Genomic DNA, 144179 nt, shown 5'->3' with positions numbered 1-144179 from the left:
ATTTTAAGGCTTCAAAAGCCTTTCATAGTTCCTTAGTTCAGCCATTTTGACATGCTCACTAATTTCACCTTAAATCCTGTTTTTCTGAGGAACAATACCGTTTCCAAGCAGACTTGAAAAAGCTCGAAACCGCAAACAAAAACCACACACACCGAACTCAAAGGATCAGTCATCTTTGCTTCTCAAATAGAGAAATCTACCTTTGCTGTTGGAAAGAGTGAGCTTACTTTTCAAGGGCCAGCTTTCTTTTTTTACTTCTGTGTAGTCATGTAGGATTTTACAATGTTTTATTATATGAGTTAGGAGTTTAATGTTAGGAAATTTCAGTTGGTATGTTCCTTGTACGCCCTATTTCTTCCCCTCATAATGGTCTCTCTCAGATTATTTACTCCTAAATTTTCCCACCACTTAGCTGTCCCTCAAAGTGTCAATCTCCCTGTTCCTCCTCTCTTACCCTTAAATGGTTCTGTCAATCCAAGCTGTGCTACCCACTTCCCCTGTCTGTCATTGTAGCCACCCCCATTTGGTTCTGGAAGGTTCCCTGTCAATCACCCATGCTCTCATAGTTGGTTGGTCCCTGATGGTTCTTCTCTCCCCTGTCTTTACCCATTGGTTGTAACCCACGATGTAATTCTACTGTAATCTGTCTCCAGTGGTTGTCCCATGTTGCCACCCCTTCACACCCACACCCTTTATAAGTTGTAGCGGGACCCCACTTTCTCTGGCACTTGTCCCTGACTGGTTCTTGGAATAAAATCTTTTTGGGCTACACACAAGTGTCCTCTCCTTTATCCCTTCATATTGGATCTTTGTAGCACCTCAGTGCAAGTGCTGCCCACGCCGCTGCACACGCTGCCACCTGGTAATCTCGGTAGAGGCCCAGGGGCAGCCCCCTGGGGAATTGCTAGCTGGCACTTCAATATCCAATGGCCACACGGAAGGTGTTACACTTCTATACTCGTAACACTTAGCGTGTGCATATCTAAACCAAACAATTGTAATCCTCTAATTAGAACAATGTCAGCTTCCAAACTTGAAGTTGTGTTTTATTTTTCTTGTTTCTTATTCTGTTGAGAGCCTTGCTAACTGCTTTGGCTGTTCTTGGTGTTATTCTTGGTGTTCCAACAAAATATTCCAGCAGAGGCTGGGAACATTTATCTCTTGACTTTAATCTCCTTATGACACTCTGGAAAGCGGCTTTTTCTGTCCAAATCATACAGCATATCCAAGCAATGCTTTTCCTTTCATCAGAATATAATGTTTCACCCTTTTTGGACTTAACGACTCTTATTATCTGTCTGAAATGTGTAGTGAGGTACGCAGTGGAAATAGTATATCTGTTTTTTAAGCTCTATAAATCAAGGTTACAGGCAGATGTTTTGATTTTTATGTTTTTATTCTCCTTTGTTAATGTTGTCATGATGGAATGCAAAACCAGTGCTATTTTGAATAGTAACAGTAGTAAAAACCTTTTTCTCCTCTCCCTGACCCTTCAGGTGAAATATGGTTATTCGCACACAAATGTGTTTTATAATTGTCAAACTATTATATCCTCTCTACATGTCCAAAATCTAGATTTTAAACACACATCACTGCTTAGTTGCTTAGCTAAAAGTCAAATAAAAACTCTGCATGTTTTATGACCTTCTAGCAAGGAAAAAAAAATCATTTTTGCAGTCATGTGTTTACATCTGAGAAAATAAATAAAATGGAAATCACAAGAGACTGGAAAACTAGCAAAAATTGAAATCTCAATTTTTTTTTCTCTGAGACTAAAACAATGAGATGAGGAATGGCAATAATCATAAGAGAAGGAAAAATATTAAATTTGAAGCTGTTTGCTGCTACATTCCCTCCTGAATTTCTCTATTTTAGTATATTGTTAATTTATATATCCAGTCACATTGTTGTCTGATTTGGTGTACGATGTTAAAGAACTTCTGCTGTACATGAATATTTTGTGTTAAAGCTAGAAATTTTCCAACCATGCACCTTATTAGAAATTCAGATTATTTCTGCATAATTTACTATGCGTATAATTCTGCATTTTTCAATGACATTGTCAGGCTGCAGGTTTACCATTGTAAATATTTTGGTGATTAAAGCTACAATTTTCTGAACCTTTTTTATGCTCTGAACGCTTAGATGTCCAGATTCTTGTCTTAAACATACTACATTTGTTTTCACATTTTATTTAAGTTTTAAATGTTTTAAAATGGCATTTTTTGGAGTAATTAATTCTATGTCTAATTCATAGTTTCAAGTTAATGGGCGTATGTATCATTATAATGATGCCCAATAAGAACTTTCTTTTCTCTTGCTACCGCATAAAAGCATCCCCCAAAAAAGGTTTTTCTTTATTACTTGCTATGCAAAAATAATAAATTTTATTTCTGTAGCATGCTACAGTGGGGATCAGCAGAGAGTAGATGACATGAAAACACAGGAAAAAGTTCATGTGTATGTGTAGTGGCTTGGTTTAAAGTATTGTTTTGCCAGAAATGGGACAGAGGCGCAATATTTAACAGCCTTTATCTCAATTATAAAGCAGAATGTCAAAAAATTCACCTGTCTTATGTATGTTTGCTTTCAACTGACTATACATTTATTGAACCAACTTATTGTGTTCTGAATTAAAGCTTGTAGCTTCAGTGATGGTGTCAATCTCCTTTAGCAGGCACAGATGGAGACACCAAAGAGCTGTTTTGGCAAAGTCAGCTGAGAGGTATGGTCAATAGCAGTGCTGAATTCTCCAAGATTATAAAATGCTATATTCAAAAGATGTGTTGAAGTGTGTCATAATTAAAAATGGCCTTTTTTACATTCTTGGATGCTTCAGAATGAGACAAAAAAAGATTAATTAGCAGGCCATGTATTCTTGTCTCTTTAAACAACAGAGTGCATATAATATCTTATTGTTAGACTTCTGCACCTTAAGAGAAGACAGAATTCTTTGGTTAAAGGCTAGACATGCTTCCAGCAGATCACTGACATGCATGTAGTTTGTCTGTAATAGCAGGGAGTGTTTCTTAATGTTTAGATTTAAAGTTAGATTAACTGCTTCTACAGGATGAAATTAAGACCATGCTCTCAAAGGAAGAAATCTGCTCCTTCTGGCTTGCGATAAGGAGCCTTGGAGTGGCCCATCCAACCTTAATCATGCAGTTATGATTTATGTTTACTGCTGGTAGAATGGCTGTAGGATCAACTGAGGTAGTCTGGCAAAAGAAGGGGGAAGTACACAATACTGTTGCTTTGCATTCCTCTGCTTTTACACACCTTTGCAACAAAAGGCAATGTCTATTTTTTACCCACGCTCTCATTCTGCCCTGTTTGGTCACTGCATGTTTGAGACATTCATCAGTTACAGAGGAAACTGACGTAAGATATTTAGGCTCATTACAAATTCAGCACAAGTTTCAGTAAGTAAAGAAGGTGGGCTGTTAAGTCTTCAAATGCAAACCCATCACAGCTATTATCAGAGTATGTCAGGAATAGTTAAAGAGAATGAGCTGGAAGTAGATTTATCTGAAACATTTAAAACTCTCCTGAAGCATGGAAGGTACATGAAGAAAGTATTCTCTGAGGGACTGACATGACCTTGTACTTACTCAGAGTATTTTATAACAGCACTTACTATGCTATTTAAATGCCATTATCTTTTGTGGCAGTGGCATGTCCTTTGTATTGCAGTAGCAGGATAAAATACTGGGTTTCGTAGTTGTTTAACACCATCACTGACTCACACTGGTGTTCCCTGGATAAAGTCGACGAAGAAAATTATCTTTGTTCTCCAAAAATTACTCCTTTTTTGTATTTTTATACACCAATTTAAATGTAATTTCCAGTTCTCAGCCTAAGTCTCGGATCTGTGATTGCACAGTAATTTCTGGAAGCTGAGTCTTTCTCTTTGTAAAGGTGCCTGTGCCTCAGGGGCCTTGCAGAAGCTTTGGTTGGCAGGATAGGGCTGGCTCTGGACTCGGGTCAGAGCATGACCAGCCCCCAGTACAGGACAAGAATAAGTGGACAAGCAGATTTTCTCAAGACTGATGAAGTCCAGTAGCCTGACAGGGTGTCTCCTGGTGTTTGTGACGAAGTTTGTTTGACAGATTCAACTCTTGTTGGCCCTGCCTTGACATGGCCTCAGTTCCCACAGCCGGTTGGCAAGGAGGATTAGCTGGTCTCCTGTGTGCCTGCCAGAGCAGGAGCTTGGCTGCCTCCTTTCCCTGGGGGCTGGGGAGGCAGGCATAGGAGCAGCACAGAGGCAGAGGAAGCTACTCTCCTGTGACCCTGTGTGAGGATGTAGAATGGATTTCCTGTACAGCCTGGGCCATGGCTCCAAAAACTAGAGGAGTATTTGTTGTACGGCTCTCACTGTTCATCAGCACTCCCATTCTCCTCAGAATATGCTGGTGACAAAAAAACCTCCGAGTTACATGGTCAGGTTTGAAAGATAAGCTGATGTGTGCAAAGAAGTTACTGTTGTGATTCATCTGATATAAATGCAGATATGCCTTTGAAAATTGATGAACTAAAACTGCTCTCTGTTTTTGAGAAGAGGCTTGAATTTCTTTATATTCTCAAGGTTATCTTGACAAAGTTTATACTGTTTGTTTGCTTTGAGAAGACAAAGTCCCTTTTTTTTCCCTCCAATATGGCACCTATGGACTGAGTTCTCTAATAAGCAACTCCTGCCTTCTTGTTCTAAGAGATATCTAATAGTAGAAATGTTAAATGGCTAAAATTTCATGGTAATTTCTATAATCGGGTAGATTTGAAAAGCTTCAGAGGAAAATACTTGAGCTACCAATAAAATAGGTTTAATACCAGACATCTTAATTCTTGTGAATTACAGTAGTATTTAATTTTTTATTGATAATTGGTGGGAACCAGGTTGTGGGCTACAGACAGTTAATTTGCTTTTATATACAGAAGTGTTTTCTATTCTACTTTCTGCAGATGTGAATTATAACTAAATTTTACCTATTTTTTCTGGGCAGATAGAGGAGGCAAGAGGTATAAGAGTAGTTTGTAGTAGACAGTTTACTGTTTGCTTGAAAACTTTATTTGAAGCAAATGGAGCAAGCACAACATCTTTTTAGTGTTTTATTGAATGTTTACTATTATAAACAACTTTTGTCTTTAACAATATCAGAAGATTTCCACAGCAGATGTGCATTTACACTGTTCAAGTACATCATGCCTCACAATACAATCAACAGTTGCTAGGCATTAATGGAATCCTCTCAAAGGAAAAGTCTCTTATCTCTTTGATGGGAACAGATCTTTTATCAACCATGATTGTTAATACAGTTGCAGCCTGTTAATTATTATTCTTGGGTATGCTTTAATGAAGTTGTCAGTAAAGTACTTCTGTCAACTTTCTTTTACAAAATAAAGCTTGCAATAAATATGAAATTAGATTTTAGGGGATAAAAATGGCATTTGTCTGCAGACGGATATCAATGTTTGTGAGCATAGGTACATTTGTTAGTGTAGCAGCAATCTTCTCTAACGTGATTCATGCAAGAGAATTTTTATTTTAATAATAACCATTACTTTTGCTGGTAGTTTATTTTGCTGGTAAGTACTGTCTTTCCCCCCCATCAAATTTTTTAGCTCTTGGTGTTTTTAAGATTATCACATCTTTCCTCAGAGCATTGTCAGCCACCAAACACATCTGACTCAGACAGGGGTCAGGGTGGATCCTCCAGTAGCAAAAGCTATTGATCAAATGAAATTCCTGAATTCTGGCACAGCCCTCATGCTTTTAGATGCCTTTAGCAGGCAATACTTGCACATCCATGCTTGATGAGCCTGAACTGAAAACCCAGCTGCAAAAAAGGGAATCAGACATGACAGTGGGAGAGGAGAGCAGCAATACCAATGTGGGAAATACTTTATAGAAGTACATTTTTTTAAAAGGTTAGAATTTTGAGGTTTTGTGCTTCTCTTCCCTTGAGTGCATATAAATGGGCAAAGAGATGAGTAGTGTCACATAATTCCTTCATTCTCATGTATTATATTCTTCCCATGAGTTACTGTCAATCAGTGGAAAAGTCATGCATTTGAACCACAACTGCTGTTGGTTACTTTTTTTATTTTAAGATGAAGACAGTTGTTCACCAGTTCTAGTCTATCTTTTCTACTATACCATGTGGCTCCCAGCCTAACACTTTTACATATACCTTTGTCCTGGTCCACTTTTACAACTCATTTACCTTTGTTCTGGTCCACTTTTACAACTGTGGGAGCAAAGGCTGAACAGAATAAATGTCTACTGAGTGAAAATTCTCCTGCCTTCTCTGACCCTGTACCTGCTCTTGGCAGTTTCAGCAAAAGGTTTTGTTTTTTGGTTTTTTTGCACTGCTTTCTACAGAATGGTTTCTGCATTGCTCTTAAACTAAAGTCTTCAAATTAATGTTTATGCATCAGATAATCATCATGTCTCCCATGGCTCATTTTTCATATACACAGAACATAATCTTGTATATTTTCTGGTGTAAAGGCTTTTGGGAATTTTTTCTACATGCAAGTAATCCATGTCTCTCCAGACATCTCCTTAAGATCAAGTATCTCGGGATGAAGATTTTTACCAGAACCAAATGTAGAGGACAGCAAGTGGCCAGTGAGAAAGAGGGTTGATAAACAGCAGACATTTTCTAAACAGGTTTAGATTTCCAATAGGAAAAAAAAGTATCAACTGAATGGTACCTAAAAAATAAATATGATTATGTGCAGTGTCTGCAGCCATAAAGTTATTGTACACTGTCTAATATTTGAGAACAGGATTGAGTTTCAGCTAACAATTCTTGTTTTCTCTTGTGAACAGTTTAAAAAAGAAATTTCAAGGACATGCTGAGAAAGGAGCAGCTGGTTTCAACAGACTTGAAACTGGTCTTCAGACAGACAACTTCAACTGGTTGCACTTTCTCTTAAATTTCCAAGATACTCTGCTTTTTCATGCATTCTTACTGCCCCTTCGCAATTAATGTAACATTTCCTTCTCCTCCTAGGATGTCTGCAATTATAGCTCATATTGAACACCAGAAGACACAGTCTCTTCCTGACTCTTTTTTTTCTGTAATGAATTCCTTCTGTATATGTAACTAATAATAGGAAAATAAGTCTGTTCAGCTTTAGGGGTAGAGTTAAGTTTTATGTAGCTACACAGCCTTGTTTGTTTAAATCTCTGTTTGAAGTACACCACTGCAAAACTTCAATCCAGGATTACACCCCCCCCTCATCCCACCCCCAATGCCAGTTCTTCCTTTCACACAACTGGGTTAGCATGCAGGGTAAACTCATTGTTCACTACCAAAGCAATTTGAAGGTTACAGGTTAGAAATTTGGTGAGCAGTATGCAAAAGTCTTGTGGTGAAGGTTATTCTGTTATGTAATGGCAAATCTCAGTTACAATAATATTAATGTTGTTCAGGAATGTGGTAAGATCAATCTTTGAATTATGCATGGGGAGGGTGTTCAGAAAAAAAAAAAGATCTTGCTGAGTAGCATGGAAGAATTCCCTTTGATTTCTTCAAAAGCAAGCTCGAAAATTTGCTCGATAATTTTGGGTTTACTTGTTGATCAGGTCAAAACAAACAGATCTCACTACCACTGCTTGGGTCTTGATCTTGTTAACCCTAACTGCCTTTTTAACTTGTAAATGTATTATTAGGGTAGTACTTTCAGGATGTAGAATTAAATTATACTTAATTCATACAGGACTCCTGATTCCTTTCAACCCAGTAAAATTCAAATAATTTTCTCCCACTGAGAGTAATTTCATTCCTGTATTCATTCTCCCTCACTTATAAACTTTGAGAGAAATATTAATGTCATTTTTAATGTTTTTCTGCAAAAAAGTTGTCAATCCCAGAATTTTTATTTTTTAATACATACTCTGCTGAGGCTGACACCAAATGTAGCTGCTGATTCCAATGGTGAGGAAATGAGGAGAGGCACTTGTTGGGGGCAAAACTCTGATGTTTATTGAGGTCCTGAGGATCCAACAGCACCAGAGGAGGCCAGCCAAGAAGAGCAACTCAGGGCTGCTGGCAACATGTTATATAGGGAGAGGGAACCAATCAGCCAATGGGGAAACATATAGGAGTGACTCTTGTGGGGATTGACATCTGGGGGATCCAGTGAGGGATGGACAGGGGAGGGGCCCCAGGACCTCATCCAATCACTCGGTGCCCTGGATGGAAGTTTCTAGAGGTAGGGGAAGGGACATCGAGTGATGGACAAGGCACCTGGGAAGGGGCAGGGGACTGACCTGGCATTTTCTTGGGAAACTGATACTTGGGAAAAGGCGGGAAAACTCAGGGAGAAACCAATACAGTATGGGGGTACACTGGAACAAACCAAGAGAGAATAAAAATGTAATAAAACATATAAAAATGCAAGTCCACATACATGTTTCTGGACATCATAGAAATGCTGTGAATTTTCTCCATCTTGCCATGGAGAAGCATTTTGCAGGAGGTCTTCTGCTCTGCTTTATATTAATCTACTGTGCTTTGGCATTTCTTAAAATTTCTTTTAAGATCAAAATTGACTGTTATATCATTCAAATTGATCTCTGCATTAACCCTTAAATTTCTTCATATTTGGCCATATAGCTTTGGTTTCACTGAAGCATATGGTAGATATGCTTAAAGCATGTTTATAAGAAAACAGCCTCAGCCTGTGTGCATATACAAAAGAACACAGAATTCAGAATATTCTTGGACTATTCTTTCTTGCAGCTCTATGACACCCAAACCTTGACATGTAAGCCCCACACAAACAATATTGCAGACAGCAGTACAATTCCCTTCCTACATTTGCTGTCTGTGTTTCTCTTTACACATCCCAAAATTTCTTGGGCTCCCTGAGCATAATGCTGGGCTGGGATTTCTGTCATTATGAATGGTTTAAATCTTTCTGTGACACCTTCCACTCCACAGCAGTCCTTTGATTGTGCAGCCATAGCATAATTTTTCTAAGGGCTGCTTCAAGTTTGTCAGAAAAAAAAAAAAAAAAAAAAAAAAAATCCCATTTTCACAGACTAGAACTATTTAGAACAAAGGTTGTGTATACATACAACACTGAAGAGCTACTGCTACTGCTGGTACTAGCTGAGATTGCACTGTGTAATTTAGTTGCATCGACATGTCCCAAGCACTAATTAAAGAAGACTAATGAGGGAATGGGTGTGAGGGTTGGGCTTCCACCTGACCAGCAAAGTACCATGACACCATATTTCATATTGTGACTGACCTTTCATCACAGCTATTTCCTGTTTCACCACTCTTTATGCTACACAAATTTTTAGAGGTTTTATGATTCTCTGCAGATACCTCATTAAAATATGAAATGTTAATGGACTTATTAGTGTCTCCCATGGACATCAACCTCTAATTGGTGACACCCTGTGGAGAGTTACTTTTTAGAGGGAGGACCCAAATCTGAGATACAAATGTTTTTATAAGATCTTAGATGTAAAGCAATGTAATTGTTTTTTTATTAATAGTAGATGAGGACCCAAAAGACTTAATATTTGAAGATATCTTAGGAAGAGCTGTTGATCAGAAGAGTTTTCCTCAGAAATACAGGTTATATGAAAAGCATATGAATTGTTTTGCTAAAGACCATTAAGTACCACAAACTAAAAAAGGTTTTTCACTTTAAAAAAAAAAAAACAAAAACAAAAACAAAAAAAAAACTCTATTTCAATGTTGAAAATATTTAAATTAAGAAATTAAAACAAAGTACTGTTTTGGACTGATTACATTTGCAGCACTAAAATCCTGAAACCTCTGAGGGAAGGTTTATTTTAGTCCCTGCTGTAATTCTGCTTTGAGTGTGAAGCAGCCAGGATTTCATCCAACTCTATCCTCTCCCTGCCAACAGTGCAATTTGGATACTGACCTGCATCATAAATTACTCCTTTGTACCTGAAGAAGTCCAGTACTTTAAACTAACTAGATAGATGTCATTTGTTATTCCTTTGACTCTTCCTTTGTAGTTCACCTGTCAACAAAAGGATCTTTATACAACAATATAAGATTCTGAGCTAGGATGAAAGGGGAAGCTAGGGCTGACATCAATTCCCTGGTGTCTTTTTCACTGTAACTTTTCTGTAGACTTTTATACTTATCAAAAACTGATGACTATTTTACTTTTGCCCACCTGGTAATTGTGCATAGATACTTCTTAAAAAAGTAATTTTCCTGTCAAAGAAATCCTGAAAAATTGTTCTAGCTGTCTGAACTTCAACTTCCATGTGTCCTACAGTGAACGTAAATTAGCAGAACATCCATATCACAAATAGAGAAGCAACTGACTCTTCCAGAAAACCGTCCTTCTCTGTATTTTTGTGATATAAACTTACAGTTTAATTTACGGTGTGGAAAGTTTCCTTGTGAGCTAAATTCTGATTTCAAGTTGTGGGTACCCTCTAGACTTATGCTGGTGTTAAATATTTAGTACTTGGCAATAAATTATGCTTCCCTGGCTTAGGTAATGTTTGAAGAGCACTTCTGATAGGTTTTATTTCTGCACATATGTGGGGATCCATTTAAAAGAATCAGAGGTTGTTTAAATTCCTTAACCTCTTGTTCCTGCAGCAGAAACTTGCCACAGAATTCTTGGTATCAAGTATCTCATGCAAAATATGAAGAATTTATTAACAAGCTTGAAGATGGGAAAATCATCCTGCATCGAGTGCAGAGACAAATTAAATGTTGGGGAAAAAAGAAATGAGTATTTGTAGGACTTAAATGGAAATTAAGTTTTCCTGAAAGGGGGATCAAATTATTCAACATTTTAAAAGAAATAACAGATGAAATTATTTAAAATAAACATGTAAAACATAAGTTTGTCTCATGAAATTGTCTCACCATTTGCACTGCATTTGAGCAGTGGGCAAATTGTTTACCTATTCTCACACCCTATAGCCAACTATAAGGTATTTCCTTTGGAGTAATTTTCTTTCCTGTGTTAAACCTGGAAAGGTATATTCCCTCAGTATGAATTTAAGGAACCTAGGATTAACATAACTCATGGTAGATAATCTGTCACCTGCACTAGAATGAAATTTCTGAAGTCTTGTTTTTCATTTCTGCTACTAGTGTCTAATAAGCTATTTTTTCAGACTATAATGCATATGATAATGTAGCCTTGTTTTATTTATGGGGTACATTGCCATCATGTCAAGAAAGTCACCTTTTTTTTGTTATTAATCAAATCCCAGGCTGCACATCACATTTCTATGGACTTGAGGCTCTTTTATAGATATAATTTTTTTTCTGAAATTGTAAAGAGCAATAAAAGTGTGTGGCTTTTCTCCCTGGAAGATACAGGTGATATCATGGAGCCAAAAACTGAAGCCATGAGATACTGGGTCAATGAAAAATGGATAGAAATAGAATTATCCCAAAGGTTCTCATAACAAAAAGGTAATAATTTAACTGTACACCATCATCATGAGTGTCTTCAGACCAGCTAAAAAATAACGCACAAGATGGAGAAGCTTGTTTTCAGTGAAGAATGTAGTTATTTTTTATGCTTCCAGGGATTTTCTTTCTATTCTGTACCGTGTTAATAGATGTGGAAGTTCTTGATATAATTGCTTGTGGGAAAACATCTGCCCAAAAAACATGTACTAGAGTTTTCCTGGCTGGGAAGGGAAAAGGCAAGATGTCAGTACTCTTTTAAAAGCACTCTATATATCACATAATATAACCCTGCTGTGTGCAGTGGTGCATGAGATGTCTTCTTAAGATGGGGACTTGGCAATGAGTTCTCAGCTTTCTCATAAATATATCAAAGCAAGAATCATGATTAATATTTTGAGATAATGAATACCTAAAGAATTAACTCTGCTACAAATTACAGCCCTGATTAGTGGTTGACTAAGAATGACACATGGCTGCAAGGGCTGGTAAGAAGAAGATAGCTTCTTGTTTCAGAGTGGGCATTTCATATACAAAAGAGAGGGAAGTAAAAGGACATATAGGGAAAATGAATAGTTCTGTGGTGATCCATAGCTGTGGTTTGTCAATTAGACCACAAAGCAACTTTGTGGAATAGAACAGGTGTGATTTGGTGTTGACCCTGAGCCAGCAATGTGCCCTCACGGCAAAGAAGACCAAGAGTAACACCAGCAGGTTGAGGGCAGTGATCCTTCCCCCCTCCGTGATGGTGTGCTGGATCCAGTTCTTGACTTCACAGCACAAGAGAAATAGACGTGGTGGAGTGAACCCAGCAACACACCACGAGGATTATTGAGGGCTTGGATTGTCTGATGTATGAGGAGAAGCCGAGAGAGTAGGCCTTATTTCTGGAAAAGGGAAGGTTCAGGGTGATCTGATCAGTGCACATACCTGACGGGGGTAGTAAATAAGATGAAGCCAGATTCTTCTCATCAGTACTCAGCCACAGGAAAGAGGGAGTAGATTAAAATTGAAATAAAAGAAAATTCTTTTTTTTTACAGTGATCACAGTGATCTGACTGTAGGACAAGTTGCCAAGATAGGTTAAGGAAGGTATTCAAACCCTGACTGGATATTGTACAGTGGCATTCTAGTTCATGTTTCTCTGAGCAAGGGTTAGAACTAGATCATCTCCAGAGGGCTCATTGAACCTTAAAACTCCTGTGACTGAGGCGACAAATATGTTGGCTCTGGCTATGTATCTGTAAGTCTTTTGAAGACAAAGTTAAGGAGTTTTTTTCCTTACTCTTATTAGTGTTTCTGCAGCAATACAAACTCCATTGTTACAATGAGAGTTTAAGCATTTTAAGATAAACTGTCAAAAGGTTTAGCCTCACTATTACAACAATCTTACTCCACAGGTAGTGTAAAAATCCTTCTTTTTCAGCGCATTTTTGTCTTCTGAGAGGTGAGTTAGGTTTTCTCTTCTGATCTCTACTGATGGGATCCCAGGTAGATAATCCTTAAACATCAATAAGGAAGCATATGCGGTTAATTAACCTGGAATTTGTTAGCAGGGATAATGTGAGGGAAGGAAGAAAAGGGAATAGATAAAACATGAAAATAGAAAAAGTTACACTTGTTGCCAGGAATTTATAAGAGAGAAGCTCTCTTGACTTTTGCTTTCTGACTTGTAATAGAAATATGGTGTTCATGGTTTATTACCAAGCTTTCAAAAATAGTGCTTTCTCCTGAGAGATCTCTGAACACAAAAGCAAAGTGTGAGATTTCTTAGATAAATTGATTCTTGTGAAATATCTGGGTTTGTCAGATGTACCAGCTCTCAGGATTTCTAATTGCAAAGGAGATCAAGCAAAGTGCTGCTGACAAGCCATCTGGACAACCTGCATAATGTAACAGACTTAAAAATTCATGGTGAAGAAGATACTCCTTTTCAGTGGCAAATCACTGTGGGATTTCCATGGCTTGGTTGCTGTTGGCAGCCCAATCATTCCTCCTAAGGCTTGATGTGGACTTGGAGGGTGGAAGGACAGTGACAACGCTGAGGAATCTAGATTCCATTACTGATATGAGTAGTATCGCACCATGGACAAAAAGCTTCAGTGTTCTGTTCCAGTGCCCCACCTACAAAATAGATAGTAGGAAAGCCTTCACTTGGTCTTTGAATTGAACTGATTTCCTTGTTCCTCTACTAAAAGAAAAAAAAAAAAAAAAAAAAAAGAAAAAAAACCAAAACAACAAAAAAAAACAAGGTCAATATCAATATCTCCATTTCATTTCAGCAGCAGTTGTTCGTTTTAGTAGTATTTTGTCATTATTTCACCAATGAAAAGTGGAATAAAGAATACTCTTATTTGGCCTCTTTGCCACTTGCACAGCAGCAAATGCTGATGAGAAAGATGATGAGCTCATTCTGGTACTGAAATAGGAAGAAATCAGCCCTTTATTCACAGTTATCACTTTTCTTTTGCCCTGACCACTGTTACACTCTGTACCTCTGTCCAGCACACACACAGCAGGATGCTGGTATTCAGGCTCCATTAAGTTATTGACACATCCTGTTCCTCAGGAACCTCCTGGGATCAGAGTAATTGAGCTCAATAGCTGAGCCTCTATAGAAATATCCCTGACCTTTTGCCTTGCAGTCGGTGGGGTAACCATATGTGAATGCCAATTAAGAAGCCACAGGCATTTTGACTGAGGCAATTGGGTCAAGCATAGCGTTGAGGCTATATAATCCTTTTTCCTATTAGCTTGTGAAAGTTGGAAGTGCAGAACCATTCCTTTCCTACCTTCTCTTCACCAATGGATTTTTATACATATTTGAAAGATATCACTTTATTTATTTTTTTTTTTTTTTACAAAAGCAGATCATCATAATCAGCTACTTTCATATCCATCAGTACAATATTTACTCTTCTGGAAAATTTATTACGGTAACAGAAACAAAAACATTGTGAAAATGGGGATCTTTTTCCTTCCATCTGAAAAAGAAAATGAGAAGATGAGTGCAATAAAGTTGATGGCAAGATCAGAATGCTTACAGTTCTGCTTAGTTCAGATGCTTCCTTGATGTGAGACTGCTTTCTGAATTGCAGCTGTTAGATTTTCTGATTTAAGTGGGGAAATTTCAATTGTATCAAGCAGGAAAGCACAGTGGTAGATAGTACCAGATGAGCAACTGGCTGAGAAAATGAGGAAGAAGTGTTCCCCATCTTTAAACTACAACACCTGCACAAGCAGTAGGATTTCAGCTTGTGCTGCACAGAGTAACTTCTGTACCAAGCCACTGAATTTGCACAGGAACTGCTGCTATCCACAGGGGCCAGCAGCAAAACAGCTTTAGTGTTTTCTGTTTCATTTGCTGAAGCTTAGTCAGCTTTGCCCTAGGAGTCTATGAGCCACTTATACATTTCCATCCTGCATTATTTTGTGATATACCACTTCAAGTTTTAAATAATGCATGAGTAAAATCAGGGTGTTCTGTTGTATTGCTGATATGGTGAGGGATTTCTTGGTAAAATGGAAAATGGTATGAAAAGAAATTAATGTGACAGTCTCTCTGGCCTCTGCTCTTGTGTTATGAGTGCAATGTACAGGGAGGGCTGGAAAAAGTAGATTTCTCTAGAAAACATAGTAGAAAAGTGGTATGGTAAACAATAAACTAATGAAAATGGAATAGTTCAACTAATGCATCACACAGTAACAGACAAAAAAAAATCAGCTGAAATATTCATGATGAAAAAAAGTCACAAAAAATATGCTGTGAGGAATTAAGGGAGCAGAAAGAGATGTGTGAGGGGAATTCAGAGGATGTGAATGGGCTGACACTGAACATAGAGAGGGCTTCATCAGAAGGAAGCAAGAAAGAAAATGGAAATGAAGGGTGAGCAAAGAGAGCTTTTCACAAAAAGGTGATGCAAATAATTACCAGATAATGGGAGTTGATCTTTATGGGAGAACTTCAGAGTAGCTGAGAAAACGAGCATGCCAGTTTTTGGAGACGAGGGGTAAAGGTGAAGGAGGTCAGGTAAGACTTATTTTCATTGTGGGAAAAGCTGATTATTGTTGAAATTACACATCCCACAGAGATGTGATTTCTTTATTATTGGCTGCAGGTAAGTGTTGGAGCCTGTGAAGGATTTCAGTGCTCACAGAATGTTGGGGTCAGAAAGGAGCTGGAGATTATCTTGTCCAACCTCCTGCTAAAGCAGGTTCACCTGGAGCAGGCTGCACATATTTGCATCCTGTCAGGTCTTGAATGCCTGCAGAGAAGGAGGCTCCACAGCCTCTCTGTGCAGCCTGTTCCAGTGCCCTGTCACCCACATAGTAAAGTTTTTCCTCATTTTTAGATGGAACTTCCTATGCTTCAGATTGTGGCTGTTGTCCCTTGTCTCAAACTTGTTCACAGGCTGCTGGTCTGACACAATTCTGAAGCAGTGTATTGCTGTTGCATAATCTGTCACATAGTCCTCTGAAAAGCTGCACTGTGAGGGAATTTTCAGTTTGGAGTTAATGAATAAAGAACTTACTTTGATAATGTATCATTTTGCTCATACTAAGAAGCTTCTGAAAGCATACAGTAATCCTTTGCTTGCCAGGAAAGGCTATTTCGCTAATTGAGAAATCTCATTTTAAATTTCATTTTAGAGGTAAGTTCATGCCAGACCATTACTGCAATATTATACTCGGAGCACGTATGGGAGTGATTATATTTTAATCTTGGGTCTTGATGGGGGTCTGCTTCCTACAGCCTTTCAGTTTTAATTCCAGCTTGGAAAACAGACAGGATCCCTGTAGAGTGACTTTTATGCTCTTGTTTAACTTCTTGTCCTTGAGGCTGGCAGCTTGAGTAACATTGTTTCCCTAAACTGACATCTTGCCAAAAATAAAAAAACACAAACAAAAAAAACCCCACAATCTGAGTTTTGCTCCAGGAGCAGAGAGGAAACATAATGCCCTGTAAACAGCAGAGATATGGCTGCTGGTACACTTACACATGAGAGGAGCAGCAAACCCTACATTATCTATGCTTCAGTGGATTGCTAGTTCTCCCCCCCACCCCCCTCCACCCCGTGGGTTGTCGTGGGTTGTGTAAGTTTTATCTGGTTTTGTAATTTATAAGTATTCTGACTAACTCATATTCATAGGGTCTTTGGGCTATGCTTCAGGAAATAGATCTGTGTTTTAACAATAGGCTTGGCAAATGAGGATTGAGGCAGAGTTCCCATTAACTTCAAGATTGGGCCACTTTCTCCCGTGTAGAGATGCTGGGGTACAGAGTGGCTAAATCATTTGTGCAAGATACCGTTTGTTTTTTCAAGCACACAGCCACAAATCACTTCTAAAAATCGTATGTACAAGTGGGATATTTACCACAGCACTGAGAATGACAGACCCCTAGATATAAACTTTTTTCTCAGGAGAGAAAAGTCTACAGGATGAAAGCAACATCATTATGAGATGACATTGTTAAAGACGAAGATGTGCCAGGTTTTAGGCCTGTGATGGTATTTAATACTACACTTTTGGTTTTCAGAGAAGATGTGGATACCCCTGAGAGTTTTAAAGGTCAGGTTGGATGGGGTGTCCTGAGCACTAGTCAAATGGAAGGTGTCCCTGCTTGTGGTAAAGGAACCAGATTATCTTTAATGTCCCTTGCCAGCCCAAATTATTCCGTGATCTTTAATGGAATAGATGGTGCTAGATGCAGAGAGTCTACACATTAGGATCTGCACACATGTTGTGGCGATGGGCTGGGGTGAGAGGCAGAGAAGGTCTTCACTTTGTGTATGCACTGCTCAGTACTAGCCAAAGCACCAAATTATCAAGTGTTTTGATCACAAATCCAAAACACAGTCCTGTGTCAGCTTCTATGAAAAGGGAAATAAGAACCATAAGGGAAATAAGAAATAAGGAATAAGAAATAATAATCAAAATAAATGGCAACAACAGGAAAAAAGCGCGAACAGCTCAGATGTCAATTTAGTGGGAGTCAGTTAATGGTGGGAACATGTGACATTTTTTAATTGACTGTGCTTTTTGCCAGTTTTAGGTTTTTGGAGTTTTTTTTATTTTTGGGGTTTTTTTTTATTTTGGTTTTTTTTTGTTTTTTGTTTTTTTTTTTTTTAGTAAAGGAAACACATTTGTATTGTTCTCTTTGGAGTAGATGATGTTTAGACTATATAGATTTCAGAATTATGTTGGACTAGGTGATTTTCACAGTTCCTTCCAACTAAATTATAGTATTGTATTCTCTGTCTACTTGTTCATCACCACACTTTAAGCAAGGTTCAGTTAAGTTATGTTCAGAAAATCTTCACATTTATCTTGTCACAGGATACTGGATTTTCTTTTCTCAAAACCCAGCAAGGAACATCCTAGCCTTACCTCACAGCTCTTTGTTTTAATATAATTTCCTACCAGCTGCTTGTAAATACCTGTAAATAATAAAATTATTCCGTTATATTCACCAAGACATTTGAAGAATTATGACTGAAAGTGCAAACAGTAACCTATCCTTAGAGAGAGAGACAGATTGCCAGAAACATATGGTTTTGAGTTGAAACTATCCTTTTTCCTCACCATGAGACAGTGTGCATAATCCTGAATTATGGAAAAAGAACAAGCAGTTCCTGCCACATTGGGAGCCAAGTTATGAATAGTTAATGATTGCATGTAAAGGCAGGATTGGTTTGCAGTTTTAGGTGGCTTACCTTCCTTTTTAGTAGTTTTCCTGGGGAAAGGAAGGCACTCAATTCAAGTAATGTGAATATAAGAAATAAAGAAAAGGAAGATCTGTCAAAATAGAGGAAAAAAAATTTATAAAGGCAAAAAATAGGTAGGTATCGTGGGAGTTTTTTGGTACAGAAATACCCCAAATGGTAGTGTCAGGAAAATCTCAGGAATAGAATATATCTGTTGGGAGACTTCAATTCTTTAATTCATCTGGGGACTCTGATTATTCTTGTAGGAGTCTGGTATCTGTTATTATTCCAAAATCTAACAAATAATGTATGGAAAGTCCATTAGGAGACAGAAAACCGTATTAGAATTAGGTTGAGGTCTGCTAGGAAACACAAAGTTTTTTCCTTCCTTTCCATTTGGTCCAGCTTCAGGAAATCACTAACAGAGAATGTCAGGTTGGCTGAGGCTTACTTTGTGTTTCATCTAATTCTGTCTGAGCAGCACTGTTTAATTGAACAAATATGTAAATTATACAGCCAGCTCCATCATCCAGTTTTGCCAATTCCTCCTAAAAATAACAAGCAGTTCCTTGCATTGCTGAACTGCGATTCCCTGTAATGAGCAAAAAGTAATGGATCTAGAGTAAAACCAGTACAGGTGAATACTGTCAGGATGTTGTTGAGAGCAATGGAACCACATCCCACCTAGGCCATTCAATAAGGTTGTGTGGCAGGACTCCTTGTGAAAGATACAGGAGAAATCTTCTGTTGTGAGTGCACAACAAGAACTCTTCTCTTCCTTTGCTGACTCTTTCGCCTCTTTTACAGTGGTTTGAAAAGAAGGTGCTCAAATGTGCCAGGCAGCCAGTTTGAAATAAAGAGAAAAATCACTGAGCAGTGTTCAGTCATTCAGAAGGTGGATTCAGCACTTCTTGTCTGCAAAATCTTTTGTGTGTATCTCGAACTTTGAAAATGTTGCAGTATAAATGTTCCTATGAACTCCCATATTTATTCCTTCTAAAGAATTCAGATTCAGAACTGTAATGAAATATGGTGGGCTTGCATTTTTGTCTTTATATATGCCTTCTAGCTGCCAGTCTTATCTATTCGACCTGGACCTTGAAAAGCTGCTCATGTTGTTTTTAATTTCTGTTGTCCACAGGAATATTTTGGTAATGGAAATCACCTGGCCCTTCCTATGCAAGGCCAAAGAGCACAATCATTTGGAAGCAGCTACTGTTCCTCTGGTGTACAAACAGCTGACGATAGCTTCTCCCTAGTACATCAAGGACTACTTCCTGAGCTTGTCTTTTTCTTGATTGCCTTCCTCCTGGTACAGTTTTACCAACTAACTGCAAGCAACTTTCTGTAACAGCTTATTTTAAAGGCTAAATTCTTCCCATGTCTGTCTTGTAGGAACTCCACTACAATGCTGATTAGCAAACATCTTGTCTCACATGCCTCATTGCTAGGCTACACATCAGCTTGTGGAGAGTCACAATTTTTTTTTTTTTTTTAAGCCTATCACTGTCTGAGTTTGTCTAGACCTGGCTTTTGCCATCTATGTATTCCTCTTTTTCAGTAGTATGTAGTAGTTTGGAATTTTCACTCTTGCAAAAAAAAAAAATTCTCCCTTACAATTTTATGAAGAAACTTAAAATATCAGCAAGATCAGATATTCACCAATAGCTTAAAAATCTTTATATTTTTATATATAGAGGGATTGTTGTTTTCATTAATATTATTTATATTAATATATTTGATAATTAATACTTACTAATACTAATCAAAATAAGATGAAATTGAGATAGAATACCAGCTAGAGGTCTAAATAAAAAGTGGGCTTAGAGATTCAATGCTTCATTTTCCTCTGTGTGTCCATATGTATAAAACATATGTGCATTTCTCCTTGTTTTGCACTAGTTAAAAATTTCATGAGCTGAAGCATTAAGATACCTCCGAATAATTTGCTGCTTAATGGGCTAAGACTCAGAACCAGTTAAAAATGCATTACTGCGAGAGATACCATTTTAATTGCTTTTTGGTAGTGAGCTAAACTGGGCAAGACTTTCTGTATATTGTGGAACAGGGAAAGATTTAGAAAATTATCCATTCCATTTGGAAACCCAAAAGTGCTTTCTCACTATGGCACATAGGATAGATTTGTAAGACTTTTTACTTTGCTTCTGTTCAAATGAATTGTGGTTCAGGAAATATCTTCCTCTTAGTTTGCCTACTGATTACTTCTTACCTCTAGTCTCCAAAGACTATGAGACCAAATAGTATTTCATGAGACTAGAGGTAGTCTCATAAAATACTATTTGGTTTAATTATATTGAGAAAAGGTAGAACAGAAATACTGGGGCTGAGAGAAAGAGAAAGCCAAGTGATTCACCTTTGATGGAGCTGTGAGAGGAAAGTATGGCTGGCAGAGAGCACTTAGAACTTTGTGCCTGAGGTACAGGCAAGGTAGGGAAAAGAGGGAATCTTGCTTAATGATATCCTCTAGAAATGGTTACCTAGCTCTTGTGAGTGAGAGGGTAGGGGAGAAAAAGTATTTTTGTTATCATGGAGAATCATCATCAGTGTTTGCTGGCTTGTTTTCATGATGAAGCCTGAACTCTGTGGTAATGCCCAAGGCTGTTGGACTTTGATCAGTGCAGTTGGTCAGAGCACGGTGCTGAAAACACCAAGGTCATGGGTGTGATCCCTGTACAGGTCATTTACTCAAAAGCTGGACTCAATGATCCTTGTGGGTTACTGCCACCTCCAAATGCTTTGTGATTCTTGCAGCTTTACTTTAAAGTTCTAAGGGCTGTGTTCTCTGAATTAGGGGATTTAAATTGTTCTATGAATGAAAATGAACCTTGGTGGCAAATCTGATGTTTAATATTACTTCAATAATTATATAATTTAGCACCTTTCACCATTGTTCTCTGGGTACTATGTGAAATGAATTATCCCTTACTTATTGATAGAGAAATTTATCTGTAGAGATAGGATTTCCGATTTTTATTGGAAAGTTCAGTTGTGAACTGAGACCTGAGTTCCTGATGTCTTTTAGGGCCTCTCATAAAACTCTTTTCTTCTGATACTTTAGCCAGATTCTATCTAAGAGTAGTGGAAGTTTGTAAACTTGCTTAATCTTCATGCAGGATAGATTTATCTTTTCTAACTATGTCAGATTCATTTTTTAGAAGAATTTCACATTGAAGTTCAGAAACTTTTCATGGGCATTTTAAGGATATAATTTAATATTGAAAAGTGGAGTGATCAGACAAACCAAGCTGTCCTAATAAAGTGACAGCTTTATTAAAGGCTCCACCTGAAAGCAAAATTTCTTGGTTTTTAAAGGTAAACAATTTCTGACTATGTTCTTGAGTATTTCAGTATCTACCCATACAGATTATGTTGTAGTGTATCTGTAGGTATCATGGGAAGGTAGGATAGTGGGAAGTTGAAGAAATTAAAAAAAAAAAAAAAAAACACACAATAGGCTTATTAGACAAGTGTAAGTTGTGTTGAAAATAAAGAGTTGTCTTGCAGGTGGGATTTTTACATGTTAGGTGATTATTATCTTTCATATTATTATTCATCATATAAATTTATAGAGGTTCAGGATTCCTCTTGTTCACACCTTTTTTTATGTAAAAGACAGGGTTAAGGTCAATTGGAATATTTCATGAAAGGACAAGAGAAAAAGCAAATGTAAATATAGGTAAGTCCATACAGCATATACAAGTAAAGGCATCAGAGAGAATTTGCTAAAAAAAAAATGTAGCAAGTACTCTCCTTGTTTGTGTATGCTGAACATAATTTAATGGGAATGACATGCCTCATTTCTTCCCTGTGCTCTAGTTTAGACACAACTCCTTTGTTAGACTTTTAAATAGTACTCAGTTTATTCTAATTCCTTCTGATTGATGAAAAACAAGACTGCCTTAAAAATGATGGGGGTCATTCATTTAATTGATTTTAGCTAGTTTTACTTACTGCTTGTTTTAAATCTCAGCATTTCTCAACGTGGTTAGACTCCGAGGATGAGAAACTTTCATTCTCAGAGGCTTGGATGTGTTCAGTTTTTGAGAAGTCCCTGTCCCTCTCACATATTACAGATATTAAACAGCTAAGATAAACTCCACTTGTACCTGAGCAAATCCATATGTGGAAAGGATTTACTTGATTTGTTTGTATTGATGCTCCACTGACAGTGAAGTAGGCATGCAAGCAGATTTACCTGGCCTTCTACATGTTTCACTAGGTGTAGTGGGCCACAATTTCCAGTGATGGCCATTGGTCCTGACTAGGCTAGACTAGATCAGGGTCTCTCTTATCTCTCCACGTGGGAATCCAAGCAAGATTCCACCTTAACTTCAGAAAGCAAAAACTTGTTTTTATTAATTAATACTGGGGGCTCACATTAATTAATACTGGGGGCTCACATACAAGTCCCTTACACTTGCTTTTCTCTATTTTACTGGTTTTCTGTGATTCTCAGATGAGTATGTTTGATTGTCTGTACATATATACATGCAATTTTGACTTAGAGCAAACTCAAGAGAACAACACAATGGGAAATGCTTATGCAACCCATATCAGAGAAAGTTGCTAATGTGAGTCTAAAATAGCCTCAAACTACTGCAGTTAAAATGAAGTGCCCTAGAAACTTTGTGACTGCACTTGAGTGACCAGCCTGAAGGAAGGTCACATCATGCTGGGATATTATCTGGCCTGACACACTGAAGCCCTTTTCAGACTGAAAAATAGAATTGTACTAAGCAACTGAAAATAGAATATAGTTTATGTTAATTTTATTTGTTTTGCTCTCAGTTGTGGGCTTGCTTTCTTATAACAAACTGTCCTTGATACAAAACCTGAAAACTCCTTGTCTGTGGTGAAGATATGCAGCCAGCATTGTCTTTTCCTTCTAATTTAATTTATTTATATTGAAACATATAGTGTATGTGTACATAAACTTATGTTTATTTGAGAGTTTATGTATATGTTTATATAATTTCTGTGTGTGCATTTACAAAAATAAAATTGTGTCCTGTTACAGACTGATTTTTAGGCAGAGTTTATTTCTGGTTTTAGGATATTTGCCTTCTAGATTTCACTTAATTTTATCACCTCGTAAGCAAGTGGAGTGTATGAGAATAGGACCACAGATTCAAAACTACTTAAAGAATAAGGAAAATTATTTTGTATTACCCATACACTGAGAAGTACGGTTTAATTTTGACATGGCCTAAAATAATATGGAGATTTCTAAAAATAAATCTTAGGGCACCTGATGAGTATTCCTCAGTGCTGGCTGGGATTTTGGCCTTGGAAGGCTTGCTGTGTCCAACAGCACATAGAGCCAATGCTGCAATGCTGCCCTAGCTCCATGTCCCAGGTCCAGCCAGCAGGGAAACTGTACCTACTTTCTCTTTATTTCAAATGTACCTCCAGAAGATGCACACATACACATACATGTGTATTTACATAAAAACATAGCATAGCCACACAGATGAGTGCAGACAGAGACACTCAACACTCTCACAAACAGAACTGAGAGCCTCATCCTATTCCCCTCCCTGTCTGACCAGGAAAAAAGTTAATTACTGGGAAATGTATACATATCCCCCAGGAGTGACCCTGTAGTCTGTAGGTGATCTCAGACAGGGTATCCTGATGACTCGGAGACAGATGTCACTCCCAGTCCTCGGGGCAGAAACCCTCTTGGGGTATCCTAAGGCAGCCAGGGCACGGACCCGTGTCCCTGTCTGGGTGATCAGGGCTCCCTTCCTCACAGCTCTGGGCTGTTCTACTCCTTCATGCCTGGAGAAGCCAACTTCTTATACCCATCCTAACAGGGCTGCCGGTCTGGTGTTCATTCACTGCCTAAAGGATTAGCAACGTTAACAAGTTTCTCAAGCAGTTTTCAGTTAAGATATCCAACTTTTAATAATTTCCTATTTTTTTTATTTTAATTCATTTTTTCATGACCTAAGCAAAGTACTGAGGTGTAGAGTATGGTATTGACTAATTGCATTTCTTCCTCTAACATCTGTGTGTACTGTACAGTCTGTGGTACTGTAATCATTTGCATATACTCATAAAACAACTTGGAGTCCTAAAAGTACTGTAAAACTCACCTCTATATTGCCTCTTCAGATGTTCAGAACTGACTGCTTACAAAAAAATAAGTTAACAGCTACTATTTTTTATTCAAACTCAGTAAGGAAGTTGAGGGATTTCATGGTCACAGGCTTAAAGTCAAGTGCTTGTACACTTCAAAAGCAGCATAATGGAAATAAAACAAGATTGCAGTCATTAGCACTGAAGGAAACCTTCTTTCCTCAACTCCTTGCAATAATGTTTGTTCATGCTTGCTCTGTAAAATAACAACCTCTTTTAAATTACCCCAAGAACTGCTCATTTTTGAGATTGTTTTCTGATAGGCATATAATTACAGTCAAAACAGCAAAATACTGTGATTTCAGTTTGAAATTTAATTGCCTTACCTGCATAATCATTGCAGTGTAAATTAGGCACAGCTGTAGAGCAGACAGAAGGTTTCTTTTAAGTAAAATTATTTCCTTTCTTTTGACTATATTGAACACGTGCATTTCATGGTTCCAGATTTTGAGATTTTATTTTATGGCTGGAGAATCTGTATGCATATTTTTTTAGATATGGGCAAAGATTTTTTTATTGCCATTTTTCTATGAAATGTCTAAGTAAAACAGTCATTTGCTGGAAATGTCCATTTTGCATTGCTGTTTCTGCAGCTTATTTATTGAATCCTGGAACTCAAGGTTTTGGTTTTAATCAGGTTTGCTCTTTAAAATTAAGGCAGCACATAAATAATGTTGTGCCATTAAATCAAAGTAGTTGTCATGCTTGTCAAATGTCTGTAGTCTGCACAATTAGAGGCCCTCAAAGGGAAGCAGGCGTGGGGGACAGTATGGTTTGAAAGAGAATTTACAATGAAAAAGAATCTCCTGTTAAACAACTAGCAGGATGGTAATGAGGTCAGTATAAGCAGAAAAGAGTGGGTATTTTGCTTAGGAGTTAATGCAAGAATGCTTGAGTTTTATCAAGAAGGAAATGGAGAGTTTAAAAGTCTACTGGCTTCATATGCATGGAGATTGGTCTCTCTTCAGTATGTTCCACTTTCCCCAGGGTAGCTGTCAGAAGGCAACCTAGCATTAAGATTCATACTCTTAGTCTGAAATCTAAAATTATATTCTTCAGAGTTTTTTGAGAACAGGGAGAGTGTTTTCATTTTGTTTGTTAATGATCTGGGGTTTTTTAATCTAAATCTAGAACTAACTTTCAGAAATAATTACAAACAAAAATTTTGCTGATGAAAAGCAGGCAAATAAAGTCTTTAATTGCTTGTCGTGAAAACTCTTGTCTCTACTGGAAAAAAAGAGGGTTTTCTTAATGTGGCAGCCCATTTTTCAACATATAGAAGGGGAATTAATATTTGTTCTTCTCATTTTTCTTGCCTCAGGGATGCTGGATGATAATACATTGTGGAGCTCTTTTAGGATCTTTTAAGGTGTTCAGGGACAAATACATATTTAATCATTCAGTTGTCTGACTAGATCTGGCAGAATAAAATGTGTTCAGAGAAGACGTCTTCAAATGCTTACTGAGTGTTAAACAGGATATCCTGTAGCAGAGGTGGTCATCTTATTAGTAAATAACATCTTAAGAGGATCATCTCTCTTTCATAGGATTTACTTTTATCATATGGCTCCCTTGCCTGGGGTTCTGACTCTTTGAAATGGCAGAAGAGCAAAACATTGTCTTCCATTCAGATTTTATTCTGTTGCTGGATTATTTCTTAAAAGTTTCTTTCCTTCCTGAGATTTTATGAGGCAGGCATTTCGAAGTCTTTTGTGGATCAGATAGATGGAGAGGAACACAGTAGCTGTAGGAAAAAAAAAGGTGAAGTAAATACAGAATAATAGTCGATATGTACAGAATTCAATGTTAGCTTTTAGGTTTTTCAAAGCACTGCTTTAAATTGTTGCCACACAGGTTCTCTAAGCAAAGCTCTGCATGACTGATAGAAAATGCTGAACTGCTGCTGCATGAGGAAAGGCACACTGTTTAGCTCTGACAGTCTTTAAGTCTAAGTTGTTTTGTCCTGTTTTCTCAAGAGGTCATATTTCATCTAAATATCCAGAAGATGAAGGAAAGAGTGAACAACCAGTCTGCAGTTAGAAACTTAGCTTACTAAGCATAACTATGTTTCTGAAAATTGTTTCATGCATTTTCAATTCCCATTGGACTTAGTATGCCTGTAAATAATAACACTGCTGTGTCCTAGGGTTGCAGTAAACTAGGAAGACAAAATGGTGCCTGTGGAAAGCTCTTGTTCAGTACATTTGGACCCAGATGCCCACCAGAAGTTTGCATTAATAAATATGCTTATAGTTGGAATGATTGTGCTCACTCTTCCTATCTCAGTGTTGTCCACTGTGGGGTAAGACAATTTGTGCAATCTTTAGTGATCTAGTCAAATACAGAATAGAAAGCTCATTACTGTTTCTCTCACATCAGTAATGAGGAATAAGCGGTTCAAGTCTGTGCTGTTCTTTGAGAATCCAAACCCTTTTTTTCAAAGCCCAAAGGCCTGTACTGCCTCTGAACCAATTTAGCAATAAATTGTGTCTTCAACAAAAGATTTTCAGAGACACCACTCTATCCTTTCCCATGACAATAAGTGTCACTCCTACTACTTTGGAATGAACAAAGTTGATTTAATCAATTTTAATCCTGAGACAATCTGAAAAAAAGAAATTAGATTGTCAAGTGTTATTGGATTGAAAAAGAACACATATCAGATTATCAGTCTACAGATGTCACTGTTGTCAGCTCGTTGTCTTACAGTTCTTCCAAGCAACTTATGAAGTTGAAACACACAGAGCCTGTAGGCCTCTTTGGGACTCCTCCCTGCAGAACAAAAGTTTGTTCAAACCATCCTCAACAGTCCTTTGATTAGAGGAAACGAGGCTGTCTGCAAGTTAATTTAATATCTGCTTCTGCTTTAAAGTGGCTGCCTACTCATCCAAAATGGTGGATAAAATGGTTGGCAGTATGATTAATTTGATCAAACATTAGCCTTTCATCTAAGAAATCTTGAAGAGGTTTAGTTTTGGTAACATGTTCCTCATTAACTGTTATTTCTCGTGATTGCCTTCCAAAGTTCCCTTCAGAGAAACACAATTCATTGCACAAGAGTACCCTGGGCATTAATACCTTGTAAAAGCAAACAAATGTATTTTCAGCCATAAAACAGACTCACTAAGCCCATATTGAGAAACAGCTGGTTATATTGAAGGCTAAATTTAAAAAGTTATTTGTTAATGTATTTAACACCTCAGACTGTATGCATTTGGACTGAGAAAGCAACAATTAATAGCTTCTCTCTGGGAGATCTATACGTTTTTTAGGACCTTGGTTAGCTGCAGGGTCAAGTCCAAGCAAATATGTACAGTAGCATTTGTCTACTTGATCAAACTCTGAAATACTATTGGTTCTGTAGCACAGATTTCTTGGTTACTCTCTGCTGAGCAGAGATAGCCCCTGTATGTTCACTGATAATAATTAGAACTTTTAAAGAAATTTTCTATGTTCCATGATCTCTTCAAGGTGTAGCACACAAGGTTAAAAGCAGCTCGGTCATTTGGTCAATTTGACCTGCCTGCTAATTGAACTGCCCCTTCCAAAGTGTTCTTGACTGGAATAGAATCACTGGTAATTCCAATAAAAGGTTTGTTGCTGTGCCAGCCTGTAATACTGTTATTGTTGTTTGTTTGTTTTCATCTACATATGAGAATTTTGCTGAGTTTATGGTGTGGGAGGATGCAATGCTCCAGCAGTGAATGCTGCAGTGAGAAATGGTCTTCAAGTAATGGTAAGAAAGTGGTGTGATTTGATTTACGGAAGGAAGGTGGAACTCATTGCTGCTCATCACAGAAATACCCAAAGAACCTTAGTAAAAACTGACTTAAAAAAAAAGTTCTGAGTGGGATATTTTGCCTTTTTTTTTTTTCATTTATACTTTGATATCTCTTCTTTACTTCATCATTTGCAGTTTGTGTTTTTTGTTTGTTTGTTTGTTTTTTCCCCTTATATATTGTCTTCTCTGGGAGAGATGGAGGGTGGTAGATGGGTGCAAGATATTTTTCTAAGAACCTCCCTTGTGAGATTCTTTTAAGAGGCAAGATAGATACGTATCTTAAAAAGTAATCATAAAAAAAATTGTTAAACATCACAATGTTCAAAATGTATACTTTGCTGGCAGCTACTTGATAGCTGTTTGCTTTTTTGACTGACAGCAGTGTTTTCATATGTAAAACCAATATTTTTTAAAATTTTTAATCTCATTTCCTATGTAATATAATGTCACAAAGATGTTTTGGTCATTCAGAAGTTGTTTTTTTTTTCCTAATAATTATTCAAATACATTTGGTAAGTTAAATGTCTGTTCTAAAAATCATGTAACATGCACATTGTCAAAAGATTTTTAATATTGTAGAAACAATGCCATTTTGCTCATAAGGGGAATATTATCTCTCTTCATGCTGATTTTTTTTTTTTTTTTTTGAGCATTTTGGACTGAAATAATGCATTGAAAACTCAATTATATTTTGAGTGCACTGTAATGTTCATGCAACATATTTAGGAATTGCTGCTGCCCCTGTCTAAAGGTATGTGTGTAGGTATATGTATATAAAATACATGTAAATACACACAAATTATGCATATAAATATATATATAGAGAGAAACTTCTCTTTTACAGTGTGATTCTATGAGTAAATGCTTTATTTGTAAGTACATATACAAGCACATTGTCCAACTAACATAGTTAATAAGTAGGTCTATACCACTTTAACTATCTCAGGTACTAATTTTGAAGAAGATGCTGATTTCCACAGCATCTTCTTCAAAATCACCTTTTTTTTTTTTTTTTTGGCAGTGAAATCTGTCCTATATCTTCTAGTGATTTAAATATTTATTAAAATGTGCATCAAGAACTGGTTTTGTCTGATCACTGACCACTTGGTTCCTCAAATACCATTTAAACAGGGAGAATCAGAACTTGAGTAGTTGTTTAAGAATAGCTAAGTGTGTTAAAAAAGTCAAAATCCAAGAAAACTTGTTTCTGATGAATGCTTTATGAATTACTTTTTCTAGGTAAAAGAATGAATGATGCAAATGTAAGTGGAGAGATATAAAATAGTAGCTAAAGTGACACTTCTGCTGAGATCATATTTGTACCTTGTTTATATCTTTAGCTAAAGGATTTGTATATCTAGAAGGATTACCAAGTGGTTGGTTTGTGATGTTTCAATGCACAAATAAGTATGACTTTGCATTTCTGCTTTTTAATTTTGAATAATCAATCACTTCCTGTCAAAACTGATTGTAATAGAAAAGTGGTATTTTGATTAAATGAACAATTTCATGCCTGTTGTCTTCTATCCATGCAACAACTAAAGTGATGAAAATTAGCTTCATCTCCCAAGGATATGTTCCACTGCATTTTATCTTGTAAGTGAAGAATGCATCTTGAGAGATCTAATTGAGCTTAGAGGGGTATATGAATCACGGAATCCAATCTGGAGAAGTATTTTTATTTTATTTAGGGGTTAATTTTTAATTTACTTTGTAAATTTGTTTTGTTATGTTTGTCACTGAGCTTTCTTAAAGAATATGCTGTTTCTCAATGGTCAAAATGCATATTCAGTGTTGAGAAAAAGGGCAGATATTTTGGAAATATTTTTAATTCAAGTATAAAAAATTACTTCTTGTCATCTGTCTAAAATAATACAAAATAGTGTTAGGAAGCTAAAGTTGTGAATTACCAGCAGTTTGAATCCATAGGCCTCCTCTTCCAGGCTCCAAGACTTCTAATCCTTCACCAGTCTCTTCTGGCCTTGGTTTCTTTTTTTTTTTCCCTCCTTTTTTTCTTTTCTTTCATAAGTTATTTGAAAAGATCACTTTCTTAGTTATTTTCAAGTGCTGGTGTTTTTGTAAGCCAACATTTTTTTCTACGGATGGGATTATATCTTGAAAATATGGTTCTAGTAGAAATTCTAGCAGCTGTTTTTGTTATTGTGTAATTACAGCTAAGCTTGTGGGCATGTTTATACATGGTCCTGAAAACTTAAATTAGTGATCACTGGGCTTGGTATAGGAACAGCTGACACAGACAAGCACAATCTTGTGTCAGACATATAGACATAAATTTTCTTAATTAATGTAATTTTTTAGAAGTGGACAAGCTCATTGAGGATTTTCAATAGTATGAGATCTGTACTCTTAATTCCTAATCATAACTGCATTCTTGCCTGTTTGATGACAGATTGTCAAGTGAGCAGGTGCAAAGAAGCAAAAATAGATTGTGTTCTGTTTGTAAATGAGTGGATGTGTTTCCTCCTTGTTTTGATTGATGAAAGCTTTATTCCAGGAAAGGTTATTCTGAATTTGTTATTTATACCTTCGATGATCAGCATAACCTAGAAAATGCTTTGCCAAATCAGCTTTCTCTACAAAGTACAAATAAACTTTCAGGCTTTAAAAGAAAAGGGAAAGGGAGATAAGTGTCCATCACAGATGTTCCCATCAGTGTGTTTTCAACCAGGAACAGCCCACTTCTTCACAAACACACAGGACATAAAGGAATTTGTGGGTTTCTGCTCCCTGTTTCACTTCGGCTTAAGCTCTGAATCCATCCACACCTGTGGTCTATGCAGAGATTTAGAGGTTTACTCCTCCCCATGTCAACTTTGATGAAATGAGAAACTTCCTAAAACACACACAAAAGAAAGTCCATTGTTTGTTTTATTGTGTAAAGTAAATTAAATTTAGACTCTGATTTTTATTTCTTTTTTTTTTTTTCCCTGAAGCTGAAGAGGTATTTTTTATTGTTATTCATAATTTCTATAACTGGCCTTTTTGGTTTCTTTCTGAACAATAAGAGTTCAGTCAATGACTGCAGTAAAACCACAATTTTAAAACTCAGACTGTAAAATTTAAATATATATTTGGAACTGTATTAGAATTATATTTTATGAGCTTTCTGGAAAAGAAGGATGTTTGCTTGAGGTTCTTACCTCGGCTTTATATTTTGACTGTAATAACTTTGTTCTCGGAATTTATTTTAATTCATGCATGTTCAGTGAGCCAGTTCAAAGGATGGTTGTGTCACTGAGGTGCAAGAATATGTATGAAGAGGAAAAATCTCAAAATTCCTATTACAGTTGTTGAACACCTTGTATCATGGGGCTGCCAATCTGTTGTGTAATTGTTTTCTTTTAACTGGTGTTCATAAAAAAAGACAAAAAAGGGCTGAATGGATAAATAACTATGAAAGCTATAGAAACGAGAAGTTCTATTTAGAGGCAATGTAGTTCAAGTTCAGTTTGCAAGAAGAACCATAAAATCTCAAACATTTAAGCTTGTGCTGTGTCATATAACCAGCCATGAAGGATTTTTCTGTGTTCTGCTTTTGGCTCTGTCTTGAATATCAGCTGTTCAGATGCTCACTTTCAAGTCAGGTGTGTGAGGTGGCGTTTTCCCTTTCTGGTTTGTCATCTCAAACAGCTGAAGACTCATGTTGTGAAGATGTTGTTTTTCCAGCAGGAAGGCTCTGGCAGTCTGGAATTCCTATTTATGCCCAGCTGGCTGCCTTACCAGCTGTAGTTTGATAGTTACTGCAATTAATTTACACATAAAAGAAAGGCTTCACTGTGCACTGCTGGGACAATTTACACCTAGCTGACAGAACAATCACCTTTGTATTTACAGTGCTATTCCCGCACTGCCGTGCCTGACCTTGCTGATAAATCTGAGTCAGAGAAATGTACAGGAACCTGTAATTCACAAACTGTCATCATTCTCAGACTGAAATCAGAACTGAAACCTTCATTAATTTAAAAGGGATTATTCTTCATCTTAATGTCTCAAATGCAGCTTCTGGTCCAAAAGAAAAGAATAACATGGGGAAAATTTGCCTTTAAAAACATAATTTCCAGTAGAAGAATATTACTTTGTTGTCTTCTAAGTATTAATATTGGTTTGGCTAATGATAGGTTTATAAATAATGTCTTGAGCCCGAATGCACATAAACATACCTGTAAACTACCATCTACCATTTAAAACAATCTAACTTGTTTTTCTCTTATGTATGTGTTTGGGATTTGGAAGGAAAAAATGCTGCATGTGATCACCTGGTGTCCTATAATGTAATTAGCCTAGATTCAAAGAGAAACTTTTGTGTGACTATATGGATTTGAAGATGTTTGGCTGATAAGCATCAGTCTTACAACCTGGCATTCAAATAAGTTACAGAACCATATTTGCCAGCACTTGACCACTATCCAAAAAATGTAGAGGATCCTGGAAGTGAGAGAAGCAGCAACAGCTGGCTGCCTTACTAGTCTATTTGTTAGGGCATTTGCCTAAGATATTTTTCAATTATACATGTTCTTCTAAAGTAGCTCTCCCTCTTCAACATACTTCTGTGATTTTTTGATGCAAACAATACTGAGGAAATCCCAGAGTTATTCCTCAGGGTATGCCTACTGCATGGCCCTTAATGGGTCAGGCATCTTAAGAGTGGTTTGACCCACGTAAGATCTGCACTGTTGTCTAGATTGTATTTTACTGACCTTGACTTTCTCATTTTTTTAAGTCTCTACCTTCTAGAGATGTCTCTGTGTTAGACATTTAAGCCTGCTTTTGACTTCCTACAGAATGACCTGACAGAAACTTTGGAGGCATAAATGGTTCAGGAATCGATTTGACAGTGCTGAAAAAGGAGATAAGTCTGGCCAACTAGAACCAGATTATACTAGGTTTCAGGCTCTTTAAGAAAAAGGTTCTTTGAATAGTTAATTGAATGTTACCTAGCAGAAGGTTTAACCTCCTCTGGGGTTTCTGGATAACTTGTAAGACCTTAAATGTCACAAAAACTGGTAAAAAAAATCACTAAATAGAGATGCATAATTCCATTCTGAAACAAAAGTCTAGAAAAGTTCTTCCCCGGGATTCACATATTGAGAGTCACTGCTTTGCTATGCAGAATCTTTATTAGCTGACTTGAAAACAGCAGAACTGAATTGGTGTAAATTATGAATAGAATGGAAAAGCTATCAAAAGATGCACAAAAATCCTACAAAAATCTTCAATACAAAAAATTCATGATAATTTAAAATGCATTAAGTATTTAAGGTGTTTCTGATGGGAAATGATCCCATTTTATCCCAATACATTTCTGAAATAAATTTTATTTATAAAATCATAATGCATGAGGGAGGAGACTATTTTTGTTATAAAACCAAGTTATTCTGAGAATGCCAGAAGAAACAAAATATCTGCTTTTAATTTTCAATCCACTTTTCAGTTTAACTGTGTTATTGGAATTATAAAAAAGTAAATGTTTTCACAGCAAATTTGATTGCAAGTTGAATTTCATAAATTTAATTTTTCATCAAAATAATTCAAAGTATTTCCCAGTTCTAATAATATCTTGAGTCTTAATAATACTATTTCATTCTCTTATCTTATGGATGAAAAAATTAACTGTGTATAAAAATTTTAAATTTTGAAATATGTACAACAGAAGCCCCAGATAACTGAGGTAAGAAGAAATGTTATATAAGGAAAGCTTGTGGAAGACAGGTAATCCAAGAGCAGTGATGTTTGAAATTAGAAAGATGAAACAGTGATACTATGTCACTGAAGAGAGTTTTTATTGCATTCTGATTGGTCCTACACTGCTTTGCTTCTTGCTATCTGAATAAGAGGAAAACCACAGAACTGTTTGGTTGTCCTGCTCCTAATTCAATTTCATAAAAGTGCCTTTAAAAAATTATAATGGCATTCTCTATTGAAGCTCTTAAATATGATAAAAACTTACAATCCTACTGTCATATTAATCAATGGCCATCAGTAGTATCTAGTATTTGCAAAACTTGGAACCTCTAGGAGAAATGTTAGATTTCTGAATCCTCTGTAGAAAATTATGGGGATATAATTTTCTATGAACTTCTAAAAGATGGAGTTTTTCTGTCCCATGTACAGACTGCCTGAGTCATAGGGATTTTATTAATTATTGAAGTTCTTTCTTCAGAATTTGCTTTTTCTATAATATTTTATTGTATACTGGCTGCCATGACATTTTTCCATACTGTACAGTAAAGATGCCAATTGCACTTCCTAGTCTTAAATCACCAGTTTAAATGAAGTTGTGACTATGTGCCAGCCAACAGATATTTTTCTTTTTTCTATCAAATCATCTGTCTAAGGTCCCATTCAGCAATCACTTCCTTCAACTTATTTTACATAAACTGTGGAAAAGCTATCAGATACTGATGTGGGATTTTTACTGCTGCATTTTTGATCTCAACTAGAGAGTTGAATGCATTGCATCTGTTCTGACAGAGAATTCAGAGTATTCCAAATGGAGCAAAGAGCTCACAGGCTTCAGTAATGTAGCTAGCAATTATCTATTAGATGGTGCAAACTCATATTTTGTAGTGAAGAGAGCTTTCCTATGTTATTTCTTACAAAGATTTTTTGATCTAAATAAAGCCAGTAATTGATGGCTTTCTGATCAACTTGTGCCATCAAACTCAAGGCAAGAGCTTTTGCTGAAACCTGACAAGCTGCTCCTGACTACACCTTGAATCTGAGGAGAAAGGAATACAAATTCTCCCATGCAAATAGTGAGGGAACCGTCTGACTCACAATATGTTCCCAGTGAGTTGTAATGATGGTCAGACACACAATTGTGACTATATATATATATATATATATATGTATATTGCTAGGTCCTGCACCTGGGCTGGAGCAATCCCAAACACAATGACAAGCACAGGGATTAAAGAATTGGGAGCAGCCCTACGGGGAAGGACTTACTGGTGGATGAGAGTCTGGACATGACCAATAATGAGCAGTGGCAGCCCAGAAAGCCAGTGGTGTCCTGGGCTGCATGCAAAGTAGCATGGCCAGCAGGGTAAGAGAGGGGAATCTGCCCCTCTGCTCTGGTGAGATCCCACCTGGAATTGTGTGTCCAGCTCCCCAACATAAGAAGGATGTGGACCTGCTCGAGTGAGTCCAGAGCATGTCCAGGAAGATGCTCAGAGGACTGGAGCATTCCTTTGGAGACAGGCTGAAAAAGTTGGGGCTGTTCAGCCTGAAGAAGAGAAGGCTCTAGGGAGACCTGATTGTGGCCTTAAGGGAGCTTATAAAAAAGAGGGAGAGAGACTTCTTTCCAAGGGCTGAAGTGGCAGGACAAGGGGCAATGGTTTTAGGCTCTTGTGTTGACCCTATGACTGATAGTCTCGAGGGGCAAGGTGGCTTGTGCACAAGGTTTACATGACATCAGATGCACCAAAGAGCAGAATTGTCTTGATGCATCTTCAATAGCTTTGTTTTATTTCACATAAGTACAAACTTGACTAGTTGCAGTAGAGTAATTCTGTTTAGAATGCTGCAGGTGAAGTTTTGAGGAGATGGCCTATACTCCATTGAGTCGACACTTAGAGTATACGTTATGTGGAGAGGTACTCCCCTGAGAACTAAAACAACCTCTTTAGGATTGCACCTTTTTTCCCCCTGTGTTTTATACCACTAGACATGGTAGAAAGGACAAAGTGATCACTCTCAGGTGTTAATTATGAACATCTTAATTGAATCTCCATTAATTTTTCTCTGTCCTCACCATCTAATTCTCCTAGTTAGAACCTCCTGGTGTATGTAAAATATGCACAGCAGAGGAAACTTCTGCAGACATTTGAAGATATATCAGGAGGTAATTCTGCCATAAAGGTTACATTAAGCTTTTCAATTAAAACAGACATAAATTTCTCTATTTCACACTTTAATGATCAAATGTAATCTTCAAAGGTTCTAATAGCCATTAAATTTTTCCAGAAAGTTTATAAGCTAAAACAAACTGTTTCATTAGTAGCAGAACTAATGAAACTTGCTTTCCTATTGCCACCAGTCCTTCCACACCAGCCCACACTCGTATGCAACCACTACAGCAGGACTGTAGCTTGTCTAGAGCTGTGCACCTGCCAAAGGAGTTTTTTTTTCTTCCTGTATGTTGCTTTTTCCCCTTGGAAAAGATTTGGACTGAGCTCTTTCTGATTTTCCATTACCAAAAAAAAAAAAAAAAATAATATTTTCTCCCTAGAAATAAGTTTCTAACATAGAAGCAGGGGAAATTAATACTTTAATATCCTTAAAAATTTGTCCACTTAAAAATGTGAATTAAGTAAACCCATTAAGGGTACAGTGAAAGTATTATCATTTGATTTTTACTTTTTAAGAAAGCTCATTAAATTTGATATGATCTATAAAAATTAAGATGTTTTGAAATGTAGCTTTAAGGGCATTGCTTTACTTTAAATATGGGCTAAGAGTTCCTAAGATAAAATTCTAGCTCTTTGAAACAGTATAAGTTTTCTGTTCTTCATCAAGTAGAGAGAATTGGATGCCTTAGGAGGACTTTCAATTCAGCTGATTTTAATGTTGCTGAACATTTGTTTTGAGATGGAATTAACTCTGACTTGCTCACTTCTGACTCTAAAGGTTGTCTCTGGTGAATGATTCAGATATTGATATTTAATCAAACATATATACCTACACCCATTTATGAGCTGTTATTTTCTTTAAAAAAAAATAAAAACACTCAACCTCATCTCTGTGAGCTGGATACAGAAAGATTTGTACATCAAATCTGTTGCAGTTAAGGTTGAAACTAAGTTCTGAATTTGGGAGACACATTTGGGGTACTGTTTGAGAATGGATCTGTGAGTGAGGTTTTGGGCCTGTTCATGTTGATGGGACTTTACCACAGATATTTTTGTAGGAAGAAGTTCTTGAGGACCAGATAGTGCTCCTGTAAGGTCTTTGTGTTAGGTTTGCATGATTCTTGGCAACAATTCCTAGTTCAGGTTGGTGGGGCAGCACTGATGATTAGTCTGTTTTAGTAAAAACACCATAAAACCATTTTTTCTGTTACATTGAGAAGCTAGATGTGTCTTTGACCTTAAGGAGTTATTTTTAATTCACAGTTGAGTTCTATTTCTTTGACTTGGAAACATGGGATTTTAAATTAATCGGGCAATAAAACTACAGTGGTATTCCAATTTTTATAGGAATTATTCTTAATTTGCAGAAATAACATTATTTGCAGGTAAAAAAGATGCTAAGGCTCTGCCTTCCTGCAAATGAGTGTGGTCTCACAGAACACCAGTTTTAGGGTTCCTTTTGGGGTTTTTCTGTGGTTGTTAGGCTTTTTCCTGTCCTCTATTTTGTCATGTCCCACCTTTACCCAATGTGTTCAATCATAACTGGACAGAAGCTTATTCCAATTGCTTATAAAAATCTGTTTGCAGGAGGGGTTCTGGTCTGAAGGAAGGGATAGGAGAGGGAACTACTGCACCTGGTGCCTTGCAGCACACCTGGTGTGAAACCACAAGGGTGTGGATGTTGTTGCAGCCCCAAAATTTCTCAAAGTTTATTTTTGCCCAAATCAGTGACTCTTCTAATTCAAATAACAGTTTGTGCTGTGGTACTTACTGAAAATCAACAGTGACTGCATGTGACGTAAACTGATAAGAAAATCAAGGTTTCAAAAGCCAGAAAGATGAAAGAATTAGTTTTTGTGAAGCCTCTGCACTGTGAAATACAAGTGCTGGAACAACTGGCTTAAGCTTCTTCCAATTAGCTTCCAACAATTTGTAGCTACACAGTGCTGTATATGCAGTTGCTATTTTCTCTGTGAATTTTTGTTTCTCAAAACAATACAGCCATTAACAGTGATAATGTGGGGAAGGGGAGAAAAACTCTGATTTTGTTTAACAAAAAACATTCTTTATTACCCTGGCAGGTGCATGAGCCATTTTGTCACAAAGTTTTCTTTGAAAAGGAATCAGCACATTCTGTTGCTTTGCAGAAGGCAAGTATGATTTGGAAGATAAAAGCAGTTACATATAAAAGGCCTCCATTTACATTCAGGCATCGTTGCTTGGATGAGTACGTGAAAGAAATTCTCTTTACAATATGTATTTCAAAACCAAGGGAAGAAAAGCAATCTTACCCATGGATTTAAAATATGCTTGTTAGTGTTGAAAAGGGAAGTAAATTAAGCCAGTGATGAAGTTTTAAATTCTCTTAAACTTCATTTGCTAATGAAATCTCTGATGGCAGTGCTCAGATGGGAATTTGAGGTTTTAAAACTTCAAGATGGAGGGAACATGAAATCTTATGTTTCTAACAAACTCCTGTCAGACATAGATACAAATGAGATTGGATATTTAGATCTTGAGAGTGAAATGCTTGAACAGAAGATATCCCACACTCTGGGAGGAGAGAGATAGGAAGAGATTTTGACTTGGATGCCACTCTCAGACAAAAACATAGACTTGGATTTTGAGATATAGAACTGTATATGATTAAATAATAGGAACTGTATTTTCTTTTAGCACTTGCTAGAAGGGGAATATTGGAAGTTAGGTGATGATTGTTTTTCCTTTGGTGAATTTTAATAGCTTGGGTTTTTTTTTCCCTTATCAGAAGGCTTAACAGGGAAGGCAGGAGCTACAAGAGAGCTGGTGACTATGATATGACTCCAGTTGTTGACTCACCAATCCCAAATGATTATTTTGAAATAAAAAGCCTCCTATGCTCATTAATATCCTACTTTGACATTTTAAAGAATGTCTTTCAGTGTCAAAAACTAATAGCATTATAAGAAAAGACAAAAAGTATGCCTGTTGTATTTTAAGTATTCAGCATTGTTAATATTGTTAGCACTGCCACCTAAGAATATGCTGTGAATTCCTGGCCACAGATTGCAATAGGTGACTATTTCTTTTTCCTTTCAGATGAATCAAAATCTCACTTTCATCAGGTTTTCTCCATTAGTTGTAGACTTTTAAGACATTATGATTTTGGTTTGAATTACCTGCAAAAACTCAAGGTATTTTTTTTAACCCTCATTCATTTCCATGCATATATTCAATGTCTTGATGATAATTCAAGCCAAATTGATTTCTTATTTCTCAACTGTTCCTTGAAATCAATGTGAGTTTTCATATTTACCTTCAATTGGTATCAGGTTATGTATAAGGAAAACTTCAGTTGTATCCAGACAATATTACCAGGTAGATTAACCATTTTAACTTTTTTTTTCTTGCATAAATTTAGTTTATCTAATTTATGTAGAATGTGTTTATAAAGCTGACTTTTTAACCTTCATTTTCTCTTTCTATTTGTAAGAAGTGCAAGGTATGTCATAACAAATCCCTGGGACTTCTGAAAATCTGGTTAAGGGAAAAAACTGCTGAAAGTACTGGCTTAAAAATGTCGAAGCATTGGTATTCAGCATCTTTATTAGTTCTTCTTTGCAATTCTTAATTCATTTTTATTGAAGTCATGCAAAAAGAATTTATTTTCTTAGAGGTAATCTAATATCTGTGAGCTCCTATAACTATTAACTAATAAGAAAGTACCCAGCTGGCTAATGTAACACTATTATATGTTTATAAACACTATATGTTTATATAATTCAAATTCCACTGTGATTGCCCTAGTTTAAAATAGGTAATTTATTATTCTGTCACCCAATTTGTAACCACCTTTTATGTATAAAACACTTGCATGTAAAGGATGTTTGCATGTTAAGCATGGCAATAGTTCATCCTGCTACAGAATCTACTCTTCAGATTTTATTTTCTGATTAAAAAATTTACTTTTCAGCCACAAGAATTTTAAATACTATTTCTCCCTTTGAAAAAGGCAGAACAGGGAATTGCAGTGGTCTTTCTTTCATCTAGAATGGATCCGTGCTTTTATGTTTCTTGGGTCATGGTTCTCTAAGTGGAAGATTTACTGCTGCTCCATAGATGAAAATTAATTATATTAATCTACTTTAGAGACAGTTTAAAAGTGCTTGTGCTATATGTAAATTTTTTTCTCATAATTTGTAGTCTAAAAACAAAACAAACCATCTAAACAATTTTAAATTTCTGCATGTTGTGGTTAAGAGAACATATTTCCTTCAATTAAGAGTCAAAATTTCTCTCATGGTATCTAACATGGTACAAGGATCTAACTGATACAAGGATTGGTTTTCTTTATAATAATTTAAAAATATCAGTTTTACAGTTGAAACACTTATGTAGTGTTTTCTTTTTATTTCTGTATAGTATTAGTGAGTATCATCACCAACTGTATAATTCTTTTGAGCCTCTGCATAATAATTTACAAGCCTCTGTGTATTCTTGGCCTGTGTTCAAATCAATAGTTGCATCTTTGAATCAATTTGATGCCTACAGCCACCTTTTCTCAGTTCCAAAAGCTCTTAACAGAACACCAAATAGGTATAAAGCCTTTAATCTAAAAAATTATTAAGGTTAAAAAAAAAAAAAAAAAACAGACTATACCAGAAACCATTTAAATTACAGAATGGAAAAAATTGTCCATCAGTGCATTTGTTTACATAGGCATGCAACAGTTAAAATATGTATTTCTGAGTATTGCAGACTTTTCCAAACATAATTCACTTGTTGACCTGCTCACTGGATAGTCAAGCAGTAGAAAATTTCAGTTAAATTTAGTAATTGCTGCACATTGCATCTGTTACCAGTAGAACAAAGTCATCAAGATTTTGCTTTTATGTCACAGCTGAAAAACTGCTGGGGAGCACATTAACAGTAAACAACTATATCTGAAGGAGGCAGCAAAATTCCTGGCATGCTCCTTCTATTTGTATTGCCTCTTCATTCATCTTATTGCCTTTCCACTGCTCTACTTCATGCACTTTATGCATTGAGTGCTACTTAATATTGAGAATGTGAACTCAACAAAATTTGTGAGAGTGAGAATACAGAAGTGTACTGAACAGATAAGACATAAGAGTGTATTTGGGCATATAAAAAGCAAATAGTAGTAAATATTGCATTTGCATATTCTATTTGTTAATTATTTTTAACATGTTGTAGAAGAGTGCTACTTTAAGAAGAGTTAGTGTGCTCTGAGACTTGTGACTATGGAGCTGTTTTAAGGAACATTTCTGAAATGTGTGCATAGTCTGACTTTTAAAATAGCCTTAAACCTATGAAATGTTTATGTATGTCCCATGACTTAAAGTCTCTACAGAAATAAAAAGCCTATTTTTTTAGACAACCAGAAGTCTTCTCTGTGGAGATAGATACAACTTATTAGCAGATAAACATTTTCCACAGCTATTTTTGATTTTTTCTTATTCTTAGTATTGACAAACGGTACACATTGTACACCCAGTTTTTTCTATGAACCTTGCATGGATGAGTGATCTCCAGACTCCTCTTAGGTAGGATACTTAGTTGCATAAGAGAGAGAGCTTTATTTACAGTTACATCTCTAAAAGATGAAAAGACTGAATTGTCTCAGGAAGAACCAAGTGGCACTGCTGATACTACAGAGCAGAGTATTTCCCTCTCTCCTTCCTCTTTTCAGCATCCTTGCACTGTCACAAGAGGAATTGGATAAACAGTGGAATCTTCAGTCTTTTTAAATGTTTCTCCAAAAGCAAACTTATTTTTGTTCAGACTAGAAGCATATGTTTGCTTTCTGAAAATATGGAAGCTAAATCGCTTTTCAATGTGAGTACCAGAACTATGATGTCTGTCAAGTGAGCTGTGTTGCATTATCTTGAAAGCTGCTGTCACACATTCATGAAGGTGAAGAGTTGTGTTTCTGACTTCATCAAACAGATTTTTATGTCCATCCGGTGCTGAGTTCAGAAATGTGAGTTGCAGACACATGGGATAGAGGAGTTGGAATACTATACAGCCAAAGTAATTTTGGAAGACCTTTTGAATCTGTGTGTGGAAGGATACAAATTTATCATAAGCCAGGGAAGGATGGTTCAGAAAAAGACAGTAAGTTTCAGATCAGGTCCTCAGCCAAATCTGAGACCTTCAACAGATTGGAATATCTATTATTTTGTTTTCCTTTCTCAAAAGTTTTAGTAGCAAGGACTGAACAGTCATATAAAAGTAAAAATATCTTTGTCTTCAAGGTGAGTTTCAGTAATTTTAATAAACTATCAAATATCCTGTAGAAAACTGTTGCTTTTATGACAGATGAAGCTTTCAGTGAATCTGAGTATTTGTACAATTTATTTTAAGAAATGCAAACTTTTGCCACTTTATCTTAGTAGTTGGAGCAGATTGAAACTGTTTTTAAAAATAATTTGCCAGGAAGTAGTAACATCTATTGAATTTTACAGACTGGTATAATCTTAATCTAAACCATTTAATAGGAAAACATTTGCTTTCCAAAGTATAATGGGCTTGAATTTAATCAAGTACAGCACTTGGTGCAAAACTCTATTGCTCCTTGAGGAACTTTCACACTGGCTTTGTCTCTGCTGTTTTCAAAACTTCAGTGCTTCACTGTTACCAACGAAAGATATGTCAGACTTTCAGGAAGAGCAACTGAATACAGCTGATAATTTCATGTATACAAAAAAGGTTCAAACATGGGATCCTGAAATTTAGCTTTAAACCCACTTTGTAGACATCTAAAGTTAGGACTAGGAACATAATTGATAATGAGATTCATGGTGTGTAACAACAGATGACAGGATCCCATCTGTTCATTTGTATTTCACAGGTCACTGACTGACAGAAATTTACTAAACTCTGTAAATCAGTATTTGATAGACATGTCTGATCATAAGAAGGCATAAAATATGATGTGAAAATGCTAAGAAATTGGCATTTGCCACTTATTTATTTAACTTGTTTCAAGTCCTATCCATGTCTGATTTAAAAGATGCTTACTTCTAAATTGAAATACTTTGATATGTTCCTCAAGACTATATCAACACTGAATGCTCAAAGTGCTGAGGAAGTTAAGGATGATCTTTCTAAAAGGCATCCCCGAAAAAAGAGTTGGATATTTGGATGAGGATGAGAAATTTTGAGAGCTGGGTCTGCAGGGGTGTAGATTATCTTTGCAGAGTATCTAAACTTGATCCTAAATTCTGGCACTGAACCCCTGTGCAAGTACATAAACATGTTGTTTTATGAAGAAATTCAGAAATGTTTCTATGCCACCATTAGAAGAGACTACATTGGAAATGCTTCTTCTTTTAATGCAATAAAACTTCTTCATGTGGACTAAGAAATATTTCACCTCTTTATAACAGGATATTGCATGTCCTCATGTATAACCCAGTGCTAAGAGGAGCAGATTCTCAGTTAGATCAAGGGCAGCCTTACCAAAATCATTGGGACCATCTGATCTCCCAGAGAGTTAGCTGTTCTATTTGAAAATCTGTCTGTCTAACCTGAAGATGTTGTTTCTTTTTCTACTTTTGAAATTTTCATTTTATCAGATTATGATTTTTACTTTTGTCTTTTAAAAGATTGAGAACAACTGGGTGAAAAAATCTACCAAAAAACCACCAAAACAGAGAATACTGTTTGCAATGCTGCTTTGCTAATTGTTATCAACACTTTGACAACATGAGTAATATATTAGAAAATGTTTAGGTAATACCAGAGGGACTATTATAAGAAAATAAGAAAAAAAATGTCTGCTAGTTTGCTAGTATTAAAGTATTTTGTAACTTATTTCAAATAATAGGAAAGTTTAATCTACAAATTGCAAAAACCAACTATTGTTTAGATGCATTACATTTCTTAATGTGTTCTAATTTAGTGACAGACTTTCAAGTTGAAGAAGTTAGTTAACTACATCTCCTGCTTTCGTTGTAAAGAAATAGAATGTTCTTGTGTATTCAAGGTACAAAATTGCCCTTTGTATAGCATAGGTTAAGCAGTTTCCTGATTTTGAGGGTTCCATAAATCTTTTTAAGCCAAGGTAGTGGTGAGCCAGTGTCCTCACATGATTGTTTTAAAGCTACTGCGTATTGCTAGCTGTAATTCTTTCATTACACTGGGAACTAAAGAAACTTATTTAAAGAAAGCTTACTACCATCTTTTAGCATAGAGAGTACAAATTTGCCATTGAAAAAAGGATTAAAAAGTACAGTGATTTGTCATCATCTTGGGGTTAGCAGTTAATTTAAGTCTTGTAAGAAGAGAAAGGGATTTGGGGACAATACTGCAAGAGATGTAAAAGCATTAAATGGATCATAAAGTGGTGAAAGTTATATATGAGACTTACTGGTCACTATGAAGTAGGATGAGAATAATCTTGTTTTTTCACATGTAGAATCAAGAGTTTTTAATAACAAAATGATTTTTTTTATCTCTCCAAAGATGCATCAGTGAATTAAATTATCTGGAAAAACAGCCTGAGACATCTTACTAACTGGAGGCCTAAGAGCAATCCTTTCCTAAGGGAAGCTATTTATTTCCAGGCTGAGGGATTTCAGACAAAGGAGGAATGTAAGCCCTTGATCCAGTTTTCCTGGCCAGCTACAGCTTTGCTGAGAGGTTACGGGGGGCCCTTGTCAGCATTTTGTCTCGGCTTCTTTGTCTAGCTCAGCCTCTTAACAGAAGGTCTCTATTTTCAGGTTCTGCAGTTCTTATACACTGTTTCAGAAGGCAATTTACCATTTTATTTTACTCTTCTGAATAAGACAGGTAAAAACTTCATCTATACTTGTGATGATTATAGTTTTCAAAGTTTCAATCAATGGCAGCAAGCAAGATACTTTTAGCACCATTTTGAAAATTTTAAAATTTTACTCTTGCATTTCCCATCCTTGAATCTTTACTGACAGTGTGATCTGATCTTTAATGCATCTTCACTAAAAAAGCTAGTTATGCATAAGAAATTTGTCATGTTACTCAGGCAACTAATTGCTTAGATCAGGGCAATAGGCCCACAGGAATTTTGTCTTTGATTTTGTTTTTTCTGATGAATTATGAATTTATATTAAATTAAATGGGGCTCTAGTGCTTCTTTCTGTCTCTACTTTGTTTCTCTTAATGCTCATCAGTTTCACTGGAAGATGTTCTAAGAATCTTCTGCTTTTTTTTCAGGTTTCCTGAGCCACTTTCAAATGAATTAGGGAGTGTCATTTCTCCTTGTGTATCTCCACACCTGATCCTTAGTTTGACAATTTTTACACAGGCTGTGTAACACTTTTGAATAAAAGCATAGACTTATTTTAGGTTAGAGATATCAGGACAGGTTCTCTAAAAGAGGAAATAGGGCCTGCAGACATGTTGCTTGTTTTTTTCTCCTAGCAGGCTTTTTTTTTTTTTTTTTTTTGATGCAGACCTAAGATGTGATTGATGTTGAACTGCTGAAATGCCTTAAATCAGTTGCCTCATTTAAATGCTATACCCTGGAAATACAACATCCAAAAGACAGAGCTTTTTTGACCTGAAAGCTAAAGCATAATATTTTATTTTGGCCCAATAAAAGGCATTGCATTATCTACCTTGTCAGTAGAAACTGACATTCATAGTGCTTGGCCCTTATCCTAGGATGCATAAAATGCTCTTGGTAAATTACTTATGAAAAGGCTGGCTAGACAACAGGCACAGTGACAGCAGAATATCTCTCTTCCCTGGCTCATTCGAACAGGAGATGGTGTGTTTTTCTTTTCCAGTGCGGGGTGTTTCAGGATGATTACTGTAATTGAATCTGGTAGCAGACACATTTGTGGCTCTGCAGATGTTGTAAAATAGTGTTTAATGTTTTCTGTCATGAGTCTCTTCCAGCACCCCCCACCTCTTCCCGTCGGGAGGAATGGATTACCCAGCTGAGGTAATAGCATTTATGTTTGTGAAGGAGTTAGCTCTCCAAGTCCACATCAGATCAGCTTTTTTATGTGATCATTGGCTTCCCACAGAATGTCAAGACAAAGCTGGCATTCAGCACTGTCTAGACTGTGTTCTCAAAGCCATTCCTTGACACCCTGTGTTTCAAGGTGGAAACCTTGTCCCGGAAGTTGGCTCAGATACAACAGAGGTTTCTACAAGAGAGTAGGGGAGGAAGATTGGCTCTGTCCCAGTGCAGTGCAGGAATATTTTGAACTAGTCATGAGCAGGGCTTAAAGTTCAGCACCACTCACTAAAGAAAATCCAAATCCAAGCACCACTAAAATAAAATATTCTGTAGCCATTCCTCTGGAAAGTGAGCGAAAGATTGGATGCTGTTTATGCAACTAATGGTCTATAAATTCAGGGAATGTGAAAAATGCTTGGATGCTACAATGAACTGTGTTTTTACAGGTCCATGGAAAAGATGTCATTTCAGTATAGGCTATGCAGATTTGAACTGATACATGGAACTACTCTATCCTCATCCCTGAAGATTTACATCCTAACCTGCAAAATCTGAAGGCAGAGAATTATATGAAAGATAATTTATTTATTAGCTGCTGAGAAATGCTGCATTTCAAAAGGCTACAAAGAATAGAGTCATTTAAGTTGGAAAAGACCTTTAAGATCATTCAGTCCCACTGTTATCATAGCATCCCAAAGTATATCTCTAAATGATATCCCTGGGTGCCATCTACACATTTTTTAAATACATTAAGGAATGGTGACTCCACCACTTCCTTGTGCAGCTTGATAAATAATTTTTTAATATTATCCAGTATAAACCTGGATGATAGTGTGTTCCCCATTGGAGCACTGTTTGGGCAGCTGGATCAATCACAGTGGGTGCAGAGCTTGGGGAGGCAGTGGCTTTCTCCTCCGTGGGTAACAGTGATCCTTGGTTGAGCTGTCTGGGCTTCAGTGCCCTTCCTGTGCCCCTTTCTGCTCAAGGTGTCAATCCATTCCCCTGCAGACACACCACACCCTGGCTCTGGGCACTCCCCAAAGATTTCTTTTATAGGGTTGGGGTGCTTGGTTGATATGGCTTCTGGCCTCACCCTGGTCTCATTTGCCACTGTGACACAAGCTGGGAGCTCCTGGCAGGTGTGTCTGCTCCCCTGGCATTCCCCTAACACACCCATGTGCACCACACTAGAGCTTCCCTCTGCAGCAATGGAGTGGGAATCTCACAGGGAACAAAAGCCTACCTTTTTAAATCTCTCAAGTTTTTAAGTATAGGTACAGATGATGTACTTGCTTTTCAGAAGGTATTAGTATTATAGGTGAAATATTGTTGACCTCTCTTGTGGATTTTTGTTTTGAATTTATTTGGGTTTTTACTGAAGGTGTTTTTGTTTCTTTTCCCCCCTCTACACATTTTAAATAAAAAAGTGAAAATTATGGAGAACTTTAAAACTCTTGCACTCACAGAAACTAGCAGAACATGCATATTGTGGACTTTCTTGGGTTGGAAGTGCAAAAACTCTTTTAGTATGCAGATGTTCATCTAAATGACAGGAGACAGCCTTTAAAATAAGGTAGGTGCTGTATAAATGATTCCTATGTCCTGAAGTTCAAGAGTTTTGAATTTTAGTAAGAACTTTTTATTAGGGATCTTAGGAATGAAAGAAATGGGAATTAATTAAAATACTACTCAGAAAACATGGCAGAGTGAGTTCATATAATAATGATGGGAAATAGTCTGATTGGGTCCTGCAGAAACCTTGATGTGCCTTCAAAGAATCTTGGATCTAATTCAGTTTTGTAGGTTGGAAAGTCATGAACACTAAAAGGGGAACCTGTAATCTATGTGAGATACCATTTGAATACAAAAGAAAGGTTGTGACTTTGCTTTTATCTTCTCTTTCAGACTTTTCTTAATAACTGTGCAAGAATGCAGAATGAATCAGAACGGTAATTTACATTTCATTTGAATGCAGGTCATATGTTGTGTGCCAAAGCCTTGGACTTACCTCTTACAATGGAATATAACTCTGGAACAACTGTACAGAAAGACCAAGCCTGTAACAAGTAAATATTAGAAAATCCTCATCTGCTCATGTCTAATTTCTCTAATCCAACTAGCTAATTATCTGTTTTCCACCACTTACAAATGTGGGGGAGAGTCTCAACTCTTTTTTATTTGGAGAAGCAAAATATTAGCTGTTACTCCTCTTTGTTGCAAGAAATGCTCTAGGGAGAATTTCAGTATGTATTTTAACAGAGCAAAATCTTAGGGAGGAATGTTTACTGCAGAAGATTTTGTCAAAAGAAAACCTTGACTACACTACATAAAATGACTTTCTGGTAAGCTGCTGGAATTTTTTCTTAAACAATAAAAAAATACTTACTGTCACCTGACATGTCAGGTGGGAAGGTTTGTCAACTCATAAGTGGTAGATGAAATTATGACAAAAATATGTATACAGTGGGGCATTTTGCTTCATTGTGAAGGCTGAAAGGAAGAAGATTATATTTTTGTCCTGTACAACAACCAAACAAGATGTTTGGCATAGCAGGAATCCTCTGACTAATTCCAACCAGTGATCATTCATGTAAAAGTCTTCTTTTCATAGAAGAAAGACCATTTTGAAAAAAGAAAAACAAAAATAAAAAGAACAAACCGAGGACCATAGGCCAACCTTTCTGACACATGAGTAGGAATAAGAAAAAAAAAGTGCAAAATGGGTACTTTTCTTAAAGAGAATTCTCTTCTTGTTAGGGCTAAAAAAAGGATTTCAGTTTGGACAATGATTTTCATTTTATGCTATTACATTTAACAATTGCGTGTTGAAGTTTTCCTCTTTTAAGTCCAGTTATTTATAAATAAATTTGAAAAGAACTAACAAAAAATGAGGTCACTTCTGCAAAATGCATCTGGAGATGAGAATGTGTCATGTAGGTTATCAGTCCACTTTGAACTATTGGCTCTCTCCTGTGCTAGAACAGACTCTGTGGGTGCAAAAGCAGGGATCTATCAATTAAATGGCTACAATGGAGCACACTAAAAATTTGGTTCAATAAGAAAAAAGAACAATTTAACTCTAGAGAAACAGGGGGGAGAAAAGTAAAACTCAACAATAATTTTTTTTCCACTTTAGCGAGAGATTTCAAGAAACCCAGACAATTTGATGTTTATTTTAAGATGAAGCAAATTAAAAGGTAAATAGATTACAATACAGAAGTACCTAGTAATTGAGATTTCTGAAACTAAGTATCTTATTAAAGTAGCAGAAAAATGTAAACTACAAAAGAAAGGCAGAATTCAAGCAGATGTGTTTCCATAACAAGGAATACATTGCTGCTTTTCAGTTTTCTTAAGGCAGGCAATTAAATAAGGCCATCAAGAAGCATGAGAAGCCTTTAATGCTTGAGCCTTATGTGAAGATTCATAGATCAAATAGAGCAAGGTTGGATAGCTGGGTGAGGTGTGTGGCCTGTGTTATGGTCAAGTGCTTGATCACAAATCACTTGTTTAGCATGAAGATTTATGGCTTTTCTGTAAAAGCTGTTTTCTTACTGGTGCTTTAATCCATACTGCCAAAGGTTACTTAATCCTCAATTTACCTACAGCTAGTTTGTTAAGAGAATTAATGCTTTTTAGGAATCCTTGAACACTTACATTTTAATTCCCTGAAAATCATCCATCCATCTCCTTGGCAGTTTTGAAGTAAGACTATATTCTGTGTATTGCTAGCTGGAGTTGGGATGGATTTGGGATCAAGTTGCATGGCTCTTTGACTATGTAGTGGTTTGGTTTTGGGGTAGAAACAAGGAAGAGCCCTCTCAGAGAAGCAGTAAGGAGACAAGGGTTGCCTGGATGTCCAGAAGCAGTGCATTTACCCTGAGCAAATGTTTACTGCCAAGGTGTTTGGTGCCATATCTGCAGTTTGGATCTTGGGTAGCAGTAAGTAGATCTCTTCTTACTATGCATGCCTGTGGGCCATATGCAGCATAGTCCATCCCTTTGCTATCAACATGGAATAGAAGGGGAACTTTGTGGATGGTAATCCATATGCAGAGCATATGGACTGACAAGTAATGCTAACACACATTTGTCCTCATAGGCCATGTTTTGTCCATACAAATGATACAATCTGTATCATAAAGAGGACAAAACCATATTCTTTGATTGATTTACTTATTGCTCAACAACAACAGCAACAACAAAAGTGATTGCAGACAGTTTTCTGTCAAGGTGGGTTTGTCTTATACCCATTATTGAGGGTTTCACCTTAGCAAGGACATTGCCACATTTTTGTATACAGTATGTCTGGCCATCTATGGAGTCATTGTGGGCCTGGTAGATCACAGATTTAGTGACAGTCAAAAATTGCTATCATAATTTGATTTCATCTAGCACAGTCTCTATAATAATTTAATTTAGTTTCCAAATGAAGAAATTTGGCTACTTTTCGTTCCAATGTGGAAATTTTTTAACTGCACTACAAATAGAAGAAAGCTGTGCACTTTGTTTCTGACTTAAAACCCAGCAGGGAAGAATGACTTTTGAGGTGGTAAGAACTAAACAGTCTGTGCCATCTTTACTCACCCTAGTAAGATTAATTTCTTGCAGATCTGATCTGTTTCAAAGGAAAACAGAAGAAATGAATAAGTCAGATTCTCTTCCTTCCAATGCTAGCAGCATCTGGATTTATACTGCCCTTGTTAGCTACATCAGAAATATGTAGTCATGACATTGCTTGCCCTAAAAACTGAAGAAAATCACTTGCTTTTATAATTAAAGGTCATTTGCTGTGTGGGCTGTGCTTTCTAGATGCGGCTTGAAATAATTTTCTTAGCAGTTGAAGTGTCTATTTATTGAGTGTAAAGGAGCTACAGGCCAAATGCATTACATCTTTTCAACTGAATTCAGTTTGTGATTCTATAATGGAGATTAGGCTTTTCCTAATAAAGCTTGTAGTGAGACTAAGAAAAGAAAAGATAACCACTTTGCTCTTTTTGCTACTAATTTCTGGGACTGAAACGTCTGAACTTTTACAAAGGTGCAGAACAATATTTCAGGATATTTTGAATAGTCTAGTCTTCTTAATGGGCTTTTAAAATACCTATTCTGGATGTTTTTCAAGTTGAAGCCTATTTCAGCTTTTATCTAGCACTTCTGCTTTTATTCCACTCCTGCATTGCTATAGCCAGAAACTCCATATATCTGTGTTTCAGGGGAAGGCAGATGAAATATCTGCTTTGGGTTTCTTTGTTGCCTTTTTTTTTTTCCTTTTTTTTTTTTTTTTTTTTTTTTAACCTAAGGCTTTATTTTTTTTGTTAGAGTACCACAGCTTTTACTTATTTGTGTAAATTCACATTTTTTATTGCTAAAGCCACTCTTCAAATTTAATTCTTATTTTGCAGTCTTAGTAGCAGAGCCTCATATAGGTTAATTTCTGTAGTTGGCAGATATTTTGAAGAAGCACTGACAACTTTGTCAGGAGAGCATTGTCTCTTCTCAGGTTTAATATTCCATTCATCCTGCTGGGAGTTTTCTCATCTCTTCTTGAAGGAAAAATGGAGTTATAAGAAAGAGACAATATCCTCTGCAACTGTAAATCATTGTAGGATTGATTTTGGAGGGAGGACGAGATGGGGAGACAGTGGTATAAAGGTATAAGAAGTAAGATATTTGGCCATAACAGGCAGACAAAATGGGAATTTTTTGCAGTGCAGTACCCTATATTGCCTCTTTCAGAAAAGATCTTTCTCACACAAAGTTGGCATCTGTAAGAGTTTGTACATGTCCAGCCTGCAGGTACTGCAGTGGGTGAGGAAACTGTGGGGAGGAGTTGCACTTAGACCTATCTGCTACAAATATTCTGCCCCCAAATGTACCCTTGGGGATACAGTGAGAGCTCAATGCACTAGAAAATGCCAGTGGTTGACTTAAATTCAGGAAAATGTGATTTTCTCATCAAATTGTGCCAACCTATACAGAAAGGTATCAGTATTCAGTCTGAGCTGATAATAGGTTTAAATGAAGTAGTATAATCAGTGCTGCCAGGAGACAGCATAGACACATCATTCCTTGTGTGCTGCTGTAGAATGGAAATTAAATTGTTCCAAAGGGCTCTGTTGAAATACACCTTTGAGCTTTATGCTTTCTGAAAAGTTGTGATACTTGAAGATCAGTGAACCAAAAGTTGGTTTTTTTTATTTTTTTTTTTTTCATACTTATCTGAGGAAGTAGGAGAGTTTTAATATAGTAATATTTGCTAAGGAGCTCTTGAGGGTGGCCTCATACTCTAATGCCTACAGCAGGAAGCAACAACCTAAACAGCCTCAGGGAAGGCTTTTGAACGGACTCCAGGACACCCAGTAGGCTGTGTTTGGAGGATTTATCTTGATTTTATGGAAGCTAAAGTAAGGAAAGAAAAAATTAAAGGAAATATTTTTCTGCTGTAGGTCTTTGACAGGATCTTATATATGTCTTACTCTCCAGTCTCTGCTGAATGAATAGTGAGGGGACTGCATGCATCTCCATTGTCAGCTGGGATGCATGCAGAAATAAATAAAATGTGGAAGATAAATAGTTTTATTTACTTCAGTTAAAGATTACAAAAGTTACAGAATCATATGAAGTATGCAGAAATCTTCACAGCTTCTTGGAAGAAGCATTGGCTGAGGATTTTTTCATTGTCTATTTATATCTCTGACTAGTTTTTAAGAGTACAACAATCTAACATTTGAAACCCACAGTCTCCTTTAAATGCTGTCTACTGTGGAATATGACTTTTGCATAAGTGATGTAAGCATTGCTGAAAAGTCAGGAAATGTCTCAGCTATGCAAGTTGGATCCTTAAATGGTGATTCACAAAGATTTTTAAGTGTCTGAGAGTCTTTTATAGGTTTGCACAGAATCAGCTCTTGTAATGAGATAAACATGAAGCCTCAATGTTATTACAAATAAATGAGAATTTAACAATAAAGGAAAAAGGTATGATTTCTCATTCTTCCCAAAATGCAAAAAATTTATAGAAATTTTGCCTTGCAACTTCTGTTAGAATTGAGGAGGGTAGAAAATTTTTAAATTTTTGAATCATTTATCCACATATTGTAATGATTTCTCCATGCACTGATCACAAATTTTTGCTTCTATTTACAGAAATATAATCTTCCTACATATTTGGTATAGAACAATTTGATTTTGTGTGAGGATAGGAGGGTTGATCAGATGAGTGTCAGTTACGTTGACAGCAAATAAGGGACAACTTGTTGAAAGGTCCTGGAAGCATAGCATCCGTTCTTGCATGACAGGGGAAGCAATATGAACACTTCCTTGTTTTCCTTGTCTGCCTCTTTAGCTGTCTGTGTTACTTTTGCATGAATTCATCAGCAATGGCATTCTGTAGGAAGTGTCTCACTGCCTATCAGAGAAAGCAATAGCTTTCTATTGCTCAAGACCACAATGCCAGGCAAAATGGACATATTATATTTCCCTTCTTTCTCAGTTTATGAAATTCTGATGGTGGCTGTTATTTTCATAGAAGGGATTATGTTTCTGATATTTCTGAGAGCCCAGAGAATGATCCTAAATATCTCAAAGAGGCTCAGACAACAAGTCACTCTCTATGAGTTGGAGAGTGATCAATTCTTGATCAAGAACCAAACGTCAGTTTTTCCTGATGCACCACACACACAAAATTGATACCTGCTTGCAAAGTCTCCCTTCTATCTCACAGCTGCTATTAGATTAACAGGCATCCTCAAAGAAAAAAAATGGACCATTTTATGCCACATCATAGTGTGTTAGAAAACTTAGGAAGCATGGCATTAAAAAGCCTGGAATGAGCTAATCATCTGGGACCTTCAGAAATCCAACTGCTGGCAGAGCTGACCTTGCCCCAGGTAGGTGCAGGTATGGCATGTTAATGTCTGGTTCAGAGCTTAGGACTGAATTAGAGCTAATCACTGCAGTCAGCATAGCAGGATAGAGAGAACAAACAGTGACATACAAATTGAGTGAAAGAAAATTGTGCTAAGTAAGGAAGGAATAAATAATTGGCTAGGTTCTTTGTTATTACCTTGTAATGAAAAATTTGAGTTTGTTACTGACCTGCTGTTAAAGCCAGTACCATTAAAGTGGAACTGGAATGTTAATAGCATAAGTATTTCTTTCTGATGCTTCTTGCTTAATGCACCTTTAATTAAATCTTTTGGAATAACCACTTTGCTTTTCTTGGGAAGGAGAAAAAATATTGGTAATAATCCATTGCTAATTTAGGGATATCATTTTTGTAACCATCAATGCAATTAGTAAAGGTTGCTTGGATATTTTGAAGCAAAATTAAATGTTAGAGCTGTGCAATGCACTCTTGTAATCTTTTTACACGTATAGCTCTTAGCATGCTGCTCAAACAGCAAGATGATAACAAGTAAGGTGATTATTCCTTTTTGTTGTTTTTTCAGTGCTTTCCCCATAGTGAGTACTGCTGAGCATGTGAAAGATATGCCACCAAATCTCCCATCTCACACATAAATAAAAGTGGAAGAACAAGTTATCAATGCAGTTTAAGTAGATGGGAGAATTACCCTGAGCCCATCAGAGGCCAGTGTGAACTTAAAATAAACCCTTAAGTGACTAAAAGTTCAGTTCTGGCAGTAGGTGCAGAAAGCATGGCTCGCTGACTGACAGGCAGAGTGAGAATCTTGCCTCTAACTTGCAGTCATGGCTCAGGTGATGGTGGTACAGGGGTAATGAGCTTGGGTAGGGTCAGTTCCTGAGGAACATCCCACTCATTTGCTATTTGTGTGAGGACAGTGGGGAAGGGAAAGCAGAATTAAAAATGGAGGGATCAAAACCTTCTGAATTTTCTTTTTCTAAAGGGAAACAGGAAATGTAGTGCTTAATGGATGATAAACTCCTTGTGAGGTCTGAAAGAAGAACCTGTTTGTTTCTGTTAAAGAATATAACTGGGTAAGTTTGTCTACTGCTCTGATACCCATGGAAAAAGAGAAAATTTACTAGGAATCTTGCTGATGCAAAAGGAGCTTCTGTTCTCATTAAAATTCCCCCCATGCTGGCAGATAGCTCAATTTGCTTCTACTCAGTCTTACTTCAATACCTGGCATGATGCATCAACAGGGAAAGAATCTTCCTGAACTGCAATCTCTGGCCTATGGCAATGGATGGTGGTAATGGCTCCCCTGGGGTTGTTTGTAGACAGCATTCAGGTCTGCTGTGGTGAAGCCAATATTGCTTTGCTTAAGATAGATAGAAGAGTTTGTACTAGTAAAATACCTTTAAAACAGAAAATCAGCATCCAATGAGACAACATTTGTAAGATACTTTTATTTTTTCCAGACCATTATGGTTGGGTTCACCCCAGATGGATATCAAGTGCCCACCAAGACTTCTTTATAACTCCTCCCCTCAGCTGAACAGGGGAGAGGAAATATAATGAAAACCTTTTGGGTCAAGGTAGGGTGTTTTTCTGGGTGTTTTGTGAAACAAAAATACCAATGGCACATTTCCTCTCCAAGTACTTTTTTGGTCAGGAACATCAACTGTTGCTGAAAGTTATTAACTGTTCATGGGCTGGGAAAGTTTTTATCTTTGAGAATATATATCTTTCCATGATAAAATAAAGGATAATAAATATATGCTTTGTACTGATAGATTCTCTTAGTGAAACACAGCTATAAAGAACACATTTTCAGCCACCCTGTAATAAATGTGCATACCAGTCAGAAATAAGGTCTGCTGAGTTTGCACTTCAGAGCACAGATAATTTAGAACCATTAAGGAAATCAAATGGCAGTCCTGAGATGGTAACAAAAGTCTTGAAAGTATAGACACAGGATCATGAGGGGCCCTAAGACCATAAGCACAAATGAGTACTTATTGATCAGTCTGTATGCAATATGGAGAGAAACTTGTTTTAGGGTATAATAAGAAGTTTGACTTACCTGTGCTCACTGAAGAAGCAGTAGTGGAATTGAGGTGAGTATCCTGAACAGTGTTTAAAACAGGAACCTCCTGCTAGAAAAATCTGTATGTTGTGAAAATTGGTAAGGAAAATCTGCAAACGTCTGTTAATTCTTTTGCCAAGTTCTGTATGCAGGGTTCAGGTCGCTTAATCATAAATAGATTTGTACATCAGCCTGTGAAAATTGACTATAATTTATTATACAGGTGTCTTTGGATTGTTTTTGAAGTCTGCAAGACAAGTTGCTGAGTTAACTGTTTCTATACTTCAGAAAAGAACATGCAGAATTGATCACTGTGATATCCTCTGCTGTAATAATGCACTTACGATTATCATCACTAAAGAAAATTATACCCAGGTGTTTGGTTAAGGTTTGGTTGATTGTGTTTTGAAAACTGGATATTAAATATGAATGCAACAGGACTTTGGGAAGGGCTTCAAAATTTGTCTGTATTCACTGCCATAGACATTTTTTCTCTCTGCATTTGGAAATAATGCCCTCTTATAATACAGCCATGTAGCAAATCCTTCTATCTGTTCAGCTGATCATGCATTATGATTTGGTTTATCCTTTCAAGTGGGTTAGAATAAATGAGATTTTCTCCACAGCTGAATTCTTAAATTGCCTTAAGCTGAACTTGGCTATTGATGATGCTGTGGAAATGGTGAAAGTTGCATGGTGCCATTCATCACTACACTGGGAAAGTAACATCTGAAAGGATGGGAATGAGGTAAATGTTATCTGTTAAAAAAAAAAAAAAAGGCAACAAAACCCAAATATTTACATTATTTACTCCAGTGTTACAAAAATTTGGACAATACCAAAAATAGTTGTTTGTTTTCTGTATGGAAGAAAAGCAAAGACACTGTAAGAATTGGAGACAATGTATTTGATTTCCTCTTAAAATGCAGAAAATATGTGATTAGCAATATCAGAAGAAACCAGTCTGTGTGAGGCTGACATTGGCCAGCTGCCAGACTATTGAGTTGCCACTGTTTCACTCTGTCAAAAAAACAGGTGTTGGGAGTACAAAAGAAAAAAAAAAGGGAAGAAAATAAGACTTTTTAGCATATGCTGTAGAAAAGAGAAGGAAAAAAAGAAAGAAAGAAACTGTACTAATAATTTATCCAGACACCTGGAAAGGATGGCCAAAATATCCTTACTCCTTTGTTCTTGGTGTGCTTCCCACACTAGGCTGCTGGAGCACCTGTCTTACTGCTCTTTTAATTTTTAAAGTATTAGCTTTGAATGCAAAATACAAACTCAGTTTTTAGCAAAGGCTCATAAAGAGATTATATTAAAAAACCTAAAGACTTCTGTCTTTCAAAGGATCTGCTGGGAACTCAGCAGGTCTGAACCCATGTTGGAAGTGGCACATGTCATCATGGAGCCATGGACAAACTCACACAGCCTGCGTGCTCCTGCCTGGCTCCTGGAGATAAAGCAGAAGGAGAATGAGGAGAAATGCTACACAAATAAGTGCTTGTCTAAGTTCTGATGTAATTTGGGGTGGGTCACTAGCTATCAAGTTTATGCTGAAGAACTCCGGCCTGTAATTTATTAATCTCTATTGCTTTAATCTACAGCTGGTTTTGAGCCTGCTGCAGCTCTGGTGTCATGGACAAACTGGACTTGAGGCGAACGGAAGCAGTACAAATAAGGATCTCTGTCATGTGCATGAACAGTACAGAAAAGGAGGTGAGGTTGAAAAGGTGTCCCTAGTAAACACAGAGGCCTTAGTTGTGGAATAACAGATCCTTACAGTTTCTTTAAAAATGTTATAAATGTAGCACTAGTAGCTGGTATAAATTTCTTTTACTGACCTCTTTGGTGCACAGGCAGGCAGGCTGAGATTATACCCAAGATTTAGGTATTATTTGGTATAGATCTAGCAATTATAGAACAGCCATGTGTAAATTTTAGTTTGAATTTAGTTTGGTGATCTCCCTGCCTGAAGTTTCACAGGCTGAAATATCTACAGAGTTAGATCAGAAAACAGCAGTGAATTTTGAAATATCAAAGGCAGATTAGCCAAAATACGCTTAAGTAGTTGGGGCTTAATTCTTTTGGTGTTATGGGAAGTGACCTGTATCATAATTTTCTATCAAGATTATAAATACATTCCTCTATTGGCATTTGACAGATGTATGGAACTGAAACTTTATGTCTTCGAAGATAATCAGCAAAAGATCAATATCTAGCCCCATTTTTAAGTTGTAGTGGTTTGAGGATTTTTTGGGTTTTTTCTTTCACTTCTTCCTTCTCCAATTAACTTTTGGTGTTTACTTGGAAATCTGAGAAACCAAAATATTTTGTCATTAATTCCTCTGTAATTCTTCTTTTGCAAACTTCTCATCTATATCAGATTTTAATACTTGTCTTTCACTTTCAGTCTAACATACAGCAAGGAATGTGTTTTCTATCAAACTGTGCATGTGCTTAATCCCTACATTTTTGTTAGTGAAGGACGTTAATTTTTTTTTCCAGTCTGAACTCCTTCTCTTCAATGAACAAACAGCCTTTGCTCCTTAAGAGCTTTTGTACCTTTCATCTCTAGACCAGGTGAAGTGCTGCATTGCTGCATTTCTGAACACATTTTCTTTAAGAGCATTCTCTCTTCACAAAGAAATGAATAGCTCTTGCAGAATGATATGGGATTAGTCACAATTTGAAGAGAGTCAGAAACAAAGCATTCTTCTGAATGAATGCTTTCCTACTGTATGTGGCTAATTAAAATCCATTATTGCTTTCTGCTTTCCAAAAAGTAGTTGAGATGGGAATTATTGGTAGCTTGTGGATAAAGCCTGAAGATCACATTGTAAAGCAGTGAACAATTTGCAGTTAGATATTGAATGGCAATGTATCGGTGATGTATATTTTAACTGACTAAATGACCAAAATAATGTAAGGCAAAACTGAATAAATTCTTATGTTACACACCCATGGTTGGCCATGAAACATCCAAACACCATTTTTAAAGGCTTTGATCCTTCTGAAGATATGAACAATACCTTTAGAAGGATCTGAGTACATAAGTCAATTTGAATACCTACATCAGGAATTGAATGCCAGGTGTTGAGGGGGCCCCAAACTTTGAAAGAATTATGCTTGTTTGAGCTAGTTTCCAAGAACTACTATTTGTTGTAGTGCTATTGGAATAAATATCTCTAAGCAAATGTGGAGAGTTGGGACTTCCAGTAGATTTATTTTTTCTAGTTTAAAAAACTGAAATTATTTGAGCACTTCCATTTTATATGAAGGTGTTCACAGTTTGCAGTTTTTTGGTGAGATTTTTACTGGTTAAGCAAACACGGATATGGGAAAAGACATGCTAGTTCAAAGATGATCACTCTTGCCTGAAAATTTGCTCTTGGTATAGTTGCCACCACTTCCAGAACAGCCAGACTGGGAGGGTAGGAAGAGCTTGATCTTGGGTAAGGCAAAGAAGGTTTTCTAAATATTTGCCATGTGTTTATAGAGAACTTTCACTGTAAGATATTTCAAAATAACTGCCTCAGGTCAATACACTGGTACTTCTAAAAATAAGGGTTTTGTCAAGAAATTTGTGGTTGTGCAAACATAGCAAGGCATTGCACAGAAAACACCATTCTACAGTAGGGTAAGAGCTCTTGTACCCCTAGGGGCTGATTGTTGTTGCAGGCAGATGATGCTTTCATATCCATTGAAACTGCAATTTTAAATTCAGATGGTCTCTGTTGTGCTCTGATTATTTTATGAAGGGCCTTGCTTTCCAGCTCCATGCTGGCATACTAATTTGATAGTTATTTCTTTTCTAATTTCTTAGTCTCAGACCTAATCTTTATGCTCCTTCTAATTGTTTTTTATTATTACATTTACTGTTTTAAGCTTTGGTTTCTCTCTGTACCTTAAGTAGCTTGCTGCCGGTGCATCTTTGCTACACCACTGTGCACACAGTATTCACTGCCTGTATTTGCATAATGAGCTAATCTTTGTTGGCTGATTACTTTGTGGAAAGAATTGAACTTTTAACTGATAATAATTGCAATCTATGAAACTGCACAGTCACCTCACAAATGATCAAAGTATGTTTGCTCAAAGTTCTGCTGAAATTGATGAGCTCTCACTCTACATATTGATACCCAGCTAGAAACTGCCTAACATTCAGCTCTATCAGAACAAAAACTGTGATCTTATTAGGTCAGTTGCTCTGGAGTTAATAAAAGTAAGATCTTTCTAAAAAAATTCCCAATACTGTTCTTTGTATAGGTAATGATGTATCTTAATATAATGTTAGTTTGAGGCCAACAGAGGAAAGCTTGTACTTTTCCCAGCTATAGTTTTAAACTAAGTGCTTTGCTTTGTGCACTGAGCTTATGACACTAAAATTATATTTGCAAGCAGAACACACAAAGCTTTAATTTCTTCAAACAAGTTAAATGTCTAAAGCTATATATTAATGCACCCATCACATCTAGCCTAAATTACTTAATTTACCTTTCTTGTGAAAAAGATGTAGTAAATGTTAGCATTGCTTTCTCTATTCATAGATGAAACTTTTGAGGTAGAATTTGCAAATAATATAATCTTAATGAAATTGTCATTGTGATTAAATAAAACAAAAATGTGTCAACATTGGCCTTGACTACATGGCCAATGAAGTAAAGTTGAATGTGTTGTTACAGTGATAATGTGCAGTTACGTCCCTTGGTCTTTGTGAGCAGCACATTCTTTCTTTTTGTGAATAATGTCTTTTTCATAAATGCAAACCATGAAATTGCTACTGCATTTCAAATAATTCTTCATACATTCTATCCCATGACCTGAAATTTTTTGAAATTGCAATAGAAACTGCTGGTACAAATACAAAAGAGAAGGCTCCTTCCTGAAGATCTTGCATGGGGTAAGATGAAGAGGGACCAAACATTCTTCCCCACATCCTTCAGCTCTGAATCACAGCATGGAGAACTTGATTTGCATGCCATTGTCCTTGAGGAGGGATGTGGAATGAGGAGCTAAACACAACCTTTCCTGGCAAAAGATATTTGAAGACATATATGGGGAGTTCTCCATACTGCTCATTCTTTTAAGTAACAGAGTATTCAATTGATGACAGATTTCAGATTTCTGTTAGGAGCTGTGACAAGTTTTAAAGAGTAGCAAGTTGAACAAACCCTTGTGTGAAGAGGCTGTGGTTAATGTCAGAGAGGCTGGAGAAAAGGCTGAAAAAGGCTGAAAAAAAAAGTTGGTTGATCCAAAACCACATTGTGAGAGTACAAAATCAATCTGAGTTGACTGTATTGTCATCAATCTGGAATGTGCAAGTAATTGTTGAAGTACCCTTATGCAGTTTGTACCCCGAATAACCTCTGAGTGTTATCTTCTACTTTTGCAATTGTTGTGTAACTTCACTGTTGTTTTTTAAAGCTATAGGTGACATGGGTATACAAGGACCTTAGAGATAGACACTGGCAGCTGTGGTATATAGTGGAAGAAAAGGACAATTCAATCAGCAAGCTGAAATAAAAGCTGTGTGCCAAAGAAAATCTGCTGTGAGTCTTAACCAGTTTGTTTCCTGAAGGAAAACTTTTGTTGTAGGTGCTGAGCTTGTTTTCTTAGTGTCCTGGGTTGAATTTATGATGCTGAATTGTATCCCTATCTATCTGTTTAGCCCAGAAATTAGTTTTGGCATCTTTAAAACTAGATCTGACAGTGAAGAGGGGGAGAAGGAGAAGCAGTGGAATGTCTGAGGTGGTTGAAGCTTTTATCTCTGTTTTTGAAAACAGTTTTCCTTCTCACAGACTGTGCTGTCTGCAGCATGTTTGGACAGCGGGAGAAAGCTCTCCTTTGCTTTTAAGTTAGTTTTTGTTAGCTAGCTGAGGCAGTGAAGTTCCCTGATTTTCTTAGAATTGTTCAAAACCTGCTCTGGACTGAAAACCCAGAACACCAGAGAACACCCAGAGAGGTTGTATTGTTTAATATTCTTGTTGTTTCCATGTTTTGTGAGTACTTTATTTGTTAAATAAATAAACAAACAGGTTTTTGTCCAGTTTTCTCTAAGCAGGTTTTTGTCTCCCAAACTGGGCTGGGGTGGGGCTGCTTGAATTTGCTTTCTAGAGGGACCCCTTTGGAGATTTCCTCCCTAAATTTGCCCTAAACCAGGACACTTAGAATCAGAAATATTTGGGGGTTTCTCAAGTTTCTGGCCCATTTTTATCTTCTGAAAGGGTCGTTTGGAAGACCAGTTCTGACATTTACTCCCTCTGTTCTTCAAAGTCAAGTCAAACTGGCTGCTCCCAATCCAGATCATGATGTACCATAAAGAATGTTAATGTATTTCTGTAAATCTTTCAAACTTCTTCAGTGGCTAAAATTTACATTAGAAATAAGTTTATGTTGGGGGAAACTATTCTTACTTTGGGATTTTGACACTTTCATCTTCTCTACTGCAATGAATAACAGGTTAAGTGCTTGTGACACAAGTGGAGGAGACACTTTTCCTTGTGCACACTATTACTCATGTTACAAGCTCACCTTGCAGCCCTGATGGGGCTTCCACACTCCACCTGAGCATGTAGAAAAACAACCCTTACAAAATAAGATTATGTCCCTCTGCTGTTTTAATTATATAAAGCAGCTAGTGGAAGGATCTGATAGGAATCAGAGTGGTGCAAGCACTAAGCACTAAGTGGAGAGTATTTACCACTGAGGCAGGAATTACAGAAGGTAGCAGCTTGTTAAGGTTTTTTAGCTGCCTGAAACAGCACGTTCCAGGAGTTCTGTATTACCATTTTTCTGTAATGAGTATTATAGTTCCTTGTAATTTTGGGGGGCAGTGCTGATGGAGAGGTGGACTGTTTTTTTATGAGAGACACTTAAAAGGATTTGCCACTCTGAAAATAATCACTGTGCTTTTGGAAAATATTTTATGAAACCTGTTGTCAATATTATGTTGAGGCAAACTGTCTTATTATTCACCAGAGAGGATGAACTAGCTGACTCAGGGTGGACGGTAGCATAGCAAGTTAGTTGCATGATGTTGTCCATGGCTGTATGAAACAGCTGGCACCAAGAATAGCCAGAGTGGTAGCTGCAGCAGTGCTTCAGGCTAAAAACAGAACAATGGTTGTTAAAGAGTACACTGATAATTCTCCCACTCATTCAGTTCAGGATGTTTTGGAAGCTTCAAGTCTACTGCATGTTGAAGGTCAAGGCAATTATTCAGGATATAAAATTAGTTTCTCTAAGAGACACAGTTGCATGGCTCCAAGTGACTTGGCTGAAAATTAATCAAATTTAATTTTCATGGGAGTCTGAAAGTGTTGGGATATATAGAGACCATGGTTTCCTCTCACTTCCAAATTCTGTACAAAATTAATCTCCTACAAATATCTGAATGACTCCAAAGTGATTTAGACAGATGGTCTAACTGGCTTAATGGGTCTGTAGTTTCCCTCAGAAGGATTCCTTGCCAAAATTGTATTTTTTCCAAACTTTGGTTTCCTATTTCCTAGCAGGAGGCTTTTCTCTGTTGATTTACAGCTAGAGGAAAAAGGGCAGTATAATCAAACACCATCCTGTATCAGCGTGGGGAATAAGATTTTTTGGAGAAGAAATCTTTCCCTAGAAAATCCATTGCAGAAATTGTGACAGTATACACATTATGGCAGTGTTCACGACAGTGCTTTTACAAATCAAGAAAAGGTTGATCTGAAAAAAACCCACTTGTAAATATGCCTCCTAAATGAAAACTGTGTGGCAATAGATAGCCTAGAAAAATTAAAAAAAAAAAAATGCATCTAAGCCATCAAAAATTTTGAGGGAAGTTTAATTGGATTGCTGTGCTTGTGAAATTCTGTATTAAAACTAAAGCAGCATTTTAAAAGCTGAGTCAAATTTTAAAGGAGTTAATTCCCACAACATGGATGAATCTGATTCCATTACAGGCTTTGAGTTAGAGCAGAGAAAATACCAAGAGCAGATGAAATCTTTTGAGAGAGTAAACACTAATTTCTTTTAATTGGTTAATTTCCCTTGGAGTTTTCATTCCTGTGGTGTTTGTTTCCTTAAAAACCTACTGCAAAAAAGCTTGCTTTCCTCATTCATCATTTTAAGTGAATTCCATGTATTCTCCTTGTCTTGTTCTATTTCTGAACAGGAAACTGACCATATGAAATATTAGCCAGGTATCAGTTCCTGATTTAACACATCTAAACTAATTTTTCAAACCATGTTGAAACCTCCCTATGCACCACTGCTCTGTATATTATGCTTTAAGGCCTTTTGGTTTTTGTGATCAAAGAATCTAACAACATTATGCTCTGGAGCTGTGGGGATTTTTTAATTTACTGGTGTTTTGGTATCAGAGGAACAGGGAAGATGTTTTTTCCCTATACACTGCTGAGTATACAAAACTTTTTGAATCAGTTCGTGCTAGGTGAAGTAATAAAACTGGTACCTTATTCACAATCTGAAATGTAAAGAATTGTTCTCCTTTAGCTTAGATGTTCAATAAGCATTAACTCTATAAGGACAGGATCTGTGTAAATGGAAACACCATTTTAAATTACTTGAAACTACCTTGAGGAATCTAGCTCAGAAGACTCATATCTCTGTCTACTTATGTATGATCAGTTAATAAACAAAATGCCAGTAGAAGTGTCATAAATATAGCCCACAGATTTGCAGAAACAGTACAAACACTGCAGCTCTCCAAATGACTTCCTCCTGGGAAATAAATGAGTTACTTCTGATGGCACAAATACACTGCTACATTTCAAACAAGTTTTTAATTTTTATCTGTTCAAACTACATAAAATTTATCTTCTGTTCTAGTCCCATGTGATCGATAGGTAGATATTATAATTTGAAAGGGAAAATGTATGCTGAAATTACCACCTATTCTTGAATCTATGGACAACTGCTATGTTCCATTGCTACGGAGTAGCTAAAAAGTACTTTAAGACAATACAAAATGACTTAGAAAAGCTGAGACTTTTTATCTGTTATCCTAGCAATTGAGCAGGACATATTAAAACAGTCAAACCCAAATTTTGAGTTTGGGTTTTTACTATTTGCCACTGATCTGTTTTTTTCCCTACCACATCTAAAATATTTTGTTTTAAAGTTTCTAGTTGCTTTCACTGTCAGTATTTCTCTTGTTGCATGAACGCTACATATAGCAATGAAGAAACTTTGTACCTGCAGAACAGTCATTAAAAAAAAAAAAATTGGCAAAAGGCAACTGGGCAGACATGAAGAGGTGAAAAGTACTTTTGGATATTACTGGTTTTTTATCCCAAAAGACTGACTCATGCTGCAAAGACTAAAGGAGGTAGTTTGGAAACTATATATCTTTTAAAAATGACACAGATGTGTTTCTATCCAGCATGGCATCCCAGCTGATGGTCAGGGGAATATGACAGACAGTGGTAGCAGACTCCATTTCCTCCAGTAGGAGCCTGGGTCAGGAATGCTGACAGCATATTTGGGTGGGTCATGTCTTCCTACAACTGGCTTCTCAGTTTTTCCAAGTTGGGGATTTATTTAGTGTCTTGTTTTGGGGGTTTTGCACCATTATGTTTATTTTAAATCAAGTTTAGTTACACATTTTAGGCACAAGAAAGGAAATACTTCTTATCCTTTAGTGCTTGGGCTGTCACTGGGGATTTGGAACAATGAGACAGCTGAAAATAACAGAGAGAAAAAGCCTGACAGAGGTAAATACAATCATGATGGAAAGAGCAGCTGGAAGAGGAAACCAGAAAAATACTAATAGACTTAGAGAGTGAAACTGTCTACATCTCAGTAGAATAGCTCCCTGAAAGAAAATAGGAAGCTGAATGTAGAAATTTATATATAAACCAGCAAAGCTGGATAAGGGAGTCTTCAGTCTGGAGGTAATATAGCATGTGAGCGTGTCTTCAAGTATCTGTTGCTAAAATGGTCATTTGTTTTCAGACTGTCATTGATCTAAAGAAGGTACCATTGTTTTCTCAATCACTTCAAGCTTTATTTCAGTCTACTTGTAATAGGTGTCAATGTCCTGTTTCTGTCATAGGGCACAACAGAATGTTCAGTTATTACCAGGCATTAAGATTTAGCATTTACATAAGATTTTTGTGTAATAACTATTTTATGGTTCTCTAATTAATCATCTCAGCACATACGGACTGTATGAAAATGTAGATGTTTTGCAGATGGGGAAACTGCAGTCAATTGAATTGCTGGAAACAATGCAAAAATTGCTTCTATCAGTAGCACTGCTTGGTAGTCAAGCTGTTTGCTTTCTACTATTTGTATCTGACTCTTCTTTCTGGTTATTGTGTACTGGATCTCTTTGGATTAATTTGATGCAATAGTGATGAAAATTGTTAATATTAAGGGTGACCTCTGCAGTATCTCTCTCTTCTTTGCTGGGGGACAAGGAATACAAAATGACAGCTATTTATATGGCAAGAGTCCCTGGGTTACTCATATGCCTATCACAAAGGCTATTTTCCTGAAAAATTTCTGCTGCTGCTAAAGGAATTAATGACTTACTTCATAATGGGTATTTAATCACCCAGGGTTTGTCTAGAAATGTATATATTAGTGTTTGAGTGTTATTCACCACTTGGATGTTTGTTATTAATTGTTTCTTAGTTTGAGATATATGCCTAAATAAGGATATTTAAGAAAAGAAAAACTGCTATTAAGGTTAAAAGAATAGGTATCTTGCGAGTTGTAACATTCACTGGCCTCAGTGTCAGGCAAACACTTGCTTCTATCCGTTCTTGTCATAATTCCTTCCTCATATTTGCCAGCGTCTTTTATTAATGTAGGCGAGCTAACACAGTTCACAAAAGAGCAAAAATATTAAAAACATATCTTTACTAGACAGGAAAAGAAGCTAAACTTGTGAATTTATGAAATGCACAGTCAGGAAAGTAGAAATTAGTGGCAAAACCTTTGTCAGTGTTCACTCTTAGGGTTGCATATAATTTCAGAGGTTTCACTGCAGGTTCTAATGTGTTTTATAATTTGAATTTCAGTATGTGCTCAATTAGTGTATATATATCCACTTTATCTAGCAAAATTGTTTTTAAGGAACTATGCAGTAATATTTAGTTTGTCTCCCAGGAATATGGTAACAATAGTGGATAAATTGGAATTCAACATGCATGGTTTCCATTGGACTTCCAAAACACTATAACATTAATCTATAATAAAAATATTTGAGATTATGGATATTCTGTAAAGAAAATGTTGTTGCATGTGTTGACAAAATATAGTATTTTCCCTTCTTCTTTAGCCAAATAATAATTTTAAATATTCTAATTTCACTCACAACAAAAGTTAATAATGCTTTATTACATAAAACTATTTATTTGGGTTTTTTTAAGACAAGAATATCAAGTCTTTTTTCATTGCATGTATTCAAACTTCTCATTTTCTCAACATAATCCACAAAGTTAGAACAAAGAATTTGGTTTCCATTTGTTGACTTTTCATGTACATGAATACAATGAATACAATAGCAGTTGTTTCTAAATTAAAAAAAAATCCCTTTGTCAGACCCAAGCAAAATATGAAGGCTTAGGATGGTGCTACAAGCAGATGATAAAGAGACAATGAGTTGAGAACAAGTTCAAGGCTTTAGAAGGAAGAAACTTCAGCATCCTACAGGTGACTTCTGAAGCTGCCTTCTGCTAACTGAAAATGAGACTGTGCACATAACCTGTCTGGGAAAATCTCATTATCAAAAGTAGGTTATATCTTATTGAAAAACTATATTCTGAAAGCACTTATTTATTTTACAGTATGTACATTTCAACAGCCTGGCTGATTTTAGGTGAGACTGAGGTCTCAGTCAATCAATCAGCATCCTTTTAAAGGATGTAATCAAAACAAAGTGCTTGTTTGCTTCAGCTATGTGTTCTGTGCTTTTATGGTCCTCATGTCTTTCATCAGCATTGGTCTGTAGATGTCCTGCAAGCTTTCCATGTAGTCTAAATAATCACTCACTCGAAATCCATGCAGTGCTTCCTCCTGCACAGATACACAGAGAAAGCATTTATTAGCTAGGGAAAAAAAAGTGCAACTCCAATTTAATGAATTCCAAGCTTCTAAAGATAGCTCATTTTGTTCTGATTGTCAGAGCCTGGCTGTTTACAATAGATCGTATTATGTTTTATTTAGAAATACAGATTTGGCAATATCTGCTTTCAGACAGTTTTTTTTTTTTTTTCTAATTACACATTTGGTATCAGGGAAGTTCATTTCACTGGGATGTTGTTTACCTCATTTTTGGAGAATATCTTATTGAAGATTTTTAAGGTAAACAAAGTAAGGTTTAAGAAGGGAAAGCCAGGTACTAAAGTATTCTTTTGAAAGAAGATTTCTACACCAGCACATGGCACAAGTTTATAAGTGTGGCTTTTATATCCAGCTAGATTCTAAAGAGAAAACAGGAGATGTGAATATTTTTTAAAGCAAAGATAAAAGAAGATCTTCATAATGTGCTTAAATAAAACCAGAAAAAACTGTTCTGCACCACTAAAAGTGATTAATTCTTACGAATTCCAAAACACAGACTAAAAGAAAGTGCCCTCAGAAAACAAACAGATAATGTTCCTTCTCATAGCTACTATACTGGAGGGATAAGGAGGATGCCCCAGAGAACACAGGATCCTGAAGAATGGTTTAGTGTAAAAAGGTTGTTACTGTTGTGTACTCATAATCTACTAAGTATTACCACTGTTGGCAGCATGTGCTGCAAAAAAAGTTCTGGAGCCAGTCTCTGTGGACATAAGTTGCACCTCTGGTGTATTAATTGTGAATCTCTGCTAAGTAGAATTCTCCTGAGAACATTTACTCAGGCTTGGAAAACTGCAAAACTGCACTTGGGCATCTGAACAGGAACTCAAAATAGTCTTTATATTTCTTCTCCTCTACACAGAAGCAAAGTGAAAGTAAAATTTTACCTTCCAAGTTGCTCCTCATGCACTATAAGAAAGCTGACTATAGTGGAATATAAAATTATATATATATATATATATATATACACACACACAAACATATATCTAGAACTAAATGGCATGTAGTGATAGGACAAGTGGAAACAGCTTCAAACTCAAAGAGGGTAGTTTTAGATTAGGTATGAGGAAGAGCTTTACTGTGAGGATGGTGAGGCTGAAACTAAGTTCTTCAACACTGGAAGTGTTCAAGGCCAGGTTCAACGGTATAGTGGAAGATGGATTGGAACTAGATGATGTTTAAGGTTCCTTTCAATTCAAACCATTCTAGAGTTTCAATTAAGACTTATCAATAGCAGGAGTACAAGTATGCTCCTTTTTTTTCAGTAGTGGTTACTCAGTAAATTGCTGATGTTCCAGTACTGCATTAATTTACATTTTTTTCTCATTAATTTAATAGTACCATGCCAAACCTTTAGTCTGATTATACTGCATGTAGCAATGTATGAATTCTTTCTTCTATATTTTACATATTCTATCCAACAATGCCATCAAGATACAGCTTTAAAGATACCTACTCCAAAACCAGGGAAAATAAAACAATAAAACACATTCATTAGACTGTGTACCAAACATTTTCAAGGAAGCAGATTGTGCTGAGCTACGTTTCCATATTTAAGCACATGTAAGTTGGATGTAAACCAGTCAGAAAACTATTATTCTTAGGACAGACTAAGATGCAGATATCTAGTTCTCAAAAATTTTGACAGGTGAAAAAGCTAGCAAAAAAGACAAAAATGTCCCTGTGAAGAAGAGTAAGATAATGTATAAATTTACAACTGCAGCTACAGATATGCACTACCCTGCAAAAAGCCCCAACCCCAAACATAGTTTATAATTGGGAAAGAATATGAAATTGTGAGGCTGGTTATATAGTAATTTGCATTTCTTCAAACTACTAGCTTGATCAGCTTTGTGCTACATCTCTACAAGTTTCAGCAAGCAACAACTGTGCAAACCCACTTTTCTGGAGAGCACCTTGTTCAATGAGATTGAGCCCACATACAGAGAACTGAATCAAATGCTCTCCTGACTTCATGTGCCTATTTTCATTGCTCATGAAGGAAATTGCTCAGTGAAAAATACAGGAAAGCTATTTTCTGGAAAACACTATACACAATTTCCTGCCAGGGAACAAATAAAATTAAAATATTATTTTACTTGTTTAAAAGGACTAAGTGAAATTCAGTAAGAGTTTCAGATTAAATATATATATATATATATATATATATATATATACATATACACACATACATACATTATATATATATATATATAAAGTATATATCCTCAGTAATCAGAGCTTTGCTTCTCCTCAACAGTTGAAAAATTAAGAAACCCTTACTTTCAGAAAAACCTGAAGATCTCGGGCTTCTGTGTGCTTCAGGATGTCTTGCTGTAGGTGTCTGAACAGAGAAATACATACATATATTTGATAATCAGGACCAAGTAAAATGCATATGGCAATGTAGTGACAGATCTCACTCCAGTCCATGTAATTCCAGAAACATTGAGTTATCCATTGCAGACAGATCTAGATGAGAATGAAATTATATATAATTAAGTAATTCTATACATTCTGTCATAATTGATCAGCTTTATCTCTTTTCTATACTACAGAACCTTTTCCCTATAACATTACCCCAGCTATGAAAATAAAAGGGCTAAAGTACAAAAAGAAGCCAAGATTCACAATTTCTAATGCACAGCCTCTGAATAGACTCCTAGTGAGTTTGACTAAAGATAATACACTGTATCCATGCAATCCACACTTGTACAAGTGTATTCCGGCACCTCCTAAGTTTGAGACTTGAAGTCCAATGAAAGCAAAAATGATTTTTTTTTAAGATTTTGTTTTAAATGTGGCTTAAAGGGTAATGATAGTGATGAAGACATGTTCAATGAGGGCTTTCCTTTCAATTAAAGTAGTTCTCTGCATTATAAATGAATGCTAGGTCCTTCCCTAAAACACATTTTCATTTAATGAAGAGAGTATGAACACAGTGACTCCTTTGCCCTGTTCTAAATTACAATGTATTAAGAGGTATAATGTACATTTAATTTGGTTCTAGACTACAAATCTTCTGCTAATCATTCCTTAAAGTGTTTAAAAATATCCAGCAGAATTACCACAATTCCAATTAGATGACAATAACCATAGTCTGGTAGTAAATCTGTTTTGAGATATTTACTGAGGCACACAATCTCTTAAATACATCAGAACTGTTTGCACAGTTCAGAGTTTGTTTTAAATACTGCAGTAGAACTGCAAAATCATGCAGAAGATACAGTGGCACCCATGAAAGGCATTTCAGTAACTTGTTAAATAAATGAAAAAAAAAATTATTAGCAGTTTAGAACAGTATCTATGTATTACTGAGTGCACACAATTAAAAAAAGAAAATAGTGTAACTTGCACAAGAATAGCTGAAGGAGTGACTGTCCCCATGTATTTTCTTCATCCTAAAATAGGAACCTTATTACAAGCACCTTATTCCTATGCTGAGATAAATTCCTTCATCTGCTATTCTTCTTGCCTCAAAAACCAAACACCAAGCTGACTAATTTGAGCAATGTTTGTACCACAGTGGCATCTGCCCCCATTAAAGAGTCTTTTCAGCTGTATATCTTGCAGGAAAAAAATGAATTTTGAAGGCATACGATGAAAAATATTTTCCTTGCCTTGGCACAGCAATACACTTTCTCACTCTGGCAAGGTGTCCTTTGCATGGACAATCTAACTCACTGCCTGGGGCTTTTTAGCCTTCATCATGACTGCAATCTTTAGAAACAATGGTTCATACATAGCTGTCCATACTATCAAACAATTGTTTTAAGTAGGCAAAATGAAAGCTGGTGTTACAGATAAATATTCTTCTGTTGTAACACCTCTTTAATATGAAAGAATAGTGTGTTACCTGATTGTAATAATTACAGTAGCTCATATAAAATTAATTTTTCTCTAATATCACAGGAATTGCTTCCTAGTATATAACCCATGGTAAATTACCCATTTCTCTCCTATGGAAAATTTAGATAATTATTCCAGGGAATAAGGTATTTTGTTTAAATGCTAAATCTCAGGATTTAGTATTTATTATTTTTATCAATTTTTCTGCATGAACATGTAATAAAAGGTCATCAGCTCCCATACACTGGTATTATTCTATGAGTTAGTCACTTTCTATTTTCAGACGCTCTAAGTCACTGTGTTCTTACCTCTTACCCTCAGTATTATAACAACCACACAAGTGCCATTTAGAAAAAATGGCCAGTAGTTCCTCAGTGTTCTTGATTTTGTAGATTTAAGTTAATAGGTTGATGATAATTTAATACACTTTGATCAGTTACCTGGGATGGAGTGAAACCAGACATGTGGAAGGCTGAGCAGACAAGGGGCAACTCAGCTTTCAGCAACATTTCAACGTAGTGAGCACTGCAAAAATAGACTGGATGGATGCCATATTCCACTGTTGTAACAGGCAGGTGCATCTGGTTAACAACAACAACATCATCATCAACAATGAAACTCAGGAACAGGATTACAGAAATGTATTGTTTTTTAATGCCTTGCTGAGAACAATATATAAACATACACACTTTTATATGTAAGATAAGTAATTCTGATTATTTTAGAGACAGAAAACAGGATAAACAAAATAGATTGTATTTTCATCAAGAAAAACATGTAGGTAACTAAAGAAAAGTGTTAATAAATATATCCTAATTATTACTGTACATTAGTAGTCTATTTCCTTATTGTATACAGGCTTTAATTGTCAAAACAGGGATGGAGAAATTGTTGTTATATTTTAAACAGGAAAATTGAAGAAGAGAAAAAAGATTGATTTCTGCTGATTTTTTTTCCTCTATTTAGTAGTGGAGTGGAACTTCCATGATATTTGGAGTTGTTTTTTTGTGTGCACATATCTTTGCAGCATGTGTGGAGAGTGTGAGTGAAATTCTATTATGTGCAGCAAAAGGAGCAGAGGTTTTATCACTATGGAAGGCTCTGGATATTAATTCCCAGTTCCAGGTACTGAATCCTTAGCACCAGTGGGTTTTTTTGGGTTTTTTGTGCACTCACAGAATAGAGTAAATTTCAGCACAAATTTCATTATGCTGGAACAACCTCAGGCCAGACTCAGTGCTGAATGAACTGATACCATCATCCCTTCTAGTGACAAGACAAATCACTTGGTATTACTACAGAAGCCTCCATGCAGAAGAAGCACAGAATCTAATCTGCGTTTCTTGTACCTCACAGTTCTCTGGTAGAGACTACAAGTTTAGAGTTTATGTTCAAAACACAACATGACAATGTCCAAAATATTAAATATATATTAAATAAATGTCCAAAATTTTAAATAGCTGGGAACTCCCATAATGAAAGATAGAAATTATGCTTCCTATATTACAACCTCAGTCCAGATACTGACAATTTAAAATTGTCAATCATACAGTATTTATGCAGTAATAATTTTTAAAATTTACTAAATATAGTCAAATGTATTAAGCAAATTTCAAAACTGTCACCAAAAATACCCAAAAAATCAGATCAATGGACTTGCTCTCTTACTGGAATCTGATAATTAAAAAAAAGTTCATTCAGCAGTATCACAGCCTTCACACAGAATTTAATGCCACTAACAAAGTTTGTTTTACTGCCAGCTTTAAAATTCATTAACATTGTCTTCAGACCACCTGGTACTTCTCTCTTTTCAAACAAAAATTTGAGCAAATATCAGATCTACATTTTTCCATTAATTTTTCAGGGTCATGTATTTAGATACGGGAGCTTAAGGAAAATATAATGCATTAGGAAAAAAAAAACAAATAATAAAAAAAAAGTTAAGAAAAAACAAAACAAAGGAGATTAATAAAGTCTCATTTGTGAATGTTCAAAGGAGCCTTTCAGAATGAAACAGGTTATAAATTCTTACGGATAAATGCAGTCTTGGTAGCCAGAGAAATGCTGAAACAAGAAGACATGAAAATTGCTGAAGAAACGTCAGTGTCCTCTCCCTGTCTCCTGACATTATGAGGAAGATGGAAGATGCAAACCAGTCATAACCAGCATAGTGCTCCTGCAAGCAGCCTGAACAGGGAGGTTAAGGAACTTAGGCAGAGATCTACTCCTCACTCTCCTGCAGCAACCACAGCTCTCCTCCTTCCAATATCCACAAACACAGAGCCAGGAGTTGGGGTTGTTCGACATGGCCAAGGGGAACAGAGCTGCACTGAGGGCAGCATCGAGGCACAGTTGGCTCTCAAACTGAATTAAGAGAAACAGTTTAAGCTGTTTTCCCCTTATACTATTTTTTTTAGTCAATACATAGTCAAGCTAAATCAGTAAAAGTAAACAAAAAGCAAGTAAATGCAAAAAAATCTGCACCAAAGTGAGTGTGTTTGTAAAGTGCAAGAAAAGAGAATAGTGGAGGAATAAAACAGGAGTTAAAATTATATTTAAAAAAAAGTAAAAGAAAAGCCTTAAAAATGAGATTCAGCATATTCTGATATACACCTGAAGTATATTTTAATAGTGCTATGCAAATTTAATAGTGGTATGCAAAACAGAGAATAATATAGCAAAGCTGGTTGAAAAGCTGTTATCTGTTTTATTTATTTTTTTTTTACAGGAAGTTCCACAGTAGATCCAAAATAACCAAAAGTCTAACCACTTCTATTGATCTGACTACTACTTATCACACTTACCACTACATGGGCAGTATCATTAACAGTGTTGGTATTGTGGGAGTACCACACATACTCATTAATGTTCAAAGGTGCATTGCTGCAGGCTCTTTATCACAATCAAAAACATGTGATCCCACTCCAAAATAGTTGATGAATGAGAAATGTGAGTAATGAGAATGAAAAGTGAAAGAGATTTGCACTTCTAACAAAGTATGGGAACAAAAGGGTCAGCATTTTCTTAAGTGCATTGGGAATGTGTTTAACTTAATAAAATTACAAAATAAAAGTGCTCTTTTAATTTTTTTTTTCTTTCCATAAATATAACACACCTACACCTCTATTGAAAGTCCAAACTAGGATTTCAAATTCCACGAAATTTTTAGACTATATAACTTATACCATCAGGAAAGGATACAAAGTGAAGACACCACAGTTCTTTGCTGTTGTTTCAGAAACTCCTCACAATTCACTAACACGAAACACAACCCATTTTCAGCATCTTCTTTTAGCAAGTTTAAGTATTTTCCATATCTGTTTCAAGAAGTTAAAAAAAACCCTCTTTAGTTAAGCTGTCATAAAGTTGTTCATCACTAAAATGATGCTGCAGATATACACATAAATAATCAAATAAAACCTTCTGTGCTCTTCCTAGAAAGGGTACACAGCAAACATCTGCTGCTCATTGTTACAAATCCTCACCCAAATTCCCTTTAGTTCAGTTTTAGAGATGGTGGTGGGGGAAAGCGAGTATTCTAACACACATGACTCAGTTTCTTCACATACAATATTTATATTTCAATATAATTATTGTACGTGTAATTATTATAATCAGAATTCAAACATAAATGCTAAAGATAGCAATCGTGCAAGTACAGATATCTAAGCTTCTCCTTCATCACAGCTCTGCAAATTACCAGCCAAATAAAATGTTTAAATGGCATATAACTAAGCTTAGCTAAACAGAATCATATAACAAAGTAATGTGAAGGGAAAAAAAGGCACATAATTCAGGATAATGCAATTTTATGGTAAATCTTACTAGCACGTTACAGTTAGTCTTTACAAAAACAGAGGATAATAACATACATCAACTGTAAAGATAATTTAATTATGTACTAATACCTTTTCCAATTCCAGTTAGAATTCATTTTCCTAAAGTTTATCTTAGATTTAAATGCTATAAAGCAATGAGTTGATGGATTAAGTATTATTAAAGTTATTCTGTGAAAATCAAACAAATCCTAGAAATACTCTAGAGAAATATTTTAATACCATGTACCTGACTGTCATTTCAACACCAAGCTGCTGCACAGATGAAAGGTTTTCTTTCTTAACATCTACATCCATGGCTAAAACAAAAGAAAATAAATTAAATAAACTATTATAAGAAATATGATTTGAACTGAATACTAATGTAAAGCTCTTTCTGTGTATGAACACCAATTCTGTAAAACTGTCTTCTATTCAAAATTATTTTGGTAGTGTTTGGAAAGTATTCATAAAGAATCCACATTCTTCACAAACTTTTTTTTAAAATGAAAATCACCATCTTTATAAGAAAATCTTCATGGTTGGTATAGTTACCATTAGATTTCCAGCAAGTAACATATTTTTCAGCCCCATATCTTAGTAGAACTTTATCCTTTCTGGCCTAGAAATCACAGAAGACAACCTATTCTGATCCACTTTCTTCCATTACAGAGGTCTTAAAATTTCCTAGCTGTAATTCCAACTTTATTAACAAAAATTCTATTCTGGTATCAATCACAGAGAACTTTAAAACTGATAGATTTAATAGATTATTTAAATTCCATATTTACATGCATTTTTTCATACAGTAAAATATACCCTATTTTCTGCAGCTGTTTAAATTAAAAATCCAAGCTAGAAAAAATTAATAAATAAGGATTTAAAGCAACCACTGTTTTAGCATTTCCTGAAAATTTTAAATTCTAAATTAAATTTTAAATGGGCATTTTCCCGATCAGACATATGTTATCATGTAAGATAACTATACCTGAGATAAAAATTGCAGTCTAATAATATTATGAGTTACAAAGCTGAAGGAATAAACCTTGAATATACTTCTTTGAAAGTTCTACTTAAAAACAGCAAGAAATGAAACAAATTAAAATCCTTATTAACTGACAACATTTATTAAAAATGTAAATAATAGATATGGCAGCAGAAGTTAAAGTATATTCATGTAAATGATAGATGTAAAAATATAATTAAGCAGATCACACAGTAATTTATGTATTTTTTTCTATATCCTCAGACAGAGAAATCAAAGTGAAGGATTCCCTGGCTATTCATGTAGGTAAACGCTCTTTGTTCCTAGCAAACAAACAGAAACTAAGGTTTAAAGATTAAATAGTTACAAGTTCAGGGAGGAAAGGACTCAAAGGGAAAACAAAAAATAAACAAACAAAACAAAAGAAAACACAAAAATCCCTCAAAAAACCAAAAATAAGATTCCATCTGCTCATATCATATGAGATGTATGGCAAGAATAAAATCCCACTGTGTTTTGTAACTTTCACAGAGAACAGTAATTTAAGTGTTAGGGTTGTGAGAAGTTAACCTTGTACCTTTGACAATATATTTATACATAATAAATATCAACTGCTCTTTGAGTAAAATTATCTGATTCAATAATCTGATGGGACTGAAACACTAAATGCACATCAGAGAGGTTTTCTGCAAGCCAAACAACAGGAGTTCAAATATCTTTTGCACAGCATACCAGCAGTGCAATCTTTGGAAGTATACATATAAGTTCACAGGGCATTTCATTTAAAACCCGACAGACTTTTTTTTTCACAACTTTTTACAGCTCCTGTTCCAAGTTACCTGTTTACTCAGGCTACAATTGCCATACTAAGTCAATATATTTTCAAGTTTGTGTGTACAAGTGAGAAGGCAAGAGGCATACATCCATCCTAGCTAATAGGGGGAATTTAAATGAGTTGGCTGTGGCTAATGACTAATTCAGTCCCAACACCACCATGTTTAATGGCAGCAGAGGGAAAGTAAAGCAATGACCTCTAAGCTCCAGTGCAGTCCTGCTTCCATTTTGAGGTGGATCCTCTTGTGGGTGGCAGTGCAGGAATCCCACTCCAGCAAGGGTGTAACTAAAAAAGCTGTATCACAGCCCCCTGTGTGAGCCCAGTGTCCACTCTGTAACAGTTTACTGCAAGTACTGAAGGCTCATTGTCCATTAACAATAAAAGAACACAAATGACTTCACTGATTTTCATTGACTTTTCTTCTCTGTTGTAACAATTTCCTAGTGGCTGGAAAGGGCTTTTTTTTCCTCACCACATGTCCTCCTGATATTTTTCTCTGTATTTTGAAGGAAGATAAAATTAACTTGAAGTCTGGACTGAATAATAATTCTCTATCACACAGTACCTTATCAAGGCAAAACCTTTTGCTTTCAGACACCACTGTATTCAACATAATCACAGCTCGGTATCCTGCTAATCCAAAAATTGTGCTTCTTTGTCCTCGGTCAAAAGTTTTTATTTTCCCTTTTGTTTATTACTTAACAAACTGGGAAGACTAGGCCTAGGAACACTATAAAATAATTTAGAATACAAAAAGGACTACTTTCCACTGATTAAAAACTGGACCTAGAAACCTTAAATGCTACCTTAAACTTAGAAAAATGCTATGAAAAGCAAGTGGAATATTTAAATACTGTATCTTGCAATCCATGGACAAAAAACTTGCTGCTTGTGACTGTACTATTGTGATGATGCCCATACATCTGATTTAATGCAGTGAGTTAATTTTATACTAAATTTCTTTGACAAATATTTTTCAATACACCTGATATAACTGTCTTGAAACACAAAAGGTTTCATAACAAAAAGGCATGGAGAAAAGTCAGTTCTCTAAATAAGAATGCCATTCATTGTCAAAGGCCAGACCACCTCTCTGAACTGTGAATTAATAATATGATACAGCACTTTGGCTATTACTAAATTGAATGAACAATATATTTTGGCAGCTTCCTTTTTATTTATCTTAAAGAAAAAAAAATCTATGTTGAACAGACACTTCACAATTTTTTTTTTTAAACTGAAAAACACTGTTAAACAGAAGCCAAAACTAAACTAGTGACTTGAAGGATATTGGAATTCTCTAGGAGCTAGTTAACAATTTAAGAAAATTCTTAGAAATCACCCCAATGGGCAGCACTTTTCAAAATGCTATGTAGCATTCAGGAGCACAAAGAGACTCCCATGAGGCATGATTTTTTAAATTACTGAACTCAGTCTATAGTTATACGCACTCCAGCATAAGTTAACTGCCATGCATAGTCCTGTGGCATTCTTTCTGATCAGCCTACACTTCAATTAAGTTTACAATTTATAGGAAAAATTGCTTTCTTATTAATTTTTCCTGTTACCATGACAAAGCTTTTATGTGTTTAAGTCAGAAAGTGGGCTACATCTCATTCATACTGAAATGACAGGAGACCAAGCTGAAACAGCTTTACGGTATATGTCATGTAACTTGTATGGTATTTAGATACAATTTAATTATTTCCCTGTTTAAAGTGCTTTTATGGCAAAGACAACACTGGCTTCCCTTTTGTCTTAAGTAAAAAATATTACTAAAGCTGTTACTCACATTATTGGTTAAGCTCTTTCACTTCCTGGTGCCCAGGCCAAATGGTTTTATGTCTATATAAATAATCTTTGGAATATACTAATGGATGCTAAATTTTAACTTTAGTGACAATAAGAAAAATTAGGTTTCTTGTGATGGATGAAAAAGACTTTTGACTCAAAGAAAATATTTAAGTAAAGGTTCTGCAAACAGCTGAAAATACCTTGATAGCCAGAACCACCTGTGTAATTCCAAAACTGCTTTAAAATACTTAGAAATATATAGGTATATTTGCGATCAGATTTCTAGTCCATAGCTTTGTCCATACAAACTGAAATTATGGATCTCATTTTTTTTTCCTATGATTTATTATTTCTATTAAGAAACCAGCAGGATTTCACTTACTCTGCAACAGGTATCTAAACACTGACCCTCTCCATTGACAGATACTCAAGCAGACAATATTAATTTTTATGCTTTGTCAGTAACTATCCTTTCTCATTGTGATGTTCTTATGAAAGTTTTCTATTTTAAACATTATTTGGACTTGTGGCAGAGAGTTTTTCTCCATAATCTGTTCCACCATTTTGCTACTGTTTCTTCACAAATAATCTTTTTCCAAAGAAAAGCATCACTTTTGTTGGATTTGAACTGGGAATGGAGACAATGTAAACAAGATCCAAGAGTGATTACTGGAGAATGTTGCTGGCTTCTCAGAGGTAATCTCATGTGCAATTCTACACTATCGAAAGTACCTGTTATGTCATCAGTACTCTTGTCATAACAATATATGGCAAAAATATTAATATCTAGAATTTAGTTATATAATGATCATCACAAACACTCAAGCTGTTTCTGGCAATAGCTTAAGAATGAACCACATTTTCTGTCCAGTTACCTAAATTGGCAATGGGTAAAATGCTTTTTGATAACATCATCCTCAAAATGGTGCACAGTTTGAAGAAGTGAATTTATCAAATGATGCAGAAAGAATGGAAAAATTTCCTTGCTTCTCCTTCCCTTTCAGCCCAATTTCAGGTTGTAATCCTGCATTTTGCATTTGCTGCTCCTTCTGAACAACTCTATACTGATACCTTCCTACTGGTGTATTTAAAATTTCTTAGTTTGTTACCTGACCCACCTGACCCTTCAAAGATTAAGATCTCATTAAATGGCAAAAAGCTCCTATAAGATTTTGTTCAGTCAGAGAACTTAGGCTCATCTAGGAGAAGGAACACACCATGACATTTGAGTTTTATGGCCAAGACCTGAAATCCCTGAGGTTCTGTCCCTTTGGCAATATAGGGCAGAGCTGTTTCAGAGACAAAGTCCAGTGGAAACAGAGGATTTGACTGCAAGGTCACCTACAAAAGCAGAGCTCCCAAAAAAAACCAAACAACCTGCAGATCACAAAACATTGCGGCACTCCCAAGTCTGGGGAGTCTGCAACATATCATGGGGATCAATTAAGAAGCAGAGACATCAATACATTAGATGACTTCATATTTCTCTGATAAATGGGTTTGTTGAAACCTTTTAAAAATGATGACATTTTCACAAAGTGTTTCTGTTATACTGAACTGGAATTTGCTAACAGAAAGAGCAAGAGGCTATTTTAGGAACTTCGTATCCCTAATATATAATGCATTGTATTTTACTACTACAGTAAATTTCAGTTTCTTGCCATTTTACTACCTATTACAGCTAGACACCAATGATTTGGTTGTCAGTATTTTAGGGTTTATAAAGGAGAAAGAAAAAATAAAATCAAACTAGAAATTATTAATTCTAGGAAAGGGGAACAGACAAAACATATTCACATATTCAATCCTCTGAATAAACATAACAGCAGCATCATTGCTGTTAGCAGAAAGTAAACTTCATGTAGGATTTGTGTTACTGTTTATAATTGAACATTGCAACTGCATAGTGTTTTATCAGATATTTTTTCCTTCTCTCTTATCTTGAGAATGGTAACAACCCAATCTAATTTAATTTTTCCATATTTGCAAATTTTATAGGAGATTGGAATCCTGAGGGGTTTCATGGCAGATGGATGACTGTGTTATTCTAATTACAACTAGCTACAGGTTTACAAGGCTGTCAGTTTTTTAAGATAATCAAATTCTAATTTTAGGAAACATGATAAATACTGAATATCTATGTGGTCTGCTGAATCCACCTTCATGAAAAATGTGACTTTTCTTCATTGAAATGAAACAACTATTAGAAATTGGCTTTCAATTCCTCAGACCAAAATTTATTTAAGAGAAGGTGGATACATACATACAATTGCCAAGTTCGTATTGGCTTACTTAGATGTGGAACTAGAAAGATGTTTCCTTCTAACAGCTCATTAGCTTTACCTAATACAGAAAAATGTCTCTACTGCAACTAGTTTTAGGATTTAGGTTAGATGGCTCTTACAGGAGTATATGAAAAACACACTGTGAAATAACATGGCATTCAATAATTCCCCTTGAAGAAATTGCAATGCTTCAAAAAGACCACCAGAAAACCTTGGGAAATTAAAAGAAATCTGGCCAATTGTTATTCAATCAGTGAGAAATCTAATTTTAAACAAATAAGGTCTGATAAAGATTTGAGTGTGTTTTGTTATCCCTTTGGTACAAACATAGGAAACATAATTCATTCTGGATTCTCAATGTGCATTACCCTCCCTTCATAGGAAGGCCATCCTGTTTATTTTATGATATAAAAAAAATACAAAATTAACATAATTTTAGCTATATAACCAATTCTTAAAATCATGCCCTTTTACTGTTTCAGAATAGAATTAGAATATGATCACAGATTCAGTTTTTAGAGCCAGACTTTTGTTTCATGTCAAGCAACATGGATTTATTGGCCTAAACTAACTTCCCTGGCTAACCCTTATTGCTATACCCATTTGAAAAAGGTGCTATGAAGTTCGAATAACTATTTTCCTATAAAAGTTAAAGGAAACCTTTGATGAAACATGTTGTTTGCCTGAGCATCACTCTTTCCTAAGCTGAAGAACTCTTCACAGAAGAAGTCTGTGATAATGTTGCTGCTGACAGGGAAAGAACTCGGTCCTCTGCCTACCTCTTACCACCAGATTTCTGACTATCTTTGAGAAGACTTCTTATTATCTAATTTCCAAGCTTTTCTTCATTAAAGCACATGGAATATCAGAAGCATTTGCACATTAAAACTGTTCATTAGATAACCTGTTAAAATGTTGGAGCCTTTATTTGATAACTGAACAGGCAAACTTATCCAGAATTAATGTCCAACAGAGCCTGTGTAAGACCCAAAAGAACCCCTCATTCAGAAAATACAAAAATAAATATTAGACAGAGTTGGTTTATCATTAGAAGAAAATCTTTAAGGCTCACAAAAACCAAGAACTGAGGTTTTCACTATGTTGTCTTTGTTTCTGCATCTATTCTTTTGGCTTTTTCATTCTAGATCATTAATTGAATATATGCAATTGTCATAGGAGTTTCAAACTTGGTTTTCTTCAAAGTTGACATTAAATTTTAGACAAATAATGCAGTGTTCATGTCACCTTCATCGAATCAGTGGTTCATAGTGAAATCAATTAAATAAAAGATCTAGGTTCAACCTTCCTGAATGTATTTTAAATCCCAACTGTGGAGTTGCGTTATTTGTATGTTTTATTATCCCTGCATTATGTATTGGTTTATTCCTTTGTACCCCCATGTACAACTTGGTTTATCCCCAGTTTTCCCGCCTTGTCCTCCCTTCCCGCCTTTCCAGTATCTATCCATCACCCTGAAAGAGGCGTTTTACCCCTCCCTGGTGCCTTGTCTATCACTCGGTGTTCCTTCCCATCCATCCAGAAGCTTCCACCTTGGGCACCAGGTGATTGGGCGAGGACCTGGGGCTCCCCCCATATCCTTCCCCCATTGGACCACGTTATATCACCCCATCCCAGAGCCACTCCCTATCCCTATCCCCATTGGATACCCCTCCCTTACAGTTTATAAGCCAGTGCAAGCACCTTGTGCTCGTTCCTGTTGGCTGGCACCGTTCTAGGATATTTGGCCCCGTTGGGCTACAATAAACTCGGACTTAGCCCCCAGCAGGATCCGCTCTTCATTTACCACCGCGAGGCTTGCTAGCGCTGCCTGGAACCCACAAAGGCACTCTCCAAACCCCAGCTGGGAGCGGCGGAGGGTGCCTCCATCACCCACCCTCGCCCCACAAGAGCTAGCCAGGGCTGAGAGAAAAGGGATCTGGGGCGGGAGCGCGGCACCCAACTTTGACTAGAAGGTTGAAAGGAATGGATTAAAAGTAATGTATTTGATGACTGAGTGACTGGAGTAAGGCCTACTGCTTGTCTTTAGAGATCTTTCACATTGGATGGAAGCACTTAGCTATCATAATGAAGGAAGAGCAGGATTGCTGTCTTTGCTGGGCAAGGCATCTATTCGGAGGATGCACAGTCAGATGTTTGTTCTTCCTCTAGCTATTTTGCATTTTTAGCTTTTAAAGGAACAACCAAAATTGCAATCTGAATTAGGAAGTCTCAGAAATAATTAATTAGCAAGCCTTGTGAGTCCATAGAATTATTTTATTGCTCATTATGCCTCATGAGAACTTGAAAAATAATACAGGACAAGACAAAACCATATCTTTTTCTGTTTCTTTTAAGAAAAAATAAAATTGTGGGGTGAAATAAAATGATGGGATGAAATAACCGCCCCATCAACAACTCTCTTCATAAAGCAAAGAGACAGATTCTCAAATGAAATTAAGGGTATCCTGTTATCAAGCTTTTGGAAGGTAAAAGCCATTAAATATAAAAAAAACCAGCTTCTAAAATTTCTAAATGGGTTTTATGCTTTGAAACTTCAAAGGCAGGCCCCAAGTCTCCAAGGATACTATATTTGCATCCTATGGATAGGAGAATAAAATGTCAGTATAAATAACAGACTCTCCCCAAAGCAGGCTTGATTCTCCACAGCTAGTAATAGAATAATAGAATAGAATAAGTACTCTAAATGGCTGAACTACACCTGAGAGAAGAGTTGTGGACAAACAGTGAAGAATTAAAGTGCATTTTCCAGCAGATATTAACATTGGTTCTAAATCTTCTAATTTTACCAGTGCTTCAAAGTATTAAAACACATTACTTTACACTCAGAATAAATCAACTTTATCATTCATCCTTTATTCTTGGCTGTAAGCATGACATCCGTACAAAACCAACATTCAGATTTATCTGGCAACAATAGCAGTTCTTTAATACATATCCCTTAATACAATATAAAGTGTATACCTTTGTGGGGCTTTCAAAAGGTGAGCCAGATTGCTTATACCATCTTAAATATTTATGCCACCAGCTTTGAAAATCATGTATAATAGGTGTCAACAAATACTCTGAATCACACCTTCACCTGTTCTGCATCTTCATCTTTCCATTATACACACAGAAATATGAAAACCCATCACTAATAATTATCTGTTCTGTTCATTCGAGCACAAAATTTTCTTCTCCAAAGTGAGATATTTCCCACCAGTGAAGTAATGAGTTTCTGAGACATTACAGAACATTTTAAACAACCCCCAAAATGATACACATATATTTAAAAGAAAGGCAATTTAAATATTAAGAACCTGCATAGAAATTATTAGGAGACTGACCTTTATAGCTTCCCATGCTGAAATAACAATCTGTTCTGCATTCAGAAAGATATGACACGAACTTTTCTATTAATTCTGCCAAAACTGCAAGAAATAAAAACCCATTAAAAAATTAGAGGCAACAAACAAAATATGGAACTACATCACCTAACTAAATGACAATATGTGGGAAAGTAAAGCTATTTACATTCCTGCATATTTATTCATATTTTTATGGGGGAACAACTCAAAACATGCATTGCACTTTTGCATTCCTAACACCATTCCTAACTTAAATTAAATTTTAATAGCTTTACTGAGAATATATTCAGTGTAAACAGAAAGAGAATCTCATATTATCTTTATATCCTCCAAGGATTACTTCAGAATTTGTTACATGGTTACAATATGAAATGAAAATTAACTACAATTAAACTATAATATCTTACCACATTTTTCTGTGTATGGAGACAGGAAAGGAAAACAATAAAACAAACAAACCACAAAACAAATCAGCCAGCCAAATACCCCAAATAAACCCAACAACCCACATAGAATAAAAAGCTGACATCATCCCAAAATTATGCTAACAAAAGCACATAAGTTTAAGGGCTGTTTCCAAAAAATCTCAATATAAAACTCCCTATGTCATCACAAGATAAAAATTGTTCACTTAAATTTATGCAATAGGAGTACTTAATTTGGGAAATTCTGTATTTAGTGATGACCATAATATTCTTCTTCAGTTCTTGGTATGGAACTTTGAGTATGCAGATACTGCATAGCTGAGTCTGATGCTAACATCTGTTCACTGTGGAGGAAATCTTATCTCCCACCTTGACAGGATGTTAGCCAGGAAGTTACCAAGACCTCTCAGTGACAAATCATTACCCAAACTGTCCCTGACTCCTCAGTTCTGCAAGTCTGAGGCTATGGCAACTGAACACATGACACCATACAAGTTTAAACAAAGATTACGAGGAAGCCTTTACACAAACTGCACAGAGGAGGCCTATATGAGGTAAGCCGTAATAGGAATTTAAGATAGCAACAATGAATTTCTTTTGTAAGTAAATGCTATCCTAAAACAACTGCTGTTAGCTCCTTAAATAGGTTATAAACATACAAATACACATACTGACACTTCTCACAAGAATGCAAAGCAAAGAAGTTATTTAGAGAGTAACAACTGCTGCCGTCTGTGGGATTTCCTGTTTAAAGACCATGTTACCATTTCCCTGGCAGTCCTTCCAGTTAATAGCAATGAAGCTTCAGCTCCTGTTCCCTCATTCTTGCGCATAACTCCAGGCACCCACTGCCCAGGTGGATTTGCTGGTTTTAAACTCAAGAGTTCAATGAGTCATAGAATGGCAGGGGTTGGGAGGGACCATAAAGAACACCCCAGTACCACTACACTGTTAAGCAGACAGTGGCAGGAGCAGCTGAAGCAGCACAAGTGAGGCAGAGCAAGGACACATGCTGGAGGCGGCACCAGAGAAAGCTAGAAACCTCCTGAGCTAGCCATGATACAAGGAAAACTGACACAAGCAGTTAAAGAGCAATGCGAGCTCTTTTGGGAATGAGGAGGAGCAGAAAGACAGAACCTCCACCCACTCCACTCTGATGCTTGTTATGCCAGAAAAATAATGAAGAAAAAGACATAATAAAGATAATTCTTCTTACAATTATTTTAAGCTAACATAATGACATTAAATCACATTTTTTTTGTCTTGATTAATTGCTTAAAATATTTACAGAAATTACACTGAATGAGTCCAAAAAAAAGTTTTTAAAAGGTTGTGTTTTGGTAATGCTAAAGAAGTCTCACTACAACAGCTAAACATGAATTTACAGTTAGAGTTCCAACTCCAATAGTAACAAAATTAATTTTGCATTGCAAAGGACTACTAAATTAAGACTAAAAACCTACACATATAATTTATATTCTTATACACTCTTATAGTGAAAAAAAACCTGCTAATTAAATATAAGATAGCTACTTTTAATCATGGTTAATAAAATACATGGGACTAAAAAAAAAGCAATTTACTCTACAGAAGAGTAACAATTTATTCTTTTTTAAATAATATACAAACTCACTAATCCTCACTAATATGCTTAGTGGAATTTGGCCCACAAACAATATTACAAATACTTGTGTAAAATGAGCAAATGTGCATATTCCTGAATCTGTAGAAAGCAAAAAGCAAAAATTAGACTTTAAATTTGTGACTAGATATATATTTACTGTATGACTATTAGTACAGTGATTACCGAAATATGCCATACTATAATAATAAATGGGAATTATTTAAGTAGCTAAGACTAAAATATCCCATAATTCAGAAAATTTAAAACCAAGTTGGGACATTGTACATTTCTTCTCTTTTTGTCATAAGGCAGCCACATGCTTGACCTAGCAGGTGAATACTTCAATTCAGTGCTTGAATTAACAGAAGTGAGAGTTCAACTGCCAAGCGATATTTTGAAACTCAAGCACTAAATGGATTTCCACCATTTGAAAGTATTTATCTAAGTGCCTATAAGGATCTTTGAAAATATTTTCACCAAGTTTGAGAGATGAAGACACACAAGAATGTGTCTCAAAACACATATGGTTAATACATAAATAAATGGTTGTCACAGGACACTGCCTTTTCCAAAGGAATGTCCATGTGAAATGACAAGTAGCTATTTTAATTTTTTTCTTTTAATACTACATCATTTAGCTGCTATTTGGACACCACTGTAGAAACTGGTTCGTGATTCTTCATTTAACTGGAAAACTAGACAAAAAACATTTAGGCAGGTTCATTGTACAGTACAGTCAGTATTGCTGTAAAAGTCCAAATTTTCAAGTAAAGTTTATGTGGCCTACCAACAAAGTGAAAATGTTGATTTTCTTAAATTATGGGAGCTTGGCTGTATTAGTATTGAAGTTTTTAAGAGTCTAGAAATAATCTCTTGGAAATTTAATTCTTACACAAAAAATAAAGAGAATTTTAATTTCGGTGTGTTTAATCATACATGAAATAAACAGAAATGTTTTTAAATTTCTTAAATTACTGCAGTATGATTATAAAACACCTACTTTCCTCCAGGGTTTTCTTTTTCCTTGAAGAAGTAGTGTACAAAAGGAAGGTAATTACAACAGCTTCAAAACTGCACAAGAACACTGCTTTAAAAAAAGCATGTGGTTAAAATTGTTTTAATAGGTAGCAACCATGATCACTAACCTAATTCCTACTCTGAAAGTTCTAAGCCAAAAAGGTAAAAAAATGAAAAAAAAAGCATCAGACCTTTTAAAATCCTCTAATATAACTACTTTTACTGGGTCATATTCTATGATCCAGATGTTTCAGAGAAGTTTAAAAGAAAATACAAAGGATTTTTTTAACAGCAGTTCTGCTCTCAGGCACAAGGTGTAACTCTTGGGGATAATCCTGTGCAGGGTCAGGAGCTGGGCTCAATGATCCTTGATGGTCTCTTCCAACTCAGCTGAGTGGAAGGTATTCTGTGATTCTGTGACTTCTGTTAGAGGCTAAAAATTCAAGAGTGAAAATCTTGGACAGATTACTTTTTTGCAACAGTAGTGTCAGAAATTTTCAACTCCATCAACCATACTTCAGTTTAATAAGATAATGAAAAATAGAGTTAGCAATTCCATTATTGATGGCAACAAGAAGTAGGACTTTCAATTATTGTACATTAAAATGACAAATGAACAACCTACATTTTCTCTGAAAAGAAGAAAACAGGATAATAAAAATTCTGATAGTGCTTCCATTAGAGATGAACACCACATATGTTATATCAATATACAAGTATTTTCTTTATTAACGGAAAAAACAGCCCTTCAAATCCAAACCAAATCTTTATACACCTGCACACACATTCACATGCACTCATGTGCCACTGCTTACTGTGGCTCAAAACTGATTTGGGGGTCAGAAGAAGGAATTTCTGATCTGCAATTGTTCTTTCTGCATGACATAAAGACCCACTGTTTCACTCAAATTCTAACACAAGCTTTCTTGGAAAATCAAGGACATAAAGATAAAAACACAAACATCTAATTTGTATTATTCTAGAAACTTCTTTTGAAAATACAATATCAGCATTTTGTTATCCTGAACTAAAAACACTACTACAGCATATAACAGTTATGGGTTCTTTATCCTATGGGGAAAGTCCTGAAGTTAGTTTCAATTTTTTGTTGCAATTGCTAAAGGTTGCAGCACACATACATCACAAACAATGACACTGCCCTAAAGGCTCATTGTATTTTTTGTCAACATGTTTTGATAGAGCTATATTAGATGATGCAGCACTCACAAAACATTAAAGGATTCCAGAACACTGTTGACTGTAACCACTCTGCTTCCATCAAACATTTCACTTATAAAAGGTGGAGAAAATTCCTATGTTCTACAGTAAGTTCTCACATGCAAGTTCAAGAGCTGCTATCTTTTCTCTTCTTGGTTGGTTGGTTTTTATTAAGAAAAAATGATTTGGAGGTAAATTAACAGGCCCTAAAGAATACTGGAGATCTAAATCCAGATCCTCAGGGAGATAGGTGATAGAAAATCTGAAAGACTCTAGGAGCAAGTAATTTTAGCTGAATTTACTATCCCTATCCACATCACATATGAATATAAAGCTTGAGAAGAATAGGATTTGGGGACAGAGTATCTCATTATGAAGAGAAGAATGTGAGCATATAATTGATATGATCTCTGCAACACCCTTAATTTATTTTGCTTTGGGTTTAAAGTCTCCTGAAAGGGGAGAGGAATAAGGATGAATCTACCCAGAAGTCAGATGTTGATACAATGTTAACTGGGAACAGATGAAAAAAGAAGTTGCTGGAATGGAAAATAACAGAAATGCCTTCTACTGCACCTGAAGGACAAAAAGGAAAAGACAATTGGACAATTCTGGTCCAAGAGGAAAAAAAAAAAACAAACAAACAAAACCACAAACCACCTCTCAGTGATGTGAACTATCTGAACATGAGCTATGCTAAGCCTAGATTCATACAGAGTAATAACTTTCTATATAAATCTAAACTATTGTTCAGAGGATTTGATTTGCCTGCTTCTTTTTCTGCCAAAGCTTAGATGCCAACACACAGAAAGCTCTTTTTTAGATGTACTAAAGACACTTGAGGGAGGCCACAAGTATGGCAATGAATAGTCCAAAGAAGCCAAGACATAACCTGATCAAAGATTCTCCCCATGGTTCTCTAGCTGATAAGTGACCCAAAGAAAACAAGGAGTTATACACACTAACACCCACAGATCTGTGGCATCCTTATGGAAGGAATGACTGGCAGAATGTCTTTGTCATAGCTTATTATGCTTAGAACAACACACTGTACGAGCTGGTTCTCTATAATGTTTTGCTTTTAGGAGACCAAGAAAAATCCCAGACTTTCAGTCTTGATGCACTAAAAGACATGCTAGCCTGAGGAAGGTTTTTATCTCCTTTTAGCAGTTCAATAAAGCCCTTCAAAAACCAGATCTTGATGTTTGAGCACAGAAATTACTTAAAAGCTACACTCAGAGGTGATGTTTTAGCAGTGAAAACACCAGTCTAAGGACAGACAAAAAGCAATGCATTACCAGAGCATTTAGCATAAAAGTATTGACCAAGTCAATGGGAGAGTAATCAACGTGGGAAGGGTGAATTAGAGATGTTGATACTGTACAGTTTGCTCAAGAATTTTTTGATGGAGCTCAAGTAGGTTCTATAGATTCAGCATCTGGTAATCCTGACACCATATCACAGATTGTTTTTAATAAATCAATACACATTACACTATACAATCCTTGAATCTAATGTTATCTTTGCTCATTATATTCTGGTTTGATTTTTGTTAATGTCAGTCTCCCTTAGAATGGGCCAAGCACAGGAAGCACAATCTTTGTTCTGTAAACCATGGAGATTGCTTCATCTGTAATTATGGAGAAAGCTTTGATCTCTGGGCATCTGGACTGAAGTCTCTTATTCCTCTGAAATTTGGGAGAGCTTCACATGCTGCAAAAGACACAGCAGCACAGCTGTCTCTTTCAAAATGGATTCAGTGAACATGATGTTGTCTCAAACCAGAGAGCTGCAGATATTTTGCCGCTTCTGAAATATCTCCAAGCAGATACAGAACATCTGAAGAGCTTTGCAACAGCCAGTTATATTAAATGCTTATTTATATAACATAAAGGGAAACCTTGGGCACCTGTAAACAACAAGTTAGACTACATACTGACCATAATCAGAATCCCTATGGGAATGGAATCCAGCAATTTCTGAGAATACCTTGCTTCTTTATGGCTACACAAACTTATATTCACAAGGGAATTATTATGTCTTCTGATAATTTATGTCATATAGCGATCTGTGATTTAGCTTTGGCTGCTTTGGCTTTTTAACTGAACTATAGCAATGCTCCTGCATGATCACACTGTTCATTAGAAATGCATATAAAAATTAAGAAAAACCTCAATGAACAGGTTCTTTGATGTTTAGTATGGCTTAATTATGACATTTTTTTACAGAAATTGCCCATTAATATAATTTCCCAACCCCAGTTGACTCAATCACTAATCTCTAAGAAACATCTGTTTTTTTTCAGACTTTCATTTTCTCAGTATTCCATCAATAATGGACCCTTTAGAGATCTGGAACAAAGACTTGTATTTGAGTCCTCTTTTTCTGTCGAATTTCACTGACAACATAAAGGGAAAACGGTGGTAAAGACAAAAATAGGACAAAAAATGCATAAACCTTCCTTTTTTGTGAAAATCACATTGAAATAGTTTTCATAATCAACACAAAATTATGGACTACTTGTATAGATAATATACTCCTCAATAAAAAAATAAGAAGAGTTGCTTGTTAGTGGTTCTTTGTCTGCTTTCTTTGTTAAACTTCTTAAGTCATACTCACTTGGTCCACTGATGCTGTCTGGTCTGGCTTTCATCACTTTGCGGAACTGTTTTCTACAAATTTCGGCCCACTCAGTTGGCTTCTCTGGACTTTTTAAGAGTTTTAAGAGCTTGTTGAGATCTTTATCTAGAAGAAATGAAAAAAGCTAGTGTTATTCGATAATGATCACTGACAGAGTAGTTTGAGTTGAAAGGGACCTCAAAGATCACACAGCCCCAACTCCATTGCTACATGTAATTTTGGCAGACCTCATAAGAAAAGAACACATAAATATGCCTCTTCCTAAGACAATTAAACTGGAAAAACAGTGATAAAGCTGATGACATTCTGCTTTATACAAAACATTCTACTTACTGATGGGATTTTGCGCTTATTTTGGCTGGAGTAAAATTAATTTTCTTCAGAGTGACTGGTATGGGGCTATGCTTTTGGATATACCAAACACAGAACTGTTAATCTAGAGATGTTCTAGAGATCTGTGTAAGCAGAGCTTCCTTTTCTGCTTTCATACTGCTACCCTGGCAAGGGGGCTGGTGGTGCGTGGGAAACTGGGAGGAAACACCACTGAAACAGGTGACCCAAACTGACCAAAGGGCTATCTTACACCATACAATATGCTCAGTATATAAAGTGGGGAGAAGAAAGAGGAAGGGGAGGAACATTCTGAGTGATGCTGACATGATGACAGTTGACATGGTGGTGTTCAGTCAAAGGCTGGACTCAATGACATCTGATGTCTTTTCAAACCTAATTGATTCTGTGATTGCATTTGTCTCCCTAAGTAACCATTACAGGTGATGGGGTCCTGCTTTCCTGCAGATGGGCTGAACACCTTCCTGACACCCAGATGCAGTGAAATAATTCCTTGTTTTGCTTTGTCTGTGTGCATGGCTTTTGCTTTTCTATTATACAATTACAGAATAAGCCGAGTTGGAAGGGACCCATCAGGATCATAAAGTTCAACTCCTGGCCCTATGCAGAGCACCCCAAGTCATGCCATGTGCCTGAAAGTGTTGTCCAAACACTTCTTGAACTCATGAAGGCTTGTTGCTGTGACCATTCCCCTGTACCAGTACCCCACCACCCTCTGGATGAATTGCATTTTCCTTAATCTCCCCTGACTCAGCATCATACCATTTCCCCAAGTCCTGTCATTGATCACTAGAGTGTAAAGATCAGTGCCTGCCCCTCTGCTTCCACTCATAAGGATGTTGAAGACAATAGTGTGGTCTCCCCTCAGTCTCCTTTTCTCTAGGCTGAACAGACCAAGTGACCTCAACCACTCCACATAAGGCTCCCTCTTCAGACCTTCACCATCCTTGCTGCCCTCTTCTGGACACTCTCTAATAGCTTAATGTCTTTTTTATGTTGTGGTGCCCAAAACTGCCCCCAGCACTCAAGGCGAGGCCACCGCAGTGCAGAGCAGAGCAAGATAATCCCCTCCTTTGCCCAGCTGACAATGCTGTGCCTGATGCCCCCTAGGACACAATTTGCCCTCCTGGCTGCCAGGGCACTTGGCAACTACCAGGTAACTTGGCTCCCACAGTATTTGATGCTGCTATGAAATACTTTCTGGCCATCTGGAAGGAGAAAAAAAAAAGATGATACCTGACACAAAGCAAATGCATGTGCATGCACTCCAGCTGTGTACCATCTCTATGCTCTTGGACCATTAATATTATTAATTTTTCAAATTTCTGAGTACTTTGCTCATTAAATAAAGTTTTTTCCATTTTTCTCAAAGGAGATTTTTTTCTCCTGAATTGGTGGGGGGAGGGGCCACTCAAATCTGCTTTCTAGAGGGACCCTTTGGAGAGTTCCTCCCTAAATTTGCCCTAAACTAGGACAAGCATCAAACAATAGTTTGACCCAGTCTATGGATATTTGCTGTTACTTCTACTTCTTTACAGCTATTCTATGTCAAAACACTATTTTCAAATGATCTTATTCTTTTAAGATTATTAGAATATTTTCAACAGAATTATGATTTTGCATTTAATTTATTTTAAGCACATCTAAAGACCTTAATGATTTCTAATTAGTAGATTGTATCCCTGTCATTGGAATTTATTATATGATACATAGCATTTCAAAACAATCTTATTATAGTAACTTAATTATTATCATTAGTAATGACTCCAAATTAATTAACCTGAGATTTCTTTGTTATCCTCAAATAAATAAGTCTTCATTATCTTCCCAAATAACATGCAGTGATGCTTAGAACAGTTCACTTATGAAAATATAATGTGAAGAAGAATTTAACTCTTACAGTATTATCAGTATGATTTCTAGTTCTTTCTCTGCACTTTGTGATTTCTGAAACAGTTGAGTATTGAAGAAAATCCTAGAACTGCAAGGCACACTCCTCGGTACAAGTTAAATAGTTATTTTACTTCCTCAAGGATTGTTGTAATTCAGTTTGGCAGACAAGGATCAGAGACTACAAGCTGAGACTTAATCAGTCAACGTACCAGAGACCCATGCAAAACCAAGATACTGCAGTGCAGTCATGTATTTAATATATCCAGTACAAACTGAAACTGGTATCATACTGTGGAAGCTTACTGTGGCTTATTTTCTTCCAGGGAAAACACTTGCTTCCCTTAACTTGTCATTAAATGTGGACTACCACTTCTGCCAGCAGGTCATTACAGTACCAAAAAAAAAAAAAGCAAGCAGAACTTTGGGGTTTTTTTTGAATGACAATTGCATCTAAAAACTCATGATATCAAAAAATACCAGCTTGCTTTCACAATTTAATAGGCAACTATAACTTGCCCAACAGTATTACCCTGTAGCTGAAACTTAAGCAATGACACAGTTCTGGGCTATGTGTTACTGAAGGCAGGCTGTCACACTACCACTAGAGGTATTCTAAACACACTAACACTAAGAAACAGAAGTCCTGCTTTTATTTCTTCTCTTTTCTTGTTTGTCACAACCTGAATTTTATCTTTTTCCTGGAAAAATACTAGACCTGCTGAATGACGTGAAGGATGAAGGTGAGGGAACAGAGGAAGGAGGAAAAAAATATAAAGAAGAGAAAATATGAGGAAGAGAATGACTAAGGCCTTCCTCTACTATGCTAGCAAGCTTTTAAATATGGTCATGATTGAAAAGAAGCTAATGTGAATTTGATTAATCTGCTGCACTTCTACTCTCTTCTTCATATAGATTTATATCTTGCCATCCCATCCCTTACTTGCAGTTACTTTGTGCTAGCATTGGTTGTTCTGTGTAATCCCATGGAAAAAAAACCAAACACCCCACATTTACTAGTTTATGAAGCTATGAAATTGCACTATAAATAAGCTACAGTTCTACACATGTATGGAATCTGAACCACTACCTCATAATAGCAAGTTTAAATTGATTTCCCTTTTCTAAAAGATGCTGCTTTATAATTCTTCAACTAATTCTTCAGCTAGCTTGTTTAGATCTTCTAAAGCAAGTAAGACCCAGAAAAATTCATTAATGTTTCATAAAACATAAGAAATATAACAAGTCACTTCTCATCTGACTGTGCTTTGTGGCACAAGTGTTTTTCTGTGATTAATAGCTAAGATCTGTAAATCCAAGCATATCTTATTCAAAAATCTAAATTGAGAGATGAATAACCTGACTACAATTTATTTGACTAGTACATAAAACCAAATCCATTTAGAGATATATAATTTAGGAAACCTCATGTGCATTTCTCATAGACCTTACTACTCTTTCATATTCTTTTAATTGAGTGGACTTTAAAGCAAAAGGCAACAGACTTATATATGAATACCATGACAAATATAAAAAGCAGTACAAGTCAAAGAAGTGTAGGTTATTAAGGCATTTATGTGACATTATAAGGGACAACAGGAAAGATAATATGGCTAACTCTTTGACAGAGAAAATTTTAAAAAAACTTAAAGACTCTGTAATACCAGGTATTACAAAAAAGGAAGAATGAAATCAGATAGAAAACAAAACAAAACAAACAAGCAAATAAACAAACAAGAAACCCTCAATAAAACCAAACCTGAAACATGGCAGCAAGTTCCCATTCAAGTTAGAAGTTTAAAGCAAAGAACTCAGAGAACCATGGCTGAGATAAATTATCTAAATACTTTTGATAAGATATAACCACAGATTTTTTTTGTTCCAATTCTGGAATGTCTGAGTTCAGAAGAAAATAAGATTAATGAATAGTGGGGTACCCAAGTTTAAGGAAACATTAAGCAGTGAATGCATCATTGCAGGACATTTACGGACAATATTTCAGCCACAGTCATTATCAACTGTCATAACTGCAGAGCTAGGACTAGAAAAGAAAATCATATTCTGTAAAATAGCAGAGTGAATATTACAGTTTAATAGTCTTCTAAAGAGTTTAACTTCTAATAATCTACACTCTAGTTAATATTAAAAGTAAAAAAAAAAAAACCAAAATTTTTCACAGTTGTATCCTGAATATAAAAGGACTATATCAGTATCTGAAAATTACTTAATAGTTCTTCCTCAAATTACCTTAATGAAATAATAATTGAATAATTAAGACAAGATAAGCAACAGGGTATCTTGCTGGAGTGCAAACAAGTAGAAATGGCATAATTAATTTTCACATATAAATAAAGATACACATAAATCATTGGAAGTTTCACTATAAATTATTTTTAACAGAAGTGAATAATTAATATACTGTTATCCAACAGTTTTCAAACTCTAACTACTGGCTGAAATTATTAGAGCATATTAATATACAATCAACCAAATTTATTTTTCCATAAATCCTTTCCTGAGACCCATATACCACACAAACGAAGACCTAACATCTGCAAAACCAGGACAGGTATTTGTAAACATTGATGCACTACAAGTTTTCCTCAAATACAAACATATTTGTTGGGAGAGTCTGCTTACTCAAAGTGTCTTCATAAAATGGAAGAGATACTCCACTACTCCAATGCAGTTACTAAATTGCAATAGAGTCCTTTTTTATTTAGTGAGTCAAAATATCCACTTGCTAGTGTCTGTGATCACTATAATAGCACAGAATAAAAAAAAAAAAAAACAAGAATGATAAAAAATCCTCTGCTACACACAGCCTTCAGGCCTTGGTGCTGGGAAACATGTTCCATATACTGTCAGACTTACCACTGCTCTGCTTTTTATTACAGCTGAACTAAAAGGTGTTAGTATTGCACATTTAGCACTGTCCTTCAAAAGAATTTATAGAATAAAAACCCTACCCACTTCTTGGGTTTTCATGCTGGAAAATGCAGTGTGAACGAGTCCTTTTAAGTAACCACCCCTCTTAAGCTACTTTCAGTTTTATCCATGGTTTCCATTGTAGCAGATACAGGATAAATGAAGTCCAGAGATCTGGAAATGAAGCTTCCTTTTCCCTGACCTCAGTTTGGCCACACTAGTTGTAAAATGTGCTGTTACAGCATCTGTCATTCAACTCCATCTGAAAGGAGGGTTATAAACAGAACTATTAGCAGTATCATATTCAAGGCACACCTGTAATTTTTTTTTTTTTTAATGCTCACAAGCCATCTCCATCTAGTATATAGATAGATTAAAAAATCAACTCAGGTTATGTTTTTACATCTGCCATCACAATTATGTGATGGAAATAGGATATATTTTCAAAGTACAAAGAAAAGGTAAGCTTCTCTTGAGGTGTCCGTATCTCTTGAGCAATAAAAGAGGACATAAATAAGTGGTCAGAACAGACAGAATAAAACCTACAGTTACAGCCTTTTCAGCCAAAGAAATTATACAGTCTTTAATAATGCTAAGAATCTACTAGTCTTAATTATTCTTGTCATAGAAATATGCAAAATAAGAAGAGCAGAATGATACCTCACAAGTTACATAATGAAACACTACAGCATGAAATCTGAACACAGGTTCAGGGAACCAGAGACATTGTCTTGGCCTTCAATCAATCTTTGTCAAACAGATACAATGAAGCAGTCATGCATTCCCACTCCCACAATGGCTGCAGAACTCTTGCCAGTCAAAAGTCTATGTGAATCCTATCCATCTCCTTGGACTAAGCAGAATGAAAATTTAAGAAGTATTTTTCTAAACTCCAAGCAATCTGAGTAACACACAACATGAATTCTGAATACTCCCAACAAAGAAGTTATGAGATCTTGTATAAATGTAACTCACAGATCCATCTTGTATTTTTAACCTCTCTTGTGAAAGAAAACTTCTATCACTGCCATATCATAGCGCTTAAAAATACAGTTCAGCTATTCTCCATTTTCTATTCTTGCTCTTGATTTCTCTTTTTGCAAGCACTACAACAGAAATTTATGAACGTCATTATTTTAATTTTTGATCTATTTATTCTAATGCTTTCTTTCAAAATAACTTACACATCCTGAAAGCTTCAGTCTGGAAAGTTCAGTGGTTTGTTATTTTTTTAACCTAGCACTGAAATAGAACACTTTCAGTGGTTTATTTCCCTTTTATTTTCAAACAACAAACACTAAATATTTTGACTCCACTACTAAATGTTCTGTTCATTTTGCAAGTATATAATCTTTTACTTCAGTTACCTTTAACATCAAAAATGCTATTCCAAATCAAAATATTTATTTGATTTAAATTCTTTATCAAACTCATTTGTAAACCTTTGAAACTTCATCTCAGCAAATTTACTGTTAGCCAAAGTTTTACCCAGGTTTTCTTAGTTAGCTGTCATCCACAAATGTGACAACTGTAACATCTATTTCATTAGCCCACTGGGTAATGATAAGCAACAGAATTATTCTGAACAAGAGAACCGAGGGATCCTTTGAACATGTTCTGAGAATAATAATAACAATACGTTTTTCCAACCCAAGATTGACACTATTGCCTCCTTGAAGACACCCACTTTACCATTACCAGATTACTGTTTTATGAAACTTACCTTGGGAAGCCTGGAATAGTATTACAAAAGTTAAGATACAGAAAATTCCTTCTTTTATAACTATATGGCCTTTCCTATGGTCAGAGTGGGAAATCACCTTTCAAATTTTTTTTTCCCCCAGATATATACAGACTATTTTACAGTTCACAGTTTATGCAGAATTTCTATCACTTCTGTAAATCTGTCTCTGATAAGGAAATTCACAATTTCTAGTAAATTAATCTCAGGGATATAGTAAGCATGAACAAATACAATGAATTATTTATTTACCAAGCCATTCATCAAATTCTTTTGCATTGTCTCTGCAAACTAAAACCTTAAAACAGTTTCTCTGTGTGAATTAAACTGCTGTGCCTAGGTAGTTCTTCAAAGGATTCTTCAGTCTGCTCACATTCCAAATTGATGTTCAATGTGGAAACCAACTATCCTAAACGCTGTCTATTTCACACACCACCAAGCTCAGTAAACATAGGGATGTGAATCACAAAAATAGTGTACAAAGAACTTTGCAGTTTAAGCAAACTGTCTTGCTTCAGTTACTAGAGAGATGATATAAATGTACCTTATGAGGCACCCACCAGAGACGAGCCAGGAGGTTAATCTTGAACTGTGCATAAGAATTAGATTACCAAACAGGTTTGTAGATTGACAGTTGCACAAAGCCAGACAAGCAAAACCAAACCAACTTATTTAGCTACAGTTGCAGCCAGCACTGAAATAACCTTAAGTACTTAATGAGATTAGATCACTTGGATGTGAGAGTGGGGAGCAGGGTACAGGGAGGAAGGAAAAAGACATTTTTAAAATTGACTGAGATACTTGCAATCTACACTGCTTGCACGCTTTCTACATACCTTGTCTGAATTCAGCTTTCCTAGGAATTTTTGCAAGATAGCACTTTGGCACAGGGAACGATGAAAACATTGGCCAAGGATATAGCCCACTGCCCTAGAAACAGAATCAGAAATAAATTAATTTAGCAGAAACATTAATAGGTTTTTCTCAATTAACGCACAAAAGTACAGCTCCCAGAATTACTGCCTATGCACCAAAATTGTTTGATACTACAATTTCCAATGAGATATGCTATAACTAAAAAAAAGGATAGAAAACTCAAAAAGCATTTGAGAATATAATTTTTTTATGGTGTATATACCACTGACAGTTTTGATTTTACAGTTCCTTTTTTCAACCACAAAGGAAATTGCAAGGTTTATAAAAAATATAAAAAAAGAAAGCCCAAAAACCTACTAAATTATATTTCCAACTTTAAACATTGATTTAGTTGTCTTTGTTGTGCTGACAGTAATCTGCATTTCATCTTTATGAGATGGACAGCCAGTGAGAAGTAGAACATTTAAAGAAGTTGCTTAACAAACACTCCTTTGCTAGAACATTGATGAAAGCTCCAGGTGTTAGATACTGCATATGAAAACCCAAGAATGGACAAAATATCAAATAATACCAAGATAAATGTAAAGCTAGTAAAGAATACACAGGAATATAAAAGTAAAAAAAAAAGCAAACAAATTGCATTTGCTTAAAAGTAACATTAAAGTGGAGCAAAATAAATATGTTGTCTGAATGTAGTATGTCCTAGGTACATGACAATCACCAGATAGTAGGAGCAATATGTTTGCTCAGTGTATCACTTCTTTAAAATATTAACACTTCATAAAGATAAAGGTGGTCTGGTGTTAAATAATTTTTCACATGCTGAATTATCAGCAAAAATGTTCAGTTAATGAAGGCAGAAGTTACAGAAAGAACCTGGTAAACTTTAAGTTCTAACCTTATCTAATTCTCTCAAAGGCAAAATCCTTTCCTGTGGTCCTCCGATCAGATTAATCCTTACAAGAACATGGTTTCTCTCCACTGACAGACCATCAATTATAAAAACTCTGTGCAAAAAAACCAAACAAAACACAACAAACCTCAAAAATTAGAAGCTTTGATTTACTGACTGCTTAATTCAGAAAACTTAAAGAAGCAAGCAGAGTTAAAACACAGACTGGAATACATATAGGCATAAATAAACAGAAACATGATGCATTTTGAGATATCTCCAAGCATTACTCTAACTTTGTGCTACCCTATCTACTACTGATTAGAAAAATTTGAGCCATTACTGGACCAAAAAGAGTAGAAAATCTCAACATTTTTCTTATGTCACATAAAAATTATATCATTAGGGCAGTGACAGTTAATGGACAATAAAAATTTGCTCCTTATTTGGCCTACCAGTATATTTCTGCTGTCACAAATAAGCAGAGTTATTCATTACTTGAAACCGAGACAACTTGCTGTCTGAAGTCACTGTGCAGCCCAAGGTACAAAATTTCTGAAAGCAGTAACATCCAGTTTTTATTCACTAAGTTTCTTAATAAAAGTTTTGCCTTAGTAGGGAAATAGCAGCTTTCATCTTCAAATAGTAAATAACTATCATTTTCACCCATACTGTTTGACTTACATTCTGTAATGGTCCCATATTAAAAAGAGTAAGAGGAAAATACTTAAAACACAGCATACTGTGAGAAAGGAAAAAATGCCAGTAACTAAATGAATGTCCACTTCTGTCCCAAAAATACTTTTTTTTCTTTTGAAAGGATATGCTGTAATTTTACTTAGAAGACAGCAGTGGAAAGTCACAGAAGCTGGAGAGTTGACTAAGCTAAAAATAAACTGCTAGAAAGTTGATGGACCAAACAACAACAACAACAACAACAAAATAATAATAACAACAACAAAATGCTCCCCCATAAAAAACTCAAAGTACTGATGATGCTTGAACATTAAATCAATACCCTGATTTTATATTAAATGCATTTTAAAAATATATAACATTAAAAGACATACTTACATTCACAAGTTTTAAACACTTTTTGTTTTAGAAATAACACAAGAGTTGTTTTGATGACTAAAAAAAGAATTGCTTTTTTATTTTTTATACTTTTGGGGTGAATATGGGAGAAAGAGAAGGCTATTGTATCTTGCCTATTGTATCTTTTCATAATTCAAAACTGCTGACCAACCTGCATGTAAGGAAACTTATGGACATTAGAAACCAGCTTAAGTGACAGCATTTGTATATTTAAAGCTAATAAGGCATTCACTAATTTGTTCTCAGAAGAAAAGTTTGCTAGTTAAAATAACATTTACATCAATCACTTCTTACCCTGGTCCTTCTGAAGTTTCTGTGACATTTTCCTCCTGAGCAGTTAGTAAAACTTGTGACACTTTATACTGAGTCTCCAAGAGTAAAAGGGTATTGAGCTCACAGCACAGCACATTTAACAGCCTGCAGAAGGACACATCGAAATGGTAGCACATCAGTCAGGACTCCAGTAATGGACAGAAAGACAAGGGTGAACATTTTTATGAGATCTTGCAATGGAAAGGGAGAGGATGAAAAAACAACAAAAAAACCCACTTGAAGTGTCTGCAAAAACTCAGACACAACTAGGTCAGGAACACTCATTTATATCCTTTTTAACCACTCAAGTGGCACAACCTTAAGCAAACAGGGAATGGTCCCCAACAGGCTTTTTTTTTTTGTGTGTGGGCACTGAACAACCAGAGAAAATACCCACTGGTCAGCTCAGTCTGCTTTTGAGTTTACATCACAGTGTAACAAAAATTATACAGGCTTGCTAAGACATTCCATGTGAAATGTAAGGGAATTATACAATAATAAGCTGGTAAAGCAACTCAGAATTAGGTTGTCTGAAGGGGGAGGAAGGCAGGGAGGTAAAAAATATCTTTCATTTAGAAAAGAGGCTTTTAAGCCCTTCTGTATAATCACATTTAACACAGTTCAAAAGCAATAAAAGATTTAACATGTAAAATAACCAACAAATCTGCTGGGTTGGGTTTTTTCAGAGAAACAAAAATGGTAAATTAAATGAATACAATAACAAGTGCAGAAGACAGTACATTATATACAATTTTCTTTCATAACTTTGGGGCAAATTAACAGGGCAAGTACTCCTATATATTATCATATAAATCTGAAATAAAGCAATCCAAATAATATTACTTTTTCTTTTAACTAATCTATTCACTCTAAGACCACAACAGAATAATTTCATTGAGGGATTCCAGTTCAAGGAAAACAATGTAACTAAACATTCTTGTTACTGGTTTTATTTCCTGTTTTAACTCAGTCATAAAATGCAACATAAATTAAGGCTGATCAGCATTATATTTTGCATTCACATAAGATTTTATATGAACTAGAAAATATACTGTTTTAAATTCATAGTCTGTTAGTTAAAGCTTATTTTCGTCCGTGTAATTCCTAATATGTTTCTATTGACAATAGCAAAAATTCATAAGCCATTCTCTCAATAATTTAATATCTGCAAATTCATACAGTTGTGGCCAAGGATTAAATAGCCAAGATGAGAATATGTCTCAGTTTTTTCCTGTTGTTTTTTAAACAATTTGATCTCTTCAGCTTAATTTCTTTTACATTAACTATTTTGTGACATCAATTTGTTCTCAGTACGTTTCTAAATCGAAGAAGAAATGCCAGTTCAACTATAATTTTTATTATTTAGAAGAAAAAAACCCAGAAAAGAGCACTGAAACCATTATGAAGATGGATAATTCTTTCTGTGAAGTACAATAAATGGCAAAGACCTGTTTCTAGCAGCTTAAAACCACTTGGGAGAAGACTAGTATCTAAGAATGCTTTATGACATCATCTCTTCTTGTAGGCAAGACAGAGTGAAAAAAAAGAAACCAAGACCGACCAACCATGAGCAAATAAAATTAGGTAGATGGAATAGTGGTAGAATAAATGATGAAATATACAAGATCTAGTGTGAGCAGCTGCTGCTTGGGCATTCAAATGAAATTTCCACCTATATAGAAAAATACATTAAAAATGCTATTACTGACGTACAGGTTATTTGGTTAATTGTAATATTCCATTAATTACCTTCCAAAGTCATAAATGTGCAGACTAAAGGTTCCAATTAAAAAAAAAAAATAGAAAAATACATTTTATAGTAAGTATATTTGTAACCATGTTTGAATACAGCTATGGAGTTTTTCTTCTTTTTTTGTTTGTTTTTGGAACATAAGAATTGGATCATACTCCCTATTTCAATATCTCATCTATAAGAAGTACATGCTTATGAGAATCTATAAAACATTACAGATATAACACAATAAGATTAAAGCATATATTTTTGAGATATGTTTTTAAATTTTCTTTAGAAAGCAGAAGACAGAATTCCCAACCTGAATAATGCTGAAAATTGGAAGATACACTTTGATGAGGTTCTTGTACTTGGGAAGAATCCAATGCAATAGTACAGGCTGGGGATCAATCAGTCAGAAATCAGCTTTGCAGACAAGAACCTGGGGGTCCTGATGGTCAACAGTTTGAACACGAGCCAGAAACATGCCTGTGAGGGCCAACACCATCCTGGGCTGTGTAATGAAGAGTGCTGCCAAAAGTCGCTTGAGGGAGGTAACCCTGCCCTTCTGCTGGTTCTGGTAAAGTCATACCTGGAGTGCTGGGTCTAGTTCTGAGCTCCCCAGTAACAGCATGACATGGATGCACTGGAGCAGGTCCAGCAAAAGGTCAAGAGGACGATTAAGGCTTGGGCCATCTGACGTAGGGAAAAGCTGAGAGAGCTATGACTGCTCAGCCTGGGTCCTGTCAATGTGTATAAACATCAAACAGGATGGTTTGAAAATTGAGTCAGACTCTTCTCAGTGATACCCAGTGAAAGGACTAGATGCAAAGGGCATGAATTGAAATATACTATGATGGTGGTAAAACAGTGGTACAAACTGCCCAAAGATGCTGCAGGATCACCAGCCTTGGCAATATTCCAAGCCAGACTGGACACAGCCCTTAGTAATGCTCTTTAGTTGAACCCACTTTGAGGAGAGCAATTGTACTATAGAATCTTCCATCTCCCTTTCAATTCTGATTATATAATTCTGTGTTCACTACCAGTAAGATATACCATACACCCAGGAACAAACTGCAATGCATATAAAATAAAAGATTATCTGAAGGCAGTCCTTTACAGAAAGGTAATTTCAAATAAATTCAGAAATATCAAAATAAATATCACAGTTGTGAAAATATGCTAGGAATAAGTAATTTTGTTCTGAATTCTGCATTTCCTGCCCTATCCGTTTTTCTTGAAAGGTGCTCCTGGATTCTACCCCTTCAACTACAATTTCACAACATTTCATTGCAGAAATCCCTAATATAAAAGAAAGCATTCTGACTAGTATTTTGTTCCACAGGCTATCTCCTTGGTTTTGGTATGTGGAATCATAATGACTTACTTAATTATGACACAACAAAAGGTCCCTTATGAGGTATAAATCAGTTAGTAAATAAATCTTGCTAATTTTTATGCTGTCTCTCTAAATTTTCTTGGCTGAAAATAATATAATAAACTGCCTGTGATTTACTCAGAGTTGCTAAAAACACATATTATGGGGATAACTTATTAACATCTCAATATTTTTTCTAGGAGTTCCTTTTAATAGCACAAAAGAGTATGTTCATTGTTCTTTTTCCCAATGTCAAACCACGTTTCTCTCAAACAGGACCTTTATTATAGTAAACCCAATTCTATTTTTCTGCAGTTCCCACTACACCGCCATACACTTTTCTTCCTTCCTGTCATAATATATGCTCTTTCCAAGGCCACTCTGATGTTCTGTCCTCACTTCAGGAATATCTGCTAGCTAATGTTCAGGTGGTGGTGAAAGATGCAAGATACTATTCTTGAACACAGCAGCGGTAACAGTCTGTGATGGGTTGACACCAGCCAGCAACTAAGCACCCAACCCTGCTGCTCACTCCCTCGCTGCTCATGCTTGGCCAGTCTCCAACTAATGAGACCTGCAAGACCAACCTCCAAGCCCCTCAGTTTTTATTACTGAGAGGGATGCTATAGGGTATAAAACATTCCTCTGGTCAGTTCAGGTCAGCTGTCCCAGCTGTTTTCATTTCCAACCTCTTGTACATTCCTAGCCTACTTGCTGGGTAATGTTAATAAAAAAGAAAGCCCTGTTGCTGAGCCATTGCTTGCACAATGTCAGTGGAAACATGCTGTGCTATCAAGACTCTTTTTGTCCCAAAATTCAAAATACAGCCCCCCATGTGGGGTGCTATTAAAAAACATAACCCCAATCTCTACACAGTCCAGAGAAACAAGATAAAATCTTATGCTATAAGCAGCACAAAATTTCCACTATATAGAAAAAAAGAAATCAACTCATCCAAAGTAAACTGTACTACAATATCAGTAATAGATGTTTGCATGCAGCATAAAATGGCCAACTAAACACAAAATGCTTACATCTCTGCTATAGACAGCGACATGATGCTGAAATAGAGGACTAAATTAGTCTTTAGGAAAAGGATTTCTTTTGGCTTGTGGTTACTGCCTTCTACAGATATACACATGGCTGAATCAGGCCAGTGCAAAATAAATAGCATGACATTCACAGAGAGCTCAGCTGTGGGACAGTGTAAGATACTTTTTTTTATCTCTCAGGAATAAATAATGAAAACTGAAGAGCAATAAAACAAAATCTGGAACCTCTTTGCTGTAGCAGGTCTTTCTTTTCACTAAATGACTATGTACAACAAAAGTGAAATCCAAAGCCAAACTTGCATTAAACAATTCCAGTATCATCATAGGGGACAGTCTCAAAATATTTAACATCAGAACTTACCACAACAATTTGATTATTCTTTACTATGCTTTGAGTAAGCTTCAATGAGAATGTAGATCCGAATAGTGAATGGCAATTACTATCAAGTGCCAGACCGGTAGACAGAGGCAATGGTTAATAAAAATACCCTAAAGAAGTCAAAATTCACTCAGTGTTGAAAGACAAAGGGCATCTGGAAGCTTCAGCCAAGCAAAGCTTTGCACACTGCCTTTGGAAACTGAACAAAAGGCATTAGCAATGAGCAGACAGAACATGCCTCTGCACTTGGTCTAGCTAAAAGATTGAGTCTTCTAATTGTTCCACTGAGGGCAATGTGTGGTTTGAAAAAAAATACAATTTTCTGGATACAGGAGTTACACTTTTGGTGCCTGGGACTCTGGAAGCTACTACCTCAGGGCAGTCATGTTTCTCCCAGGAAGAAAACTCAGAGACTAATATATTCCTTACAATATTTTCCACATGAAAAGATTTTCAAAAGAGCACCTACACCATTTCAACTACCCAGCATACCTACAAATGACATGTAATGTAATTGCTAATGATAAACAGTTTTCTCAGCTAAACAAAAATATTTTCATGAGCATCACCTGCCAGCCTAGAGGACTCAGAAAGTGAAGTTTTAATTTCCCTCAGTTAAGTAAAGAAAAAAAAAAGTCAACAAACAAGTGACATCTGATCACAGAATCTACTGTTCTTATTTGATTAATAATTACTTGTTTTAAATGAATAAACCTAACAAACTTCTATTAAAGTATATGTTAGCAAAAAATTGAATTAGTAACTACATGATCACAGATAAGGTGGAAGCATTCTCACATAATCCTGTTGCAAATCCCCATCACTAGTAACCACTGCTAATCCAGACCCTGTCCCCTTTTACCTTTGGATTCTGCTACTCATAATGCTTTTTAAATAAAGAAAAAGGAAAAGAGAGACTAAATATAAACAGCATTGTTGCAATCATTGAAATAACACATTCTCTTAATTAACAATACACATAATGCAAGTACATGGAATTAAGTAATGACCTATTTCATAGGCTGAGGCTACCTCACTATTAAAATGCAATTATATAAGGGGGGTGTTTACAATACAGTTGACAAAAGTAATGGAGAAGAATGAAGGGGTGTTTATTATTTGTATTTCCTAAACTCCCAAAGTTATCCTTTGCCTATCACATTTTTTCATTTAATTCATTCACCTGAACTTCACTGGAGTGCTTTAGATGAAATTTTGACAGATATGTACTGCTTTAAGGCAAATTTAAAGATGCTGATTGCTTTTGCTGTCAGTATAATATAAGCCATTTAAAAATTTAAATTTTCTCTCCTAAATCTTTCTCTGCTAGTTTTATAGGGCAACAGAAATAGATACAATGTATTTTTATTATTCTCTGCACTAACTTGGTAAGCAAGGAAACATAAACAAAAACAGATTCACCATAGTATTTTATATAACCAAGAAAATCTGACCTAACAATGTCAAAATCTTTATTACACAAACCTGAAAATAACAAGCCAATATTATTTTTCTATTTGCAGCAGGCAGTAGCTTTACAATCCTGAGGCTGATTCAGATGAGCATATGACTTAGACTAATATTTACAATTTTCTATAATTCCACAGAAACGGAAATGCATTTATTCACACAGAGCATTGTAACAAATACTGGGTTTTGAGCCTTGCCTTACAGAAGCCTAAAATAAATCTATTTTCCATTGCAGTTCAAATTACACTTCTAACAAATGGGTTATCTTCAAATATCTCTAATGATAGGCAAAAATATTGAATCTTTAAAATTAAACAGTCACAATTTGCATATCTAAAGGAAAAGGGTTTACCCTCAGAATTTTCCAGGTATTTCCCTGCAGAAGGCAAAAATGCTTTAACAGAGTGCTCTCCTTGTCACTTGATGCTCATTAGCAGGAGGCACCTCATTGAACATGCATGGAGCTAACAAAGGTCTTTCTGATTCAGAATGTACATACAAAAGATTTTTGACTTCACAATATTTAGGAGTTGTATTGACTTATGCTCAAAATAAGCCACTGGGGAAAAAATAAGATAGCCAAAGAAAGAAAAGGTCTAATTTTCCTCTTTAAAGTATTTAAATGCCCCTTACTGCCATTTTACCATATATCCACAAAAAAGAGATTCCAGGAATAGTGTGTTACAAAAGTACGATTAAGTAAAGGGAATTTTTGCAAAGCCACCAACTCTTATCCTCTTCTACTGCCCACAGTCTACACATATTCCAGTAATGTTGTTTCTCCTTCTGTTTTTCAGTCAAGACAACACTAATTGAGTATCTTCTAATTTGTTTTGGGGTATTGATACTATTTAGACAGGAACCTAATTATCAAAGCTAGAAATTTTTACTCTGCCACACTAACAAAACAGTGTCAGTAACATTCACAGAAAACCTGTTTTCTGAATAGAGAGAACAGCAATATATAGATGCCTGAATAATGCTTCAGGCAAAGACTTTGAAAATATATAAATATATTTTATATATATATATATATATATATATAGACTATATATACACACATATATATATAAATAAATATATATATATTTATAAATATATATATATATAATGCATATATTTTCTTAGCAGGCTGTAAAAACTCAAAACCCATGAATGCATTTACTGTACTGAAATACTAGAAAAAAATTGTTGATAATATATAATACCATTAATATGAAAGATTCCTTTATTAATATAAGTTAGAGTTAGAGAGCTATTCAGAGCTTGGCCTTAACAGGAAGGTGGTGAAGACTTCTAGTGTCACATTTTAAGAAATGTGTTATTTCTCAAATGCAGTATCTTTTAAAATCAGATTGATGGGTATACTTGTATCAGAGAAATAAAGCTGATCATTAAACTAAGAAAATACTCTCTGTTTAGTATCTTACAAAATATTGCTTTAATTACTGGTCTGAATTTATTTATTAATAAATAAACAATAATAATAATTATAATAACACCTTTTTATTCCTCCAGTTAGCTTAAAAGGACCTTCAAGTAAAAAAAATCTCATCACAGAAACACATAATAAATTCAATTAATGGAATACTGGACAATTGTCCAAAACTACTAAAGAACCATCCTAGGCCAAGATACTTCCAAGAACTTAAAAACAAACAAACAAAAAAACCCAAAAACCAAACCAAAATGAAAACCCAAACAAAACCCCCTAACAAAACCAAACAATAACAACAAGAAGAAAACCAAAGGAACCACAGTATTAAAATTAGCTAGAGCTTGAAGTGGAACTGAATATTTCATCCTTGACCACACAAACCCTAATCTATATGAATATATATGAACCATAGGGAGTATTCTTTAAAGACTAAGAGATATTGGCTAATATCATAACATATCATAATAACACCATATCTAGCTTCTCTATGTTTTCCCTTTGCTTTCTAATGCATGCTCACCACTTTACAGTGGCTAAGCTTGAAAAGTGAAGTTGACAGCAGAGTTGAAGGACAGAGACTGTGCTTCAAAATTCTAATTCAGAATTCATACTTATTCAAAATTAAGAAAACTATCCACTAGAAAATGCAATAATAACACTAAAATATAAAAATACACACCTGTGCATTTTGGATTAAACAGATTATGAAAATACCTATGTATTTTATGCTTTATATACAATAATACAGCTGATAACCAAAATAATTTAACACACTAAAGCTTAGTATACACATGAAGAAAAATGTAATTCTAAATTGCAGAAGTTGTTTAACAAGCAAATGTGTAACTGTTTTGAACAAGAAAATCAGGACCTCACAGTATAACCTGTAAGTTAAACAGATCTGAAGTTCAGCACTCAACTCTGGGTGGGCCACAAATAGTGTATGGCTGTGTAGACCTGTGAACAATTATAAGAATGTGGGTTTGGCTGTACTATTGGTATTAAGTCCAGCAGTAATGTTTCAAGACAATTGGTTCACAAAATCATACTGTTTTTCAATGCTGCAATTATCACCTAGATATTTAATTTTTATGTAACAGCAAAGATAAATTAGATAATTTGCTTATATTATAATATTTTGCTTATAATATATAATTTCCACATTTTCAGATCTGTTAAGCATCTAATATTATTTGGTCTAACTCCGCTGAACTTAGATTTCTTGATGGAATTTGGTCAAGGAGCAAATAAACTACGAGGTAAGATTCATTTTAGAGAACATGGATGTCTGCAGTCTGTAGCATTCACAGGAAAGATCGTGGAACTTTGAAAGGAATTGTGTACCCCCAATGTTCAGGTAACATAGGCCATGGTTACTTGCAAGTCCTAATACTGTAAATCCTGAGTTAGAAGGAACCCCTCAGGATCTAGTCCAACTCCTGGCCCTGCACCCCAAGAATCACACCACGTGCTTGTGAGTGCTGTCCAAATGCTTTTTTGAATTCTGCCACGCTTGGTGCTTTTATCACTTCCCTGGGGAGCCTGCTCCAGTGCCCAACCACCCTTTATTTTAAACCATAAAACATCTCATTTTCTCTTGATCCTAATTAAATCAATGGATGTTCTATCAAGTTTTCTATGGAGTCAGTCTAATCCTAAATGAAGAACAATATTTTATTTTTCAAATTTCATCTTAAGACTTCTCATTCCTATACAAACTAGTGATTTTCTCCAAAGCAGCATTTATAACTTTTGATTTGTATGTCAAAATCATGTATCTCCCAACTCCAATCTCTGCCATTGTTCATCTGCTCTATGCTCATCCTTATCAACAAATTCTACCACTTGTTTTGGTTATTCATATATAGTTTGAAATAATTTTACTGTGATATTAAAATACAAATATGGCTGCAAAAAGCTAGTATTTCAGAACTAATCAGTTGGGCTATATCTTGCTTAAGCAAGGCAATCAAAAAAACAAATCAAAGTTTTTCATATCATGAAGTACAATCCAATAGATATTTATATCAATTGTCTAAAATAAGTTCCTAAAAAAAAAGTGAATTCAAGGATTTATATAGTCATCCTTGGAAAACAGAATAAAAATGCAGAAACTAATTTCTATGTTAAAATTATAAAGCACTGAATATTACAATACATGAGTATAACAGTGTGAGCATCTTTTAACTGTACCTTTAGTTCCTAGAAATATTTGGAATCAAATGCTAATTTTTTATGAAATAGGTGATAATTAAACAAATACTTAAAAAACAATTTAAAGTATAGGGAGACTACATAAACCAAAATTACATAAACATAGAAAAAATAATTTTAGTATTTTTGGTGTACAACTTGTTTTTTACAGTCAAGTAGGCAAAATAACATGCAGTTTCTATCCGTGCTTCTCATATTACAATATATCCATTTACAGATAATAAGATTAGATACATCATTGTTCTCATTTGGTAGGTCATTTTTCATTCAATCTTCTTATGGTAAAAAAGGGGGGAATTTCACCTTCATACATAATAAAACCCAAACAATGTTATCTTGTCAGAAGTAACACATCCAAGCATATTATACCCTATTTAGTTAATGTGACCGGAGAATAAAAAAAAATGCATCTTACCTCAGACCAAATATATGGGATTGTTCATAATTGAATAAGGAATGAATTTTAGCTTCTGAGTTCAAAATTATAAGCCTGTCAATGATATCCTGTCAAAGAAAGAGAAAAACCATATAGGCTTTTATAATTTATGCACATCATAGTTTCACAGGGATATCTACTGTTGAATGAAAGGTATTATTAAAACACACACTAAAATTATTTCTGTAACAGGAGGTGTTTTCCTCACAAAAGTCAACAGCAAAACTGTATGCAAAAATGGCAAAAGTTTCCTAACCACATAGAAGGTTAGAAAAAGAAATCTACTAAGAATATAAACATACAAAAGTATCCTTGCATATCGACTATCCTAGTTCTTCAGTATTAAGCCACAAAAAAAAATTAAAATGTTTTTTGTATGTTTGAAGTGTGTACATGCCTATTTTAATGAAGAGAATAGTAACTCTTTTAGAATAATAACCTTTTCTCACACTGGTTAGTACTACATGCTTCGAGACACAGCCATTTAGTCTTGGTTTAACAAGGCTTGGCTCAGATGTTGAGGCATACACCTTTCATCTTGGAGCATCTCATGTAACAGACAATGACTTGTGGCTGCTTCCCACTTCTTCCACAAAGCCAACCCAATTATCTTCCCCTCTGGCTCACTGCATTTGCAAACTGCTTCTGAAAAAAATTATTTTATTAAAAAAAACTAAGGAATGAACAAAAACATTCACTGATGTTATCATGTCAGAGAGAGATTGCTGTGCTATGGTCACAAGAAACAGATTAAAAAATCCTTATGAGCTTTATTTCATCTGAATTAAATACAAAGTTTTATTTTCTCCACATTTTAGAAATACAGTTTCAGAGACAGAAGAGGGAGTTATCATTCACCTAATTAGATCAATGAGTCATTTCAATAAGATATGAAGGGAAAGTTAAGACTTATACTTCAATGAAATCAACAAAACCTCCGGTTTTCAACAGAGAAAAGTAAAAGTCATGAGTAAAACTCACAATAATAAAAAAAAGCCTAGAACTTTTCATAGTAAACTGTCTTTATAAAATGTACTCTTATTTAAAATACATACTTTTCCTATTAGATTTTTTGGGGCAGTGGAGGAGGCAGCTTTTTCCACATAGTATATTTACAATAAAATTCTCAATTAAAAAACTCAATTTGGACCTCAAGGCCGTTCATAAAATTGATAATGCAAGCGATTGATTTGTTTGGGAATTAAGATTTTTCAGATATTTTTACATACAAACGCTTAAATGCTAAGGGATATTTCTCTGGCACCAACTTCCTTCTCTTATTTATAAATCAAAGCCTGGAGCTGCAAAGAGTACAAAGAGCAGGCACAGTGAGAGGACTACTGAGAAAGGAGTGTAAGCTCTAATTTTGGTTTTTAGGAAGGAAGATAATGAACAAGGTCTAACATAAGATTACATCCAAAAAATGTGTGGATAGATCTGCACTGCTCAGCTACAGAGCATAGCTTAAATATTACAGGTCAGATGTCATCTACTTTGCATACCTAAGACAAACCATCTAAGATTCACCAGAATCACTGAAGAAAATCACCTGTTCTAATGTCTTTCAAAGCTACAGGTCTAGAGGGTACCTTCTGAATTAGATTCCCCTGAATATATACACTGCAGAAACCCTCTAAGACTGGAGGCAGGCAGAAAGCCCTCAATTATGTGTTCCATTCTCTAAAATAATTTTACATGTCAAACACAGTAAAGAGAAATCTTGCATGTATTAAGAAAAGCTTTTCTAAGAGCACAAATTAAAATCTGATTAGTCTACAATTAAAAGTTGCAAAAGTTATCAACTGTCAAAATTATCAGTTGTTATCAACTGATAATCTGTTCAGTCAATGATACAGCAAGTCAGATAAAAATATAAAGGAGGTAGAAATGTTTAAATCCTGGGTATTCAAGAAAGGCTATACAAAAATTATTAAATTCTGTGCATTAGCAAATATAGTTTAGCATAAACAAGTGACATTCTGTGGCAATGTGACACAATTCAGAAATAGAGAAAAAATAAGGCACACAAATAAGTTAAGTCTTCCAATCACATCTTCTAGTGACACAGAAGTTGCTTTTACTTTGCTTCTTGTAGTCATATCCAGTCAAAATCTACTACAGTTTGCTTTCTGGAATCACTGCCCAAAAACATGTATCTCTTCTTAACTTCAGAAGTTTTCTGAGTATTTAGACTCAGCCATTATACAATGAATTAACATTAGAGGATCTGACTATTTCCTTTCTGTTAAATACATAGTCTTGGATGCCTATCTTACACAGCTAGGTGTATACTGGATGGCTAGGCTTACAAAACACACTGCTGAACAGCAGTTAAGTGAGACAATCTCATCCGAAACATCTCCTCAGGGAACTTTGAACAATTGTATCAGTATGGCGTTTCTAGAAACCTAGAAAATTTCATAAAAATACTCAAGCACCTCTAAAGCTAAAGTAACACTGGCTTTCAAAAGTTGCAAAAATCATTCTTGAGCTCTACCACAATTTGAGTTCTCTCAAATACTTACCATCTTCAGCACACATCTATCTTACTCCAAATTCCTTAAAAAAAATGATAACTGAACAAAGCTATCCATCAGTAAACACACTAGCATTGAGTAGATTGGAAAAATGAAATTTATCATGCAATTTCCTCTTGAAATCATCAAACCATATTGCAAAAAAGAACTCAAAAATCCCTTCCAAACATAACATATACTATTATGATAAAATCTGTCTAAACAACTTAAAATATCACCAATCCGGAGCCTGTGCTAGACAAACACTTCAACATAAAAGCAATTTAAAGTGCTAACTCATTAGAAAAAGAATCTGATTTTAACTGCCACACAAGGTCATAAATTGTTTGTGCTTTGTAGATGAGAAAAAAGCCGTAATTGACTGCAGTAGAATGATTGAATACAAAATAATACTAAATACAGAAATGGTGAAGCTATTTCTCAGAACTATGTCTTAATCAGTAGCTTTCCAATTACTGATTTTTCCCTTTGTGTGAATTATGTGTCCTATTGAAAAAATTGCCTGAGGTATGGCACTTTTGTATTTTCATTGTTTTGGCTTTTTTCTTTTATTCTTTTTAAATCCACAGATAGTGTGATAGAGCAATGCTGTATAAAGTACAAGTACACATATTCTCCCATATGTAACTGTATGCACATACAAACGTGATTATTTATATTACTTTTTTCTGTGAAAAAACACAATTCTAACACAAGTAAGGAAAGATGATCTTTAAATTAGGCATCAAAATCTATATTACCTTTTAAGATTTCAAAATGAAAATTTAGATGAAGTGATATGTGTATATACTGCCCTCATGCTGTATATAATACAAAATGCAGAAAAATTAAAAATCTTTCAATAGGAAAAAAACTTACTCTTTTATAACAATAACACTTTCTCAGGTAAAAATGTCTCCACAGAATTATTTTTCCTTCAAAATACTTACAATTATATCTGTGGGTACTTCACGGAATGAGTACATGGGTTTATTTGGTATATCTCGTTTACTCAGGAGCTCAAAAACTGCTGGGTAAGTGAGCAAGTTTACCAGAAACAAAAATGACTAGAGAAAGAAAAGAAGGAGGGACAACAGGGGATATTAATCAGTTAAGTGCAACCAAGTAAGTGTTAGCAATTATTTGCCATTTACAGGCTGAACTTAACATAAACAGACCTGTCCAAAACAAGACTGCATACCCTGGCAGGCATCTCTATAATCTAAAAGGGCAATAGTGTCTGAAATATCTATTATATATCAAATTGTACATGCAATTTTGAAAACTACAGTATTTCACTACCACTTAATTCTAAAATCTTGAGACAAAGAATAATCTAAAATGTTACCCTTCCTGATTTTATTACAGTAATCTGGACATAAACTGATGGCCAACACTTAAGACTTGGTTTTGTCATGATTTTTATTGATTATTTCATAGTTAATCCTTGGCATTGTGAACTGTCATGCAACAGAAGAATCCTGTATCAGTCATCATTTAACTAGTGTATTATACCAATTTTTGACACATGTGCCAAGAAGCAGGTATAGCTGTAGTAAAAGTTTACAGAAAGGTATGCATCATCCTGTCTGAACCACAGCACTGTTTCTTTTCATACAAAACCATAGGATTAAATAATTTCTCACCTTCTGACAACTTTGGTCAATAGGGTCAACTGGAGTAGATTTCGGTTCGGTTATTCTCAAATCATCTTTACCACACTCCAAAAGAGCCCATAATTCAGTCACAAGTGCCTTTATGAAGCCTAAAACAAATGTTTGTTCTAATCATGAGTTTTATATTAAAAATATTTTACAGCACTATTCTAAGCAAGATTTGCAGAATTCTCTATACTGAAAGCTGAAATTTCACAACACAGATTTTCTTAGTTACTATCCCTGCTATTCCCAATCCTTCAGGCAAAACTACCTTTCTAGAGCAGTCTGCTTATGTTCAATCTACAGTCTGCAGCAATGGTTTCCAAAGACTATTACACTAGAGTAGGATTACATTTATATATCTTCTATGTAAATGAGCTTCTGACCTTCTTTAAAAAGTTAACTGCAATGGATCAAGGCTTAGCTAGTATTGTCTCTGTGGTTCTAAAAATATAGATTCACTATAACTCATTAATAAATTATACCATACCACAGTGAAAAGGACAAGAAAAACCCCAACGTTAAGAGAAGCATTACCAGCTGAATTTAAATTGTTAAAATGTAAAACATTAAGTATTTAAATAGAAGGGGAAAGAGCCATCTAAATCTGAAATCTTCAAATTGGGTTTGAAAATCAATGCTGCTTTTTTTTGGTATATCATTTGTCTCTGACGCCAAAGGGCATAAAAGGGCCATAAGAAGCAATTTGACTGAAAACCTTACAACAGGACAGATGGGCAACTCGTCAGTGGATCTGCTCCCTGCTTTGTGAAAAATCCCAGAGGCATAAATAGTAACTAACTAAGAAATGGATCAGTTTCCTTGACTGACAGAATTTGCCTGCCTTTTAGTCTTTTGCCAGTCTTTTAGTCACACCAGCCACTTCTAGATTCTCAGAGAGACTATGTGCAACTTTTGTACCTCATGGACTTCCTTAGCAGCCTAAGACATTACCTTCATTTTATTGATGAGATTCTAGTTTTAATAGAATGGCTGGACTGTTGATGATATGACAACAGTTGGGTTATCTGAGATTGATTTCATCTGAATTGACAATTCTTCTTGCACCACAATCTCTTTTATATCTCACTAATGTGTAACTGCACCAATGACAGTCAGGCCCTTGCAGCTCCTCACCCTTTGAGCAGTCAGTAACCAAAGAAATGTTCAAAAAAAATTACAGACATAAACAGTTATTAATTCTGGTCTGTAGACAAATAAGAAGCTCCTGCAAACTTATTTTTAAACAGTACAGATGCTTTCACACACAGGAAATTTCTGGAAATCCAAACTAGTGAGCAAAGTAAAGATTTTGCATAATATCAGAAGAAAAAAATAAAACAAACCCTATAGTGCTGCATCAAGATTAATGAATGACTTGAAAGCTGGAGAGAATTCATTTCCATCAAGAAATAATTAACAAACATTTAGGAGTTTTTGTTAATACTGTGTAATTATTTTACACTGCGGTAGGGGACTTGGGAAAAGCCCCCCCGAATATGCCTTGGGAGGAGGCTGTTGTATAAATTCCCGCCTCCAAGCTGCCCATCGAATCTACCACCCCCCTTATGTTATGTAACTGTCAGTTATGTCCATCTTTATGTCAATCATTTTTGTACTTGCCTTTAGTTCCAGAATGTTCCTAAGTTCTCTGTCTGTAATTGGCTCTTCCCCGGTTATCGCCCCCTTCCCTCATCCCCATTTGCTGTACCCCAATTATTCCATCCCAACTCCTCCTCCGAACCCCATTCCTACTGGACCCTTTGTACCCTGTCCCTCCTATTTGCCACCTGTTATAAGCCCCACCCCGCCCCTTATTCGGGGCTCTCGGAGCCTGCTCCCTTGCCGAGTGGACGGGTCGCGGATCCTCCCTGACACCCAGCCCTCAGCGAATAAAGCAGCGTCTGAGAGACAACCTGCCGTGGTGTACGCATTCTTATTACCACCGTATCGGCGGAGCCTCCGTACCGGAGAGCCGCGCCCCGATACTTTACACAGTTGATCTTTTTCTAACATCTTTCTCACTGTCTGTTTCCAAAATGAAGGACTACAGCATGCAATTATTCATAAAACATCATCCTTCAATTTACCTGAATTCTGCAGAGCCACTGCAGCCATTGGTGTTGTTGCCATTTGTGTAACAATGATTCTATTACCAAAATCTTCATATTCATTTGTCTGTTGATAAGAAGTATAAAAATGCAGTGTTAGTTGTTCAGAAGACATGAAACTCTAAAATGATCTCTTAAATATTGATCTTTCTTACACTTGTTTACAGAATTTAATCCACTTTACCTTTAGACTTGAACAGTTCATAGATATTATCCTCTATAGACATACCAGGGTCAGATTCCTAACCAAACATCTTTATCAAATAAATATCTTATAAAAATTTAAACACAACATACTGTGGTTGAGACATGCAATATGAGCAAATAAAACCATTAGTATTATACAATGTTTTTATACACATTCAGTAGGGTGCTTTTGACATTACTTTTTTTGTCCTAAAAATGCACATTATCTGAGTTTTTTATATTTCAACCTTTGTCTAGCATATTTAGATTTCAACATGACCTAACAAAAATGTCTAATTTTTTTTTTTCTAGCATTTCAAATTTTACAGTAAAAAGTGAACTATGAAGACCCCAATGCTTACCTGGATTTTTTTTGATAAACTGTTAAACATAAAGTTTACGCAGTCATTCATGGCATCTGTACTATGAAGCAGAAATAGCCCTTTGGGTGTTGTAGAAAAACTTAACAAGGCATCTAACAAAGTCTCTTCCCATAATAAGCTGCAAGAGTAACAAAATAGTAATTAAAAACTGTTTGCAAAATAGCATGGGAAAAAAGAAAAAGTACAATTCCTAACTTTGAAAAACAACAGTACTTTACTCATTGGAGTCTATGCTTAATTTATTAGCTTATGTTAGACTGAAAAAAGCACTTGGGAAAAAAGATAATATACTAGACTGCATCTTGTGTCAACATTCAAACTCAGCGTGGCAAAACTAAGGTTAGTTAGGAGCACAGAAGACAGAACCCAAAAGACCTGTCATATCCTTAAACATATGTATAACTTACAATCTGACTCTATGCCATCTTAAGATATTAACGTGGCAGTTACATGTTGGCAAAACAGGCACAGAATTTCTCAAGAATGTAAAACGAGGGACTCACATTTGAGGAGCTAAAGGTTTCTGCAAGAAATTGGTATAGAATTACGCATAAAGGTGCTATATTTATACAACAGCTTCACCTACTAAGAGCAGTAAATGGAAAATCAACATTGTCCTGAATTTTCAGACTGCCAACTTGTGTATTTCTCATCTTAATGAATATAAATTCTAAGAAGTGACATTAAGTTTCAGTAAAAAAGGAAGGATACCTTGTAATTGGTATCAGCCAAAATGTTGCCAATCTTGCTACATTATATTTTGAAGGTGTAAATATGATTCAGCAGAACAGCATTTTAAATTAGCACCACATCAAAGGCATAAGATAGACAGCTATTTTCTCTGTGTTTTCTAATTCACATTTCTCTCAAACCTCAAATTCTTTAGTCAGAGAGAATAAACTGTAAGTCAATTTTACATAGATCAGACACCATTCTCTAAGCCAAGAAAGTTATCAAAGGTCAGGAAGAATTTTATAGCTCAACTGAGACCTATGCTAGGATAGTTTCTCTACCTCTATCCTTTTGGCAAAAAAGACTGTCCTGGGTTTGGCTAGGATAGAGTGTGTTTTCTTCTAAGCAGCTGGCAAAGTGCTGTTTTTTGGATTTAGGATGAGAATAATCTTGGTAAACATACTAATATTTTAGTTGCTGCCAAGTAGCACTTATCAAAGTCAAGAACTTCCCAGTTTCCCATGCTGCGCAAGTGAGCAGTTACACAAGAAACTGTAAGAGAGCACAACCAGGAGAGCTGATCCAAACTGGCCAAGAGGATATTCCATAGCACTGGAAGTCATGCTTAGTACTGCAGGGAGTTGGCCAAAAAGCTGGCCAAAAATCATTGTTAAGAGATGAGCTGGGCATCAGTCAGAGGATGATGATCAACTGAGTTGTGTGTCACTTGTTTCTCTTGTGTGCTGCTTCTCTCTCTCCTTTTCATTACTATTAATGTTATTATTACCATTCATAGCATTACTATTATTAGTATTACTATACTTTACTTTGTTTAAATTATTAGACTGTTCGTATCTCAACCCATATTTTTTTTTTCTCCTGATTTGCCTCTCCATGCTATTGGGATGCAAATGGCTGTGCAGTTTTTAGTTGCCAGCTGGAATCAAACTACAAGAAAGTAATGGGATTACAAGATGTCTCAATTGTCGTTAAAGCAGCAGTGTTTGTTCACACTTATATGCGTGCATAAATGAAGTATCAAGTTACCTGGATTTTGATTCTTGACTTATTGATGAAGAGGAGTCTGCATCAGTTACAGGAGTAGGTACTCTTTCTGAAATCAAACTTGTCTGTAAAACAAAAATAAATAAACACCTCCTTAATGTTTATTTACAGCATTTTAAAACAAGATATCTTCCTCATTCTCTTGTTATATACAAAAGAAAAAACCACAGTTATTTAGTTATAGTCCAGTCTTCGGTACAGAACACACTATTCCTTTATATTGTTTTTATTCCAGAAAAGTTTATTTTTTACTTCTTCCTTGGGTATAAACAATTTTAAAGCTAGTACAATTTAATTTTTTTTAAATTAGAATTCTTAAATGAACCTCTTTATTTTCCAAGTGGAGACTCCCAAATCAAAAAACATTAAAAGAAAAAAAATGAAAAAAGGGAAAATTGGAAAAATTGTAACACAGCCCTTTATTCAATTTCTGTCAAAAGTAATAAAAATAACAGCCTCTGGAATCACTATGCCAAACTTATTGATTAATTCTGCCACTTTTTGTTTTATTTATTTATAAATTATATAAATTTATCTATATTGGTATGGATGTCATTGGAGTTACAGACATAAATATATAAATATTTTTATATTTCATCATTTATATTATATTTGGAAATAACAGGCATGAAAGAATGCATATTCAAAAAATAATTATTTCAGTTGTTTTAAGTTTATGGGATAAAAAGAAAATTACACCATTGAAATAAAAGTGAGAAGTTATTAATTTACTACTTTATAAATGTGATGTAAAAAATCAACAAAAGATTATTCTATTGAACTAGTCAAACATACTGGATCTGTTGTTCCCCTTTTATTATGATATTTATAAATTCTGCCTCAGAATTTTATCAGAATCTGCCAAGAAAAAAAGTAATTTCTTTCTCCATCAGTCTTAAAACTCCAGGAGACATGTAAAAGAAAAGGATGCAAATTACCAGTTCCAACATCGAAAAATTGACACTACTCCTTGGATAGAATCCGCCATAGTCCACTGTTTTTGCTAGACTATATATTTTATAAATTTCAGGTGTTTTAAAATGGAAAAATGCCAGAAAATAATTTTAAAAGTAGTAAGATGATGGAGTTGACTTTCCTGTAATAGCTTGTTGATTCTTGAAGTCAAGAATAGGTTGATTCTGCATCAGTTTAAATTTGACTATATAAGTGAAGAAGTAGCATTTTGTAGGGTAAACTTTGTTTTCAATCAACACATTCAGGCTACTTATCTTGTACATATCAAGACAATTTGTCTAAATTATGTTCTATACCATAATAAGGGATTTTAATGTGGAAAGAGGTCTTTTGTAAAAAGTTTAAATGCTGTTTTTTAGAGGAAAGAACTGGAAAAAAGCTTTCAGTCCATCAAAAGCTTTCAACACTGCCTGTGATAAAGATTAAATAGAGTAACAGGCTAATTGGAAAGAGACCGACAAGTTACACAATAGGAAAGCATCAAAAAAAAGATTGCTGAGTTATGTAAATTACAGCATGGATCAAGTGAACTAAACTCCCTTATTCAATAAAAATCCTCAAGTTTTCAATGCAAGAAATAACATAAGTTTCAAAATCAATATTCTTTGATGAGAAACAGAATTTACTGTGATATGATTTTCAGTAATAATATATTTTATTTTCAAGACAATAGATGGCTTTGTGGCAATATTAATATATGAAACAGTGAGAAATACCCTCAAATTGGTGATTTAAGTACCTTCTATTCATGTACTCCTTTCTGGTATTTTTCTGCCTTAGTTTACATTGTGACTGTATTTTTTAAATACCTCATAATAATAAAAGCATACAGTACAAACATACAAGAAGAAGGAAGAAAAAATTTTCCATTCTTTTTCCCTTGCATTCATTTTCCCACACCTCCAGAAAAAAAACAAATTTATTCTTTTAGTCCATTCTTTGTTCCAGCTTGATCTGATCCTTCTCTAAGATACAAAAAGATAGTCCCATTTTTCAGGGTAAAATGAGTAACACAGCTGGACTTTGGTTTTCCACTACAAGTCCTAACTCCTACAGTTTAAATATGCTTGCAGTTAAGCTGGAAGCCAAAGTTGAAGATTTGCATGCTACCTTTACCTTAATTGTGCTCATGTTATTTTAATGATTCAAATGTTGGAATTCGCTTCCCTGTGAACTTTTTAAAAACTGCATTTGCAAGATCTGCCATCATTTCTCTATCTTAAGTAATTTTTTACAATACACAAGGATTTTCACACTGTATGTGACTTTCAGAACAATGAAAACAGAAATGATGATGACAAGTGACTGAAGCATCATCATTTATGAAGCAAGGCTGAGAGAGATGGGTGTGTTCAGTCTTGAGAAGACACAACTGAGAGGGGACCTCATCAATATCTGTCAGTATCTGAAAAGAGAGTGTCAAAAGGAGGAACTCAGGCTCTTCTCAGTGGTGACAAGCAACAGGACAAGAGGCAATGGGCAGAAACTGATGTACAAAAAGTTCCACCTGAACATGACAAAGTTCTTTACTGTGCAAGTGAACAAGCACTAGACCAGATTCCCCAGAGAGGCTGTGGAGTCTCCCCACTGGAGATACTCAAGAACCCTCTGGACATAATCCTGTGCCATGTGCTATAGGATTATCCTGCTTGAGTAGGGAGGTTGGACCAGTAGACCCACTGTGGTTCCTTCCCATCTTACCCATTCTGTCATAAGAGAAAGCAAAATACAAAGAACTGTTGGATCCAAGCTCTTTCCTTCACATAGAAAAAACACTGTATCAGAAATCAAACTGAAGTTAAAGTACAGAATCTAAACTTCATAACAAATCCATGTACACAGGTAAGACAAAAACTCCTGCCTGGCACTTTTCACTATGGTTTCTTGAGAATATTTCAATGTCACCTCACTATTTGAGGAAGGATTTCAGGATCCATGGGACAGACAGGATCTATGGGGCACAGGGGACCTATAGGGCAGGATCTATGGGGCAAAAGGAATTGAACAAATAATTGCAATCTGCTATTTTTTTTCTCTGTACCACCCACCTGACACAAATCAGTTTAACTAAAAAAATTAATAACAACACATCACAGGAGTATTTTCTTTTAAAATATCCTGACCAAGAGTGAAGGCAAGATCTGTGATGGTCAGTGGTTATCATGATATTGAGTGACTTTGACCATCAAGGACAATGAATGACAGGTCTACCAATGCATCAATAGTTCCTGTTTTAATCTTAAGCATATAAGTCTCAAATTAAATTTCTGCTAGGTTCACGTTCAGAAGGAAAAATTGCAAGTAGAACTTCATGTTTATAACATTTTCAAATACTATTTAACTACTTAAAAAAAATTAATCTATAAGAACAACTACTACACAAGCTGAACCTCTCACAGTAAGATTTTTCCCAATCCAAAAGCAAAGTTTACCTTTCTCCAGGCCTCTGCAATAGATTCATGCAAGCCATAAGGAATTAGCATCTGTAAGCCTTCACAAGTTTTGTACATTTGACGGCATACAAAAACAAAAGCTCCTTTAACTGGCATTAACTCAGATCCAGATAAAAGAGAAATGTCATCACGAAGAAGTTTCTTTGTGAACTGAACAAGTACATGAGCAGCTGTAGGACTGAAAATAAAATAATACATTTAAAATTTTGTTTCATAGTAAGCCTTGAAACAAATCCTCTGACTAAACTTATTTAAATTTTGTAGGGGGAAAGAAGCTATGGAAAAAGATTAAGACCCATTATGCAGGGACAAACTATATTACAACTTGTAACACCAGTCAGAAGAAACTTACAGCAAGTGATGTCACCTTGGCAAATAGTTCTATGCAATGCAAAAATATATCCATTGCCTTCCACACAACCCATAGGACCATGAACTACACAGACTCTATGTTTTATAGGAGTCCAGTTGGGAAGACAATTCGGAGATTTCTCCACTTAGAAGACGTACATTCCAAACATTTTCATGACCTGCGGCTTAGCTATTTTCTAAGGCTCATATCAGTTTCACTGCTGTTACAATTTTTAGCATCAGCTAACTATATTCCTCTCACAGGAACACACTGATCCTAAGTTAGGTACAGTGTTACACATGGCAGCTTCTTATACAAGATCTGTCTCTACTAGGTTTACTGAAATATGAATGCTACATTAAATCCATTCTTTCAATAAATTTGGTTAGTTTAAATACTTACTCTAAAATCAAACAAAATAAGTTGAAGAAGAGAGGCCTTTGGTCTGAAACATAACACTACAAATATAATGGAACTATATTCAGAGAAAGGAAAGCTCTCACATTAATTAGGAAAAGAAGGAAAACATGAAAATCTCCCTTATTATTAGTATTTCTTTACATTGTCATTTTACCTGGTTCTACACATAAAGATCTCTCTCATACATTCTATAAAACACTAAATTTATAATCAGATATTTTACTCAAACAAAACCAAAATGTATCACGTTATAGGTAAATGAAAGATGAGCAAATGAGTCTCATAAGAACAATGTAATTCACTGAACTGCTCACTAATGCCATACATTAATGCACTATTACCTGTCTTCGGCATTTTTTTCGGTTTTGACATAAAGAAGAAGAGAAAGACCATCTTCTGAAGCAGCAATCCTTGCCAAAATATCAGCTACATCAAGTAAAGTGGTTTCAAGGCAGTTTATATACACCTATTTGGAAGAGGGGAAAAAAGGAAGCTTTAAGTTCAATGGTTTTGTGAAAGCTGTTTTTTCAAGTCTGTCTTAGGTATGCAGAATTTGAAGGTCACCTTTCTGATGATTTATTAATGTCTTAAACACAGTAAGTTAACAGCTTATGTTCAAATGTCATTACACAGAAATCTTCATCACAAAGGGCACTAATTCCCAATACTTTCATAATCCTTATAAAAATTCTTACAAGGAAAAAAAAACAAAAAATAAAGAAGACAAAAACCCCTTTATTTACTCTAGTTATTGAGAACACCTAACTTACAAGTTGCCAGTTTAATTAAAAAATAAAAGTGGGTTGCCTTTCAAATATAAAGTAGAGAAAATATTCATTGAGGAAATAGGCAAGTGACCACAGAAAAAAGCCAAAACCAAAGAAAAAAATTTAAAAGTGTGTTTTTTCCCAAGGAAACAGTCTCACTACAGCATAAGTTTTGTTACTATTCACAAGACTTCCGTGTCAGACCAATATAGTAATGGACTAAATGATTCAATGAACACTATGATAGTCAATGTATAAAATACCACAGAAGCTACCATACTATGTGAGTAAATAAACCTTCTATATAGAAAATATGGGAAAAGTATAATATTCTATACATATAAAAATAATTTGGAAAATTATGACAAACCTCTGTGCCATTCAGTAAACTTTGAACAGGATGAAGCAGGGCATCTATCACTCTGTCCGTATACAAACACACAGCAGCACATCCTGTTTGATCACAAAAAACCTGCAGAATCTCCATAACAAGACTTTCTGGAGAATAATTTTCTGGTGAACATAAGAAATATTTATTTATATTTTAACTTATACAAATATCTATATGATTTATATAGTTGCTTCTGAATTATTATTAATTTTGTTAAGTCCTGATTCAACATAGAGAGTGGAAGAAAGGGTAAGCATGGAAGGGAAGAGAAAAACTATGCTAATAACAGACACAAATTAAAAATAGCAAAAGAAGTTATTGTATGCCTCATTGTAAGTAAACATATTAGCGTATAAGATAAAAAAAACATTTACCTGTATGTGCTGCCAAAGCTGTCTTTGGGTAACTTGGATAGTAATAAATAAGTTGAACAAATAATACCAAGATATCAGTTATGGATACAGTATCTATTAAGAAAAAAAAAAAAAAAGCACTTTGTAAATTAAAGACTAAGTTTAATTTTCCAAATAAAAAATGGATTTTGTAAATATATATAAAGAATGCTTTGCTGTATAGAGGAAATCAATTATATACAAGTTATAAAGCAAAGGACATACACATCCTTGTGACTCAGTACTAAGTATTTCAAGATCAACTTATAAGACTTGATCTTGCTCTCAATTTAGCCAATTGAAATTTTACAATATCTTTCACTGTAACAAACAGCAGCCAAAATTTGAAAATACTGGCTGTAGAAAAAAAGCATTACCTTACTATTAGATTAAGTGAAACAACTGGAAAAGAGATAAAGTGTCACACAGCTCTTTTTCAGGTCTGAAACAAAAGTAACAAATGTAGCTAAATGCAAGATGGAAAAATTGCTCCAAGTTTAATGTAGTTATGTAAATTAATCAGCCAATTTGTGAGGAAAGAGTTGCCATATATGAAGCTGAGAAGGACACTATTAAGAAAAGAAATGGCAAGATTATTACATTTTATGGGAAAGAAATAAGCAACTACTATCCTCGGATCTCTGCTGGGTGGGTGTTACTCAGGTAATGTATAAATGACAAAAGCACTTTATTAGTAGACATTTCTTACTCACAGCTGTTCTACACTGGATCTATCAAATCTTGATCCTCTAACCAAAGGGACAAAAGACAAGTCACAGAATGAGTATCCAGTAACGTTTGGAATTCTACAACAAATTAACAGAGACACTAAAGCAATGGAACGCTACAATTGCCCTCACACACTTCTGCTTGTCAACCCTGCACCATATAGATTTCTCTGTCTTAAAGAACTTTTCCATCTCATATCTTGTGTCCCTACTAACACCTCTGTTCCACAGCTATGAAACTTTCCTTCTACTTTTATTTTATCTTAATTAACAAATTAAACTCAGAGCACTTGTTTTCAATTTGCATTTAGCCTGAAATACTGATTTTTTTCTTTCACACCTGAAAAACTTTTGGCCCCTGCATGTCTCTCTCCCAACCAATTACATCAAATGGTTTGACTGAAGCTATTACTCACACCTAGAAAAACTGATTCACTTGCACACTGATCCAACTGTCCTTTGACACAAAATTAATGTATTAAAAGTAAAACACATAAGCAATCCATTCAACTACATTAATCAAAGAATAAAGAACTGTGTGTAGATGCTCGTTTATAGATATACACACACACACTACCTTTATGAAAGTTTCCAGGCTCACAATTGGTGAACAAAGTATTGTTCTTCAATATCCACAATATTTCAGTGAAAATATATAAATATATATCAAGAATAGATACAGTTTTTCTGAGCAGGTTCCATTTTCCTCAACTCTCCCCCTACCTTTTTTATTTTTCAGCTGTACTGGAAAGAGTTTCTGGCCTTCCTTATAGATCAACAGTCTTCCTAAGAGGCACAGTGAATGAACAAAATAGATGTACTGTAATTCTGGTCCAGTGTAAGAAAAATTCTGCATATCACCTATAACAGTAAAGCAAAAAATTTAGAATAGAACTTTACTCTTGTAGTTTAGTTTACAGTACCTAGCTGCTTCCTGCAATACAAGCAGATAATTTTGGATATAAAGACAGCTTAAGTAATTAACTGCTGCTATTAATTTTCTCTAAAAATACAGTCATACAACATTTGGGGAAGAGAATAGATAGAATGTCTCTCTCTTGAGGTAGCATGCTCAAAACCCTAAAGAATGTGGCTGTATAAACATATAATCTGAGACAAGCAAAGATACTCACTACAATGCTGCTGGGCAAAGTCAACGACTTTGGAATTTTTATTAACTGCTGCCTTGCAAAATTCAAAATAATCAAGACATTGCTGGACTGCTGCATTAATCTGTGGAATAAAACACGAAGTAATAAACCTGATATTTCACAATAAACACATTCTCTCTTGTATCCAAGTACTGTCCCTTAACACAAAAACTTAAATATCCACTTCACTTAAATGGCTTAATTTTTCAGTGCTTTGGATATATTAACCAAGGGCAGGCAAAATTTTATAAGGTTATTAAAATATATCACCATTATTATTACATTACCACAAAACCAGTTCTATACACATAAAGACAGTCTATGAAAAACAATACAGAGAACATGGAAGTGTTTTGAGAAGTCAACAGCAATCTGTGGATGCCCTATTGTCACTACTACAGAAGATTTTAAATTTCCACATGTGAAAACCTTTGTCTTGAATACACTTACTAAACTGTAGGTTTGGTTGCTGGGTGCTGTCAGTACTATTACTGTTCCTGGTGGTGTATCATTGTCATAGCACTTTACTTTTATAGTTTAATCAAGTTATATAAAAATTTAAAAGCTATAAGCATTGTTGTAGCAAGGAAACATAAAGCACATTGTCCTGGTTTCAGGTGAGATAGAGTTAATTGCTTCTATTTTCTTATGATCTGAAAAGATTAATTAGATTTATTACAGCCTGGAGTTGCCAAGATTTATTCACAAGTGTAAATATGCAGATATACACAATTAAAAAAAACCCAACCTTAATCTGATGTTTACCCTTGCTTATAAATTAGATTAGACTACCCTGCTTATGACCTTTCTATTACAAACTCTTTGCTGCACAGATCATGCTTTATTCTATGTCCTGTTCTATGCACACAGATAGAAAAGATAAAGGACTCTTATAATTGCCTGTGCCTTTTTCTCCATCTTAAGATTTTATTGGTCCCATATATTTTACATTTGATTTCATTTGTATTACAAGATTTTATAAAACATAGCCAAGTCCTGTTTATATTAACGGATCTCACATCTACAGTGGTCTTATTAGGAACAATGAAAATTCTACCCTAGTAAAGAAATCTGCCCATAGAAAATATATGATAGCATTAATATCAGTATTACTAAATGCATTTTCCCGGTTTGATTTATCTTGCTGAATTGAACACTTTATTCTTCAGAGAACCCAATGGCAGTTCTTTTAGCCTCTTTTCAACAGAAATCCCAATTTAGCTCAGCATATTTATCATATTTATCATGCACCATTTGTCATTTTTATGCTTTTTTGGAAATAATTCTAAATATGAAACATAAAAAATTAACAACTTACAATCCTAAGTAAACACCTGCAATAAAATATCCAAATTCCCCTTACAAAGAGCTGGCCATATACGCTTCTTTGCATTTATTAATACATTTAAGCAAAGAGAAATTAAAAAAAAAATCAAAAATTCAAAAGGCTTATCTAGCTGAAGAACATGGAATAGCTACCAAAAAAAAAAAAAAATTGTCCAAACCACTATGTGCAAAAAAAGACTAAGTTGCAAGTAAACTTGCCTTGGTAATTCATAGAATTGTAGAATGGCCTGGGCTGAAAGGGACCTTAAAGATCATTTAGTTCCAAACAATGTAATGGAACAGGGACATAGGCAGGGACATCTGCACCCCCATTCAACCTGGCCTTGAACACTTCCAGGGGAGAGGCATCCACAACTTCTCTGGGCAATCTTTTCCAATGTCTCACAACCCTTAACAGAAAAAATAAGTTCCTCCTAGTATCTAATCTAAATCTACCCTCTTTCAGCCATTACCCTGTGTTCCATCAATAAATTTTATTTACAGACTATTATTACATATATAATCAATAAAGTATATTAATAGAAGTACTTACCAAGGATTTATACTTATTTTCCAGAAGCCTAAATACCACTCTTCTGCTGTAATATGCATGCTTGAATGACAAAGAAGATGTAATGTCAACTACAAAGAAATGTTCTGGTTTTTAATTAAAAAGTAGAAATTATCTCTGATTCTGTTCTAGTAGAGATCCCATATACAGTATATATTCAATGTATTGAACTCCAGCTTGAGTAAGCCAGTATTATACTCAACTGAGACTTTTGTTTGCAGTACATTTATGACAAAAAACCCTACATCATTAGAAAAAAGTGTAGTAGAATATGTAGTTAAAAAAGAAAACCATTAAGTACACTGAAATGCTAAACTATGCAATTTGAAATTGCCAAGTAAATCCTAAATTTATATATGGTAGGTTGGAAGAAGTTCTGATGTCCACTGAAGTTAGCAAGTTGTGTGTAATGTGTAATATATATGTATTCTTCCATGCTCATCACTTCTTCCAAAAAAATACTTGCATCTTTTGATGGCTGTCAGTCAATTCTTCCAAAGGAGTGAAGACACAAAGCACAGGAAATGCTCCTAAATTTCATGAAAACAAGTAACTGAACAGAAATTGAGGTGGAGAGTAATACTGAAAAGCAGTGCACATAAAAGTCTAAAAAAACCACTACACTTCCTTAATTACGGTTCTCAGTATAGGCTGTTATAGGACACAATAGGACCATGATGTCAGAACCATAACTTTTCAAAATAAATGTCTGACATGAACAAGTTATGTGTTGTTGGGTTGCAGGTTATTTGCTTACCGTCCACTTCTTAAACCACATCGCTTTGATATCTAGCAGAGCCAAGAAGTGCATTGGACTCAAGAAATCTGGAGAGGCAGGATGATTAAGCTTCTGTTTTAATGACAAAAGTGACAAGGTACTCTCCACTACTTCTTCCATGTACCTTATGACACAAATACGAAAAAATGGACGGGAAAGAAAAATACCACTTAAGTCCTTCCACCAGTAATACCCAAGAACAATCTCCTCATAAAACCTTGTTCAGATAAATCATAAAGCATTATCTTTAACTTGCTCTAGTGTGGGCATTGTTTGTAATACCACAAATAAAACTAATATGCATCTATACTCTCCTAAGTAATTACATCTTCTAAGTGTATTACACTTGCTACACTTGCATCCAAATTCTTATTTGTTCAAAAGTACTTAGAACACTCCAAAAGCTAAGTAAGCAGCTTAATATGACTACTAAGCAACTTCCTCATTTTACTTTTCCTACCCTCTACTTTTATTTCCCCTGTTGTCGCTGACCAGCCACTGTGAATCCTATCATCAAGCCTTTGCTAAAATTACATGTATCTTATTTTATGTCAAAAATTATTAAATTAAGAAACGGTTACAGGGTTTTGAAGGTGACATACTTTTCTGGATGTCGAATCCAGGAAGATGGTGCTTCCTTTTGGTACTCATTTAAAAGACGAACCTAAAAACATAAATTATTGAAATTAAAAAATAATTAATGCATAATGTTTCAGTACTGACAGAAAAGGTACAGAAAGTTCTTTATACCTTTTTAAGTAAACGATTTACATCTGTGTTAGATACATCCAGACCAGCTGAAATATGAAGAGAATATTCTCCAGAAAGAAAGTACGACTCCAAGTGTCTTGCTAAAAAAAAAAAAGAGAGAAACCCAACAAAAAACACTTTGCCTCCATGACAACAGTGACAAAACAGACTGTCCTATACAGTCTTCATTATAAAATTTAGTTTTTCAAAAAGTACATGACCCATGAAGTTTGAAATGTAAATAAATGCACATACCTAAACTTGTATAGACTTCTCTTGTCATATTAAATGGAGAAGAAGAAAAGGTTTTTGCATAGAACCTAAGAATTTTCTCCTAAGAGTGAAAAAAGCAATCAAAGTATTAAGTAGGCATTAACTGTGTATCATAATTGCAAAATAATCAATATCTAATTTATTCTTAATATACATATTATTAATCTAGACATCTGTGCAGATGTTAAGTATGTTTTATAAAAATATAGTTTCTGATCACAGACATCTCCAGTTCAAAGGAAATTTTATTCAAATACTTGAACTACAGTACCAGTGCAAAGCCTCACTGAGTTACAAAGCAGAGCAAGGAACATTACTTTTCCGTTAAGAATCAGTAACTTGTAATTACCACTGTTTTAAAAGAAATTATAGAACTCAGGTGAAAGAGAAATATATGACAGCAGCTGGGGCAACTTTCCTGTTTATGTGGTAATCACTTTAAATTTTGAAGAAGCAAGCAAGTTTAATTGACATAATAAATAATCTAAAAGCCATTTAAGCATCTGTAATTTCTTTCCTCATCACTGTCTGTGTCATATTACTATGTACCATTTACTCATCATCATGGGGCATAAACCTGATTTGAACAGGAAATATTAACGTGTACAGAGCAGTTTTGTCCATTCTTTTTACGTGCATTTATGCTAAAAGAAATTAAAATGTCTTCATTGACATTAAAAGAAATGCAAATGACTACTTTGGTGTCTCAAAATCCTATTGAAAGCCTGTTGCAGTCCTTTAAACCAAAATTTACTGGAATCCTGTATTTCTGTTACTTCAAAAAATAGTTTATGTGATTCACAGATAAGTAATAAAATGTCTTGAACCCTGCTGGACTACTTATAATAGGTAAGAGGTGTAACTTCTTAAACCTCTTTGGTAGCCCTTTCTTCAGATACAAATCTGATAAATAGATACAAAACATTCCCTTACACTGAATGTTGCATCAGGATCTGCCAGAGAGATTGTCAGATGCTTACTCAGACTTGGCCAACTCTCAGAGTTTAGGATATCAGAGACAGGGGCCAAGCACAGCGTCTGCAAAGCTTCTTGGCGAACCTAGAGCAGTCAAAAAGATAAACACCAAAAATCCATTCACAGCAGCCTCTGAAATACGTAATTTACAAGTTAGAGGGAGGGAGGACAGGAAGGAACAGAACCTGGCTGTAGAACAGATAAGGAATAACAAATACTTATCTCCTGCTAAATTTTTTATGGCTATTTAGACAAAACACTACATTACTGAATGGGGAAAATATGTGCATTCAAAGAAGTAATAAAACCATTTTAAATGGGTTTTCAATACTGGATGCAAGATTTATATTCTATTTTTTGCCTGTAATCAAATATTTTGAAACTGGGGAATATAGCTCTCTAAAGCTCTCAGCTAGGAGAAGCAGATACAGTCATTAGACATTGTGTTATACTGCTGAATTTTTGTCAGCATTCTAAGTCATTTCAAGTAACTTTTTTTTCAATTCATAGACAACTGTTACCTCTAACAATTTATTTCATCTTACTGAAAGAAACAGTAGGACACTTTAATAACATTTAATAACATCAGACTTTTTACCTGGTTTTCTAATAAAAAAATGGTTAGCACCATCTTCTACCTACCATGTCTGTTCCATGCCTGCCAGACAAGCCCTAACAAGTCTTATCAAGACAGCACACTCAAACTGGTATTTCTCCAACCTTCAAAAATACCAGCAGCTGATGCTGGTTGTTGGTTAGAGACACAAATTAGTACTGCCACTGACATGACAACAAATCTAACTTGGATTTATATTTTCCATTTGGCAGCAGGTTGTTGGCAGGCATCTCTCTCTTTGACAGGTGTAATTCAAAGGGCAACACAAAAGTTACCAAGAAGGGCAAGGGACATGAATACAGGATAAATAATGTTCAGTAGCTTTATTTATCATGGAACAACTTTTTTTTTTAACTAAAAATACCAATCTATAGCACACAGATCTCTTAAAAAAATATATACTTGTTGCAATACTAGTTTTTGAACCAGATGGTTACAAACAATGAAATACTGCACTGCAGAGTAGTTTCTGCATTGAAGGAAAGATAAATGAACCAACAAAGACAAGTTTCCAGTTAGGTACATAGGAACTCTTACGTACATACAGGCTACTCTACAATATGCCATAAACATTCATTTGTATAAACATTTCATTTCTGTTTTTAAACTTACTTCCTTGGGCTGACTAGGGTCAAGCTTTTCTGCAAGCAGCTGCAATTGTTCTTGACTCATGAATGCATAACTCTGTAATACACATTATAAAATGATCATTAGTATATTTTATTAAACTGAACAGCGGAAGGTTAAAATCATCAGTCTTTCTGATACCTAATTAACTTTTAATAATTAGGACTTCAACATTTATACTAATTTTACTGTAAAGTCAACAATCCAAATGTTTTCTGCTGTTTGCCCAAAGTTAAGCTTGCAATAATCACTATGACATATTTTGTTTGCTTTACTTCAAAGTTTTCTGTATCTTCAAAAGATCCCTTATAATAATTTATTCAGCAAGAAATGTAGCCAAGTACAGTAGTCTGGAAATGAACTGTATGTTATTTGGCTTCTAAAGTAAAATCACAAAAGTTAGATGATGTAATGATTTTATCTTTCCATACCACACTTGGATAGGTACTTTAGAGCATATGGGCATCATATCTAGCATAGATCCCTAAGGTACCTAGTATAAGCTTAGTACTTAAAACTGAAAGAAAAGCAAATAATTTGGGTTTAAGATATAACAAAGATGGCAAAAATTGATCTTTCTCCAGGGCCATTCCACTGTCAGAGAGTTAACAATTTTGCAGTATCATGCTTATTTCATAACAGAGAGAGAAAACCCATTGTACTTGGTTGAAGGAGGAGTCACTGTCAGAACAGTTGTCTGTGTAATAGCCACTCTGACGTTCTTTCTTTGCTTTACTAGCCAGCTCCTTATCATGCATCCGATCTTCTTCAAACTTGTTAATCAAAGATTCTACCACAACCATCATGACATTCTTCAAGGCATGTATCATTTCTCTGTATCTTCAAAGTAAAGATGATTTTAATATATAAGAACATAAACATCACTATGTAAAAAAAAGAAATCGCTACATCATGAATAACTGAATATGACATGATGCTAATTGGACTTGAACTCATTGAATTTACAGAAATTAATTAATACCAAATACAAACTGAGCAAGGAAGCATATATGTACCTTACACATTTCAGTTAATGATGTTTTAAAATCACAACAAAACTCCTTTTTTTTCTCTTCCAGAACCATTCAATGAAATACCACTATCATATTCTATTTTGGAATGTTCTTAAGAAAGAACAACATTAGTTCACCAAAAAGGAGAATCTGTCCCTGAGAAAACAAGCCAGTTCTCATCCTTTTTACTGTTTGTTTCTTGTAGTTTAATATCCAGTTTTTCTTTTGCTATAAACCTTGAGCAGAACCAGTAGAACTGAACATATCATCCTGATTCAAGATCTTGAGTATAGGTCATGCACACAAAATAATTTTTTTTCAACAAAACACAGGTTTTTCTGATTTCCATAAACTGAAAAATAATATCCATAGGGAAGCAATTAAAAAAAATATACTCCAGAAAAGCATCCTACTGTAAAGCATTGATGTTTTATTTCAAATTCTTTTTTCTATTTTTATTTATTTTTAATGCTACAATTATTGATTTTACAGTTATTAAACATACAGAATATTATATTGTGCTTTAATATCATCCTACATGTCACATTAAAAATATAAGATACATATTTAGTTCATTGTTGGTTCTTCTACCAATCTTAATATGCACAAAACCCTAAGGTCCTGATCCTTGAAACAAAATTTTAGAGAGCATAGTCTAAAAAATGTTCATTCTAACATCGATTTTCCTATTTTCTTATTTTGCAACACATAAAAATGACCACCGATGCTAAAATCTTCACATATTTTCTACCTATTTTCTTATGCAATTGTTCTCAACCTTAATTTCAGGGTGAGACAAAGCATGAAAAATTGCAACATAAGGTGGCAATACCTGAATTTCTTAGCACTAATTTCTGTTACAGGTTCAAAATGGTTATTGGTTCAGAACTTATTTTTGCAGAACATATTATGGAAAAGCAAAAGGAAGACAAAGACATAGAAGAAACAGAGGTGTGAATTACAGGTATATACTCACTCTTTTGATTCACGGGCCTTCTTACTAACATGTTGGACAAGTGTGTCATAGCCAGATATTTCACCCTGACTTTGAGCAGAGGTACATTTTTCTGTTTCTTCTTCAATCACAGGTCCCACAGTATTTCTTATGTATTGTCTAAGGTATTTCACAAACTCATAGCTGAAAGAAACATTCAAAATTAAAATGTTGTATCTCTTTGAATTCACCATGAAGCATTTTCGACATTATATCAACAACCACTATCTTTTCTCCCACTAGATTTGTTACTCTGAGTTAAGAGTTTATGACTTGCATAGAAATAAACTTCAGGAGCGTAAAATAACACATTACAATTTTATTTTCTTCAGTATGGTCAGTATCGGCATACTGTAGGGACAACCAATACCAAACAGAAGAAATAAAACAATAGCTAGTTTACCAAATGCACATTTTCACTTTGTGCTGCTTCTAAACATAAAAATCCACTCAGAAAAAAGGTAAAGTTTTCATAGACAAAAGAGTATCAAGAAATTTCAAATTCCAGAAGAAATATTTCTTGTAGCATAAACTGTCTGGTAATATTATTTATGCATTATACAAACAAAATGAGGAAATACAGCAAAAATACAGTTTATAAATTAGAGCATATGAGGACACCTATGGCCTATGAAATTCTATGTGTTATAACAATGCACAGATCTCAGTCAAACTGATAAAATAGCCATCTGTGATTACAGAACCATATAAAATTCAAGGATTCACCACCAGTTTGCAGTCTTATGATCAGATACCCACAGACACTTGCTAACAGAATAGAATAATCAGAGGGAGCTCTCAAACTAAAGACTCTCCCTGGGTTCTCCAAATTCATATTAGCTATAGAAATTGCTAGAGTAGTGCTCAGAATAAATCAACTTTTCTTTTTGGCTAGTTTTGTGATTTGTAAAAAGGGCAAGGCAAACAGCAACATAGAAAAAAGTAATAATATAGTAACAATACATGCGTAATTTTATTTTCATTGATTCAAAAGTAGATGTGCAACTACTTCATGTTAACTTGTTTGAGCCCAGGACATCCCTCTGGCTGCCCTGGCTGTCTCCAGACCCTGGCAGGGGTCTCAGAGACCCTAGCATGAAGTCAAAAACATCCGTGGCGTCAATTTTAGACAGCTTTTTCCATAGACAATTTTGTATGAGGAATTACAAGCCACAAGTGTTTTAGTAGTGTGATATTTGAACTAACACATGGTGGAAAAGTAAAATTTTGGGATTTTTAGAATATAATTCAGGAGATAAAAGATGAAGGAATTTGGGCATGTCCTAGCCTTCTTCTCCTTCGTCTTGTCCTCCATGTCTTGGTGTGATGGCAACACTTTTCTATTGGTTTAAGGCAGAGATTCACAGTCTAACATGGGTGATGGGAATTGGTAATAAATTGTAAACATAGCACACAAGTATATAAGGTGGGAGCCGCCCGAGGCTCGGGGGCAGATGGTCATGGCTTCCTTTTTGGACGGAGCTTGGCAGGTCAGAGAAAGAATGTTATAGATAAGAAGAAATAAACAACCTTGAAAATGCAATTGGACACATTCCAGGCTCCTTCTTTGGCTGTGTTGGGCTAGGGAGAAAAGACCCTTTACAATCTCAGGGTCACCCTGACCCACAGAAAATCGAGAAATCAACAATAACTTGGATTAAAAAACCCAAAAATCAAACAACAAAGCACACAAAATTATATCATGATAGATGCTTCCTCACTGGATTGCCTACCTCAGGCTCCATCAGGTATATCAGTATTTTTCTTTTCCCCTACACTTCGTTCTTGTTCTCAGTGAAGGTAATAGAAATACATCTCAAGAAATATGTTTATTTTGGTTTTCATTTGTGAAATTGCACACAACTTTCCACTGCATGAAAGCTTTCATAAAACTGTCTCCCCTCTGTTTTACAAGGGCAACACTTCCAGGGTATATGTTTTTGCAGTGACTCCTTCACTCTGAAATATACAGTAGCCACATCACTATTCACACCACTACTTTTATGTCAGAGGTTCTAGTCTTCATCTTCTGCATTATTCTTCCACCTTATAATGTTTTGTAACAATTATGCATTTCAGCAAACACAATACTACTTCTTCACAAGCAGAATCAATCCAGACTGACCTGGAAGGACTTATAAAGAAATCCACTCGGGTGTTAAAAATACCTCTAATGTAACAGAAAACATGCTACTTAATGCAGTTTAAAATCCTGTTGCCTACTGGTGCAAAACAGAAGTTTTGTACTTGATTCAATTTTCCTTTTTATTAGTTTTCTAAGGGTCCTGATTTTCTGTCTTTTCTACATCCAAGTGGGAACAAAGGGTAAAGCAAGGTCTCAAAAACTGGTAAAATTACTGCATCAAAATAAGCATGAGGTAGAAACAGTACTGCTCAAAATGCTGAGCTGAACTAGAGCACTGGACAGTCTAAAAGCACACACTACTGATAATAGAGCTTGCACTCTGGATGGATAGGTTAAGGAGAAAGTTTTTTAATAGTCTCAGTTATAAATGACCATATGACCTCTCTAAAAACCAGTCTGTACTGCCATGGGTCGCAAACAAGACAAGAATACCTCCCAGAACCAGATAGTAACCCTCATGTTCTGAATTTAAAGATCACTCGATTCTCCATTAAATGTAAATTAAAAGTGTTCTCATGAAAAGAAAGTATCTTTAGGATCACAGATTTTCTAACATACAAGAAAGAGTAATGGATGTCAAGGTTTCACTGCTGTAAAAGCAAAAGCTATATAGGCATTGCTTCAACCACTTACAGACCTTACTCCTTAACCCTGGGTATCCTGTTAGGTTCTCAGAAAAAAATGACAGAAATATATTCAAAATTTTTTTGTCTGAGCTTTATTGTATATGTTTTCTCTAAATATTTTTTCTTTCAGAATTACATGTCTTGCAACTTTGATATGTGTACAAACAAATTATTTTGCTCTCATGCTTGTCAAACAGCAACCTACAACTCAAAATTCGCACGTGTACAAGCAACAGTATAATTCAATACATTTGTAATAAAAACTAAACCTGAGCTAAAATGCTTTTCAAAGAATCTCCAGAACACGTGCAAGTGTCAAGATTTTAAAATTACAGTGAAATTTTAGATAAACCCCAGTTCCATTTCACATACTTACTTTTACCTAGTTCCTACCACTGACAAAGGAATGCTAAAACCTAGGTCAATTTAAGAGAATGTAAATAGTGCCACTTCTGAAAAAAACTGATAGGGAACCAGCTTTCTCAGAAATCAGGTCACAGAGCTGTTTCTTATTAAAATGTCCTCAGGTTATTTCAGCCTGATATTGTCTTGGCTTGTGATAAACTGTGTACTAAAAATCTCCCATGTAGTAAAGAAATAATCAAGTTATAGCATCATGGAAACAAAAGAGGAATGTGGGATCTGGAAATCTAGATTGCATGTGAGGTCACACTGTCAAATCTGATTTAACAGAAGTGTGATGGGGATACATTTCTGTTTTACTTAAAACATAAATCATTAAAAGAATTATTGGAATAGATAGATAAGATAGACATGTTCAGCAATATAGGCTAGAGAGAACAATCACATATAGAAGCCAAATGGTCCTCTGAAAAAGTACTCTATTTTGTAAAACAAGAGTATGCTGTCTAGCAGGTGTCAAATATACCAAGAGTCTTCAGTGACTACTTCTTCTAGCTCCTTTTCACATGTGCATTTAGTACATTACATGTGCATATGCATCAGAGCTTTGTAAATTCCTCTCTCACAAACAGCTCATGAATTACTACTACGGCAAAAATATATTAGCAAGAGTGGATGGGAAAAAAGGAAATCAAGAAAATGGCAACTATAATTTTATTATTTGAATTAGCATCATCTGAAAGTTGATTAGTGACAGGAATATCTATATATGTATAAATACACACACATTCATAAAGCAATATAAAGCAGACATTTCCCAGGAACAGTACAGTTTAAGACATACCAACTTCTTCAAAAGACTAAAAATAGCCAAAAATATTTTTACTTGTGAAAATTCTCATCTGTTTCCTCCAAATGCAAAAGAATTTCCTCTGCACATTCTACTGATGGGGCTCCAGTGATTTTTTCCTTCACACTCTGCAGCAACTGTCTAAGCATAGACTGTAATAGAGCTTCATCTTCACTGGTAAAATGAGACATCTGTGGAAAACAAATAAAAGAATAAGAAACTCTCATAGTCTTGTTTTTCTAAAGATGCTAAGAAAAGCACAAATCCCTTAAATTGCCACTTTTTACCATTATCAACAGGATTTTCTATCAAAAGACACAATCATAGGAAATATTTGGTAGAGCTGATCTTAAGACAAACTGAAAATAAAACTATCAAATCAGTTTCACTAAAACTCCTGACATTGTAGCATAATATTCTTAAAGGAGGTATTATATTAAGAAAAGCTTGAACATTCCTATTTGTACTTGCCCATGACAGAGGTACAAGACCACAAGGTAAGCTAAAAAAATAAAAAGGAGGATAGGTTTAACAGATGTAATGACTGTATATTGATAAGAAAGCTTTATAAATAGTCTCTCACTTGCTTCTCGTCCACTATTACCACCCAGTTCTGACTTTAGAATCTCTCTACTCAGAGCTATTACTGTGCCCATGACTGAAAGTGCTGTCAGCTTTTGCAAGGGCCAGGTGGAATTATCATAATAGTTTAATTGCCCTGTGCTAATTAACAGCAGCGACCTGACAGAGTTCTGTCAAATTAAATGGAAACTGCTGGGAAAAACTGGGAGGAGGAGAAGAAACAGTGAGAAACTGGAAACATCTACCAAGTCCAGAAGAAAGACAAACAATTAAATTTTCAAGAGCTGCAAAAAAATACACAAGCTCATTTTCGATCTTGATTAATCAATGTCTTAAAAATCTTTACATGCCATGGAAGACTTTCAAACCTCAGTGGCAGTTTTAGCTTATATATTTCTAGCCTATGTAAGGAAAAATTACTTACAGATATTTGACTTTTCTGAATTAAAAATTAAAGACTCTCTAAACACCTGTGAATAAACAATATACACCTGGAAGCTATATATGCCTGGAAGAGACAATACAGCAAATTACTGTTTAAGAATCAAATAGCATCAACCAGAGGAAAAAAAAAAAGTACCATATAGCACCAGCTGGAAGAGTTATCTTTTATGGAAGGTAATAGTTCATCCAGGTAACACTCTTCTGTGGTAACCAGCACAGTTGCTGAACATTTTACTTTGATCTATCATTATTCAATATTAACTCAATCATTTTACCAGAAATTTCATTAAACTAAACTTAGAGAAAACAAACAAAACACCCAAAATCCCTTGCAATAATCTTGAATCACTGATTTGCAGCCCTCTTTTTCTTACACAATCTCAAGATACTCAAAGTCAATGCACTTTTAGGTTTATATAAACATTAGACAATATCCTAAACCTCTGGGGGGAAAAAAAAATCACCAAGTATTTTGGTATAACTAGGATTTTTTAGAAGTTAAAGGTATCCAAATGCTTGCTGGCAGTCAGTGCAAAGCCCTGCTCAGGTTATTCATAGAGAGAAATCATGAGACTATCGCAGCTTCACCTCCAGTTTCCCTGGAGAAGTCTTACTGACTTACACGTAATCACTAACAAAGATACATATCTTACATTTCATTTGTAAAGGTTTGCGGTTTGCTGTGCTTGCTTGTTTGGTGGTTGTTGCTTTGGGTTATTTCCCAGCAGGCAGAGCCCCCATTCGGTTTCCAGGCAACACTAAATTACATCTTTACCCAAAGCCCAGTTTGGGCAGTCTTTTCAATGTCCCGACACCATCGCAAATGTGAATCCTGCCGCACAACTCAGGCAACGATTCATAAGCGGCCTGTTGTTGCCAGCATTTATCCTTACGCAAACCTTCGCCTGGGCAGGGAGGCAATTTTAGCAACCAGCCGAGGAGAGCAGCTCCCAGAAGGAGCCGTGCGAGGATCCCTGCCCCTGCCGGCGCTTTACCGCCCGTTCTCCGGCGGGGCGGCAAGCGGGACTCCTGGGGCAGCCCGCGCACCGGGAGAGCAGCCGGTCTGTCCGCAAGCGTCGGCAGAGCCTACTCCTGCCCAGCTGCTTCCCTCAGCGCACACAGCGCGGGCGAGCTCTGCCCGGGCACCTCGGACGCGCTCGCCCCACGCAGCCGCTCATCCCCGCCCTGCTGCCCACGGCCCGGGATGCCGCATCCCCGGTCCCTGCGCGCATCCCCGGTCCCTGCGCGCATCCCCGGTCCCTGCGCGCATCCCCGGTCCCTGCGCGCACCCCCGGTCCCTGCCCGCACCCCCGGTCCCTGCCCGCACCCCCGGTCCCTGCCCGCATCCCCGGTCCCTGCGCGCACCTCCCGCCGCCCGGCCCGCCGCCCTTCACCTGGGGCGGCCGCGGCCCTTGGCAACCGCGCCGCCGCCGCCGCCGCCGAGTCTCGCCGGGCGTTGGAAACATCGCGAGAGGCCGCGCGGGCCGCCCGCGCCCCGCCCGCCCGCGGTGGCGGTGCTGTGGTGGGGCCGCCGTGAGGGCTCCGGCCGGGGACAGCCCGGGGACAGCCCGGGGACAGCCGCTCCGGCCGGGGACAGCCCGGGGACAGCCGCTCCGGCCGGGGACAGCCGCTCCGCCGGCAGCCGGGACTTGTTTGCCGATACAGGCAACCCGGGCAGAGCTCGGGAGCGCTCAGCGCTTCCCGGCTTCAGGCTCCCCGCTGTTCAGCCCGGCGTGGTGGCCCCCAGGTTTGCCGCTGAAATCAAAGGAATACAGTCATGCCGTTATTCCCAGTTTACATCAGCGTGGGAGCAGGTTGACTCAGTAAATAAAATAATGAAAGGCAAGGAGTTTTTCAGTCCTCTGACTCTCCATTCCCTCCTGTGATGAAGGAGATACTAAAAAAATATCAAATAGTATCTTTTTCTCTCCAACAAATAAACGCAAAACACGAAAACAGCAAAAGCAGTTTGATATTAAATAATTTCTATTAGGTCAGCTACAATAAACCAGAATTTACTTACCATAAACACTCATAATGATGTTTTTCAAGGTGTTGCATAGTGCATTATTATCCTTGCCTCCTACATTTTTCTAATGATTCTGATGTTAGGTGATGCTAATCATCCATGATGATGTTTCCTTTAAATGTGAATCTTCCATGTAACGCTAACCTTCCATGAAGACTTGTTTCTCTAACTGGACCTGTACTCCCTGGTTAACAGAGCTCTACTTAGTTGTGGGGATCCACTTGCACAGTTAGAATTAAGCTTGTAAACTGCAGCATTTCTATTGAAAAGGGACGACTCAGGAGAAACACAAACCTCCCTTACTGCTGGTTCTCAGAAACTGGATTTTGATCAGTTGCAGCAAACTTTCTGTGATAGCTTTAGCAGTGAGCTCTTCAGTGCTTGGATGTGGCCAGTACACTTAGGTACCTGCAAAATAAAATAGGAAAAATTGTCTGTTTACTACTGCTTGCAAAGGAACTCCAGTAAACTGACCAGAGTCCCGGTAGCTTGGCCATGCAGTCTCTCCGTCTTCTAAGTGCATTGTTTGGAATGGGATGCACGTTACAGCAGCTTATTCCACACCCATGCCAAGCTCTTCTTTCACAGGCAACAGAATGGTTTGCTTTTCTGTCCTCATACCAGCAGAGAGGTGCAGTGGTGCAACACTTCTATTCAAATTCCTTTATCACTTCACAAATGCTGATTCAAGTGACAGCATCTCAGTTTCATAGCTAATAAGGAATAGAAAAAAATCAGTGCATTAATAATCCTTACTGAAACAGCCTCCACTTTAACAAGTCTTCTCTAAAAAACCTTGTAAGAAAATTGCACTTGTAGTGGCATCACTGAAAGATGTCCCATGTTCTGAAATCCTTCCATTTCTTTCTACCCTCTCCCACCTTCTGTATTGTATCCAGCTTCTTTAGCCACATTTTGCAGCCATTGGAACTTGGAGCCCTTTCTTGTGACCAAAGCTGGCAGACCTGAGATGCCGTTGACCATGATTGTTAGGATGCATCCAGGCAGA

The 144179-nt window shown here is 35.6% G+C and overlaps 1 protein-coding gene across 6 annotated transcripts; it reads right to left on the bottom strand.

The window, feature by feature from the left end:
* Positions 1 to 67211: 67211 nt before the first annotated feature.
* TBC1D32 (TBC1 domain family member 32) lies at positions 67212 to 142599 on the bottom strand. Of its 6 annotated transcripts, none has more exons than XM_021547178.3 (34): positions 142536 to 142599; positions 140152 to 140306; positions 136113 to 136274; positions 134786 to 134963; positions 134109 to 134180; positions 132839 to 132964; positions 131888 to 131966; positions 131633 to 131733; positions 131485 to 131546; positions 130862 to 131006; positions 130087 to 130146; positions 128190 to 128289; positions 127780 to 127917; positions 126311 to 126403; positions 125916 to 126058; positions 125120 to 125244; positions 123986 to 124184; positions 120561 to 120643; positions 118821 to 118959; positions 118252 to 118339; positions 116150 to 116268; positions 115454 to 115570; positions 111967 to 112055; positions 101868 to 101990; positions 100485 to 100593; positions 99547 to 99640; positions 91780 to 91905; positions 84856 to 84939; positions 75860 to 75929; positions 74996 to 75111; positions 73827 to 73981; positions 72235 to 72375; positions 70229 to 70417; positions 67212 to 67897 (listed from the first exon to the last, which is right to left on the bottom strand). In XM_021547178.3, exons 2-34 carry the CDS (start codon positions 140304 to 140306, stop codon positions 67778 to 67780), a joined length of 3900 nt encoding a protein of 1299 aa, XP_021402853.3. In that variant the 5' UTR covers positions 142536 to 142599; the 3' UTR covers positions 67212 to 67777. The 6 variants fall into 6 exon arrangements, with proteins under 6 accessions (XP_021402853.3, XP_021402852.1, XP_077638375.1 ...); XM_021547177.3 differs by having other exon boundaries at positions 142507 to 142584; XM_077782249.1 differs by lacking the exon at positions 142536 to 142599 and having other exon boundaries at positions 140152 to 140863.
* Positions 142600 to 144179: the final 1580 nt, after the last annotated feature.

Source organism: Lonchura striata, chromosome 3, assembly GCF_046129695.1.
Source record: "Lonchura striata isolate bLonStr1 chromosome 3, bLonStr1.mat, whole genome shotgun sequence".
In the NCBI taxonomy this organism is placed as follows: Eukaryota; Metazoa; Chordata; class Aves; order Passeriformes; family Estrildidae; genus Lonchura; species Lonchura striata.
Note: the sequence above shows the minus strand (reverse complement) of the source record. Positions and strands in the feature narration are given on the sequence as shown.

What these genes read in the sequence shown, in the direction of transcription:
- TBC1D32 (XM_077782249.1), bottom strand. Translation starts at nt 140,342, where the DNA reads ATGAGAGTTTCTTATTCTTTTATTTGTTTTCCACAGATGTCTCATTTT. An exon ending in TTGCAGAGGCCTGGAGAAAG is followed by an intron (nt 120,644 to 123,985) that starts GTAAACTTTGCT and finishes TTTGTTTTACAG; the next exon opens with ACAAGTTTGATTTCAGAAAG. An exon ending in AAGTACCCACAGATATAATT is followed by an intron (nt 112,056 to 115,453) that starts GTAAGTATTTTG and finishes TTTCTTTGACAG; the next exon opens with GATATCATTGACAGGCTTAT.